This window comes from Oncorhynchus clarkii, chromosome 24 (assembly GCF_045791955.1).
Source record: "Oncorhynchus clarkii lewisi isolate Uvic-CL-2024 chromosome 24, UVic_Ocla_1.0, whole genome shotgun sequence".
NCBI classification, from domain to species: Eukaryota; Metazoa; Chordata; class Actinopteri; order Salmoniformes; family Salmonidae; genus Oncorhynchus; species Oncorhynchus clarkii.
Window position 1 is genome coordinate 21409309 of NC_092170.1, and position 131042 is coordinate 21540350.

Consider the following 131042-nt stretch of genomic DNA (forward strand, 5'->3'; position numbering starts at 1 on the left):
TATTCTGTGTATATGCAGACTCAAAAGGGATCATTTTTTGCAAAGCCAGAAAGGAATTTGAACATTACTGCAAAGGCCAATCATTCACTGTCGGTATCTCTCCACAGTTTGGTCATTGGGTGGTGGAGCTATCTTAACACTAGACTCATGACTGACCTTCCAGGTTTCACACAGTAGTTGAAAAATACTTTGTTATATACTATAAATGGAAATAATCCCACTTAGCAACTTGTGGAAGTGATTTCAATTTAACATAATCTTAATTTGATAGAGGCCTACAGTACCTTGTATGGTCAGACTTTTCTATAACTCACTATATACCAATTGTATGAACTGTATACATCCGACTAGATAGCCTCACGATAATATATATAAATACTCAAAATAAATACTTTTTCCTGACCTGATAAATTATCTAGCACCCAGTCATGGTGTCTGGCTCTCTTACACTCACACCTTGTGTCCAGTAGTTGAAACTACACCTCTGCAGTTCAGACAGAAGGTCAGACAGAAAATCCATTTTAGTTTGTTAATCCAAAAACGCAAACATATACATAAGCACGTTTTAGATTTTTATTATATCAAAATACAAAAATTTGAGAGGAAAATATTACATTGGACTAAGCGTTGGAAATGGACATATGATGGACATGAACAGCTGCTTTCCACCTCTCATGGACATGCCGTGGATCATCATAGAACATGCTGTATGTCTACGTCAAACCGCTCATGAGCCAATGTTACAAAAAATTTGCCAATGCCTTTTTTAATAAACCTATGCCACAGGTCATAAGCTTCTGTCACCTATCATCTAGAAGCCACTGGTGGTATCAGGGTTTATTCTGAAGAACAACGTTCCATGGCAGTTGAACATGAAGTGAGTAACATGTGATCCCAGGCAATATTGAATTCCCTGGACAACAGTGGCAAAAGAGAAAATCAACACAGACTAGTATTTTACATAAGGCTTTGGTACAGCACCATACAGTAGATGAGTTAATTGCTCACATAAAAGTTAAGTGGAAAATAATTCCTGATGTCAATCCAAAAGAACTGAATGATGAAGCTCCAAATTATCAGCAGGTTATCATTCTAAAACAGACAAAAAGTAAAAGGTATTTTATGTTTTTGCTTCGGAATATTTACATATGAACAGTCTGATATCAACCAATTGTTTCAGTTAAAAAGGCATATTGAAACAGATTATGCGCAGAAGACGTCAACATAAAATATAGAATGTAAACGTGTGATATACAGCACGCACACGGCTCAAAGGATGAAATATGCTATGACATGACTACATATTCTTCCTTTAACCACTACTGGCTTGAGGATGAGGAGCATTAGTAAAAACAGTCAAAGATGTAGCGCTTATTGTACAGTAATAATACATTCTATTTCCTCAGTGATGGTACACATGGAAAAACAGAGAACATAGAAAATACTACATATTCCAATTTCTGTCTGATCACAACCAGGTTGAAAGTTTATGACTGATTGCTGAATATGTTTTTTGTATTGTCTCTACATGCAAGATAAATATAGTTAAATCAAATTGGCTCTAAGTATAATCATACCAGCTCCTGCACTAAAAGCATTAGGGCAGAAAAACACAAAACAAAAGTCGATCTAACAGAACAGGATCTTAATTTGATCGCCCTGTTGCAGGAGAACTTTCCTTCAATGCAGGATATTTCAGACTTGTAGTGTATTTGAGGTTTAAAAAGGCTTCTGAAGTTTGTAATTTCCACTTTGATATTTCAGACTTTATTTTCTCTTTAAGAACATTTTTGCAACCCCTAAAAAATGTCCATTAAATATAATCGTTATAATAATTCACATTTTCTCTTGCTGGTTTATTTTCCTGCAGTAGCAAACTGGCTCAAATTAAGATCCTACATCTGTACCTCCAAAGTAGCCCTCTTACATACTATATGTTTTTTTTTAAGCAAAAGAGCCCGGAAGACTACATACATTAGTAAAATTCTACATGGAGAATGTGTCAGAAATACCTTTACCAAAACATACGAGAAGAATCAGCTTTACCAAAACATACGAGAAGAATCAGCTTAAATACAAACGCTGTTTGATGAATATTCTTATTGGCTATACTGTACAATACTGTCCCCCAATAGGAGACTTTGCGACAACAGTGGAGAGATATCACATAAGAAGGTTATGCCCCTGCAGTAGTGTGCTTGAAAACAGTGCTGTCAATCAAAAATAGTTTTGACCTGTAGGAAGTGTGTAGTGTAGAACAACCTTCTCATGCCCTGACCATAGGCTCAGATTCCCTCCCCTGTCTGCTGTTACATATTTAATACTGATCCAAAGTACTGATCAATAACTTCACACCAAGTAGGTTTCCCCATCTAATCTGGATATTATATCTCCCCTTCAACACAAGTACAACACTTTGGAGAGGGTACCCTGGAAGCACAGACAGAGGATGTAACAGAGACAGAAACTAACTATTGTTCCATTGCTACATTATTCTAAGTCTCTTTGATGTATTTTTTGAATGTCACCACACTATCTATTGCCACTATCTGATTCCACAATCAATACAATTTGCTCATTGCCAATCACACGAGTTTACTAATAGGACCTACAACGATGGAACTAGTTGAGTTAGTAAAACACAGAGGACTTCAAGAGATTAGGCCTCTGATCTACAGCACCACAGAGTTAAACATAGCACCAAGTCATAATGTTGAAAGCAACTACGTCCTAGTATCACGTATGTCATCTCTAGCTAATGTAAACACGACTTCGGTTGCAGCACATACAGTACCCCATAACTATGACATTGTTTGTGGCTCAATGAAAAATGTGGCCTCTCTTTTGTTTCTCATACTTGGGACATCTGAAGGCAAGTGATCATGAGTAAATCTACCTGTGTGCTCGTGAGAAAATAAACATTGTTTTCTGTTCCAGATAAGGTTTAGTCCAGCGACAACACGTTGATGCTTCTAAAGCTTTTCAAATTGGTATTCATTCACATACTATACAACAGAAGAAATACTACTGAACTTGTGCAGCCAACAGACCCAAATGACAATAACACATTTGTTCTGTGCTAACATTTACTTTTCCATAAATGTAAAACAATGTCTCCGAAAATATGACAAAAGAGGCACCTTAAGATGTTTTATAAATATTATCCACTTCATACCTTAAAGCAAATACTTTCATCACATCTAATATAATTTGCTTTAATTCTGTATCTAGAGTTTTGTCCTCAAGCAGAATTGACATGGACAGAAAATCTTTCTGTTTAGTTTCATCTTTACAAATACAGTACACACCATGTATACATTATAAATATAGATTTTCCTCATATCTTACATATAACCAATTCTTAGAATATGCATGTTGATGTATCAATTTCAAACAACTATTTCACTAATTCAAAAGAAAATATGTTGGAAAGTGAGTGAAGAGGTCAGATAAAGTTGTAGATTTGATCACTGAATTGTATTCTATAGTAAGCAGAGAGGGTATTAATTAACATACACTCAGAGAGTTGTTATGGCTAGTTCAACTCCTGAATTGCTATCCGTAGAGATAAAAGTGACTCCAAGTCAGACAAATGGGTTTAAAACATCAATGTCTTCCAGTGATTCATCTTGTCAGTGTGTAAGCGTAAAGCTCTCTCTAATAGGTCTAGTCTACAGGGTGAGAAGAAAATGGTAACAGTAACCATCAGTGTAAAGGAAAGCATTCTTCCTTGGCTAACCAGCTAGCACCTTGAGATAAATCAAATCAATCTATTGTGCCAACTAGCCAATTAAACCTAAACTTAATACCACCACATGTGAAAGGTCATCCATTGTACTGTGACATCAGGACATTCATTTCCTGTACAGCAAAACATACATTCATTATCGGTTAGTGTTAAAATGAATAAACATACAGAGAAATAGCTAGCAGGTAATATTATACCGTTGTTAGAGAGATAAACAGTCGAGTCGAGACAGCCACCCCACCTTGAGTTTCACCTTAGTTATTGTAACACAAATGTTGTCACTTGTCATCTAACAAGCCCATTGGTTAAAATCGCATAATAAATCAACAGCAATCAGATCTTTCAATACAGTATTAAGTATTACAGTTGTTTTGAAATATGAACATCAATGGCAAGTTTCACTTTCTGCATAATAACTACTTCTGTACCATTTACATTTAAATGTTGATTTAATTGTGATTTTTTTTTTTTATCTATGTTATAACATTACCACAATTTGAAACCTGAAATGAATAACACTTATCATAATCACTAATTGTTATTATAGGTCTGGTCTATTAGTAGAATATACACAGTCAAGATATTTTTTTTTATAAAAGAATCAGAGTAATGCACCTTCAGTACCACTTCCTCACAGCTAGGTGTCCTTGGCAGAAAAAGTTGAGTCAGCACCAGGTCAGACTGGATTTTATAATGAGTCCCAACAGAGAGAGAGAATGCGTGAAGGCGAAGGAAAAGGCAGTTAATTCACTTTTCAAAAACAAGAGAGAAAAGGCAAACAAGGCACCTAGAGATGTGCCATATTCCACAAGTGACTCGAGGTTTCCTCCATATTAATGAAAAACACTGTATAGACATCACATTTCCTCATCCCTTTTCTGTCCTCACCCTATCAAGTGTACATTTGGCCTCTTTTGAACACAAGGTTACTGTATGTCTTAGCAAGAAGAACATAGGCTCAACTTTACTGGATTTGATCACATGGTTAAAGGCTTTGAGCCAACATGCAAGAGAGTGAGGATATGTATTTTAGTGGTTTGAAATGTACCAATATCATATCACGCCTTGTATTGGATGATAATATTATTTTGGGATTAAGCTAAATATGCAGATTGGGATCGATATTAAATGCGGATCAAAATCAGATTTCAGGCCATAGCATCCATTTCATATGGGAAGTGTATGATACTATATAAATAATGCAAAATACGTACAGTATATACCACTAGAATTACAGCAATTCTACGCTTACTCTGAGGTATATTTTGTGATAAGAACCCTGTGTTAGATACTGACACTATTTGAATTGTAGGAAAGGTAGACCGAGGTCCTTGTTTAAGGAACGCACCAGGTTTTATAGTCCACGGCGTCACTGTAACACCTCAGATAGACTCCTCCTGACCAGTGACTTTTAAGGTGTTGTGAATTATTTAGATCAATGCACTTTCCTACAATAGAAGAGATTCTCCCCTTTACCATTATTTGATGTATTTACATTACAGATGTTTTATCTGGTGACCTCACTACATTATCCTCAGGGAGACACGGAAAACATCTTTATTTTGTTTCTAAATGATTAGGAAAACGCTAGAGACAGGTTATCCACTACCAAACGCTACATGGAATTAATCATATGATTATCAGCATCAGTGTATGGGAGTTATAGGGAGATCTAGGTTGGTGGGTCAATGTAGTTTCACGTCCCATGGCGTGGGCTGTCTGTGAGTGACAGCAGTGGACATACTGGTCAGTGGTCAGTGTAGGGTCCCGTAGTTGGGCCCGTCTGAGTCTGTACTGGCCAGGATGGCCGCCTGGTCCTCCTCAGAGCGTCTGCTGCGGCGCAGGAGGGAGGACAAAAAGAGATACGGGCTCTTCCTGTTCTGCCTTTTCCTCTTCCTGTGCAGGTAGAGATCTTCTCTGTGAGCCGGGGTAGTCTGGGATTGCTGCTGGGTCTGAGAGGGAGACACACCTAGTGAGGGAGAGGTAGTGTTATTGAGGATACAACACAGAAGCATTTCGTATGGCCCCTGACTTGTCTAAGTGCTGTAAAGCCAACAAGTATACATAGGCATGACAATGATTGGATTTGGCTTTACAGCACAAACGGATTTGGGACAAGGCTACAATGAACTCACTAAATGTTATTCTTATTGGTACTTCTAACAGTTGTGTGTCGGCCTGTGGCCTATTCTTTAGTTCAGAGACTGACCTGTTCTTCTCCTGGAAGTGGAGTTGTTATTGGTGTTGGCAGCCACTCTCTTGGCTTTAGTAATACAGTGGTGTAGCAGTGTTTGTAAGCTCTCAGACCCGGCAGGATCACAAGACGCACCTAGAGGTTCCCTAGAAAGAGGAGAAGACAGGCACAACACACATGCTTTACATTAACTCACCACCGGGGGGCGCTATCCTCTCAGTGATTAGTCAGATGGGGAGTCAGGAGGACATTGATTCCAAAAGGCTCTGTAATATTGAATCATAAATAAACTGATGATCTGTTGAGAAATTCATTGGCTTTAGATTGTGAGGAATTAATAAAGTACTATGGGACGAACTGTGTTAACTCTCAAAAAGATTATGAAGGAATATTTGTCACCTTCAGATACCCATAAAATGAAAATAATCTCTATACTGTATTTGTAATAGCAGTTTACATAAGAAAGGCTTCCGTTTCTATAGTTACTGAGTTGCTCCTCTTGCTCTACAGTGAGAATCCATGGCTTGTCTGTTTTGTTGAGTGGGGCAACAAAGAGGATTCTCATCTTTTGATAGAGCTACGGTATGTGGATTATTTTCATTCAATGAATGACATATCAATCAAAATCACCCTAATACTGAATATAGTTTAATGTGTTAAAGATGAGCAGTATCTATCATTGGCTAATTGTAAATCCGTGTTAAATTGAAGGACGTTGATGAGCTTTACACAGAAAGGTATCTGTTTTGAAAAATACTTTTACCTCATAATGAATACTCTTGTTTTCAGTCCATCATAGAAAGATGCAAGTAATGATACTAAGACCCAAAATAACCTCATGAACACCAAACATTTACGTTCAGGTTCATGAGATTTAATGTTTGTTGCAATTTAATGGATTGAATACACCTGCTTCAAAACCTAACTTGACGATATCTAAAGTCAAGTGATTCTGCCAAAACATATTGTTTCAAAAGGCATACTGTAGGAACACAAAGGTTTAGAGGTGTTGTCCATCATCACTGTAGAGAGAGAGAGATTGAGAGCCATTAGCAGAGAGGGGAGACAAATATGATAATTAAAGCATTCCTCGTTAGATAAATAGTAGATATTCATAATCACAAATACTGTGTGCAGGGGCCACAGTGAGTTAGCTACAGTACATTTCCAAAAAACATGAACACTGTACAGCACACTTTCATCAACATGAACACTGTGTACAGAGGCTTCACCATGCTGACGGGAGGAGATGGCAGGAAGAGGAAATGGCCGTTAAAGAACAGTCACATGACAGGAAGAGGAAATGGCCATTAAAAACAGTCACATGACAGAAACGAAAGCACTTAAGACGACGAATGTGACGAAGAATTTAGTCTTGAGAATTATTGTTATACGTTTGAGTCAAAAGAGAGATATTTAGAGAAGGCATGCATGGCATTTTGCACATGGAACAAAACTTTAAAGGGGAATACTCCAGTCTATCAGTAATCTGGGTCCTCTATTGATTCAAGGCTTTTTTGAGTGCAGGGAAACCGTGCCTGTATTTCAAATACTGCTTCACAGTCCAAAACAGCTCCTAATATTGCTCACCAGCCTAATCACTGTGCTCGACAGCAGGCATGTTGTGCCAAAGAACTGTAGGAAATGTAACCTGTATGTTAGCAGTTAGCATTACAGCTAGCAAACTTGAATCGAGTAAAGAGGCTCAACCCAAAGTCAGCGATTCCCCTTTAAAGGAGAGAGTGATTAGAGCCCTCCCCTGCTGACGCCTCCCCTCTCCGACATGGGTCCGACCCTTACCTATTGCGGCGTAGGGGACCGTCTCACAACAACGCTGCCCAGATAGCTGAGATCAATCAAAAACAGATGAGGTAAGACCCCTGAGCTCTCATACTGTACAAACCAGCAGCCCTACACTATACTTGCCCATTTGACCACGACACTGTAAAGGGGTGGAAAAAGAGCATGACCTCTTACGCTAACCTGGAAATCCCTGGGATTCAGAAAGGTAGGAGGTGGGTGTGAGGGGGAAGGGGGGAAGCATGTAGGTCTACAGACAAAAGGGGAGGATTATATGCGCCTCAGGTATATTGCTCTCTTGTATGTCTTCTATTGTCCTGCAGAGCATGTACTGTATGACTATGTGGGTGTAACAGTTAATAATTAGAAATGATCAAGTTGTCCAAATGGTCTCAGGTAAAAAAAAATATTAAAAACAGGTGTTTCGTCATAAATCTCAGATTTTCAAATGTTCAAATGTGTGAAGATAATTCCTGAAATAGAAGGCTTATGTGGGCAATAATGATGCTGAATATCATTAAAATAACTTTGCTATCTTGATCATTTCACATTTTGTTTGAGGGGTGGAAGGCACTCAAAGTGTAGGTCTCACTCAATCGCCATTTTTTTGTTTAGCTACAGTGTCATTACCACCAGTTAAAAATCAGTAGCAGTCAAGGAAAGCCTCTACTAAGATGTCATAGGTGGGCAATAATACAAGGAAATCCACTATATATGTAAGAATAAATATTACCTCACTACACTAGTATTCAGAGTTTTCAATCAATCAATCTGCCACCTGAAATCCTTTGTTGCAGATTGCATTTTAATGCAATTGTAACGTTTTACACATTCTAGGTTAGGCTTCCTGTCAACATTTTCTTTAGCACACAGTATTTTCCGTGAACTATGGCAGTTAAAAATCACATTTTCTTCTGAAAATGGGTCGCCATACAGAGAACAACACAAATATTTTATAAATAATAATTACAGAATTCAAAGATCAATATCAATCAGATGTGACTTGTTCTAGGGTTAAATTTCAAAATGTGTCATAAGGACACACTTTAAAAGTGAGTATGAATTGTATCATTTGCCTTGATTCAGAAGGGTATATTGCCAATTTTTTTTATTAATAACTTGTTTATGACTGATCAGATGTGTGCCAGATGCAAATACATGCTTTCTGCATATAAGCCTAAATATGCATTATTGGTATGCCAAAAGTAAAACATTACGTCATATTCTATAAACTGGGGATACATTAAGAATTGAGTGCCCAGGTTGGAGAAGTTTGTTATGTGCGTTAGTTAATGCGTTGCTGTCCCTGCCGGACCGGTGTAGGTCACCTACCCTGAGGCGGATATCTGGAGCTGGGAGGGCTCTGAGGGCAGCATCTCCTCCTCTGTCCTTCTCTGGGACGGCCACTGCCCGAACACATCCCTGCCCTCCAAAGGGGGAGAGGGGGACTGGGAGGGATAACTGGCTGCGGTGGAGGCATAGGACATGTGGGCACGGTAACTGGGGCTGGGCCTGCGGCTTCCCTGCTGGCCCTGGGTGGGTGAGGTGGCCAGGGAGGACCTTCGGGAGAAACTGACAGTGGCTTGGGGGTGCAGGGTGATCTCAGGCATCTCCAGAGAGTGGGATGTGCGGAGGATGCTGGGGCGGGGCGGGGGGCGGACTAGAATATCTGGAGAACCTGGCTGAGTGCTAAGAGGGCTCTGGGAGAGGGGGGAGAGGCGGGAGGGCTGGAGGACCAGCGGGGGCAGGGAGGGGTCTGTCCTACGCCCTGACCTCGGGCTGAGCCAGGACTGGGGGCTGCTGCTACGGGCTGTGCTTGGGCTCCCTTCACGGGCTGCCGGGTCAGGGTAAGGCAACACTGGTACACCCACACCATGGGACGTGTGTCTGAGCTGGCCGAGACTCTGGGCCTGTTGCATAGCTAAGTGCCTAGCTGGGGGGCCTGGGGGTCGGTCCCTGCTCTGTGGAGCCATTGGGACCTCCAGCTGCAGGAGCCGAGGGCTGGGGAGGTGCAGGCGGCTGGGGGGGAGAGAGTGGAGAGGGGGGTACGGTGGAGGATCGGGAAGGTCCTGGTGATGATGTAAGGGGTGGTGAGGTGGATAAATGAAGTGGGGCCCCTCCAGACCCAGGAAGGGGAACTCGTGAGGCTGCCAGCTGTCAGGTGAGCGAGGGGAGCGAGGGGGAGTACTGTGTGTATGTGGTAGGGAATGGCCAGAGGCAGTGTACTGATGATGGAGTTCCATCTCTTCCCTTTCCTCTGGGATGGAGGGATAGCCGTAGGGCCCCCCGTCAGCAGTGCCTGGTGGGGAGGATAGAGTGGAACTACGGGGACTGATGTCAGGCATGTAAAAAGGTGGGGGTATACCCGATTCCCCGCGGCTGCCTAGATACCCATAGAAAGGGACCTGTGGAAAATCCCTGTAGCGGGAGGCTGGGGCCTGCCCTGCAGCATGATGCCCACTGCCCTCCACAAAGCTCATACCTTCCATGGGCCTGTGGAGGCGGGGGCTGTAGTTGGGGGGCTGCGTGGACTCCAGACTGGAGGATGTTGGGGAGAGCTGTGGTCGGAGCGTGGCCATGATCGGGGGCAGGGGCCCGGGGTCAAAGTCATTCTCCTCGTCCGACTGCCGGAACTCAGGATACATGTCGGACTCCTCGGCGAATGGGAAGCCCTGGATGCGGCGGTGGGCTGATGGTGGGCTGGCCATGCTGAAACGACCATCGGGACCGCGGCTGATCAGCTCGATGGGGCTGGTGACCTCTGACTCGTGCTTGGACACGCTGTACTTCTTGCTGGCTATGGCACGCTTGGTTTTCTTGTAGAAGGAGAGCTCTTTGTCCTTGTCTCTCTGAGGGCTTGGCAGCCTCCTGACGTACAGGCCCGGGCCATGGGCCCCATCTGAGGACAGGGATTGGGGCCGCGAGGCGGGAGGGGAGCTCTCTGGACTGATCTTCCCAGAGGACAGCCTGTCAGACACAACCAACACAGAGGCAGACACTCAAACATGATGTCTTCATAATGAACCCCTTAAACAGCAGTTATTCATCAATAAACTGCCTACAGTAATTGTACACAGTAAAATAGCATGTTAATCACAGTAGGCATCACTACTATGTTAGACAGATAAAATCCAAAGCCATGGCACCATGTCAAAGCAAATACACCTGTTTAATTTGTATTCAACCTGATAGTATCCCGTGCATTCTGCTAGCATTGAAGCTAATGACTGTAGCCCCAGCGAAAGTATGAGAAAGGAACCGTTACCAAGCAGCCATGACAACCGTCTCATATAACTTTTTAAAAACCGAGGGCCATTTGTCTTGTTGGGAACATTTGCTGCGCCAAATGCTTTTATGTCATAAAAATAAAGCAGATGACATCCAACTAGCCCTTTTTTTTCTATTTGCCACACACCAGGAGCAGCATTGTAAACAACACAGTCAACTATAGAGTGCATATACACAGTACAGTGCATGCAGCTGAGCCAACGCAAACACAAATCCCTATACGGTGCATATAATGTATACTGTGCATGCGGTTAGGCCAGCAGAGCACTAAGTAAATCAAATCTATAAAATTCATTTATTATCCATGCAGCCAAGCCAGCATAGCGTAGTGCAGCACAACACACACTGTGGCATGGTGCAAGGAGCTAAGCACTCACAGGGAGCTGGCTGGTGGGGACATGTAGCTGCTCCTGGCTGGCGCGTCCCAGCAGGGCTCTACCCCGGGCAAGGGGGTGAGAGGAGGCCTGCGGTGGGAGACACACAAATGACATGGGCCACGGTCATTTGTCAACTAAGCCAAACCTCCACACAACACAGGAGGGACCATCACGGAGTCACAAGAGGACTAGACTTCACTATTCTGATATAAACAACTGGAACATGCATTATAATGCAAGTCAACACATCCAATTCCTTTTAACATAGACCTCTCTCCAAACCTTTGACATACACACAATATACATCCAAACCATACTCTTGTCCTAGCAAAGATACCCTGCCCTGACAGTTGGTCCTGAACAGGAGTGAAGTGAACAGAGGCCATAACAATAACTCTTAAGACAGGTAAAGAGGAGTTTATTGTTGCATCTAAATTCAATCCAGTGACTACTGCATTGTGAATCGGCATATGAGCTCAAAAGGTTGGCTCCTGTTTTTTAATCTCTCTGGGTTTGTTTTTAGTACTTACGGTGAGTCAATGCTTTTCCTGAAGTGTGTTACAGACAGGGGAGGGTCTTAGAAGAGACAAAACAGAGATTTAGAGATTACAACCAAGACCAGTGAATGGACAGTAGAAGTTAGACAGTTTAGATGAATTGGAGGCATACCTGGTTTGCGTTTGAGTTTTCGTCGGTGCTGTTTGTTGACGAAGCAGGCTGCTAGAGTACTGAAGAGCACCGCAGCCGCTAGAAAGCAGATGGTTGCCACGACGCCCGCTACCACGGGCCTCGCCAACCCCTCTTCAGTCACCTCCGTAGGGGGGAAGGGATCTGAAGCGGAAAAGGTACCCAGGGGTTCAGAAATGGGGGGTGGAAATGGACTTCAAATCATGAACTTCACCAATATCATGGAGGTAAATGGATTTAATGGAGTGACATATCAGCAGCATTTAAAAATATTCCATTCCATTGTAGTTATTTGGGAATATTATTTGAATATACTCTTAATCTAATTCTGAATTGTAGTGTAATATATTTGGTGTAACACTTACCTGTGCTGGACACTCCCACCACATTACTGCTGTCACTGATGAGGTCATCCATAACGGCCATGACTCTGAACTCATACCAGGACTCCTGCCAGGGACACAAGACAACACACTCCTCCACTGTCCATTCCACACACATAATACATCCACAGTCCAATTCCCCTCAGCATAACCCCTGTCTCAAAATAACGGTGTCATTACCCCAAAATAATAGCAATAACAGTTTGAGTATACATGAAGGTATACCTTAAATTATTTATATAGGATTTACAAGTCATTTGTAAAGTGTTCATTATTATCTTGTAGACAGCTGAGCCATGACACTAATTACACATTGGCAGTTGTCACTATAAACACACAGCATTGTTTATACATTTAGGTATTTACGATCCTTTACCTGGACTAGGTCCCTGGCCATCAGCTCAGTCTCAGCGGCAGGGATTAGATCGTCGAGGACCTCCCACCTCTCCCCGAGACGGAACTCCATGATGTAGCGGTCGACAGGCGAGGAGTGATTGGCTGGCGGGAGCCATGTGAGCAGGACGCCGTGCTGTGTGCGATTGGCTGTGAGGCACCGTGGTGGAGTAAGAAGCACCTGTGGTTCAGGGGTACTCAGGGGAGACACTAAGGGGACAAGAGAACAGACCAGTTTTGGAAGGAAGTTAAGCAATTCATATTATTCAAACAGCCATAACAAACCCATACATTCACATGTGATCAATCAGAGATAAACAGAAGATGGTGAGAGCAATTACAAACTGCATTCTAGAAGATAGCTCTAGAGAGCAGTAGTTTCAATGATATTGTGAGCATACAGAATCAAAATGACATGTCTGAAATGGACACACTGATGTGTAAACCTTTAAATACAAATATTTTATATTTCAAGTTAACTCTATAGCTTATGATATATGCCTTGTCTAAAAAAACATGCATTACAAATAGTAAAATCTAGGTATCTAAATCCACACATACACATGGATTTTGTATTGTAGATATGTGATAGTAGAGTAGTGGCCTGTGGGAACAGAAAAGTGTTATGAAATGTAATGTCATGTAACACTTTAAATTGTATATAACTGCCTTAATGTTGCTGGACCCCAGGAAGAGTAGCTGCTGCTTTGGCACGAACTAATGGGGGTCCTTAATAAATACAAAATACAAGTATAGGCATACAGTATCAGTCCAGTGTAGGCAGTTGTTCTGGCGCTGGTGCCACCTACCTACTGTGTTAACCGTCACAACCTCGCTGAAAGGGCCTGTGCCCAGCTTGTTCTGTGCCAGGACGCTGAACTGATACTCTGTCCTGGGCTCCAGCCCCGGCACCACCAGCCACGTCTGAGACCCCGACACCGGCATGGAGTGCCAGTCATGGGGGCCAAAATTCTCCTTTTTCAACCTTGGAGGACAGAAACACAGAGAGAGGTATCAATACTAGCTAACCTGCACCCCTCAGATAGCATATATGGTGTACATTAGATAGACAGTCTTATGTAGTGTGCCTCTGTCAAACTACACAGGCAATGGGCCACAGTGTTGCAATACAATACTGTTGCTAGGCTATATTTCACTCTGTTTAATGTCCTCTTCACATGCACGTCACCATCTCTGTAATCTAAACTAAAGGTAATTAGATCACTTTGACTCGTACATTTATAGTAACAGCTCTCTGTACAAAGTAATTCATTATGTAAATACACAAGAGATGTCTCCATGTATATGCAATGTTCCTCAAAGCACATGGTTTAATATTACTGTCAAAAAAATGTCCATTAAGGTGTCATCAGGCCATGACAGAGAGATGGATGAGAATGGCTGTTAATATTAGACTGCCAAAAGCACCACTTCTATCAGATTATTATTCACACGCAGCCACCATTCAACACAGTATGGCTCGTATGACTGCTGACATGTACATCAAATGATAATGCTGATTTTATGGCACCTCGTGGATGTTGCCTAATAGAATGTTACTGCAATGTCTTTCCATTACGCCTTTAATAAATGAATGAACACATTAATTATGCATCTTCTGTGATTTACTGTATGCCCAACTCTTCAACAATGCAAACAATGTAAATACAAATACTGAGTAACTGAGTGATATTACTGAAGGACTGAGTAATAAACCATTAGCATTGTGCTGTCAAAATAGTGTTGTAGTACCTGTCTGTTGATGATAGTATGTTTCCCCCTGTATACCATTCTATGCTTCCCCCTGGATACAGTTGTATGCTTCCCCCTGGATACGGTTGTATGCTTCCCCCTGGATACGGTTGTATGCTTCCCCCTGGATACCATTGTATGCTTCCCCCTGGATACCATTGTATGCTTCCCCCTGGATACAGTTGTATGCTTCCCCCTGGATACCGTTGTATGCTTCCCCCTGGATACCGTTGTATGCTTCCCCCTGGATACCATAATATGCTTCCCCCTGGATACCGTTGTATGCTTCCCCCTGGATACGGTTTTATGCTTCCCCCTGGATACCGTTGTATGCTTCCCTCTGGATACGGTTTTATGCTTCCCCCTGGATACCGTTGTATGCTTCCCCTTGGATACCGTTGTATGCTTCCCCCTGGATACTGTTATATGTTTCCCCCTGGATACCGTTGTAATAATTAAAGTAATTAAATTATCAATATTTCCTTATTGATAACTAGGGCTGTAGCGGTCACAACATTTTGTCAGTCGGTGATTGTCAAGCAAAGAACTGTCGGTCTCACGGTAATTGACCGATTATAATTAACATAGGCACATTTATTGACCGATTATAATTAACATAAGCACATTTAGCATCTCCTGGGTTCCACACATAGACTTTTTTTTAAATGGATGGTAGGCTAATAAATCCATGTAATTTAGCCTACACCTTCACAATAATTCCATGATTTATTTCAGAAGAACAGAATAGCATACTCAGTTGTCCTTATCTTGTTTGGGATAGGGGGCAGCATTTTCACTTTTGGATGAATAGCGTGCCCAGAGTGAACTGCCTCCTACTCAGTCCCAGATGCTAATATTTGTATATTATTAGTAGTATTGGATAGAAAACACTCTAAAGTTTCTAAAACTGTTTGAATGATGTCTGTGAGTATAACAGAACTCATATGGCAGGCAAAAACTTGAGAAAAAATCCAAACAGGAAGTGGGAAATCTGAGGTTTGTAATTTTTGAACTCAGCCCCTATCGAATTCACAGTGAGATATGGGTTATCTTGCACGTCCTAAGGCTTCCACTAGATGTCAACTGTCTTTAAAACGTTGTTTCAGGCTTCTCGTGTGAAGGGGGGCCGGATGGGAGCTGTTTGACTAAGGGGTCTGTCTACAGCCTCATTCTCAGTCACGTGCTTTCACTTGAGAGGTAGCTCTCGTTCCATTGCTTTTCTACAGACAATGGAATTCTCCGGTTGGAACATTATTGAACTTTTATGATAAAAACATCCTAAAGATTGATTATATACTTAGTTTGACAAGTTTCTTCGACCTGTAATATAACTTTTTGAACGTTTCATCCGAATGGACCAGATCGCGCTTTTGGATTAGTTTACCAAACGCTCTACCAAAAGAAGCTATTGGACATAAATGGACATAAATGATGGACATTATCGAACAAAACAAGCATTTATTGTGGAACTGTGATTCCTGGGAGTGCATTCTGATGAAGATCATCAAAGGTAAGTGAATTTTTATAATGCTATTTATGAATAATGTTGACTACCCAACATGGCGGATAATTCTCTGGCTGGTTTGGGCTCTGAGCGCCGTTCTCAGATTATGCTTTTTCATTACGATTACGTTTTTTTTAAAATCTGACACAGCGGTTGCATTAAGGAGAAGTGCATCTAAAGATTAATGTATAATAGTTGTATTTTCATCAACATTTATTAGGAGTATTTCTGTGAATTCATGTAGCTCTCTGCATGTTTTGGAACTACTGAACGTAACACGCCAATGTAAAATAAGATTTTTGGATATAAATATGAACTTTACCGAACAAAACATACATGCATTGTGTAACATGAAGTCCTATGAGTGTCATCTGATGAAGATCATCAAAGGTTAGTAATTAATTTTATCTCTATTTGTGCTTTTTGTGACTCCTCTCTTTGGCTGGAAAATGGCCAGGTTTTTCTGTGAGTTGGTGGTGACCTAACATAATTGTGTGTGGAGCATTCGCTGTAAAGCATTTTTTAAATCAGACACTGTGGCTGGATTAACGAGAATTGTATCTTTAAAATGGTGCCTAATACTTGTATGTTTGAGATATTTATGAGATTTCTGTTGATTTCTATTTGGCGCCCTGCAATTTCATTGGCTGTTGGCGAGGGGTTCCGCCAGTCCTAGTCAGGTTATGTTAGGTCCTGATGTGGCTATGCCAAATGGCTGTGGGCTACACTAGTTAATTTAGCAGACAAGATTTGCTTATAATTCTGTGGCATTATTTTATATGATTTTATAGTATGAAGAATAATCAATCAATCAAATGTATTTATAAAGCCAGAACCTAGGAAGAAACCTAGAGAGGAACCAGGCTATGAGAGGTGGCCAGTCCTCTTCTGGCTGTGCCGGGTGGAGATTATAACAGAACATGGCCAAGATGTTCAAATGTTTGGCGAGGTCAAATAATAATAATCACAGTGGTTGTCGAGGGTGCAACAGGTCAGCACCTCAGGAGTAAATGTCAGTTGGCTTTTCATAGCCAATCATTCAGAGTATCTCTACCGCTCCTGCTGTCTCTAGAGAGTTGAAAACAGAAGGTTTACAATACAATCAAACAAAGCTGAATAAATTATAAATATCGTCTCCAAACGATTTGGGGGAGTGCGCACATGCGGCTATTCTGTGTTGAGCAGTTAACAAATAAATAGGTTCTCCTATATGCTTAATTGAGAGTTATTAATGTAACTTTAGTTGTTCTACAAACGTTGGGCTATATGTTATGATTTGAATACATTGTAACGCTGGATGATGAGACTCTAATGATGATTTGAAAAAAGTAACTTGAAAGGCATGAGCTCTGCTTTGTTTTTTTTGTGCAGGCTGTACACACTCCAGTATTCTGTCATTCACAATTTGACAAGCACTTGATAATGCCTCGAATTTCACCACGGCATCCCCTTTCTGGCCGTCATGCACCCTAGAAAAATCCATGCCTTTTGCGGCCTGGAGTGCTGCGTTGTGCCCTTCTCCCTGAGTGTGCTGCGCAATCCGAAGCGCCTCTCACTCACACTGCTCTCTGTCAGTGATTGGGTCTGTCTTTCTGTTAAGACAGACACAACGGGGACGCAACTGCGTGCGTCCTTATCCAATTCCGAGGAGCATATTGAAGATATTGGATGAACTGTCCACATTTACTTTTCGTCAGCCAACAAGATGAGTAGGCCTAACGTACAGCAAAAGCACTGGCCTATGTCAATCTAAACTCAGCAAAAAAAGAAATGTCCTCTCACTGTCAACTGCTTTTATTTTCAGCAAACTTAACGTGTAAATATTTGTATGAACATAAGATTCAACAACTGAGACATAAATTGAACAAGTTTCACAGACATTTGACTACCAGAAATGGAATAATGTGTCCCTGAACAAAGGGGGGGTCAAAATCAAAAGTAACAGTCAGTATCTGGTGTGGCCACCAGCTGCATTAAGTACTGCAGTGCATCTCCTCCTCATGGACTGCACCAGATTAGCCAGTTCTTGCAGTGAGATGTTACCCCACTCTTCCACCAAGGCACCTGCAAGTTCCCGGACATTTCTGGGAGGATTGAACCTAGCCCTCACCCTTGATTCAACAGGTCCTAGATGTGCTCAATGGGATTGATATCTGGGCTCTTCGCTGGCCATGGCAGAACACTGACATTCCTGTCTTGCAGGAAATCACGCACAGGACGAGCAGTATGACTGGTGGCATTGTCATGCTGGAGGGTCATTACAGGATGAGCCTGGAGGAAGGGTACCACATGAGGGAAGAGGATGTCTTCCCTGTAATGCACATCGTTGAAATTGTCTGCAATGACAACAAGCTCAGTCCGATGATGCCGTGACACACCGCCCCAGACCATGACAGACCCTCCACCTCCAAATCAATCCCGCTCCAGAGTACAAGCCTCGGTGTAACACTCATTCCTTCGACGATAAATACGAATCCGACCATCACCCCTGGTGAGACAAAACCGTGAGTCATCAGTGAATAGCACTTTTTGCCAGTCCTGTCTGGTCCAGTTTGGTGGGTTTGTGCCCATAGGCGACATTGTTGCCAGTGATGTCTGGTGAGGACCTGCCTCACAACAGGCCTACAAGCCCTCAGTCCAGTCTCTCTCAGCCTATTGAGGACAGTCTGAGCACTGATGGAGGGATTGTGCATTCCTGGTGTAACTCAGGCAGTTGTTGTTGCCATCCTGTACCTGTCCCGCAGGTGTGATGTTCGGATGTATCAATCCTGTGCAGGTGTTGTTACACGTGGTCTGCCACTGCGAGGACAATCAGCTGTCCGTTCTGTCTCCCTGTAGCGCTGTCTTAGGCGTCTCACAGTACAGACATTGCAATTTATTGCCCTAGCCACATCTGGAGTCCTCATGCCTCCTTGCAGCATGCCTAAGCCATGTTCACGCAGATGCGCAGGGACCCTGGGCATCTTTCTTTTGGTATTTTTCAGAGTCAGTACAAAGGCCTCTTTAGTGTCCTGAGTTTTCATAACTGTGACCTTAATTGCCTACCGTCTGTAAGCTGTTAGTGTCTTAATGACCGTTCCACATGTGCCTGTTCATTAATTGTTTATGGTTCATTGAACAAGCATGGGAAACAGTGTTTAAACCCTTTACAATGAAGATCTGTGAAGTTTTGGATTTTTACGAATTATCTTTCTAAGATAGGGTCCTGAAAAAGGTACACGTGACAGGCTAATATTGTCACCCATCAGACTATTCTTGATTTCATCTTGTCTTTACATATACTAAATATTATATGTGACATTTGTTTTGATTTAGAATGGACCATTATCATGCACCTGTATCGAAACATGTAATCTATGCATTTAAATAGTGAATGGAGGACACTTGTCACGCCCTGACCTTAGAGAGCCTTTTTATGTCTCTATTTGGTTTGGTCAGGGTGTGATTTGGGTGGGCATTCTATGTGTTGTATTTCTTTGTGTTTGACAGAGTGTGGTTCCCAATCAGAGGCAGCTAGCTGTCTATTGTTGTCTCTGATTGGGAATCATACTTAGGTAACCTTTTTTCCCATCAACATTGTTGCTGTTGAGCCCTACAAGGCTGTATGTTTCATTGGTTCTCTCTTTCTTGGTTTTCTGGTTATCATTAAAGAGTATGATTAATTAACCTACCCCACGCTGCATCTTGGTCTAATTCCAACGACGATCATTACAACGTTTTTCCCCGTGGTTTATTTTCATGCCAGCCAGGTAGGCTATACTACTGTTGTAAAGATAAGCAATGTGCTTAATATTAGGAAGGTTGATAAATAGATATATTAGGCCTAGCCTATAGAAAGCTGATGGGATCCTCCTCTTTTTAATAGAGGCCATCACTCTGTTTTCTCGCGCAATTGCATAGCCTATAGAAATGTTGCGCAACAGGAGCTCATGGGCTCTCATGAAGTGTTTGATTAGATTTTTGATTACATTTGCATTGATGTCAGAGTGATTAGAGGGACAATAGAGTGCTGAGTACCAGGCAGTAAGCAAGTTTGGTAAACTAGTAACGACTAGCAGCAGCATCAGAGCTCGGAGAAGCCTAATTACCGTGGCTAAATGTTAATGTGGAATTTTACTGGCTTCATGACTTGTGACCACCAGTGTGGCGGTAATACGGTCACTAAAACAGCCCTGTTGATAACAAATCAGATCCCTACAAATAATTTCTATTAAAGATCAATCCCCAAAGTCTCTGTCCTGTCCCTCCACCTCTATTAGGGGAATCAACTGCAATCTGAGTATAAGATCTGATGGTAGACTAGAGCATGCTGGGAGTACTCACACTGGGCCGTACCACACTGAGAATGTCTGATCAAAGCCTCCGTCATAACCCGGCTCCCAGGACACGTTGGCCGAGGTCACCGAGGGCAACACACGAATGCTGCCTGGAGCATGTGGGCTGGTGCCTGAGGGTCAGAGAGAAGAGACCGTCATATTTAATACCAGAGCCATCTACAGTATACCTCTCTATCTCTACTGTATATTGCTCTGGCCCACACTAAAGAGTGATAGCCCAATCTGTTAGGTCTGTACAGTGAAGGTTAGGATGACCATTCTTCAATAACCACAGTATGAGTCAAGTGTGTTATTCCCATAACAGCTGTTTTGTCAATGTATAAAAAGCTTTCTCACTCAGAATGACTATCATTGTCCAAAAATGTGTCCTATTAAGTCAAATAATGTACATTGTGCTGTCATTACCATTCACAGTCCTCTACAGTATACAACTGCCTACAATGGCTGCGAATGGCCTATCTGATTGGCTAATGCCCTGTACTTTGAGGTGTTGACCAATGGTGAGGTAAAGGTGAGTGAAGGTCTATGGCTTGGCCAGACCATCATCATCCCTAGCCCCAGTTGTGTGGCCAAGACCCAGCACCTTTGTACTGGGATTAAATGGAGACCTGCTGCCCTGAACCCCCTACGGTCAGAAACGTCAAAACTGTCCTCTCCACACTCAGCACCTCTGACATGTCAGCTGTCACTCCAGTGAAAGGACACTTGGGAAGGTGCCAGCTAGGGTGTATGACTGTGAGAAGTCTTGAGGCATGCGTATTACTCATATGTACTGTAAACACACAAGCAAGTCACTTGTCTAAGCAGTACTTCAGAATACATATAGTCCAGCTGGGACTAGGGTCATCATGAATGTCTAAACAGTACTTCAGAATACATATAGTCCAGCTGGGACTAGGGTCATCATGAATGTCTAAACAGTACTTCAGTATACATACAGTCCAGCTGGGACTAGGGTCATCATGAATATCTAAACACTACTTCAGTATACATACAGTACAGCTGGGACTAGGGTCATCATGAATGTCTAAGCAGTACTTCAGTATACATATAGTCCAGCTGGGACTAGGGTCATCATGAATGTCTAAGCAGTACTTCAGTATACATATAGTCCAGCTGGGACTAGGGTCATCATGAACGTCTAAGCAGTACTTCAGTATACATACAGTACAGCTGGGACTAGGGTCATCATGAATGTCTAAACAGTACTTCAGTATACATATAGTCCAGCTGGGACTAGGGTCATCATGAATGTCTAAGCAGTACTTCAGTATACATATAGTCCAGCTGGGACTAGGGTCATCAGGAATGTCTAAGCAGTACTTCAGTAAACATACAGTACAGCTGGGACTAGGGTCATCAGGAATGTCTAAGCAGTACTTCAGTAAACATACAGTACAGCTGGGACTAGGGTCATCAGGAATGTCTAAACAGTACTTCAGTAAACATACAGTACAGCTGGGACTAGGGTCATCAGGAATGTCTAAGCAGTACTTCAGTAAACATACAGTACAGCTGGGACTAGGGTCATCATGAATGTCTAAGCAGTACTTCAGTAAACATACAGTACAGCTGGGACTAGGGTCATCATGAATGTCTAAGCAGTACTTCAGTAAACATACAGTACAGCTGGGACTAGGGTCATCAGGAATGGGAACAGAAAGCTGCAAGGTTGCTGTCAAACTACTTAAATTCAGATTAACTGAAATTCTGAACCCTGAAGCTGAGAAAATACAGGGGGACTGTATCGATGACTGGGATCATCAGACATGCATGGGGACAGAGGGTTATGAGGTCACAGGGGACGGTACCAATGACGAGGAGGCGCGTGCTGGCAGTGATGCTGGTGACCACATTGGTGGCCACACACTCCCATTCCCCATGATCTTCCTTGCTGAGGGACAGGAACTGTAAGCTGCCGCTGGAAAGGATGTTGTGCTTACTCTTGCTGGGCTTCCCCACCTTGAACACATGCACACACATGCACACACACACAAGCACACACACAGTTCCCTGGTTGTTATATCAAAAAAGCAGTTTGAGTTTTCCATGTTTCTCGTCCCAGCTATAGTGTGGTGTCATACCTTCCTCCAGGTGATGGTTGGTATCTCAGGGTCTCCCGAGGCAGCACAGGGGATGACCAGCTCTCTACCAGCCTCTTGGCGGTACTCCCCACCAGGCCTCACGTTAAAGTAGGGGGGATCCTGTGGGCCGGGCCAACACACACACAATGTCACAGACCAAGTCTCACAACAAGTCTCACCAAAAGGGGGGAGAGAAGACTACACATATCACATTTGGTCAGATGTTTCTTCCAGTACCAGTACCTTTAGCACCAGAATGGCCGGGTCAGACTGGCCCTTAGTACCCAGGGCGTTGAAAGGCATACAGGTGTAGGTGCCGAGGGAGTCTTCTGTGGCCTCCGCCACCCGGATACTCCCATCCGGTGCCTGGCTCCATCCAGGGTACTGGGACAGGAGAGAGGAGGTACACTCAACATCACAGGGATGCAATATTCTCTAAAACATGTCAGGGCCTGTATTCAAAGAGCGTTAAAGGAGTGCTGATCTAGGATTCGTGTCCATGTATGGTCTAAAAGGGAAAGATCTGCAATTCTACTCTGGGATACTTTGTGAACAGCTGTTTTGGTGAATGAGGTGTAATCAGCATTAGTCCAGACAGACAGAGGCTCCCACAGATGGCAGACTGAGACTGACCTTCTCCACTCTGAGAGGGTAGCCATCTTTCTCCCACTTCACTGATATCACCGGCGGGTTGGCGTCCGCTGGGCAGCGGATGATCCCTGGCAGTTTCCGTGGGACGTATATGATGGAGGGCATGTTGAGCACGCGAGCAGGGTCTGAGGGTCAGAGGTTAGAGGTCAGAGAGGACAGAGCACACGGTTTTGTATAGATGGATGGGAGATGTTTTCAGTGAAATTAGACTGGAGCATAAAGTCTGAAACTGTTAAATCACAATTACAACTGCCAGGTACTGCCAGGTACTTCTCCTGTAATAAGTTGGTCGGTATGGAAACCATGTAAGAAATAGTATTTTATAAGTGACTTTATGGTGGCCCAAGCTAGCTGCTAACTAATTGTCTTTAGCTATCAACTTGGATAGTACATAACAGGAAAAAGGACTCCTGAATTTGGTTTATCGTTTCAGCGAGGGGCTCTGGTCACCCTCTGAAGCCAATCACAAAGACAGTCATGGTCGGCTGCTAGTGTATCTAGATCTCTCTCTCTCTCTCTCTCTCTCTCTCTCTCTCTCTCTAAGAACACAGAAATCAATGACCAGCGACTCCAGAGGGAATTAGCATAGTAGCAAACACACTTAGACATCCGGCCTGGTGGCATTTCCCCCCCACATAGCAGATGAACTAAAAGGCCACCATTTCAATTCAGTCCAGCACATTGAGGAGACCAAGACTCTTTCTCTAAGGGGAGAAGGATAGACTGAGCAGCATGCTATTGGGTGAGACTAGCAGACTGTCTCTTTCAGTGTCTAGCAATATGGAAGATAAACAACTCTACAGAGACTAGAATCATAGACGGGGAAAAAATGCTAAGAATATGGTGATGAGAGAGAACCTGCCAAGATGATGAGCAGTAGGAATATCTAATCATTCCCTCGTCCCGACCTTTGACTCTGAAATTCAGCCAAGGGTGGAAAAGTTTCAGCAGGGCGATATGTATGGTACTGCATCACCAATGACAATACATCAGCAGTGTTCTGGCTGCCATTATGCAGGTTGTGATACTGTTATTTCTCCTCCTGTTCCAGTACTGCCAGCCAGCCTTGTCTGCCCCTCCCCCTTACCCTCCCTCCATCGCCATGGTAACACTCACACTGAACAGAGAGGTGTGCCGATGCTGACGGTGGAGTTCCGAGGCTGTTGCTTGGGCTGCAGGTGTATTTCCCAGCATCCTCTGGTTTCACCCGGAAGATGTGGAGGGTTCCGTCGATGAGGATGCGTACTCGGTTTTTCAGGTCACTGCCAAGAGGAAGCAGAAGTTATCGAATATGCCATAGCATAGAGACACACTCGCACACTTGGGGCTGCATTAATGTAATTGCACAAGCTTGCCATGAGAGGGCAGCATTTGGTCAAATCCAACCAGGCTGAATAGCTTCCAAAAGATGAAGCAGTTGAATGTCAAATAAATCCCCTAATTTCCACAATCACCTGATGCTGCAGCCTTAGTGTTTTCTCTCGCACTGCCACTTTAAATGAAGTACTCTCATGAAGAGTACACTGGCAGATATTCTATTCCCGCTGTGTTTCAAACAAAGAACAAACAAACCTCACACCATGTTCATTTGAGTAATATTTGAGAGGACATTATGCAAAATACATAGCAGAGGGAATATTTTAATCTAAACTATGAATATTTTTGAGTAAATAAATCGTATGATTAGACCAAAAATACCCTTTCGTGATAGACTGTTGCCTCCAAGGATAGACCAAACATTGTATGCAGCCAAACTAGGACAGTAGTGTCTTATCCTAGGGTTGATTATGCACAGCCTTTTTCTAGGCCTTTAGAAACCTATTTAAGATGGGCCTCTTTCTAAGGGACTCTCTGATAGGTTGATTCTCCCAGACAGACACTTGGTCTCCCAGTCACTTGTTCTTTCTAAAACGTCTCCATCAATAAACTAAAGCGGTGCTTGGGGCGAGTCTGGCAGCTCCTGGCTACGCTTCAGATCATTACTACAGTATAAGAGGCATGTGGAATTGTCATCAGAGCGTGCTAACCCGGCTGGCGTGCTCCAGACAGCCCCTACTAGGCCCTCTCTTACTGCTGCCGGACCACAGCAGAACAGGGCACCAGCACAGACACACACATTCAAAGTCACTGAATCAAGACAGGGTCTGGAAGTCTCACATAATAATTATGCCAAGACACAGTACAAAATACTTTAAGGTCACAGGAGAGGACACAAGATTCAAAAGCCTTTAGATGACAGGGTGAAAAAGACTCAAATACCAAAGGGAAGGCACACAGACAATCAGACACACGATCTCGATTATAACTTTACTTCTTAGTGAAGTACACGTTATCTTCCTCCCAAAACCAGGTGTAGGTCAGGTTGCCTGGATACGCCTCTGCTTGACAGGTGAAGCGTGCATTCTGGGATATGTTGACAGTGATGTTCTCTGGCGGTGACTTAATATACGGTGGCCCTAGAGGAAACAAACAAAGGCTTTTAGTGCACAACAAAACATACACTGAAAAATTATATAAACTCGACATGCAACAATTTCAAAGATTTTACTGATTTAAAGTTCAAATAAGGAAATCAGTCAATTAAAATAAATTCATTAGGCCCTAATCTATGGATTTCACGTGACTGGGAATACCGATATGCATGTTTGTCACAGGAACTTAATAAAAAGTTAAGAGGCGTGGATCAGAAAACCAGTCAGTATTTGGTGTGGCCACTTTTTGCCTCATGTAGCGCGACACATCTCCTTCACATAGAGTTGATCAGACTGTTGATTATGGCCTGTGGAATGTTGTCTCACTCCTCTTCAATGGCTGTGCAAATTTGCTGGATATTGACGGAAACTGGAACACGCTGTCATACATGTCGATCCAGAGCATCCCAAACATACTCAATGGGTGACATGTCTGGTGGGTATGCAGGCCATGGAAGAACTGGGGCACTTTCAGCTTACATGGAATTGTGTAGAGCCTTGCGACATGGGGCCATGCTTTCTCAAGCTTAAAAATTAGGTGATAGAGGTGGATGTATGGCACAATAGGCCTCGGGTTCTCGGTGCATTGAAATTGCCATCAATAAAATGCAATTGTGTTCGTTGTCCATAGCTTATGCCTGCCCATCCCATAACCTCACCGCCACCATGGGGCACAACGTTGACATCAGAAAACCGCTTGCCCACGACGCCATACACGCTGTCTACCATCAGCCCGGTACAATTGAAACCGGGATTCATCTGTGAAGAGCACACTTCTCCAGCGTGCCAATGGCCATCGAAGTTGAGCATTTGCTCTCTGAAGTCAGTTATGACGCCAAAATGCAGTCAGGTCAAGACCCTGGTAAGGACAACAAGCTTCCCTGAGATGGTTTCTGACAGTTTGTGCATAAATTCTTCAGTTGTGCAAACTCACAGTTTCATCAGCTGTCCGGGTGATTGGTCTCGTACGATCCCACAGGTGAAGAAGCCAGATATGGAGGTCCTGGGCTGTTGTGGTTACACGTGGTCTGCATTTGTTTGGCCAGTTGGACTGCCAAATTCTCTACAATTATGTTGGAGACGGCTTATGGTAGAGAAATGAACATTAAATTATCTGGCAACAGCCATGGTGGACATTCCTGCAGTCAGCATGCCAATTGCACACTCCCTCAAAACTGACATATGTGGCATTGTGTTGTTTGACAAAACTGCACATTTTATGGTGGCCCCAGAAAAAGGTGCACCTGTGTAATGATCATGCTGTTTAATCAGCTTATTGATATGCCACACCTGTCAGGTGGATGGATTAAATTGGCAAAGTAGAAATGCTCACTAACATGGATGTAAACAAATTTGTGCACAAAATTTGAGAGAAATTAGATTTTTGTGTGTATGGAACATTTCTGGGAACTTTTATTTTGGCTCATGAAACATGGGACCAACGCCTTACATGTTGCGTTTATATTTTTATTCAGTGTAGATATGGATACTGAAATATTATCTTATGACCCATTCAGCATCTGTTTATTGTTAAATAGGTACAGTAGACCTGTCATGCCCTGACCATAGAGAGCCTTTTTAATTCTCTATTTTGGTTGGGTCGGGGTGTGACTAGGGTGGGTAATCTAGGTTGTTTTATTTCTATGTTGGCCTGGTATGGTTCCCAATCAGAGGCAGCTGTTTATCGTTGTCTCTGATTAGGGATCATATTTAGGCAGCCATTTCCCCACTGTGTTTTGTGGGATCTTGTTTTGAGTTAGTGCCCCGCTTATGTTACGGTTCGTTGTTTGTTAGTTTTACAAAAAATAAAGATGTGGAACTCCGAGCAAGCTGCGCCTTGGTCCGTATCTCCACACAGCCGTGACAAGACCCCTGGCACAAGCTTCTCTCTGGTAGCCTATGAGATACAGTAAGCATACATATTGTAACTTGAACCACACACTTGGTTGCCAGACTTGCAGATGCCTCCACAACATGAGCCCTCGGTGCCCTGAGGTTGCTGCTCTGCTCTCTGTACTATATTACAGACAGTGAAACGTAAGCTGTCTTTTTAAGTGGGCCCAGCTACAAGCCTCCTGGTTACTTCCTTAATACACATGGAATAGCTTTATACATCAGGAGGGACTACTGAAAGAGTGGTTAAGTCACAGAACAAATAAAAACAGATCACTTTAGTGAGAATCACGACTCCTCCGATAGCTGCTTGTAATTGCTCAGAGAGCCTTAGACAACTTCACTGGCACATTTCCACAGAGCCTGCTTATGGATGGATACTCCTTAGTGAAAAACAAAAACAGGCTGCAATATTGCTTGTGTACAAAACTCATATGTATCATTATATCTCAGATTTATTCCAATTCACTCTGGATTTGTAAAAGCCTTATTCAAATCATCTAAGACATTTATGAGGTTTATGAGGATGCTTCAGTCAGACCAATGAATTGAAACCTTTCCCCTCACCTGTCAGCTGTTCTAGACAACCCTCCCCTTCCTGTATTGTCAGGCATGTGCATGCTGTGTGGGAGTGTGTTTAGAGGGGTCAGTAGAGTAAACCTTCCTCAAAATCCAAGATGTAACCAATGACTTCTTGCCCATCCTCCTTTTAGACATTGGCTGAAATTGACACATCTTTACCCCACCATTAAACCTAACAAGCCTACCATAAAACCAACCTGCTCCATCGTCTAATGTACAGCCTGTTAACTCATCCAGTGCTTGTTTTGATAGAGAGAGAGAATGTGTGTGCGTGTGTACGTGTGTGCGCGTGTTTGATGTAGACATAGAGGCAAAGGCAGGAAGTGGAGGAAGCCTGTATCAGATCCATCTATCTGAGCAGAGCAGAGCCCAGTTCTGTGTCTGTCTAGCCGAGAGAGAGCCTGGTTAATGGACCGAAGACAGACAGTGATGTATGCCTCAGACAGACAGTGATATGCACACACACCAGCAGCAGCAGTAGCCACAGACTAGGTCAGGAGAGGATTTAAGATTATTGACTGATACCGACTAAACCATATTACCACACTGATAAAACCAAACACTAACCCTGCATACTGTGACAAAGGCAGGAAACAGAGACTGTTTAAGTAGAGAGCGGCAGGACTTAATTTCTCCATCTTAAACACAATCTAGACACAGTACTGCATAGCTGTAGGCATGTAATAGATGTTTAAAAGCAGGTGTAAGGTAAAAATAGCGTAAAGATGAACTGATAAGTTCAGTGTGACCGTTGCCCTCTTACCTTGGACCAGCAGACGGGTGGTGTGGAGCACCTCTCCCTGGTCGCTGAAGGCTCGACACGTATACGCCCCTCTGTCGTCCCGAGTGATCCCCAGCACCGTCAGACTTCCATCATGCACCTGGGGTGGACATGTTTGTGCGAGACAGAGAAAACATACAGACATGGTATTTATAAGCATAACCTAGTGAAATGGCACACAAAAATCAAGGCAGGGTTGAGGTTCTGTCTTTGGTAGGAATGTATGTTTTATAGAGAGCATACAACCAATACTCTAAAGTCTAAACTCTGACCTTTTACGAGGCTGTGGTATGGAAGCCTGAGAGGGGTGAGAGAGAGGGATGATAAAGGGGTGAGAGAGGGAGGAGAGAGGGAAGAGAGGGGTTAGCAAGAGGGATAAGAACGGGGTTGAGGAAAGGAATGAGAGAGGGGTGAGAGAGAGAAAGAGAGAGGGGCGAGAGAGAGAGGGGTGAGAGAGAGTGAGGGATGAGCGATGGATAAGAGAGGGGTGAGAGAGATTGATGAAAGAAAGGTGTGAGAGAGAGGGGTAAGGGAGAGAGGGTTGAGAGAGTGAAGGATGAGAGAGATGGATGAAAAAGAGGGGTGAAAGAAAGGGGTGAGAGAGAGTGAGGTGAGAGAGAGGGGTGAAAGAAAGGGGTGAAAGAAAGGGGTGAGAGAGTGAGGTGAGAGAGAGGGGTGAAAGAAAGGGGTGAAAGAAAGGGGTGAGAGAGAGTGGGGTGAGAGAGAGGGGTGAGAATGGATAAGAGAGAGGTGAGAGAGATGGATGAAAGAGAAGAGTTAAAGAGATGGATGAAAGAGAAGGGTTAAAGAGATGGATGAAAGAGATGGGTGAAAGAAGGATGAGAGAAGGGTGACTGGCTAAGAGAAGGATGACAAAGGGATGAGAGAGGGGTGAAAGAGGGACAAGACAGAGCGCCAGCTCGCTGAGTGACATAAACTATGACACAGGAATGAGGATAGCTGTCACTTCCTGTACATCACACATCATTTCCAAATGTTAGGTGCAGCCTTCAGCAAGCTCAGGGATTTACTCCATCTGAAATATGGAGGGGGGCTGAGAGAGGGATGAGAGAGGGGGTTGTCCATGGTTCACAGGGTTCCTTAAAGAGAACTGGAACACTAACGCAAAACATGACAAATGAGAGAGGGGGTGCAGCCGAGGCTTGACACGCCTGGACTGTTCTTCCTCCCCTCAGGGACCCGCCCTCTGCAGGATTCTGCAGCCTGACTGACAGATGCTCCTGGCCAATCACAGACATGCAAGACAGTCCAATTAAGGGCTTCTCGATCTGCAATCTGGGTGCAGTGAAAAGTGCACAGACAGACAGCAGTCTCACATATACTCAGGCAGATGGTGGTGTGTGCTGAAGATTTCCTCCAGCACACACAACCACACCTATAGACTGCCTTCCTTGCTTGAACATGACTTATGAAACAGACTGTATAGACTTGTCTACAGCCAGTCTGAGTACCAAGATAGAGGAACATGCATATTTTTATTTTCTTCATATATTTTCACAAGTGTGTAGCATTCACAACTGTAAATTGTTGTCATTCGACTTGCCTAAACTGACCAATTCAAATCGTATTTGTCACATGAGCCGAATACAACCTTACCTCGAAATGCTTATTTTACCAACAATGCAGTTTTTAGAAAAATAAGACTTAAGAACATATTTACTAAATAAACTATAGAGAAAAAAAGAACAAGTTACACAATAACATAATAATAACGAGGCTGTGCAGGGGTACAGGTTAGTCTAGGTAATTGAGGTAATATGTACATGTAGGTAAAGTGACTACGCATAGATAATAAACAGTGAGTAGCAGCAGCATAATTATCATTTTTTTAAATTGGGGGGGATCAATACAAATAGTCTGGTTGCCATTTGATTAATTGTTCAGCAGTCTTCTGACTTGTGGGTAGACGCTGTCAAGGAGCCCTTTTCACTGGTACAGCTGTAGAACTTTTGTAGGATCTGAGTACCCATGCCAAATGGGTCCTTTTCAGTCTCCTGAGGGGGAATCGGTGTTGTAGTGCCCTCTTCACGACAGTCTTGGTGTGTTTGGACCATGATATGTCCTTAGTAATGTGAACGCAGAGGAACTTGAAGCTCTTGACCTGCTCCACTACAGCCCGATGTGAATGAGGGTGTGTTCGGCTCTACTTTTCCTGTAGTCCACGATCAGCTCCTTTGTCTAGATCACGTTGAGCGAGAGGTTGTTGTTCTGGCACCACAGTCTGTCTGTGTCTGTGAAAGCTTGTCTGTGAAAGGATATAGCCTAGCCATACTGTTCAGTTGTTCTGAATATTTCCATACTGTTCAGTTGTTCTGAATATTTCCATACTGTTCAGTTGTTCTGAATATTTCCATACTGTTCAGTTGTTCTAATTATTTCCATACTGTTCAGTTGTTCTGATTATTTCCATACTGTTCAGTTGTTCTAATTATTTCCATCCTGTTCAGTTGTTCTGATTATTTCCATACTGTTCAGTTGTTCTGATTATTTCCATACTGTTCAGTTGTTCTAATTATTTCCATCCTGTTCAGTTGTTCTAATTATTTCCATACTGTTCAGTTGTTCTGAATATTTCCATCCTGTTCAGTTGTTCTGATTATTTCCATACTGTTCAGTTGTTCTGATTATTTCCATACTGTTCAGTTGTTCTGAATATTTCCATACTGTTCAGTTGTTCTGAATATTTCCATACTGTTCAGTTGTTCTAATTATTTCCATACTGTTCAGTTGTTCTGAATATTTACATCCTGTTCAGTTGTTCTAATTATTTCCATACTGTTCAGTTGTTCTGAATATTTCCATACTGTTCAGTTGTTCTAATTATTTCCATACTGTTCAGTTGTTCTGAATATTTCCATCCTGTTCAGTTGTTCTAATTATTTCCATACTGTTCAGTTGTTCTGAATATTTCCATACTGTTCAGTTGTTCTGAATATTTCCATACTGTTCAGTTGTTTTAATTATTTCCATACTGTTCAGTTGTTCTAATTATTTCCATACTGTTCAGTTGTTCTGAATATTTCCATACTGTTCAGTTGTTTTAATTATTTCCATACTGTTCAGTTGTTCTAATTATTTCCATACTGTTCAGTTGTTCTAATTATTTCCATACTGTTCAGTTGTTCTGATTATTTCCATACTGTTCAGTTGTTCTGAATATTTCCATACTGTTCAGTTGTTCTGAATATTTCCATACTGTTCAGTTGTTCTAATTATTTCCATACTGTTCAGTTGTTCTGAATATTTCCATACTGTTCAGTTGTTCTAATTATTTCCATACTGTTCAGTTGTTCTGAATATTTCCATCCTGTTCAGTTGTTCTAATTATTTCCATACTGTTCAGTTGTTCTGAATATTTCCATACTGTTCAGTTGTTCTAATTATTTCCATACTGTTCAGTTGTTCTAATTATTTCCATACTGTTCAGTTGTTCTAATTATTTCCATACTGTTCAGTTGTTCTGATTATTTCCATACTGTTCAGTTGTTCTGATTATTTCCATACTGTTCAGTTGTTCTGAATATTTCCATACTGTTCAGTTGTTCTAATTATTTCCATACTGTTCAGTTGTTCTGAATATTTCCATACTGTTCAGTTGTTCTGATTATTTCCATACTGTTCAGTTGTTCTAATTATTTCCATACTGTTCAGTTGTTCTGAATATTTCCATACTGTTCAGTTGTTCTGAATATTTCCATACTGTTCAGTTGTTCTAATTATTTCCATACTGTTCAGTTGTTCTGAATATTTCCATCCTGTTCAGTTGTTCTGATTATTTCCATACTGTTCAGTTGTTCTGATTATTTCCATACTGTTCAGTTGTTCTGAATATTTCCATACTGTTCAGTTGTTCTGAATATTTCCATCCTGTTCAGTTGTTCTGAATATTTCCATCCTGTTCAGTTGTTCTGAATATTTCCATCCTGTTCAGTTGTTCTAATTATTTCCATACTGTTCAGTTGTTCTGAATATTTCCATACTGTTCAGTTGTTCTAATTATTTCCATACTGTTCAGTTGTTCTGAATATTTCCATACTGTTCAGTTGTTCTAATTATTTCCATACTGTTCAGTTGTTCTGATTATTTCCATATTGTTCAGTTGTTCTGATTATTTCCATACTGTTCAGTTGTTCTAATTATTTCCATACTGTTCAGTTGTTCTAATTATTTCCATACTGTTCAGTTGTTCTGATTATTTCCATACTGTTCAGTGCTTACTGTACTTTGTTCCATAGCAACAAAAACCCCCATCAGGAGCAGTGACATCCTCAGAAACGGTGGGGTGGGGCTGGTGTTAAGCATGCAAGACATGTATAATATCTAAGATTTCAACGTCACATCTGAATGACTCCAAGACCTTAAAGGGCTAAATGATCTGGAATCCATATACCTTCAAGGCTCATTTCCCTAAATTTCAAAGAATGTCATGGCAGCCCAGAAAATGGACAAATCTGCATGTTTTATTTCTACTGACCTAAAAATAGAGTCACTTTCACAGGCCATTTCACTGCTGATTCAAGGTTTAAAGGGCATGTATTTCTATCCCGAGGTACAGTAAATTTGTTGCCCAGTTTGTCTTACCTTGTATTTTCCACTGGTTGCAAGCTCCTCCCCCTCCCTCAGCCAGCTGATCATGGGTTTGGGGTTTCCCTGGGCGGAGCAAGTCAGCAGTGTGCTGCCCCCCTCCTTGGCCTCCACATACTGTGGGGGCGTGGTCGTAAAAGTAGGAGGGGCTTTGGGAAAGAAAAAACAGCATTAGCATATTTTCTATCCACTGAGAATATCTTAATTTCTTGAAGGTATTAAAAAGTTGGGAATTTCAGGGATGTGGCATAGTCTTTAAATTAACAGCCTATCAAATGTCTTCATGCCCATGTATCTCTAACCAGCATTACACAGGGATGAGGAATGTCTGTTAAAATTTCAAAACACAATATTTTACATTTTTCATGTATTTTTAACAGATTTTTACCTTGTCAGCTCTGAGGTTCAATCTAGCAACCTTTCGGTTACTGGCCCAACGGTCTAACTACTAGGCTACCTGCAGCCCCACATTGATAAATCCCTAAAATGTACTCTAAGAAATGTGTTCCCTATTCAAGTTAGGCAAAGATTACCTAATCTGCTCTATATGAACCCAGCAAAGAGCATAATATCACAACCATCAAACATAATACAGCCACTAATAAAACCAATCAGTACAGCATACTGCACAGCTGTTACTGGGTCTCGCTAGTATCCTTTATCATCTATTTCTAGCTAACGAGCTGCTACACTACAGTACCAATCAAAAGCTGTGACAATGCCTACTCATTCCAGGGTTTGTCTTTATTTTTACTATGTTGTACATTGTAGAATAGTAGTGAAGACATCAAAACTATGAAATAACACATATGGAATCATGTAGTAACCAAAAAAGTGTTAAACCAATCAAAATATATTTTATATTTGAGATTTTTCAAAGTAGCAACCCTTTGCCTTGATGACAGCTTTGCACACTCTTGGCATTCTCTGCATTTGATATCTCAAGGTAACTCTGGTTCTAAACAGCAGCAGCAGCATTGTGCCATCCAGGATGTACATGCCAGGCGGTGTCTGAGAAAGGCCCCACAAATTGCCAAAGACTCCAGCCACCGGAAACATGGACTGTTCTCCTTGCTCCCGTCCAGCAGACGGTATCGGTGCTCAGACAAACAGACTCCTAAAACAGCTTCTATCCCCTGGCCATAAGACTGTTAAATGGCTAATAACTACTGCTCCCCCTCACACCTACGCTGCTGCTAAAATGATTATTGATTAGATTTACTAGTACCACTACGTTGCCGTTCATTGGTTGCCGTTACCATTAGTATATATCTATTTATCCTACTAATAGTACTACTGTTTACCTGTACACCCCTAGACTTTTTCCACATTTTGTTGTGTTACAGCCTGAATTTAAAATGGATTCAATTGAGATTTTGTGTCACTGTCCTACACACAATACCCCACTGTCACGCCCTGGTCGAAGTATTTTTGTGTTTATCTTCATTTATTTGGTCAGGCCAGGGTGTGGCATGGGTTTTTGTATGTGGTGTGTTGGGATTGTATCTTAGTGGGGTGTTCTAGTTAGGTGTATGGCTGTCTGAGGTGGTTCTCAATCAGAGGCAGATGTTTATCGTTGTCTCTGATTGGGAACCATATTTAGGCAGCCATATTATTTGAGTGTTTTGTGGGTGATTGTCCTTAGTGTCCTTGTAACTGTCTTGTGTGTTAGTTTGCACCAGTTTAGGCTGTTTCGGTTTTCACGTGACGTTTATTGTTTTGTATTGATTCGTGTTTACGTTGTTTTTATTAAACATGAATCTCAATAGCCACGCCGCATTTTGGTCCGACTCTCCTTCTACCGAAGAAAGCCGTTACAGAATCACCCACCACAACAGGACCAAGCGGCGTGGTAACGGGCAATGGCAAAAGCAGCAGCAGGAGAAGGAACAGAGGCAGCAGCAGCAGGAGCAGCAGCAGCAGTGGGAGAGGCTGCACTACTTGGAGAAATGGACTTGGGAGGACGAATTGGACGGTAAAGGACCCTGGGCACAGCCTGGAGAATATCGCCGCCCCAAAGAGGAACTGGAGGCGGCGAAAGCCGAGAGGCGCTGGTATGAGGAGGCAGCACGGTGACGCGGATGGAAGCCTGAGAGTCAGCCCCAAAAATGTATTGGGGGGGGCTAACAGGGAGTATGGCTACGCCAGGTAAGAGACCTGCGCAAACTCCCTGTGCTGACCGGGGGGCTAGAGAGACCGGGCAGGCACCGTGTTACGCTGTGGTGCGCACGGTGTCTCCAGTGCGGGTGCATAGCCCGGTGCGGTACATTCCAGCTCCGCGTATCGGCCGGGCTAGAGTGAGCGTCGAGCCAAGTGCCATGAAGCCGGCTCTACGCATCTGGTCCCCAGTGCGTCTCCTTGGGCCGGCTTACATGGCACCAGCCTTGCGCACGGTGTCTCCGGTTCGCCTGCATAGCCCATTGCGGGCTATTCCACCTCGTCGCACTGGCAGGGCGACCGGGACCATTCAACCGGGTAAGGTTGGGCAGGCTCGGTGCTCAAGAGCTCCAGTGCGCCTGCACGGTCCGGTCTACCCAGTACCACCTCCACACCCCAGCCCTCCGGTAGCAGCTCCCCGCACCAGGCTTCCTGTGCGTGTCCTCGGCCCAGTACCACCAGTGCCAGCACCACGCATCAGGCCTACAGTGCACCTCGCCTGTCCAGCGCTGCCAGAGCCTTCCTCCTCTTCAGCGCTGCCGGAGTCTCCCGCCTGTTTAGCGCTGCCAGAGCCTTCCTCCTCTACAGCGCTGCCGGAGTCTCCCGCCTGTTCAGAACTGCCAGTCTGCAAGGAGCTGCAAGGAGCTGCCAGTCTGCAAGGAGCTGCCAGTCTGCATAGAGCTGCCAGTCTGCAAGGAGCTGCCAGTCTGCAAGGAGCTGCCAGAGCTGCCAGTCTGCAGGATGCCGCCAAAGCTGCCAGTTTGCAAGGAGCCGCCAGAGCTGCCAGTCTGCATGGAGCCGCCAGAGCTGCCAGTCTGCATGGAGCCGCCAGAGCTGCCAGTCTGCATGGAGCCGCCAGAGCTGCCAGTCTGCATGGAGCCGCCAGAGCTGCCAGTCTGCATGGAGCAGCCAGAGCTGCCAGTCTGCATGGAGCAGCCAGAGCTGCCAGTCTGCATGGAGCAGCCAGAGCAGCCAGTCAGCATGGAGCAGCCAGAGCTGCCAGTCAGCATGGAGCAGCCAGTCAGCATGGAGCAGCCAGAGCAGCCAGTCAGCATGGAGCAGCCAGAACTGCCAGTCAGCCAGACTCTTCCAGATCTGCCAGTCTCTTCCAGATCTGCCAGTCAACCAGACTCTTCCAGATCCGCCAGTTAGCCAGGATCTGCCAGAACCGCCAGCCAGCCAAGATCTGCCAGATCTAACTTCCTGCCTGAGCTTCTTCTCAGTGCTGAGCTTCCTCTCAGTGCTGAGCTTCCTCTTAGTGCTGAGCTTCCTCTCAGTGCTGAGCTACCCCTCAGTCCCGAGCTACCCCTCAGTCCCGAGCTACCCCTCAGTCCCGAGCTGCCCCTCAGTCCAGTGGGGTTCTGGGTGAGGACTACTAGGCCATGGTCGGCGGCGAGGGTGGACTATCAAAGGACGCGAGGAGGAGGGACTAAGACTTTGATAGAGTGGGGTCCACGTCCCGCGCCGGAGCCGCCACCTTGGGGGGGGGGGGGGGGGGGGGGGGGTTCTGTCACGCCCTGGTCAAAGTATTTTTGTGTTTATCTTCATTTATTTGGTCAGGCCAGGGTGTGGCATGGGTTTTTGTATGTGGTGTGTTGGGATTGTATCTTAGTGGGGTGTTCTAGTTAGGTCTATGGCTGTCTGAAGTGGTTCTCAATCAGAGGCAGGTGTTTATCGTTGTCTCTGATTGGGAACCATATTTAGGCAGCCATATTCTTTGAGTGTTTCGTGGGTGATTATCCTTAGTGTCCTTGTAACTGTCTTGTGTGTTAGTTTGCACCAGTTTAGGCTGTTTCGGTTTTCACGTGACATTTATTGTTTTTGTATTGATTCGTGTTTACGTTGTTTTTATTAAACATGAATCTCAATAGCCACGTCGCATTTTGGTCCGACTCTCCTTCTGCCGAAGAAAGCCGTTACACCCACAATGTCAAAGTGGAATTATGTTTTTTTACATTTTTGCCAATTAAAAAAAAATGAAAAGCTGAAATGTCTTGAGTCAGTAAGTATTCAACCCATTTGTTATGGCAAGCCTAAATAAGTTCAGGACACCATTTACTTTACAAGTCACATAATAAGTTGCATGGAGTCACTCCGTGTGCAATAATAGTATTTAACATGATTTTTGAATGACCACCTTATCTCTGTACCCCACATATACAGGTCCCTCAGTTCTGCAGTGCATTTCAAACACAGATTCAACCACAAAGACCAGGGAGGTTTTCCAATGCCTCGAAAAGAAGGGCACCTATTGGTAGATGGGTAAAACGTTTAAAAAGCAGACATTAAATATCCCTTTGAGCATGGTGAAGTTAATAATTACACTTTGGATGGTGTATCAATACACCCAGTCACTACAAAGGTACAGGCGTCCTTCCTAACTCAGTTGCCGGAAAGGAAAGAAACCGCTCAGGGATTTCACCATGAGGCCAATGGTGACATTAAAACAGTTACAGAGTTTAATGGCTGTGATTGGAGAAAACTGAGGATGGATCACCAACGTTGTAGTTACTAACCTAATTGACAGAGTGAAAAGAAGGAAGCCTGTACACAATAAATATATTCCAACTCATGCATCCTGTTTGCAACAAGGCACTAAAGAAATACTGAAAAACATGTGGTAAAGTAATATACTTTTTGTCCTAAATACAGTGTTATGCTTGGTGCAAATACAATACTGATAAATGGAATGGAGCGAAGCAAAGCACAGGCAAAATCCAAGTGGAAAACCTGATTCAGTCTGCTTCCTACCAGACACTGGGAGATTAATTCCCCTTTCAGCAGGACAATAACCTAAAACACATAGCCAAATCTACATTGGAGTTGCTTACCAAGAAGACAGGTAATGTTCCTGAGTGGCTGAGTTACAGTTTTGACTTAAATCTACTTGAAAATCTATGGCTTGAAGAATTTTGAAAGTAATAATTGGCTAATGTTGCACAATTCAGGTGTGGAAAGCTCTTAGCGACGTATCGAGAAAGACACACAGCTGTAATCGCTGCCAAATGTGATTTTACAAAGTATTGACTCAGGGGTATGAATAGTTATGCAAATGAGATATTTCTGCACTTCACTTTCAATAAGTTATCAAAAAGAAAAAAACACATATTTTTACTTTGTCATTATTGGGTATTGTGTGTAGATTGGTGAGGGAAAACATATATTTAATCCATTTTGAATTCAGGCTGTAACACAACAAAATGTGGAATAAGTCAAGGGGTAATACTTTCTTAAGTCACTGTATATATTACCACTAGTTATTACCATAAGTATTTATATATTCCTGTTAACAGCCACATTTACATGTATATCCACCTATCACACCTAATACTGACACTCTCACACACTCAAACACTTACACACACACACAAACACACACACACCTACCTACCACTTATGCTGCTGCCATACTGTTGACTATTAGATTTATTTATCCTGCTACCAGTCACTTTCTCCTAATCCCCGCCTACATGTACATATCTACCTCAGATTACTCCATTATCCCTGCACATTGTAAATGTGGTATTGGCATTGACCCTCTATATAGCTTATTCTCTTATTTCTCATGTTTTCTTTATTATACACAGTATATTTTTGTATTTTACAGAATTTTTGTATTTTATAAGCATTGATTACTGCACTGTTGGGTTGAGCTCGCAAGTTAAGTATTTCACTGTACTTGTGCATGTTACAATAAAACTTGAACTAAACTTAGCTGAAGAGAGGATCACACTCTCTCTACCCAAGTGGGTCATGGCTAGCCGATGGGAGTCTTGTCTTGACTTCTAACTGCACACACACATGGTGGGGAGTAAACAAACACACCAATTAGCATTTCTAGACATCTGCCTCTCCATCTTGGCCAATCACTGCACAATGCTCCTGTATAGAGACTACCGGTGACTGTCACGCCCTGAACTTAGAGCTTTTTATGTCTCTATTCTGGTTTGGTCAGGGTGTGATTTGGGTGGGCATTCTATGTTCCTTTATCTATGTTTTTGTATTTCTTTGTTTTGGCCGGGTTGGTTCTCAATCAGGGGCAGCTGTCTAGCGTTGTCTCTGATTGGGAACCATACTTAGGGAGCTTTTTCCCACAGGTTTTTGTGGGTAGTTAATTTCTTTTTAGTGTTTGCACCTTACAGGACTGTTCTGGTTATTCTCTTGTTTACTTTTGTTTTAGTGTTCAGTTTTAATAAAACAAGCATGAACACTTACCACGCTGCGCTTTGGTCCGATGATTCCTCTTCTTCAGACAACAAAAACCGTTGCAGAACTACCCACCACAAACGGACCAAGCAGCGTGGTAACGAGGAGCAGAGGGTTCAGGACTCCTGGATTTGGGAGGAGATATTGGACGGACAGGGACCCTGGAGACAGGCTGGGGAAAATTGCCACCCGAAGGAAGAACTAGAGGCAGCTAAAGCTGAGAGGCGGCGATATGAGGCAAGGCAGCGCAGCTGGCACGAGAGGCAGCCCCAAAAATATTTTTGGGGGAGGCACACGGGGAGATTGGCAGAGTCAGGCGATAGACCTGAGCCAACTCCCCATGCTTACCGGAAGCAGTGTGATACTGGTCAGGCACCCTGTTATGCGGTGAAGCACACAGTGTCTCCAGTGCGCGCTCATAGCCCGGAGCACTATATGCCAGCCCCCCGCAAGTGCCATGCGAGAGTGGGCATCCAGTCAGGGCAGATTGTGCCAGCTCAGCTCGTTTTGTCTCCGGTGTGCCGTTTCGGCCCAGGTTATCCTGCGCCGGCTCTGCGTACTGTGTCTCAGGGGCGCTGGGAGGGTTATGTTCGTCCTATGCCTGCGCTCCGCCCGTGCCGGGCGACAGTGGGCATTGAGCCTAATGGAGAGGTGCGAGTGCTAAGCACCAGATCTCCAGTGCTCCCCCACAGCCCGGTTCGACCTGCGCCTGCACTCTGGAGGGGCCGGGCTAAAGTGGGCATTCAGCCTGGAGGAGTGGTGCCAAGGCTGCGCACCAGAGCTCCAGTGCTCCCCCACAGCCCGGTTCATCCGATGCCTTCTCTACGCACCAGGCCTCCTGTAGGTCTCCCCAGCCTGGTGGGCCCTGTGGCAGCCCCACGCACCAGACTGTCTCTGCGTCTCCTCCCTCCAGAGTCGCCCTCCAGTCCGGACCCTCCAGAGGCGCCCTTCAGTCCGGAGCTTCCAAAGGCGCCCTTCAGTCCGGGGCCCGCTACAAGGGTCCCCAGTCCGGAGCCCGCTACGAGGTTCCCCAGTCCGGAGCCCGCTACGAGGGTCCCCAGTCCGGAGCCCGCTACAAGGGTCCCCAGTCCGGAGCCCGCTACGAGGGTCCCCAGTCCGGAGTTGGCGGCGAGGGTCCCCGCTCTAGAGGCGCCACCTAAGTGGGCCAAGCCGGAGTGGGCCAAGCCGGTCTACGTCCCTCACCAGAGACGCCACCACGGAGAAATGCCCACCCAGACCCTCCCCTATAGGTTCAGGTTTTGCGGTGAGTCATCACCTTTGGGGGGGGGGATACTGTCACGCCCTGACCTTAGAGCTTTTTATGGCTCTATTTTGGTTTGGTCAGGGTGTGATTTGGGTGGGCATTCTATGTTCCTTTTTCCATGTTTTTGTATTTCTTTGTTTTGGCTGGGTATGGTTCTCAATCAGGGACAGCTGTCTAGCGTTGTCTCTGATTGGGAACCATATTTAGGTAGCTTTTTCCCACAGGGTTTTTGTGGGTAGTTAATTTCTGTTTAGTGTTTGCACCTTACAGGACTGTTCTGGTTATTCTCTTGTTTACTTTTGTTTTAATAAAACAAGTATGAACACTTACCACGCTGCGCTTTGGTCCGCTGATTCCTCTTCTTCAGACGACGAAAACCGTTACAGTGACTACCATTAAGGAACTTCTTAAAGTGATGCAATTTCAGCCAGTAGTTTTGAAAGTAGCGCTCACGTGCCAAAACAGGTCCCTGAAAATTGTGCACAACGTCCTCCATTTCCACTGATATGTTACGTCCTACTGAATCGTATGATATGAATGTGCTTAAGATCCCATTCAATCTCTTTATTAACAGCTGTTCCAGGCATTCTCTCAATGGGTATTGTCATTCTGCAAGTATACTAGAATATATTCATTTCTGAACATTTGTAAGCAACCCCCTCTGGTTTTTGTAGTGATTTACAATGCAAGTGTGCTTTATCGGCAACCATTTTGTGGATTGTGGTATAGATTATTTTCACTGAACAGGTCTACATCTTTGATTCACATCTATAATGTGGTTTAGATGACCTAACATTAATTTACACTAAGTAGGTGGCAAGCAGGAGGTGGCATTTACTGTGAGCGGAATGGTTGACAGGGGAGTTCTTTCCGCCCATCAGGTACAACACATCAGTAAGTAAGTGTCATCAAGTGGGGAACTTGGGAGATGTTCTACAAAAAGCCAAGTTGAGCATCACAATCTCGCCTTACTTTCCTAATTTTCAAGTCTCCTATATTCCTGGATTCAGATGCTTCTGTTTTCACACCACTCCCATCTGTAGACCTTTCCACACGAGCAGATAGGCCTCCTTAGAGCTCCATACCTGCTCACCGACATCTCTCCTTCTCTCTCCTCTCCTCCTCACTCTGATTCTCCGCCTTCCTCTCTTTCTCCCTCATTCTCGCCATCTCTCTTTCTCCTGCCCCCTGGAAGACTGCTATTCGGGGATGCACAGTTTTTTATACCGTTCTTCTTTGATTTCCCTTTATGAGTAGATTTCAGACTAAATTAACATTTACAGTAGAGCCAGCCAGAGTGGGTGAGAGAGCGTCTTTTCCCTGAGGACTACTACTTACAGCACGAAAGGATCATGATGAATTTTTATTGAATTGCAGCATATATTTAGCCCTTTACTGTTTACTGTACTCTACTTTCCATCCGCAACCCAACAACCATTTTCCCTCAAGGCAACAAGGGATCCCCTTCAGACTATTTGTCTCTGAAGTTACTGCAGCTGTGTGAGTTGACACTCACAATCTCTCACTCACTGTTTCTCTAACTGATGTATTCTCTCACTCTATCCAAAAGCTGCTGATTTATTAGCATACTGTTAACTGATACTAAACTAAGAAGGGAGGAGAGGGTGAGAGGAGGAGAGGAGAGGCACCACAGTGGCCTCTCTGTCTTTCGGGCACAAGTTCTTGCCATCTGACACCTGCCACTGAGTGGGCATGAATCCTCTCTCCGTTTGGCAGGAAGTAGATGGCTGCAAACAGGAAGTCAAAGCAAGGAGTGTATCATATGTAGATTCCACTGGCCCCAGGAAATGGCTGCCTTTAGTATCTGTGATGAAGCCTGGCCAGGAGAGCACCTGCCTTCCCAACAGAGGTCCTTTGAGGGGATATACAGCCACAATGAGGCCTCTGAATGTCAATTCAACACACAGATGTCTCAAAACAAGCACAAACACTGCCAGCCATTTTGCTCTGGCTCTTTCAGTATACATGAGAGCTTGGCTTCAGGTTCAGCCCCAACAGTCCCCAATTGGGAAAACAAGGCCTTATGTCCTGCACCTTTGCTCTTACACTGCTGTAAACAAAATGGACAAACAAAATATTTTAGACTTGTTTTATATGAACTCAGACACCAAAAACTGGTTCCAACACACAGGATAAAGACACATCAAACATATTATCCAGACAACTCACTGATAGTGTAAGGGACTGGGAGTAGGAGAGGTGGAGAGCATAGGCGAGTGAGTGAGCGAGTTGAGCGTGAACACTGATGTGGCCGACCATAGAGATGCAGTGTGCCCGCCCGACTTTCACAGAAAGCCATTCAAACCAAACACACACAGATGTTCACACACTCCCTCCCGCCCCCCTAGAGGCTCCGCAGGTGACACTCCCTGGCAGGGCAACCACGAGTGTAACTCAGCAGATAGAGAACTCATTTAGCCACAGCCAAACGCAAACGTACCCTTACACACATGCAATGATCTCACACACAAATACACAGTGTGTAGATGCAAGCTTGCACACACTGACACATTTGTAGTCTCCCTCTTCTTAATCACTACCTTTTCAGTTTCGTAGTGACCATTAGGTTTACAGTGAACATATGTTGAACCTCATCCAATGTCAAGTATACTGTATATGCATATACAATCAGTTACAGATTAGAAAGTTCATGATGAGAATATGAATGAGCCTCACACAGACAGTGAGCATAAGTTCTCACACCAAAAATATATTTTGAGTGTGTGAACCTGGCAGTATAAACTGCAAACTGTCACACTAATAATATCTTCAGTCCTTGTGAGGTGTCTATCTGGAGGGGGAAAAACTGTTTAATGTTAAAAAATTACAAAGGAAACCACTGCATTTGATCATATGGAGAAATAACTATCCACCTCTATCCATCCGGAGGGCGGCCAAATGGGAGATGTATTGTATCTCAATAACACCAGCAGAGACCAAAATAATTGGAATGGACAGATATGCTGCAGCTACAAGTTAGCACCCTGCAAACTGAATTAAATATGGCAACGTGGAATTCAATTCCATTACATTTCTCCAAGACAAGTATTTTTTATTGTCTATTATAAGATCTGACAAAATTAATACAATCAGAACCCATCAGAAAATACGAATATAAAACCGATTTGGTTTTCAGAAGATAAAATAGTAAAGATCATGGGGCATCATTGTAACTTGACTCTAGATGGTCTTGAACAGAGCCATGCATTTAGAGAGTTGGGACATTGAAGTTTCGGTATGATACCTCAACATTCTATGACAGCCATGTTAGCACCCCATTAACATTACTTGGAGAATATTTAAATAATGCTATGTAACTGAATGTCTACAATTAGAACATTATTCAACCTTCTAAAAGTCCCAACTCTATAAATACATGGTTCTGGTCTTGAACAATGTACTGGAACACATTACATAGATAGAAGCAGCTAGCTGCTAACCCAATGGGACCTTTCTGGGAAGTGCAAACATGCAGATAATTTTCCCATCTGGTCATCAATTTGATTGCTCCCAGACTATCCCAGACGTTCCCTGCTGGAACTGTGTCAAACAGGCCACAATCAATTCCCCTTCTCACTAGTTTCTCATCCCCTTATCCCCAAGGCAATCTGAAATATGTCTGTCTGTGTGATGTTCTTGAAAAGGCATTATCTAAAAGAATACCTAATTGCCACTCATCATAGCTTTGGCATCTCAGAATAAACATAGACAGATTGACTACAGGGAAATGGCCATAAATCAGACAAATGATTGTACCACATACAATTAGTAAAAAGCCAAACATCGGACTGGACAAGTGATAAAACAAATCAGCAGTCACACAGTACATCTGAAATCTCAGACAGACAAGTCATTGTCACCTCTACTGTATCTGACTGTCGAGTCAGAGAGAAGGAATGTTCTGGCAAAATATTCAGAATGTAGTTCGCTATAGTAAAGCTATCTGAGGTAAAACAATGAAAACCGTGGCGGCTTAGAATGTTAGCAAGCTATGAGGTGAACATTGTCATGAATCACTCGAGCACACACATCTGATGAGATTACACTGTAGAAACCCATTCTCCATATTTGGTCATATTGGGCACCCTATTCCCTATATAGTGCACTACTTTTGACCAGAGCCCTATGGGCCCTGCTATTTGGGATTCAGCCAGCAACTCACCATTGACTGTGAGCTGCACCCAGCTGCCATTGTGGAAGGTGTTGTACTGCTGCTCCAACATGAGGACCCTACACTCGTACCAGCCCTGGTCTTCTGAGCGCACTGGGTCGATCTGAAGAGACGCCTTCCCATGCAGGCTGGCTCTACCTGGGGTGGGAGAGAAGAACACAGGTAGGGTCAGGAGTCAGGACCATAGAATTTGAGTTGATCCGAATGGTACACCCAAAGAGCACCATGAATCAGTGTGATGCGCATATCTAAACATGGATGACGCTTACACAGCTCTTTCATTATGCCACTGACTGTTCAATTAATTAATGACACTAGAGTATCACACCCCCAACACACACCAGCATACTGACATTGCGCTGACACAGACATCACACAGCTGGCAAATACGTAGCTGCTCTGCCAACAGCATCTTCTCTGTGTCTCTGAGCAGGTTCATTTGGTAAGACAGTGGCCTTAGATTGTGCTGTTAGATACCCCCTAACCTATACAGTTTGATTACAGATGGCTTCAATATAAAGAACGCTAATGCGAATGACCAAGGTCAGGGGGATTTGATTTGACCCAAAATTAAAATGATTGGATTTGAATTTGAGCTGTTCCCAATCCATACTACTTCACAACCTCTCACAATAAACAAACTACCAACAGAACCTGGCCAGAAGAGAGCTGCCTTCCAGTATTAGGATTAATAGATAACATTACCTGGAGGGCAATATCTCTTGCTCTCTCTCGTCTAGAAGCTTCCCAGCTAAGGTTCTCCTCTCCTCTCCATCGCTTACTCTCTCTATATATCTTTTTTTTCTTTCTTTCTCTTGCCCCACCCCCACCTCTCTGTCTCTCCCCAGCCAGTGTTGTCATGTTTGCAGTTTTCCCACCAAATTGGGCTACCTTGAAAACGATGTTGTGGGTGAAAATGTATTGGTCATGGGTTGCGGGTTTTTGGGCTATTTCTAACATGCTGACTAGACCGGGCCATTGCGCACATGTTGATTTTGTCCATCCACACCAGACGCGATCAGGACACGCAGGTTGAAATATCAAAACGAACTCTGAACTAACTATATTAATTTGGGGAGAGATTATGGCAATTTAGATAGTTTGCTTGCTGTTGCTTGCTAATTTGTCCTGGGATATAAACATTGGGTTGTTATTTTACCTGAAATGCGTTATATGGAGCTTGACAGGGTTGGGGTCAGCATGTTAGAAATAGCCCATGTAATCTGTTACATACAGTGCCTTGCGAAAGTATTCGGCCCCCTTGAACTTTGCGACCTTTTGCCACATTTCAGGCTTCAAACATAAAGATATAAAACTGTATTTTTTGTGAAGAATCAACAACAAGTGGGACACAATCATGAAGTGGAACGACATTTATTGGATATTTCAAACTTTTTTAACAAATCAAAAACTGAAAAATTGGGCGTGCAAAATTATTCAGCCCCCTTAATTTAATACTTTGTAGCGCCACCTTTTGCTGCGATTACAGCTGTAAGTCGCTTGGGGTATGTCTCTATCAGTTTTGCACATCGAGAGACTGACATTTTTTCCCATTCCTCCTTGCAAAACAGCTCGAGCTCAGTGAGGTTGGATGGAGAGCATTTGTGAACAGCAGTTTTCAGTTCTTTCCACAGATTCTCGATTGGATTCAGGTCTGGACTTTGACTTGGCCATTCTAACACCTGGATATGTTTATTTTTGAACCATTCCATTGTAGATTTTGCTTTATGTTTTGGATCATTGTCTTGTTGGAAGACAAATCTCCGTCCCAGTCTCAGGTCTTTTGCAGACTCCATCAGGTTTTCTTCCAGAATGGTCCTGTATTTGGCTCCATCCATCTTCCCATCAATTTTAACCATCTTCCCTGTCCCTGCTGAAGAAAAGCAGGCCCAAACCATGATGCTGCCACCACCATGCTTGACAGTGGGGATGGCGTGTTCAGTGTGATGAGCTGTGTTGCTTTTACGCCAAACATAACATTTGCATTGTTGCCAAAAAGTTCAATTTTGGTTTCATCTGACCAGAGCACTTTCTTCCACATGTTTGGTGTGTCTCCCAGGTGGCTTGTGGCAAACTTTAAACAACACTTTTTATGGATATCTTTAAGAAATGGCTTTCTTCTTGCCACTCTTCCATAAAGGCCAGATTTGTGCAATATACGACTGATTGTTGTCCTATGGACAGAGTCTCCCACCTCAGCTGTAGATATCTGCAGTTCATCCAGAGTGATCATGGGCCTCTTGGCTGCATCTCTGATCAGTCTTCTCCTTGTATGAGCTGAAAGTTTAGAGGGACGGCCAGGTCTTGGTAGATTTGCAGTGGTCTGATACTCCTTCCATTTCAATATTATCGCTTGCACAGTGCTCCTTGGGATGTTTAAAGCTTGGGAAATCTTTTTGTATCCAAATCCGGCTTTAAACTTCTTCACAACAGTATCTCGGACCTGCCTGGTGTGTTCCTTGTTCTTAATGATGCTCTCTGCGCTTTTAACGGACCTCTGAGACTATCACAGTGCAGGTGCATTTATACGGAGACTTGATTACACACAGGTGGATTGTATTTATCATCATTAGTCATTTAGGTCAACATTGGATCATTCAGAGATCCTCACTGAACTTCTGGAGAGAGTTTACTGCACTGAAAGTAAAGGGGCTGAATAATTTTGCACGCCCAATTTTTCAGTTTTTGATTTGTTAAAAAAGTTTGAAATATCCAATAAATGTCGTTCCACTTCATGATTGTGTCCCACTTGTTGTTGATTCTTCACAAAAAAATACAGTTTTATATATTTATGTTTGAAGCCTGAAATGTGGCAAAAGGTCGCAAAGTTCAAGGGGGCCGAATACTTTCGCAAGGCACTGTACCTACAGTATGATGTGATTACTGCCAAGTTAAGTGAAATACATGAAGACATTAAAATTGAGCACAAAGTGAGGGCCATGTCTGACATGTGGGTTTATTGCACCTAGCTGCACTTTTTGTTTTCTTAAACTAAAAAAAAAACTACTTGGTGGACTAAATGTGTGATTACACTGTAAAAATGATTTCTTCATATTTTTATATATTTCTATTATATCTCATTTTAGTTATTTAGCAGACACTCCTATCCAGAGCGACTTACAGTAGTGAGTGCATACATTTTCATACTTTTTTGTACTGGTGTCCTGTGGGATAAGTGTTTAGCACCATCCATGTTGCTGTGTTACTTAAGCCCTTACTTATACCTGGTTTTAACATGTATCCTTTGTCCTGCACATTGTGTTTTAGCCCACATTTTTAGACGGGTGTACATGATTAAAAGACGCATTGGGGTCTGACTGTGATCAGATCTTATAGGTGTAAATGGTCAGGATCAGGATGCAGGACACATGTTAGAAGCAGGTATACAGGGCTTAAATCAAACCAAATCAAATTTTATTTGTCACATGCACATGGTTAGAAGATGTTAATGCGAGTTTAGCGAAAAGCTTGTGCTTATAGTTCCAACAATGCAGTAATATCTAACAAGTAATCTAACAATTTCACAACTACCTTATACACACAAGTGTAAATTGTGAATGAATAAGAATATGTACATAAAAATATATGGATGAGCGATGGCCGAATACATTTTTAAGTGGTTGTAGAATTGAACGGCTCTTTTCTGGATTTGGATTATTAGCGGGTATCGGCCTAATCCTGCTCTGCATGCATTATTTGGTGTTTTACGATGTACACTGAGGATATTTTTTGCAGAATTCTGCATGCAGTCTTAATTTGGTGTTTGTCCCATTTTGTGAATTATTGGCTGGGGAGCGGACCGCAGACCTCACAACCATAAAGGGCAATGGGTGTCACATCTGTGCAGAAGATCTAGGTGCTGCTGTAGGCCCTCCTTGGTTGGGGACAGAAGCACCAGATCATCAGCAAACAGTAGACATTTGACTTCAGATTCTGGTAGGGTGAGGCCGGGTAATGCAGACTGTTCTAGTGCCCTCGCCAATTCGTTGATATAAATGTTGAAGACGGTGGGGCTTAAGATGCATCCCTGTCTCACCCCACAGCCCCACTTGTTGGTTGTGTACATGGATTTTAAAATGTTGTATGTTTTTTCCTCAACACCACTTTCCATCAATTTGTATAGCAGACCCTCAAGCCAAATTGAGTCTAAATATTTTTTTAAATGAACAAAGCATGAGAAGACTTTGCCATTGTTTTGGCTTATTTGTCAATTAGGGTGTGCAGGGTGAATACGTGGTCTGTCATATGGTAATTTGGTAAAAAGCCAATTTGACATTTGCTCAGTACATTGTTTTCGCTGAGTACGAGTCTGCTGTTAATGATAATGCAGAGAATTTTCCCAAGGTTGCTATTAACGCATATTCCCCGGTAGTTATTGGGGTCAAATTTGTCTCCACTTTTGTGGATTGGGGTGATCAATCCTTGGTTCCAAATATTTGGGAAGATGCCAGAGCTGAGGATGTTAAAAAGTTTAAATATAGCCAATTGGAATTTGTGGTCTGTATATTTGATCATTTAATTTAGGATACCATCACCACAGACTTTTTTGGGTTGGAGGGTTTGTATTTTGTCCTGTAGTTCATTCAATGTAATTGGAGAATCCCGTGGGGTCAGGTAGTCTTTAATAGTTGATTCTAATATGCCCACATTTTTGTTTTTGCCTTAACACTGCACAGCTGAGTCAAATGATCAACTCATCATCAAGCTTCAAGTGGTATTTATGTATTCATTTGTGATGCTATCCTTGATATGATCCTGTTATTGTCACACACACATATGTATGCATCTATCAATCCAATGTTATCATGATTTGTTATCAGGGATATTATACTTCAGTAATCCACAATGACCTGGTGATGTAAAAGTCTAATAATTACATTGTCTTCCACATTCCTACAGAAACCTTGTAACTGGAGATTCCTTCAAAACTATTGCCTACAGTTAACGTATAGGGCACTGCAAGGTTGGGTGACCAGGGCCATCTGGGACTGCCTCATGGAGGAATTCAGGTGTGTGAAGGCTACCTGTGTCCTGCATAACTTCATGAGGATGGACACGAGAACTGGGAGGGGATCTGCAGCTTGCCGCCGTGTGCCAGAGGAGAAATATAACTGTAGCTCCTTCCACCTTCAAGGAATAGGCAAGAGGGCCAACCATGAAGAATAGTAAGACACTTCATTATTTCTAAAACTAGACTATATTGTTTGTCCTGGTGTGCCCGTTCATGATTTTCAGCATAAAGTACTATGCAGCCACTTAGTGTGGTGCAGACACCAGGTGAGGCCACACACACAGATTCCTGTTAGAACAGTCTCTTTAAATACCTTATTTTCTCAATAACAGGATCTCTCCTTCACTTCATCCCGCTCTCCTCTTCTCCCTAAATCCTCTAGGTTATATCAGCTATGTCGGTGAACCCCTCCCGCATCTGAACTGGCTACATAGAGGGCACCGCATGATCAGAGGTGAGAGGTCACTTGGTCAGGTCAACAGGAAGTATTATTAAAGAGATTCTTTACATTGAAATACAGATAGAGATGCAGTAGTCAGAGTTAATGATCCAAGGTCAGTTTTGCATGTCAACTCCTGATGATTATGATGACTAACAATGTTAGAATAAAAATAAAGCTTAAACATGCTCTTTCTCTCCATCTGTCGATGTTTTGATGAGAGGATGCCAACCCCCAGTCCCATCATCACCACCTCACCCACTCTTAAGATAACCTTTGGGCCGACTAGAGACACTATTATGTAATTGTGATGAACTGAGAGAATATTTGGGTAGCACTGATTCATTAATCATATGCTGCCTTCCCTGCTCCTATGTTCTTACCTCTTGCCACCTCTTTCTTCCTCTGTTTTTATAATGCACAACAGATGTGCATTGAAGTACATGTATGTATAATATTTATAATGCATGTGTTTATAACACTTGGATAATGAACTTCTTTCAATAAAGCGTTTCACATTCTCTACTGGTTGAAATTAAGTCTCATTTGATGAAATACTACACATATCCTGTGTTTATCAGATCAATGCAGATGAAGGGCATTAGATATTGAGATTAACCGGATTTAGAGTATTTGCATGATGCATAGGATTTGTAGTGTATGGTTTTTTAAATTCTATTTCTGTATATTAATTACAAATCGGCCTTTAATCGGTCGTCTCAAGTTACTATGATATTTGTTCTTAATTGTCTCGATAACGTTATGGAAAAAGGGTTTATTGTATAGATATGGCAACTCTTGCTGTGAAAATAAATAAATAATTGGCTAGTTTTCAGGCCTTTTGGGTAGGTTTTTGAGTGGTCATTGGGCTAGAATTTTTTGCTTGACCTGGCAACCCTGTTCCAAGCTCCCCACAGCTACCTGATGAAGCACAGGGCTTGGAAAAGGAAAGCACTTAGTGTCAATAGTGAAAAAGACTGACTTCTCTTTGAAGGCTCAGGAGATTAATAGGAAATCTAAAAGTAGGAAGTCATGTCACAGAGGATGAGAGAAGTTGAGTAAACCAGGCATGTTGAAATCTGTCTCACAGCTTCCAACCCACTGCATCCACACGGCTTCTGCTACAGCCCTGACAGTCGAGCCAGATGAACTGACTCTCTCCTCTGTTAGAGCCGTGCCCTGGGACAAAGATCCTTTTCCAAACTTTGAGATGTATATACGGTATGTACTGTTGCTTGTTCGTTCATTTTGAACGTCAGGAAAACATATTGGCGTGGAGGGCAGGCTGGATTGCTCTTCCAGTAGCTCTGCATATAGATGCGATAGATAGCCTTTTACTGGGATGGCTGCGATAACTGACAAAGAAAACGGTGGGTTTTTGTTGAGCAGGAAATCGATAAGGCAAAGGGAAGAGGGTAGAGGAAAGAGGGAGACTGCAGTCTTGCAGTAAAAAGGCGAGGCTTTAAAAGTCAGGTCTATTTTAGCCTGGGTGATAAAGTGCTGAGTAGGGTAGGTGGTGGCGTGAAGGGTAGGGATCGACCTCAGGTTCAATCTGTCACCGAGTGAGAGGCGTGCTGTAAACAGAATTAACAATACTATGTACACATCAGGACCAGCCCTTCCAGGGCATTCACACACACTGTAATCTAACACTACTGCTGCCTACAGTGAATATTGCCCCCTGGATTTATTAATATCACACATAGGCTTCGATCCATTGCACTGCTGCAATAGCTGTAGAGAGAGGAGAGGAGAGTAGAGCTAAAGAAAGCCATGCAGCTAAACGTTCAGTTCTTTAAAGACCATAATCCCTCTGCAGGCTTTTCCCTGGCTCTGATTGGAGGAGAGCTTGGGAATTGGGTTTGGGTGAGATGTAAGACCAGCCTGTCCCCAAAAATCTTTAACTAAAAATGCACAAACTAAATATCATAGTGTCTGCATTATTGATTGTGTCTTTGCGTTAGTTGGTGCAAAAATAGCTGATTTTAAATGTTAGATTTGCATATCACCTTGGGCAATTGGCTAACACACTAGAGGAGGAGCACTCCATTTCTGTCTAGCACTGATTAAGACACTTGCCGAAGGGTAATATTCAGTCGAACAGTAAAAGTCTGTATTTTCCTCCCTGCAAGAGAGAGGTGTGCCACTCCCAATCCACTTCAACATAAATACAACACATATGATGTGAACCATAACCCCATTATTTAACATAATCTAAGATAGAATCCCTTGTAAAAGATAAGGTCATAGTGGAATTACAAAATACACTTCAGTCTTCAGGTATGCCCATTTAAAGCTCACAGACATAGAGGCAGAGAGGCATGAGAAGCTAGCTTACCCCCACATACGAGCTCTGCTACTGTAAAAGGCAATCCGAAACCTCTTATCTCCAGCATGAATACATTTAGATCCAGAAATATAGGATTCATATAGTACATTAAGACACAGAAATATAGGCAGAATACAGTACATTAACACCCAGAAATATAGCAGTACTAGCCAGTCTAACCGGGCAATGACAGTACATTTAATCTCTGTTCCACCCAGATTAATTATTTATTTGGTGAGAAATGGGAAATGGGGATTCATGAGAATAGCCAGCCAGGCAGATCTTATACAGTGTGCGTGTGTGCGTGTGTGTGTGTGTGTGTGTGTGTGTTTGTGTGTGTTTGTGCATGTGTGTGTTAGGCAGCAGGCCACTCTGGCCTAGTGGGCCATGGTAATCTTCAGACACTCCAGACACTCAGCTCCATGTAGACACAGAGAGGATATAGTCCCATAAAACACTCAGGGGAGGTTTTCATGAACCATGGCACAGTCTCAACCATTATCACACTATCACAGCTCTACTGTAACATGGCATCTGTCCCCACAATACACTTTAATCTGAGCTGCAATGTGCGTCAGCGCGTTAGTGCTGCCTCTGTTCTGTTCTTTTCTGTAATTTCATAGCATTGGAACCAGGCTACATGGCAAATGCTCACTAGATCCTTGGCTCTTACCGGTGTACTCTTGGTCAACATGGGGGGGGTGGAAGGCTCTTACCGGTGTACTCTGGGTTGACATGAGGAGAGTGGTCGGCTTGACTCTTACCGGTGTACTCTGGGTCGACATGAGGAGGGTGGAAGCGGAAGCTGATGAAGAAGGGGATGGGCACTCCGAACTTGAACCACTCCACCACGTAGGGGGGCTGCTGGCCGTCCAGGGGAGGGGACACGTCACATCCCAGGATCACGCTCTCTCCAGCGCGCGCCGTCACAAACTGGGGCTCCTCTCTCACTCCGTGGGCAACTGGGGGGAAAAACAGGAGAGGTTATTTTAACCAAAGAGCAGAGGGTCCCTTAAAGAAGGAGGGAGGTAATGGTACAGTATATGTGCTGTACTGTTCTCGACTACAACAGCTGTGCTGACCAAGCAGAGAAGATATTGCTGCTTAGTTTCCCAGTGCCTATAAAACACAAATTCCATTACAGCTACAGTGATTGAAAAAACAGGCCATGTAGCTCGTCAAAACTAAGATTGAACACCCCTGCCTACAGTGTTGGCCCCACTTATAGACCCTGGTAGGTACTTATATGGATCTAGTACAGGACAGTCTGGCTCTGTACAGTTCCCTTGTCGTCATCTCTCCTGGTGAGAGAGAATTCTGTCTGAGGCGTAGGTCGCCTACAGTACTGTAAATAAGTTACCAGCCCAGGCGGCTCTATTGATCAGAGCTGGCTGCTGCTCATATGGGTTTTACTATGAGCGGTACCAGGGCTGGGCTGGCGTTTAGCCATGGATGTCCAGGCACACTGCCGAGGGTTGACCTATCGGACGGCTGAAAGGTCGGCCTACCTGCCTCAGCAGAACGCTCACTCTGGGAATGGATTTTGTCCAGCTGCCTCCCCCGCTCTGCTCTCATTGAGCCAGCCTGGATCTCTGGATCTCCTCCATTAGACTGAGCATTGCCGCCCTTCCACCCTCCCTTACCCCACATCCCCTCGCCCCGGGGGGGAACATCGCTTCAGGGATCAAGAGACATGCTGACGATTCACTCTCCAGAAACACAGGCTGAATAACTTAGCGCTTTCATTAAGACTATTACTTGCATTATGGCTACTAATGTTTTCAGGAAGTACAGCATCCAAGTACAGTAGTGGTAAAGAAAGGCTCCGCCTCAGGATGGGGAAAAGGTAGCAGTACGATTCTCTAGGTAGGTTTCTGTAATGGAACTCATGCCTTGTGTTGAGTGTGTAAACCAATGTCAGTGTTGTGTAAAATAGGAAGTGCTACGGTTGCCATTGTTCCTTTCCAATTAAACAGTCATGAAGCCTCTTTACCTCTATTACAGGCTCCACCCCTGAAGGTCCTATGCATCAGTCAGTGATTGTGTTTACAATTTTAATCTGCTCTATCCGGTAGAAGAGTTAATCCACTTTATTTGATTTAGCCAGCACAGCTTTTGGACTGAAACAGAGCAGATTTAATCAAATTACACTTTTTGTTAAAGTGGAGCTGTGGTCTGCCAGTCACGGGCCTTACTCCTAGAATCTGCTCTGCCATTGTGCCTCTCTGGTAAGCGGTGCAAGGCAGCATAAAAAAACATGGTTTAGAGTTAATGACTGACCCACTGGAACACATGTGCAATACGCCGAGTCACTGGACCCTGCACATGACCACAATTCAGCCTGTAGCTAAGACCTAAAGTCGTAGCTAAACAAACCAGCAACACAGCCTACACAAGTATTGTAAATATACTGAGGCTAAGAAGCCTATAAGTTAGACTCGAAGAGACCATTTACAGGGAAGGGATTGAGTAAAGAGCACCTATAATTGCAATCTAAAGCTAAATATGCATAGACTTATCATGCTTAATTAAAGTAAAGATTAGGCACTTTCAGTGAATATTTTAACTGTGCAAAGCAGCAACGGACACACATTGATAGATGCAGGAAATGGAAGGAGAACATCAGTAGCATCTGATGCGTCAGTGACAGAGAGGACTCAGTGAGAGGGGACTGGGTGGTGATGTCTAGAGGGCGTTAGACATGGTAGACGGGACGGAGTGGTGATGGCTGGAGGATGGTAGACATGGTGGAGGGAACTGAGTGGTGATGGCTGCAGGGTGGTAGACATGGTGGAGGGAACTGAGTGGTGATGGCTGCAGGGTGGTAGACATGGTGGAGGGAACTGAGTGGTGATGGCTGGAGGATGGTAGACATGGTGGAGGGGACTGAGTGGTGATGGCTGGAGGATGGTAGACATGGTGGAGGGGACTGAGTGGTGATGGCTGGAGGATGGTAGACATGGTGGAGGGGACTGAGTGGTGATGACTGCAGGGTGGTAGACATGGTGGAGGGAACTGAGTGGTGATGGCTGCGGGGTGGTAGACATGGTGGAGGGAACTGAGTGGTGATGGCTGCAGGGTGGTAGACATGGTGGAGGGAACTGAGTGGTGATGGCTGGAGGATGGTAGACATGGTGGAAGGAACTGAGTGGTGATGGCTGCAGGGTGGTAGACATGGTGGAGGGAACTGAGTGGTGATGGCTGCAGGGTGGTAGACATGGTGGAGGGAACTGAGTGGTGATGGCTGCAGGGTGGTAGACATGGTGGAGGGAACTGAGTGGTGATGGCTGCAGGGTGGTAGACATGGTGGAGGGAACTGAGTGGTGATGGCTGCAGGGTGGTAGACATGGTGGAGGGAACTGAGTGGTGATGGCTGCAGGGTGGTAGACATGGTGGAGGGAACTGAGTGGTGATGGCTGCAGGGTGGTAGACATGGTGGAGGGAACTGAGTGGTGATGGCTGCAGGGTGGTAGACATGGTGGAGGGAACTGAGTGGTGATGGCTGCAGGGTGGTAGACATGGTAGACGGGACGGAGTGGTGATGGCTGCAGGGTGGTAGACATGGTGGAGGGAACTGAGTGGTGATGGCTGCAGGGTGGTAGACATGGTGGAGGGAACTGAGTGGTGATGGCTGCAGGGTGGTAGACATGGTGGAGGGAACTGAGTGGTGATGGCTGCAGGGTGGTAGACATGGTGGAGGGAACTGAGTGGTGATGGCTGCGGGGTGGTAGACATGGTGGAGGGAACTGAGTGGTGATGGCTGCAGGGTGGTAGACATGGTGGAGGGAACTGAGTGGTGATGGCTGCAGGGTGGTAGACATGGTGGAGGGAACTGAGTGGTGATGGCTGCAGGGTGGTAGACATGGTGGAGGGAACTGAGTGGTGATGGCCTTAACACCCCTATTTATTACACCTTCATAACATATTAGTTGTGCAGTATACTTTACGCACCCCATATTTCAATCTTAGACTACTCCCATCTCCTCTCAGTTTACACAGCACCCTTTTACCGTGTGTTGGAGCTGCCTACTGACTGGATATATGTTCAGGAAACTAATCTATTCAGTTGTAATGGACAACAAAGTATTTTTCTGACTTATCAGAGAATTTGATACTTCAAAAGGCTGTTTCCTGAAATAGTGCCCTCTTCTATCAATTTAACATATTTTTATTGACTCAACATGTGTCTTCCAGAGTTTTTTTTAAGGTAATCATCAACTGTAACCCATGAGCAAAAAGCAATATATTATGTTAGCTACTTTACAAACACTGGTTAAGCTACATGAGCCACCCCTTTCATTTCACACTAGAAGTTTTTGTTGTTGAACACTTCACATGTGATCACATGTTTTCACGTGTTGTTTCATGTTATCACGTTACTTTACATGTTGTCACATTTCATCACATTAACTTCACATGTGATCACATGAAAACATGAAATTCACGTGGTCTATCCCTAAGAGACCAAGCAGGCCAAGTACTATCCACACAAGTTGAGGAATATAAAATATTATCCACATTGTTTGGCTTGAGAACTAAATGCTGTCACATTATAAAGCCTACACTCTGGGCTTGGGGCACAGTGGTGCTGAAACCCATTGTTTCCCTGCAGACAGTTCAGGTTTCCGGAGTTCACGGTTTCTATCTAACATTATTTTTGGATCCTAGAGGAATTACCATAAAGACCCAGGATAATATACTGCCTGGCTAATAACTCCCCAATCGCTTTATGAGATCATCACAAGGGGAAGATCAGCACAGGCCCAGTCACTGCTACCGCCGTTTTCATTTCCTTAATGGAGACACAGTGACCCGGCAGTGTTTATGGGAACTTTTTCAAGGGAACATATTTATGCTCTCAACAAGACATAAATGCCAGCTGTGCAAATCATGTTACAGGCCCTCTCTGTTCTAACCTCCGCTATATCTTCACAGGCTGAGCTTTTCTCAAAGACCAAGTGTCATCACTGAGGCACCAATACATCTAACAGAAAGATGACAAGTCAATATATTATAGCCTGCCCTATATTAGTTTAGTACTGTAACTAAGATAACAACCTTCTTAGACATCTTTTTTATTTTATTTGTTATTTCACCTTTATTTAACCAGGTAGGCCAATTTGAGAACAAGTCCTCATTTACAACTGCAACCTGGCCAAGATAAAGCAAAGCAGTGAGACACAAATAACAACACAGAGTTACACATAAACAAATGTACAGTCTTTAACACAATAGAAAAATCAATGTACAGTGTGTGCAAATGTAGAATATTAGGGAGGTAAGTCAATAAATAGACCATAGGGGCGAAATGATTACAATTTAGCATTAACACTGGAGTGATAGATGTGCAGATGATGATGTGCAAGTAAAGATACTGGGGTGCAAAAGAGCAACAAGATAAATAACAATATGGGGATGTGGTAGTTGGGTGTGCTATTTACAGATTGGCTGTGTATAGGTACAGTGATCGGTAAACTGCTCTGACAGCTGATGCTTAAAGTTTGAGAGGGAGATATGAGTCTCCAGCTTCAGTGATTTTTGCAATTCGTTCCAGTCATTGGCAGCAGAGAACTGGAAGGAAAGGCGGCCAAATGAGGTGATGGCTTTGGGGATGACCAGTGAAATACACCTGCTGGAGTGTGTGCTACTGGTGGGTGTTGCTATGGTGACCAGTGAGCTGAAATAAGGAGGGCTTTACCTAGGAAAGACTTATATTCAGCGGGCTTTACCTAGCAAAGACTTATAGATGACCTGGAGCCAGTGGGTTTGGCCACGAATATGTAGCGAGGGCCAGTCAACAAGAGCATGCAGGTCGCAGTGGTGGGTAGTATATGGGGCTTTGGTGACAGAATGGATGGCACTGTGATAAGACTACATCCAGTTTGCTCAGTAGAGTGTTGAAGGCTATTTTGTAAATTACATCGCCGAAGTCAAGGATCGGTAGGATAGTCAGTTTTACGAGGATATGTTTGGCAGCATGAGTGAAGGAGGCTTTGTTGCAAAATAGGAAGCCGATTCTAGATTTAGTTTTGGATTGCAGATGCTTAATGTAAGTCTGGACGGAGAATTTACAGTCTAACCAAACACCTAGGTATTTGTAGTTTTCCACATATTCTAAGTCCGAACCATCCAGAGTAGTGATGCTAGTCGGGCAGGCGGGTGCGAGCAGCAATCGGTTGAAGGGAATGCGTTTAGTTTTACTAGCATTGAAAAGTAGTTGGAGGCCACGGAAAGAGTGTTGTATGGCATTGAAGCTCATTTGGAGGTTTGTTAACACAGTGTCCAAAGAAGGGCCAGGTGTATACAGACTGGTGTCGTCTGCCTAGAGGTGGATCAGAGAATCATCAGCAGCAAGAGCGACATCATTGATATATACAGAGAAAAGAGTCAGCCCGAGAATTGAACCCTGTGGCACTCCCATAGAGACTGCCAGAGGTCCGGACAACAGGCCCTCTGATTCGACACACTGAACTCTATCTGAGAAGTAGTTGGTGAACCAGGCGAGATAGTCATTTGAGAAACCAAGGCTATTGAGTCTGCTTATAAGAATGCGGTGATTGACAGAGTTGAAAGGCTTGGCCAGGTCGATGAAGATGGCTGCACAGTACTATCTTTTATTGATGGCGGTTATGATATCGTTTAGGACCTTGAGCGTGGCTGAGGTGCACCCATGACCAGCTCGGAAACCAGATTACATAGTGGAGAAGGTATGGTGGGATTTGAAATGGTCAGTGATCTGATTGTTAACTTGGCTTTCAAAGATTTTAGAAAATCAGGGCAGGATGGATATAGGTCTATAACAGTTTGGATCTAGAGTGTCTCCCTGTTTGAAGAGGGGGATGACCACGGCAGATTTCCAATCTTTGGTGATCTCAGACTATACGAAAGAGAGGTTGAACAGGCTAGTAATAGGGGTTGCAACAATTAAGGCGGATAATTTTAGAAAAAGAGGGTCCAAATTGGACTTAGCTTAAGAGGCCCATCGGACAAATTCTTGGCCACTGTACCTATTTTTCCAATTGGCTTGGACCCTTTCACCACACGGAGCCCTGCTGATTCACGACGACTGGTCTGCTGACGTTACAGCACGAGGGGGCTACAACTGACTTCTTCCGTCGCGACGTCCCTCCAAGGCGCTTCTGCTAGCTTGCTAGCCCCGGCCCACTAGCTGCCTGAATCACCGTGTCTCCGGCCAGCCTGAGCCACTCACTGGACCCCTATGATCACTTGGCTACGCATGCCTCTCCCTAATGTCAATATGCCTTGTCCATTGAGGTTTTGGTTAGTAATTATTGCCTAATTTCACTGTAGAGCCTCTAGCCCTGCTCAACACGCCTTAACCCTTTAGTTCCACCTCCCACACATGCGGTGACCTCACCTGGTTTAAATTATGTTTCTTGAGACAATATCTCTCTCATCGTCACTCAATGCATAGGTTTACCTCAACTGTATTCACATCCTACCATACCTTTGTCTATACATTATGCCTTGAATCTATTCTTCCACGCACAGAAACCTGCTCCTTTTACTCTCTGTTCCGAACGTACTAGACGACCAGTTCTTATAGCCTTTAGCCGTAACCTTATCCTACTCATCCTCTGTTCCTCTGGTGATGTAGAGGTTAATCCAGGCCCTGCAGTGCCTAGCTCCACTCCCACTCCCCAGGCACTCTCATTTGTTGACTTCTGTAACCGTAAAAGTCTTGGTTACATGAATGTTAACATTAAAAGCCTCCTCCCTAAATTTGTTTTATTCTCTGCCTTAGCACACTCTGTCAACCCGGATGTCCTATCCGTGTCTGAATCCTGGCTTAGGAAGACCACCAAAAACCCTGAAATTTCCATCCCTAACTGTAACATTTTCCGACAAGATAGAACTACCAAAGGGGGCGGAGTTGCAATCTACTGCAGAGATAGATGTCTTACTATGCAGGTCTGTGCCCAAACAATTTGAGCTTCTACTTTAAAAAATCCACCTTTCCAGAAACAAGTCTCTCACCATTGCCACTTGCTACCTTCTGCCCCCATCTGTGCCCTGGACACCATATGTGAATTGATTGACCCCCATCTATCTTCAGAGCTTGTGCTGTTAGGTGACCTAAACTGGGACATGCTTAACACCCCGGCCATCCTATCGATGACGGTGAGGAAAGCACTTTTAAAGAGCAACCTGGCATCCTCTACTGACGGGATGAGATCAATATCCTTCCAGGATACCCGGGCCAGGTCGATTAGAAAGGCCTGCTCACTGAAGTGTTTTAGGGAGAGTTTGACAGTGATGAGGGGTGGTCGTTTGACCGCGGACCCATTACGGACACAGGCAATGAGGCAGTGATCACTGAGATCCTGGTTGAAGACAGAAGAGGTGTATTTAGAGGGCAAGTTGGGCAGGATGATATCTAAAAGTGTGCCTATGGTTACGGATTTAGGGTTGTACCTGGTAGGTTTCTTAATAATTTGTGTGAGATTAAGGGCATCTAGTTTAGATTGTAGGATGGCCGGGGTGTTAAGAATATCCTAGTTTAGGTCACCTAACAGTACGAACTCTGAAGATAGATGGGGGGCAATCAATTCACATATGGTGTCCAGGTCACAGCTGGGGGCTGAGGGTGTCTGTAACAAGCGGCAACAGTGAGAGACTTGTTTCTGGAAAAGTAGATTTTTAAAAGTAGAAGCTTGAATTGTTTGGGCACAGACCTGGATAGTATGACAGAACTACGTAGGCTATCTCTACAGTAGTTTGCCACTCCGCCCCTTTGGCAGTTCTATCTTGTCGGAAAATGTTGTAGTTGGGGATGGAAATTTCAGAATTTTTGGTGGCCTTCCTAAGCCAGGATTCAGACACGGATAGGACATCAGGGTTGGTGGAGTGTGCTAAAGCAGTGAATAAAACAAACTTAGGGAGGAGGCTTCTGATGTTAACATGCATGAAACCAAGGCTTTTACGGTTACAGAAGTCAACAAATGAGAGCGCCTGGGGAATAGGAGTGGTGCTGGGGGCTGCAGGGCCTGGGTTAACCTCTACATCACCAGAGGAACAGAGGAGGAGGAGGAGTAGGATAAGGGTACGGCTACAGGCTATAAGAACTGGTTGTCTAGTGCATTCGGAACAAGAGCATATTTCTGGGCGTGGAAGAATAGATTCAAGGCATAATGTACAGACAAGGGAATGGTAGGATGTGAGTACAGTGGAGGTACTGTGTGTGCATTGAGTGATGATGAGATAGGTTTTGTCTCTAGAGGCACCATTTAAGCCAGGTGAGGTCACCGCATGTGTGGGGGCCGGCTCTACAGTGAAATAAGACAATAATAAATGCCCAAAACAGCAATAGACAAGGCATACTGACATTAGGGAGAGGCATGTGTAGCCGATTGATCATAGGGTCTAATGAGCAGCAGTAGGTGAGTCAGGGAGCCGTTCGGTAGTCGCTACTATGCTAGGCGAGCTGGAGACACGCCGATTCAGACAGCTAGCGGGCCGGGGTTAGCAGATGGGCCTTCGGCGACATCGCAATGGAAAAATCTGTTGAAACCATCTCGGACAATTACGTCGGCAGACCAGTCGTGATGGATCGGCAGGGCTCCGTGTTGGCAATAAAGGGTCCAGGCCAATGGGCAAAATAGTTATTGTAGCCCAAGAATTAGCTGGTAGACCTCTTCGGCTAGCCCAAAGATGGGCCTAGCTCGAGGCTAGCTCAAGGCTAACTGGTGCTTGCTTCGGGACAAAGGCGTTGGCCAATAGTAGCCACTCGAATGCAGCTAACTAGCTGTGATGATCCAGTATAATGGACCAGGGTTTGTGGCAGGAATCCGGTGATGAGGTAGAGAAAAAGCAGTCCGATATGCTCTGGGTTGTTATCGCGCTTTGCAGACTGGCAGGTATTGACCGAGCTGAAGCTGGTTGATGTCCGAGTTAACGGTGAAGACCGCTAGCAGTGGCTAACTGACAACTAGCTAGTAGCTAGTTAGCTGGCTAGCTTCTGATGGGGGTTCCGATTCTAAAGTATAAAAATAGCAGATCCGTACCACATTGGGTGAGGCTGGTTGCAGGAAAGTATTTCAGTTCGTAGATGGAAAGTGAGATTAAAATATACACTAAATATATACGGGGGAAAAACAAGGAAAACTAATATGTACACAGGACAAGACGGGACAAGACAAATACACGTCCGACTGCTACGCCATCTTGGAAAACATTTAATTCAGCAACTACCTCATCTGTACAAGTATCCTAACTCCTAACTACAAGTAACAGTAGTGCTGATCCTGCTCATAATGAATTCCTGAAGGGACGACTTTATCCAGTACACTATGCTGCTGTCTGCATTTGCAGGTAAATTAGCTAAATCAGAGGCAGTCCATGTCCCAGAGCACAATGCAGGATAATAATTCCAGATTATTTGGCACCAGTTAAATAGGCATGTTCACTACCAATACTAAAGCCAGTTACTCACTGCAAGCAGCCTACTTCTTTTGCAGCTCACTTAATCAATCAAATGAATCTGTTCCGAGTCAATCAGCATCTGTCCAGAGCAGAACATGAATGTTCACAGTAGAACATCGGGGACAGTTAGGAGTTAAATCCGCTGGAGATTTCAACCTGCCTATTCGAGCCGCAGCAACGATAATGGCACTTGCATGAAAAGTACCCTTTACTGTACTTGCAATAATGATCACAGATTTGCGTGTGTGGACTCTCCAGGAACTTTGGGCTGTAATTATGCAGCTAGAACAATAGCTGTGAAATATTTTGACATTATCGAAGTCCAATGTAATAAGAGATCATATAAAATCTGAATAAATATACATAATAAATGTACTACATTTGGAGACGTGGGGTTTTCATGTCACCCCAGGATGCCTAAATCATCTTCCTGACACTGACTCAATCTGTGACAAATCTACCATCAAAACATTACAAGGGAGTGGATGGGGAACAGAAGTGCTTTGGATCCTGGCAGTGCTACAGCACTACAATCCACTATCACAAATTATCCTGAAATAGACACCAATTACTTGGGAAATTCATGACACATAAAAAGTAAAAAATTTTGTGTCCACCACATTATACAGTATACAGTGCATTTTAATCACAGATAAAGGCAGTAGGTTACTTAAGACAGAAACGATAGGAGGGAGGTTTGTTTGGGGAGGATGGGTGGGCGCATAATGTGAATGTCTAGCAACCCAAACGGTGCGTGTTCAAATCACATGATGGACAACATTTATCCACTTTGTAACACCTTACAATTTTTTTTACTACTTAGATAGCATGTTAGCTAACCCTTTAACTACTTAGCTAGCATGTTACCTAACACTAACCTTAACCACTAATCCTAGCCTTAACCCCTAGCCTAGCTAACGTTAGCCACTTAGCTAAAGTTGGCCACATTGGAATTAGTTATGAAGAAAATTGTGTACTGGATTATAAAGAAGAAAATTGTGTGGTGGACACAATTTTTAAAAACTTTTTCATGTGCCTGTCACAAATTTCTAATTCACGATAATCTGTGATATGAAATCAGGTATTGAGCAAAGGTGAATATGACACTACAAGCACTTCAGTACCAGCACACACATGGTTATGGTGTATGTGATGCAAGGATATGAGCACAGATTAAACTGGACAGAACACACAATGTCCTGGATGTAATGGAATATAGACTAGAGTAGAGAATGAATCTCAAGGACGTGCAGCGACTGGGCTGGATGGGCCACTGACAGGGTGGTAATTGAATGCCAGCCTGCATGTGCTGAAGGTCACATCAGAGAACAGTGTGTGTGTGTGTGTGTGTGTGTGTGTGTGTGTGTGTGTGTGTGTGTGTGTGTGTGTGTGTGTGTGTGTGTGTGTGTGTGTGTGTGTGTGTGTGTGTGTGTGTGTGTGTGTGTGTGTGTGTGTGTGTGTGTGTGGCAATGAGGTGCAATGCAATGAGTGTAGTCAGGACACATGGATAGGAGTGCCTAGGCTGCACACAGAGAAACAGCATGGATAGCTAACATGGACACTTACATACAGGGACACATACATTAATGACAGATGACCACCTCCTACACAGGCAGTGTGAGACAATGATATGAGTGAACCAACGTCATAGACTGACCAGAAGCTGTGTGACTCACTCTCAGTTACACCCACTGGCGCCACATGGAGTCTGTCAAACCCAAGCTCAGCGTAGTACTACCAGACAGTCAGCCTCAGTAAAAATACTGGTGTTGAATATAAGTCATCCCAGAACACACTGACAACCTAACATCAAAGTGTGACATACAAGTACAAAAGCCAATCCTATCCTCGTTGAGCTACTTATCAAACAAACATTGTAATAGCTGCCCTATAAATAGCTTTCCTAAAGAAATCTGGATTTGTGGCACTAATACAAAAACATAAACCATATGAAAAGACAAACACAGACTGCAATCGAGAGGAATACATTACAGTGATAGTGATGCAGGGTGAGGCGGAAGGCAGGAAAGACAGACGGTGACAGAGCAAATGGGAGAGGAGAGACTTAATCATGACCTTTATAAATGGTAACATTATGTATTTGATCATGCAGGATCCTGGGCACCACAGAGTGGTATTGTAGTTGAATAAAGGAGAAGTCTAACATCACTGGAAAATGAATGAACCTTTAACCACTCTTCACAGAGAGGGGGACCTGAACAAAGATTAACAATAAGCAAACTGACAAAATAAAGGAAACACCTATATAAAGTGTTTTAATAGGGTGTTGGGCACCACGAACCAGAAAAGCTTCAACAATGAGCTGACACCTTGGCATAGATTCTACAAGTGTCTGGAACTCTATTGGAGGGATGCGACGCCATTCTTCCACAAGAAATGCCATTATTTCGTGTTTTGATGACGGTGTTGGAAAACACTCTGTCAGGCACCACTCCAGAATCTCCCATAAGTGTTTAATTGGGTTGAGATCTGGTGACTGAGATGGCCATGGCATATGGTTCACATTGTTTTCATGCACATCAAACCATTCAGTTACCACTCGTGCCCCGTGGATGTCATCCTATGGGGGCATAGCTATGGTTGCCAAAATAATGGTCTGCCCACCATTTTTATACATGACCCTAAGAATGATGGGATGTTAATTGCTTAATTATCTCAGGAACCACACCTGTGTGGAAGCACCCACTTTCAATATACTTTGTATCCCTCATTTACTCAAGTGTTTCCATTATTTTGGCAGTTACCTGTATGTCAAGTAGGTTACTTATCAACCTCTCCAAAATCTCTAACTGAGTACTGATAACATCTATACGTAAAAGTGATGACAACAGAGGGAAAAAAATGCTATTTCTTATTATCAGGAATAAGGCTGCAAAATTCCAGGAACATTCAATAGGTTCCCTGGTTTTACAGAAATCCCGTTTGTAGGATTCCCCGGAATCAGGAGGGAATAAGTAGGAATTCCAGAATTCTTCAACCTGGATTTCTGGAAAACAAGGGAATTTATAGAAAATTCTGGGAATTTTGCAACCCTAAGCTAGAATCAGCCCTAAACTGGAATCAGCCCTAAACTGGAATCAGCCCTAAGCTAGAATCAGCCCTAAACTGGAATCAGCCCTAAACTGGAATCAGCCCTAAACTGGAATCAGCCCTAAGCTGGAATCAGCCCTAAACTGTAATCAGCCCTAAACTGGAATCAGCCCTAAACTGGAATCAGCCCTAAACTGGAATCAGCCCTAAACTGGAATCAGCCCTATGCTGGAATCAGCCCTAAACTGGAATCAGCCCTAAACTGGAATCAGCCCTAAACTGGAATCAGCCCGAAACTGGAATCAGCCCGAAACTGGAATCAGCCCTAAGCTGGAATCAGCCCTAAACTGGAATCAGTACTAAACTGGAATCATCCCTAAACTGGAATCAGCCCTAAACTGGAATCAGCCCTAAACTGGAATCAGCCCTAAACTGGAATCAGCCCTAAATTGGAATCAGCCCTAAACTGGAATCAGCCCTAAACTGGAATCAGCCCTAAACTGGAATCAGCCCTAAACTGGAATCAGCCCTAAGCTGGAATCAGCCCTAAACTGGAATCAGCCCTAAACTGGAATCATCGCAGCCTCTCTCTCTCTACATTATGATTTAAAAAATACCCTTCATGACAGGGAACACATTATGCAGATTAGAAATCCTATACTTTACCTTCTACTCAATACCAGCTAGTGGGCCCTTCCTTCTATGCACAACATATGCTATTGAGCACAGCACACTCCCCTACATGAAAAGCAGCCTCATGAACACTACATCCTACACAGGCTGCCCACTACTACACAACACAGACAAGAGGCCATGCCACCGCAGGCGAGCTGCCTACTATCTCTGAAACACCAGTGGCATTCATCTGACAGACAGAGATCTGGGTGTCATATACCTTTTAAAACACATCTTTAGCCTGACAGCACAGTGGTGTGAGCCAGCCCAGCCTAGTCAGTCTCTCTCCCCTCCACTCTCTGGCCCTCTGTAGCTGCATGTCCCCCTCAGACAAGCACAGACCAATTAAGGAAGGGCCCCAGCCCTCACTCAACAATTAGCTGACACCTGCTTTTGCCTGGGCACTGGGCACTGGGCACAGAGAGGGGGTGTGAAACGGGCCAGGCGTGCCAGAGGCCCAAAGGCCAGCTCAACACTGTGAAGCACTGCCAGAGGCCCAAAGGCCAGCTCAACACTGTGAAGCACTGCCAGAGGCCCAAAGACCAGCTTAACACTGTGAAGCACTGCCAGAGGCCCAAAGGCCAGCTCAACACTGTGAAGCACTGCCAGAGGCCCAAAGACCAGCTTAACACTGTGAAGCACTGCCAGAGGCCCAAAGGCCAGCTCAACACTGTGAAGCACTGCCAGAGGCCCAAAGGCCAGCTCAACACTGTGAAGCACTGCCAGAGGCCCAAAGACCAGCTCAACACTGTGAAGCACTGCCAGAGGCCCAAAGGCCAGCTCAACACTGTGAAGCACTGCCAGAGGCCCAAAGGCCAGCTCAACACTGTGAAGCACTGCCAGAGGCCCAAAGGCCAGCTCAACACTGTGAAGCACTGCCAGAGGCCCAAAGGCCAGCTCAACACTGTGAAGCACTGCCAGAGGCCCAAAGGCCAGCTCAACACTGTGAAGCACTGCCAGAGGTGCCCCTTACAGGAAATCAGGATATACGGAGGGTGGTTGTAAGTCACTGACATTTCCCCCATGCTAACACGGATCGAGTCACATAGACTCAACTTCCTTCCTTTTTTAAACAAGTAGTAGATTCTTCAGTCATAATAACCTTGATGATTTACATCAAGAAGCATGCTTATTAGCACTTTCATATGGCTTGTCTAATTGCAGTTGGTTATGGAAAATTATGTTTATTCAACATCGATAAATCAAAGAAATTGCACTGCCCTCAAGAACAAGTGTGAGTGATGGAATCTGCTCAATAAATGTCTCTTTAATTTCTCTCTCTGTCTCTACCCTCTCTCTCTCTGTCTCTACCCTCTCTCTCTCTGTCTCTACCCTCTGTCTCTGTCTCTACCCTCTCTCTCTCTCTGTCTCCACTCTCTCTGTCTCTACCCTCTGTCTCTACCCTCTCTCTGTCTCCACTCTCTCTGTCTCTACCCTCTGTCTCTGTCTCTACCCTCTCTCTCTCTGTCTCTACCCTCTCTCTCTGTCTCTACCCTCTCTCTGTCTCTACTCTCTCTGTCTCTACTCTCTCTGTCTCTACCCTCTCTCTCTGTGTCTCTACCCTCTCTCTCTGTGTCTCTACCCTCTCTCTCTCTCTACCCTCTCTCTCTGTCTCTACCCTCTCTCTCTGTCTCTACCCTCTCTCTCTGTGTCTCTACCCTCTCTCTCTGTCTCTACCCTCTCTCTCTGTCTCTACCCTCTCTCTCTGTCTCTACCCTCTCTCTCTGTCTCTACCCTCTCTCTCTGTCTCTACCCTCTCTCTGTGTCTCTACCCTCTCTCTGTGTCTCTACCCTCTCTCTGTCTCTACCCTCTCTCTCTGTCTTTACCCTCTCTCTCTGTCTCTACCCTCTCTCTCTGTCTCTAACCTCTCTCTGTCTCTACCCTCTCTCTCTCTCTGTCTCTACCCTCTCTCTCTGTCTCTACCCTCTCTCTCTCTGTCTCTACCCTCTGTCTCTACCCTCTCTCTCTCTGTCTCTACCCTCTCTCTCTGTCTCTACCCTCTCTCTGTCTCTACTCTCTCTGTCTCTACTCTCTCTGTCTCTACCCTCTCTCTCTGTGTCTCTACCCTCTCTCTCTGTGTCTCTACCCTCTCTCTCTCTCTACCCTCTCTCTCTGTCTCTACCCTCTCTCTCTGTCTCTACCCTCTCTCTCTGTGTCTCTACCCTCTCTCTCTGTCTCTACCCTCTCTCTCTGTCTCTACCCTCTCTCTCTGTCTCTACCCTCTCTCTCTGTCTCTACCCTCTCTCTCTGTCTCTACCCTCTCTCTGTGTCTCTACCCTCTCTCTGTGTCTCTACCCTCTCTCTGTCTCTACCCTCTCTCTCTGTCTTTACCCTCTCTCTCTGTCTCTACCCTCTCTCTCTGTCTCTAACCTCTCTCTGTCTCTAACCTCTCTCTCTGTCTCTAACCTCTCTCTCTGTCTCTAACCTCTCTCTGTCTCTAACCTCTCTCTGTCTCTAACCTCTCTCTCTGTCTCTACCCTCTCTCTCTGTCTCTACCCTCTCTCTCTAACCTCTCTCTATGTCTCTACCCTCTCTCTATCTACCCTCTCTCTGTGTCTCTACCCTCTCTCTCTGTCTCGACCCTCTCTCTCTGTCTCTACCCTCTCTCTCTCTCTGTCTCTACCCTCTCTCTCTCTGTCTCTACCCTCTCTCTCTGTCTCGACCCTCTCTCTCTGTCTCTACCCTCTCTCTCTCTCTCTCTGTCTCTACCCTCTCTCTCTCTGTCTCTACCCTCTCTCTCTGTCTCGACCCTCTCTCTCTGTCTCTACCCTCTCCCTCTCTCTCTCTGTCTCTACCCTCTCTCTCTGTCTCGACCCTCTCTCTCTGTCTCTACCCTCTCTCTCTAACCTCTCTCTCTTTGTCTCTACCCTCTCTCTCTGTCTCTACCCTCTCTCTCTCTGTCTCTATCCTCTCTCTCTCTGTCTCTACCCTCTCTCTCTCTCTGTCTCTACCCTCTCTCTCTGTCTCTACCCTCTCTCTCTCTGTCTCTACCCTCTCTCTCTACCCTCTCTCTCTCTGTCTCTACCCTCTCCCTCTGTCTTTACCCTCTCTCTCTGTCTCTACCCACTCTCTCTCTGTCTCTACCCTCTCTCTCTGTCTCTACCCACTCTCTCTCTGTCTCTACCCTCTCTCTCTCTGTCTCTACCCTCTCTCTTTACCCTCTCTTTCTCTCTCTCTACCCTCTCACTCTGCCACACTCAGTCTCACTCACTATGTCAATAACACTACATTACATCTCTTAAATTCTGCTGAGATGAATAATATGACTGTTATTTTTCCCTATTTAAATCTTTGGAACCTCCCTGTTCAATGATGGAATCATTTTCCCTCTTGACTGCCTGAGCGGTGCATGCGGTTTTACTGCCCCTGGGATTCTCGTGAGACTCATGAGACCCTTCCCTTTTTCCACATTTTGTTACATTACAGCCTTATTACATGTATTTTTTCCCTTGTTAATCTGCATAATACCCCATAACGACAAAGCGAAAACAGGTTGTTAGATTGATGAGGAAAAAAACAATGTAATCCATTTTAGAATAAGGCTGTAATGTAACAAAATGTGGAAAAAGTATTAAAGCTGATCCACCCCCTAAAAAATAAAAAATAAAATTAAGAAAAGAGGACTGGGGGCTTCAATCAGGCCTGTTCCTCATACTGGCTTTCCCAGAATGCTCCAGGCTTTGTTTGCAGGGAGATTCCACTGGGAGCGAACTGGCCGAGGCGAGAGGAGTGGTTGCAGCAGAAAGAGCTGGCACATGCCCAGTGCTGTGCTGGCAGAAGTCTGCCTTCCACAGCTTGAGCACAGGGCTTTCTCTAGGCTGGGTTTACAAGCTTTCCTCCCATGATTGGGAGAGTAAATAGAGCATATGCCTGACAGTGAATGAGTGAGGGTATAGGTTGTGTGTCCGAGTGAATGTGGGCTCCCGAGTGGCGCAGCGGTCTAAGGCACTGCTTCTCAGTGCAAGAGGCGTCACTACAGACACCCTGGTTTGAATCCAGGCTGTATCACAACCGGCCGTGATTGGGAGTCCCATAGGGTGCTGCACATTTGGCCCAACATCGCCCTGGCTTTGGCCGGTGTAGGCTGTCATTGTACATACGAATTTGTTCTTAACGGACTTGCCTAGTTAAATAAATAGAAAAAATGCATGTGAGTGAGGTATCTGTAGGTGAATGGGTGCTATAGACGAGTGAATGATATCAGAGAACGGTAGAACGGTTGAATGAATGAGTGAGAGAGAAGAGACTAGATGTGGGACTGACTGTATCCTTCTCTCAGGCAGGGGAAAGCAGTAATGGTACAGTAGGATGAAACACATAGTGCCGGAGACTGTGAATGGAGTAATTTCCTTTAAACTTGAGTCAATTCAGGAGGTAAATTCAAATGTAATTAATGCCCATAGTTTGTTACAAGGAACATTTTTTCTGAATTAATTTTCTGAATTGATTGGAAATGGATTGACCCCAACCTTGCTAGGGGCACTAACCTCTACCCTGACATCTTACTTCATCTACCAACATGCCTAACACAGAGATAGCAAAAGCAACAGGCAAAGGATGCAGACATCCTTAGAAAGTATACCAATTGTATTAATATTTCTCCACAAAAGCTGTTTAAACTAATATTTACATAGGTGGTTTTCAGATTTGTACAATCACATTTCAGCGGTTGACATTTCTCTAAAACAGTTTTTATGCAATAATAAATCCTAACCCTAACCATTGAGGCCTAAACCAACAGAGTAACAACAACATGCATGGGGGGATTAAAAAGTAAAACCAACATTGTATAGCCACTGGTAATACCTATTTCAGGGATGGAACAGACAACCCTGAATGTGACCACTACATGAGAGACCAGGGCAGGTATTTCATTATCAAAGAAACAGCAAGAAAGGAAATAATAATGTATGTTTTGACTAAACTAAAATCTAATTATGTTTCATATATAAAAAACTCTTTATATTGTGTCGAACCCCTGGCCCTCACAAATCATACAAATTAACAATTCTAATCTTCAGTTGTCAAATGAGACAGAAAGCAGAGTAATTTTAGACAGAGGATGAGGGGTCATTGAGCTCAGTCATCATCACGTGACAGCTGGAGAAATCACTCCCCCATCTGGACACTATTGGAAGAGCAAGGTTAAATCAGTCCATGGGTCAACACAGTGTTTTCATTCAAATGTGAACAAACTTGCATAATTGATATTGTAAATGTTAAACATTCCTTGCTCCGCTCCAGACCATTTGGTAAACACCTCTGATGGCCAGGGCACCTTCACAACGCCCCTATCCACATCGACTGGACCGCAGTGGAGAAGGTGAAAAGCTTCAAGTTCCTCGGCGTACACATCACCGATGATCTGAAATGGTCCACCCACACAGACAGTGTGGTGAAGGAGGCTGAAGAAATTTGGCTTGGCCCCTAAGACCCTCACAAACCTTTACAGATGCACAATTAAGAGCATCCTGTTGGGCTGGATCACCCACCGCCTGGTACGGCAACTGCACTGCCCGCCACCACAGGGCTCTCCAGAGGGTTGTGTGGTCTGCCCAACACATCTCCGGGGCACACTGCATGCCCTCCATAACACCTACAGCACCCGAAGTCACAGGAAGGCCAAAAATATTATCAAGGACATCAACCACCCGAGCCACAGTCTGTTCACCCCGCTACCATCCAGAAGGCGAGGTCAGTACAGGTGCATCAAAGCTGGGACCGAGAGACTGAAAAACAGCTTCTATCTCAAGGCCATCAGACTGTTAAATAGCCATCACTAGCCGGCTACCACCCGGTTACTCAACCCTGCACCTTAGAGGCTACTGCCCTATATACATAGACATGGAATCACTGGTCACTTTAATAATGGAACACTGGTCAATTTAGTAAAGTTTACATACTGCTTTACTCATCTCATATGTATATACTGTATTCTACTGTATTTTAGTCAAAGCCACTCCGACATTGCTCATCTTAATATTTATATATTTTTTAACTCCATTCTTTTACTGTAGATTTGTGTGTATTGTTGTGAATTGTTAGATATTACTGCAATGTTGGAGCTAGGAACACAAGCATTTCACTACACCCGCAATAACATATGCTAAATATGTGTATGTGACCAATACAATTTGATTCGATTTTATTTGAATTGTCAGTTACTGACACATCACACACAGCAGTTACATACCCTCTGAAATTGAATTTAGACAGACAATATTCATAACATTAAATGAACACATTCATGCACATACAAATTCCAATGTTATGTGACAATATTTCTGCATTTCGTGACGAGTTACTTTCCCATATTGGAAACTAGTGTAGCGTCACACCCCTTTTGGGAAAATGATCACATTTGAGACTGCTGACACCTCTACTGATCATGACAGATTTTTTTCTAAAGCAAATAACAGAACAAAATGTATTTTTGGCCTTTTTTCTGACACATCTGAAACACATGCTCCTGGCTGTATAGGCTACTATCACCGACCATAGCACTATGTACTTACAGTACAGACAGTAATATGCTCGTAGTATTTCTCTGCTCAAATAATGGAGCAATTATTTTATACAGAATTATGCAATATTATGTCTCACATCTTTCCTTTCAAATGTGAGATTTTACTCTTGAGGCTGTATTACATAATTATATAATTACATGATAAGGAGTAGGCTAATATTTAACTAAATTATTTAGAAAAAAACAATTAACCAAGGCACAACTTTCACGTGACTAGAGGAAATGCAGCCATTTAAATCAATGAAATACAGCTATTGCGTTAATCTACCAATATAGAATGAGCATGCTATGCAAAGGCCAGCGGCAAACCCACATGCAGTCGCTCAAAATCATATATTATGGGCGGCACAAAATATATTGCACTTCAACTCACCTTGAGCGGCCGTTCCTCTGGTGCTGAAAACACTTGCTATCAAAGTGGCCACATACCAAATCATAGTACTATTGCCGACCAGCTATTACCACGCAAAGTGCCCCGTTCAACGAATCTTTCATATTCGACATTGCACAGCGCGCGCTCTTATCGATACCTTTTTATTCATATTCTATGCACTTTCCTCTCGGCGATTCCCTTCATCCCTTCCCTCCCCCGTCCTTCCGTCCGCATCCTCTCCCGAAGAGACAGAGCACCTGCACCGCCGCGATTGTAGTAGACGGAACTGTTTTACGAGCGCATAGTGAAACCAAGTGTGATATTTTACCCAAAAGCTCCGCCTTTTCTTTCTTTGGATTGGTTGCTGATAGAGGATTTGGGGCGTGTATTGGTTATTCTTACGCCCCTTACTATGCGAATGACAGGAGAACATACGCGTACCAATTCAAGGTGAGTTGAAGCGTGCCGTAGTAGTAGAACCGCAGTATCATGCGCATTGACAGAGAGCAGAGTCCGCATCTTTAAACGCCTGCCTTGAAGTGTTCCTTAACAAGTGCCACCATCATTGTTAAATACCGACCAGTCTATTGAGAGCCTTTGAACATGCATTCATTATTCATGTCAATGTTGGTATATCTATTCATGCTGCGAGCTACGATGGTGATGCGCAAGAGCCATGATGTCTGTGCTGTGCCTGAGTCTCTCCTTCTGTCTGTCGCTCATTCACAACCTCGAGCAGTGGTCATGTCGCTGTCACCGGGTTAAAACGTTCCTTTTCTGCTACTACAACCTCAGCTAATGTGTTGGGTGTGGCGACAGATGCCAACATTGTTTTACCCCTGTTTATTCGAGGACGGCAGGGAGGTTGCCTTGTCAGCTACTGCTCCCAATCCATCTGTAGCCTAGCTACAGCTGGCATAGCGTTGAAACCGTATCAACACGCTCATTTTACATCTCCATTCAGTGGAAATGTGGAGAGATATGAAGATACACTTTTTCCAAACACTGCACATGACATAAACAAATCAAAATGACAGAAATGCTTTTTTTATATACCTCAGAAAAATAATCTAGAATCTAATGTACTTCTCCATCAATTCAAAATGGTGTTATTTTCCTCTCCATATATGGATAAAAGCAGTTTATATGGTTTTCTGTATCTTTAAGGTACTTACTCTGTCTTATTCCAGTGAATGATAGGCTTAATATTGCACATGTAGTTTCCTCAGCTAAATGATAGCAATTCAGAAAGTGTGGCTTTAAAGGTGTCAGCTTCTGCTTATCATGACACACAACGCAATTGTTTCACTGACTACTCCCCAGAATTATGGACAGATACAGTGCATTCAGAAAGTATTCAGATCACTTGACTTTTTCCACATGTTGTTAGGTTACAGCCTTATCCTGCCATCCAGGACCTCTATACCAGGCGGTGTCAGAGGAAGGCCCTAAAAATTGTTAGACTCCAGCCACCCTAGTCATAGACTGTTCTCTCTGCTACCGCACCGGCAAGCGGTACCGGAGCGCCATTTCTAGGTCAAAGAGGCTCCTAAACAACTTCTACCCCCATGCCTTAAGACTCCTGAATAGCTAATCAAATGGCTACCCAGAGTATTTGCATTTGCCCCCCCACGTTCTGGAAGTCTTCTGCTACTCTCTGTTATTATCTATGCATAGTCACTTTAATAACTCTACCTACATGTACATATTACCTCAATTACCTCGACACCGGTGCGCCCCACACTGACATTGACTTTATACCGGTGCCCCCTGTATATATTGTTATTTACTGCTGCTCTTTAATTATTTGTTATTCTTATCTCTTACTTTTTTGTAGGTATTTTCTTAAAACTGCATTGTTGGTTAAGGGCTTGTAAGTAAGTATTTCACTGTAAGGTCTACACCTATTGTATTCGGCGCATGTGACAAATAAAATTTGATTTGATTCTAAAATTGATTAAATAGTTTTTTCCCATCATCAATCGACACACAATACACAATAATTACAAAGCAAAAACAGGTTTTTAGACATTTTTGCAAAAGAATATGTAAATACAAAATGATAACTGCACTGTAAATACTCTATCTGAGAAATAAATAGCATTTAGGGACAAAATTGAGACTAATGTTGATTGGAATGTATCCTATACAACCAACCATAAGCCATTCAGGAGTTTAGAAAGACATTGCAAGGCAATGACAGTGACATTTTCCAGGCTTTGTAGAGAGAGTTGGGCTACAGTACGGTAAACAACTCCAATTAGAAGTGATTAATTTGACGCCCTGTTGAGGCACATGCAATGCATTGGGTTGTGAAACTCAGAGTAATCAAAACAAGTTCACTGGGTACAGTTTGAGCTAACTGCTGTCTGGTTCACAGCATTCATTATCCCCGCTGATGATTTTCTCATGGGCTCATCCTGTTGTCGTACCAGGGGAAAACATTTAGCCACACAATAGACAACTGTGTATCCGGGACAATATGAAACATTGCCTGGAGGACCAGCAGTATTGTAATAGAGGTCTCTGCCCTGGAAGGGTGGTGAACTTGTGAATGTAAAATGCCAGTGCCAAACATATTTCTATGGTGCCAACACTCCACATACTTTCACGACTGGATGGATATCACAATTGACTATGTATGTTTGGATAACACTTTTCTTTTTAAAATCATGGTCAGCGAAGCCATTTATTTTGTCACTCTTGATTAGGAGAAAGTGCCTTTGTACAAGAGGAAACAGAGTTTTGGGCAGGAACAAAGTGATGACATCAAGGGATGACAGCGTGGAAATATCTATCCTCTGAATTCTTGTGTTCGTAAATGTTCTTAGAGATCGTCTGATGTCTGTGACAGAGAATTCTGACAAGTAAATACTCAGGGCTGGAAGATGTTGCTTGCTTGGCAAACACCTTTTCCATCGCAAAATTAAAACATGTAAGAAAGTATGTTTTTTATTTGTCATTTATATGTCCATTGAAATGGTCCTGGATGACAAAGCCATTTGTAGGGTGAAGCTGCCCACATTGTCCCAATTACCGTCATGGGAGTGGTGCAGTAGTGCTCCCCCTTCTCTCTCTGACTGCTGCATGGCAAACTGAGTACAATACAAGGTCATTTAATATCTCTCTCTCTTTCTCTTCTCTCTCTCTCTCTCTCTCTCTCTCTCTCTCTCTCTCTCTCTCTCTCTCTCTCTCCCCCTCTCTCCTCTCTCCTCTCTCCTCTCTCTCTCTCCCATGGCCTAAAGTTGCAGGAGTGCTGACACATTGCCTTTTCCTGACCAGAACATCTCATGACCCTTTGGGACTGTAAAAATGGATAAGTACTGTACAGGGTCTGTTTCCACGACGACACCAACATGGCATGATGGTATTAGCCCAGCTTTATGAGGCAGTAGGAAACAGACAGGCAGACTGTTTGGTCGGTCGAGACAGCAGCAGTGTGATGATTTCTTTTAGATTAGGGTGACAGACTCCAGCAGTTGAAAGTTGATGTAATCCCCTCTTATGCAACCAAAATTTTTCATCTCTTCTTTAGAGCATCATTACTGTAACAGGTTGTTGCCAATATTGTGAGTATTAGGAAAATCATGTTTTTATTATAAATTATGAATAATTATGAATGAATTATTATTATTATAATTATTATGAATATTATGAATAAGTTGTTACCATGGTATTACCATGTTAATACCTAGGCTAATGTGATGTTATTTTAAGTGCCATTATATGATGATATTTTTTGTTTGGCCAATAGTTATTCTCTAGTTATTTACTACACAGTAGTAAAGCAGGCGTTAAGTATGTAGTTCTTAAATCCCAGTAAGTCTATGGAAACATATAGGCCTACGGTATGCCGATGGCTCCCATTGACAAATGGAACCGGATAAGCGTGCACATTTGTGTTAAGATCACGCCATTTGTTGTCCTACAATCCCCCAACTTCTACATTGGTGTCAATCGAGGTTTATCAAAAGCCTAATATAGGCTAGTATGGTTAGAGTGGCATACATTTTAGACTGTAGGTTTGTCATGCTAGTGGCCATGCAGAGATTACATGTTCTGGCTTTCTGCATCTAGACATCATCTGTCACAGTGAAAGTGCCAACCCACAATGGCACCAATGCATGCTAATCCTCACCCAGCCACACGTGATTCCTACAAGGGCAGCTTGAGTTGGGAATTAAACAGCCTTTCCCAAATGATTGCAGTCACATTTCCCAAACATCTGTTGCCCTGAGTGGTGACATGCATGGAGGGAGAGCTCTCCAGGGGTGGGGTTGTATAGGACCTACTCATGGGGCCAAGGGAGTGACACCTGTCTGTTGCTCATTGTTTGAACAAATACTGTAGTGATCCAATCTATGCCAAATATAGCAAAAAGATCTGAACTCATAATATCTGGGTGTTTTATCAAGCTTGAGGTAATCTTATTTACCAGCCTGGTTTTATAGACTAGACGTAACAATAGTAAATGTAAATTGGAGCGCTACAATTAGTATGATATGTTACATTTGGCATGGTTACATAAGACAGATGGTTACTTAAGGCTAAAATGAAAACATAGTGGTTGGTTGGGGTGGATGGATGGGCGTATAACGCAAAGTTAATGTTAGCAAGCTAGCTAATGTTAACCACCTAGCATTCGTAACATATAATACGAATTGTAATTGTAACATATCATACAAAATTGGCGATGGATATCCTCAAATTAATACATACCATAAGAAACGTAACATATCATACTAAATGCAGTGTTCTCAGATTTACATACAGAATAATACGAAATGCTCTGAGACCAGGTTGCATTTACAGTAGCATGAAATAGTTTTGTGAATGGTACTCTTCTCTTAGTAATCATATGTTTTCTTGACCTGGTATCCATCTGTTTGAACTTCAACCTGCCAACTCCTCTGACGTGTGTTCACTGTCATGCCATACAGTACCGAGTACTTGGCTAAAGCACAAACTTATCCGGCTACCAGACTTGAATTTACTTTCTCCTTATAGGCATGTTTTGCCCTTTTTTGTCCTAAATCTGCAGTGTGCCTCCGTTATGTTTGAAGTAGAAAATTGTGCCATTGGCATTGATGCAGGATAGCCAATAGGTGCCAGGAAAAGACTCATTCCCAGAAGCCACAACATGGCACATCCAATATGTTTAAGGCAGAATAGTGAGGACGGTTTCTCACAGTGTGTATGTGCTCTATGGCCAAAATATGGTGTTTGGTGTTGTGTGTAATTATATCCATGCTAATGTAGCGTGTAAGTTTGTTTTCATGTACATAGTTCAAGGGCAGTGACATTGCAGTGGAAACGCAGTCATTGTCTCTTACATATGTTTGGATTTTAAATTGTGATGGTAGAAATATGACTGAATCAGTATAGTTAGTGCCTTACAGTAATTTCCAATGTAGCTATAGTCTTGGTTGCTTAATCAGTTTAAACTGGTAAATTACATTTCACCACTGCAATTATCAATGTGTAGCAAGCACACATGCTTAAAATGGCAGCTGTACATCACCTACAGTACGGTATTTGGGTGCTACACATTTAAGCAAGTTATCCCCTAAGAGCCCCTTATTATTTGCACAGACTCCCTTGCACCGGCTCTATGCACACTCACTGGAGTCTAGCAACACACTCACTGGAGTCTACCCACACACTCACTGGAGTCTAGCCACACACTCACTGGTGTCTACCCACACACTCACTGGAGTCTACCCACACACTCACTGGTGTCTACCCACACACTCACTGGAGTCTAGCCACACACTCACTGGAGTCTACCCACACACTCACTGGAGTCTAGCCACACACTCACTGGAGTCTACCCACACACTCACTGGAGTCTAGCCACACACTCACTGGAGTCTACCCACACACTCACTGGAGTCTACCCACACACTCACTGGAGTCTAGCCACACACTCACTGGAGTCTACCCACACACTCACTGGAGTCTAGCCACACACTCACTGGAGTCTACCCACACACTCCCTGGAGTCTACCCACACACTCACTGGAGTCTACCCACACACTCCCTGGAGTCTACCCACACACTCCCTGGAGTCTAGCCACACACTCACTGGAGTCTACTCCAACACAAACATACATCCTTCAACCTCTTCACATACGCTGCTGCTACTCTGTTTATTATCTATCCTGATTGCCTAGTCACTTTTACCTACATGTACATTTTACCTCAACTACCTCGTACCCCTGCACATTGACTCGGTACCGGTACTCCTTGTATATAGCCTAATTACTGTTATTTCCTTCTACATTTTTAGCAATTTTGTAAAAACTTTTTAAGTCTGCATTGTTGGAAAGGGTTCGTAAGTAAGCATTTCACGGTAAAGTCTACACCTGTTCTTTGACAAATAACAAGTGACAAATAATATTTGTGTCAGAATAATGTAAGAAATCACACATTTTCAGACAACCCCAATGTCTACCACAGAACCTTGTCAACTATCTCTCAAATGTAGCTTACTCTGTCCTCTCTACCTCCCCAAGATCTTTAAGAAAAATGTAGCTTTTTTTAAAATCAAATCTCTTTTTTTTTGTAAATGTAAATGGTATGTTATAGAAGAGTCCAGACCCGTTTTGGGCGATTTCACATGGCTTTGAGAAACAGTGATAGACTTCCTCAGGCTCGCTCTGCAGTGCCAGGGCACAGATAAAACTTAACAAAGGCTACAAAAACACCCAAATGCGTAATTTTAAAAACGGCAACACTCTCAGTATAGTGATGCTGTTCTTTTGATCTTGTACACATTTATATTTTACATTTATATATTTATATATTTATATTTGGTGTTTGTGTCTCACTGCTTTGCTTTATCTTGGCCAGGTCGCAGTTGTAAATGAAAACTTGTTCTCAACTGTCCTACCTGGTTAAATAAAGGTGAAATACATTTAGAAAAAAAATCTGCAACGTAATATACAATTTTGTGGGACTTGAGCAATACTCTTCCGTGTGCAAGCATTCGCGCGCTTTTTGTTCCAAATGAGGTGAAACAAGAAAGCACACGCATGCTTATACACGGAAAAGTATTGTGAAAAAAAGTATTGTGAAAAAGTGTCTGGACTCTTCTTTAACATGTATTTTGTATTATGGTTCAAGCCCTGGGTCAAAAGTAGTGGTTAAAGGTAGTGCACTATTTAGGGAATAGGGTGCCATTTAGGATGCTAACAGAGTCTCTGCAAGACGCTACCAGCTGTCACCACTTTAGTTGAATGGGTGATTCCCAGCACACTGGCCTGTTCTCCCTCTGAGGGCCAACACTCTAATGGGACACATTCGATAGGAAGGGATATCTAGAGGCCGGAGGGGAGTGATGGAGACTGCATGGAGGAGTAATGTAGGTCTATAATAATCACCTAAACCAGTGAACCTTAGGAACTCAATGATTTTGATCCCCCTCTTACTTTGTCACTTTTTCCTCTCTCTTTCCCTCTCGCCACACATCCTTCTTTCCCCCTCTCAGCATCTCCTCTTCTCCCTCTTTCTCCCACTAACACCAAATTAACTTGAAAAAGGAAGATGTGGGTGTAGCGCACCAAGGTTATCTCTAAATGTAATTACAGACCAACACAGATGTGACTGTGACTCATCAGATTAGTGTGTAGATCCCAGAGGACACACAGATATGATGACACACCAGCCGGCCTGAATTGGGTGATACAGAACTGTAGGTGAATTCACCTACACTAGCAGCATAGAGGAGGTCATATTTGTTCAATGTAATAGCTGATACTGTGATCCCAGTTACACTGATTATAATAGCCACCTCAGTGCTAATCATCATTTGCTCAGGGATGTTAGTAAACCAATTTCACAATGAAGTAATATGCTGATACACATCCTAAATCAAAAGTTGGTCTCATCAGCATTGTACAATCCTACTTGTCAATAAGAATGACTGTTCAAGAGATTGTCAGTCAGAGCTGAGGAGCTGATGGAGACTGTGATGTCATCATGTCAGTTATCTATGGTGGTGATGGTGGTAGTGGTGGTGATGGATGGACTAACAATGCCTCACTAACAGAAATACAGCTGAATGCTCCAAATTCAGAGAGAGTAAGACAGAGAGAGAGAGAGAGAGAGAGAGAGAGAGAGATAGATAGAGAGATAGATCGCAGACAACCTACAGGGCCTTCCTCAATTCCCATGACCGGAGCCTTTGCTGAGCCGGCCGGCTCAGGAACGGCAGGCAGCAATAAATAGCTAAACAATCTGCTTATCATTACCGTGCCAAGAGTGTCTCATGCAGCTATAATGGAACATTTGAATGAGAATAATTTGTATATTATTTACATGTGCTATTCTGCCTCCTTGCTTGGCTTGAAACAAGCACTTCAACTCCAAATCATAGAGAGAAAGAGAGATGTGACAGGGAGAGTCAGATGGGAGAGAGAGCTAGAAAGAGGGAGAGAGAAAGTGGGAGAAATTTCCTCCTGCTTATCTATTTCCCCCATTAATTTCCCCCTGCTTATCTATCTCTCTGTGTGTGTGTGTGTGTGTGTGTGTGTGTGTGTGTGTGTGTGTGTGTGTGTGTGTGTGTGTGTGTGTGTGTGTGTGTGTGTGTGTGTCAAGAAGGAGAATCTGTGTGTCTAAAATATGAAAAGTCAAAGAATCCCTGATAAGATGCAAGTACTCCTCCCCATTGTTCCATCAGTTCATATATTTTTAATCTCATCAAATCAAATTTTATTTGTCACATGCGCCGAATACAACAGGACCTTAGTGAAATGCTTACTCACAAGCCCTTAACCAACAATGCTTTAAGAAGTTAAGGAAAAAAAAGTGTTAAGGAAAAAATATATCAGTAGAAAATAGAAAATTAAAGTAACAAATAATTAAAAAGCAGCAGTAAAAAAACAGAGTCAATGTGCAGGGGCACCGGTTAGTCGAGGTAATTGAGGTAATATGTACACGTAGGTAGAGTTAAAGTGACTATGCATAGATTGTAAACAGAGAGTAGCAGCAAAAGAGGGGTCTGGGTAGCCATTTCATTAGCTATTCAGGAGTCTTATGGCTTGGAGGTAGAAGCTGTTTAGAAGCCTATTGGACCTAGAATTGGTGCTCCGGTACCACTTGCCATGCGGTAGCATAGAGAACAGTCTATGACTAGGGTGGCTGGAGTCTTTGGCAATTTTTAGGGCCTTCCTCTGACACCGCCTGATATAGAGGTACTGGATGGCAGGAAGCTTGGCTCCAGTGATGTACTGGGCTGTACGCACTACCCTCTGTAGTGCCTTGCGGTCGGAGGCCGAGCAGTTGCCAAACCAGGCAGTGATGCAACCAGTCAGGATGCTCTCGATGGTGCAGCTGTATAACCTTTTGAGGATCTGAGGACCCACGCCAAATTTCAGTCTCCTGATTGGGAAAAGGCTTTGTCGTGCCCTCTTCACAACTGTCTTAATGTGTTTGGACCATGATCGTTTGTTGGGGATGTGGACACCAAGGAACTTGAAGCTCTCAACCTGTTCCACTACAGCCCCGTCAATGAGACTGGGGGTGTGCTTTGTCCTCCTTTTCCTGTAGTCCACAATCATCTCCTTTGTCTTGATCACGTTGAGGGAGAGGTTGTTGTCCTGGCACCACACGGTCTCATCGTTGTCGGTGATCATGCCTATCGCTGTTGTGACTCTGGCAAACTTGATGATGGTGTTGGAGTCGTGCCTGACCATGCAGTCATGTGTGAACAGGGTGTACAGGAGGGGACTGAGCACGCACCCCTGAGGGGCCCCCGTGTTGAGGATCAGCGTGGCGGATATGTTGTTCTCTACCCTCACCACCTGGGGGCGGCCTGTCAGGATGTCCAGGATCCAGTTGCAGAGGGAGCTGTTTAGTCCCAGGGTCCATAGCTTAGTGATGAGCTTTGAGGGCACTATGGTGTTGAATGCTGAGCTGTAGTCAATGAATAGTATTTTCATACAGGTGTTCCTTTTCTCCAGGTGGGAAGGGGCAGTGTTGAATGCAATAAAGATTGCATCATCTGTGGATCTGTTGGGGTGGTATGCAAATTGGAGTGGGTCTAGGGTTTCTGGGATAATGGTGTTGATGTGAGCCATGACCAGCCTTTCAAAGCACTTCATGGCTACAGACGTGAGTGCTATGGGTCTGTAGTCATTTAGGCAGGTTACCTTAGTCTTCTTGGGCACAGGGACTATGGTGGTCTGCTTGAAACATGTTGGTATTGTAGACACAGTCAGGGACAGGTTGAAAATATCAGTGAAGACACTTGCCAGTTGGTAATCAGCCTGGCCCTGCGGCCTTGTGAATGTTTACCTGTTTAAAGGTCTTACTCACATCGGCTACGGAGAGCGGGATCACACAGTCGTCCGGAACAGCTGGTGCTCTCATGCATGTTTCAGCGTTACTTGCCTCGAAGCGAGCAAAGAAGTAATGTAGCTTGTCTGGTAGGACCTGCCTGGTGTGTTCCTTGTTCTTCATGATGCTCTCTGCGCTTTTAACGGACCTCTGAGACTATCACAGTGCAGGTGCATTTATACGGAGACTTGATTACACACAGGTGGATTGTATTTATCATCATTAGTCATTTAGGTCAACATTGGATCATTCAGAGATCCTCACTGAACTTCTGGAGATAGTTTGCTGCACTGAAAGTAAAGGGGCTGAATAATTTTGCACGCCCAATTTTTCAGTTTTTGATTTGTTAAAAAAGTTTGAAATATCCAATAAATGTCGTTCCACTTCATGATTGTGTCCCACTTGTTGTTGATTCTTCACAAAAAAATACAGTTTTATATCTTTATGTTTGAAGCCTGAAATGTGGCAAAAGGTCGCAAAGTTCAAGGGGGCCGAATACTTTCGCAAGGCACTTTACATAGTCCACCGCCCCTTGTCTTACCAGAGGCCGCTGCCGAAAAAGCTGAAAACCCGGCAGCTGTATGTTAATCATGTTGTCGTTCAGCCACGACTCCGTGAAACATAAGATATTACAGTTTTTATTGTCCTGTTGGTAGGATAGATGTGCTCGCAGTTCGTCTATTTTATTATCGATTGATTTTACATTGGCGAATGGGACCGATGTTATAGGTAGATTACCCTCTCGGTCGACGGATCCTTACAAGGCACCCGGACCGTCGTCCACGATATCTCCATCTTTTCCATCCTGTGAATCACGGGGATGAGAGCATTGTCGGGAGTCTGGAATAAATCCTTCCCGTCCGACTCAATGAAGACGAATTCCTCCAGTACGGGGTGAGTAATCGCTGCCCTGATATCAATAAGCTATTTTCGGTCATAAGACATGGTGGTAGAAACATTATGTGCAAAATAAGTTACAAATAACGCAAAAAAACATACACAATAGCACCATTGGTTACGGGATCGTAAAACGGCGGCCATCTCCTTCGGCGCCATTAAGAACCAGGGACGCTCTTATCCAGAACGACTTACAAGTTAGTGCATTCATCTTAAGATAGCTAGGTGAGACTAAAACATATCACAGTCATAGCAAATACATTTTTACTCAATAAAGTAGTTATCAGCAAAGTCAGTGCTAGCAGTGTTAGATCCATTTTTTTCTTTCTCTGTGTAGTGGTAGGAGCTGCCTCATAATGTCTCATTCCCTGCTTCACTGTCACTGTGTGAAAGTCTCTCTCTGCAGCAGCTGGCATCTGTATCGACACATCTAGTTAAACACAGTACAACAGTGCTGCCCATGTGATCAAATGTTTAGTTCAAGGCACAATCTAATTTCTCCTCACCAAGCATCCAAATGATTATCTCAATAAAATCCTACTGGAGTAGAGCTTAAGGCCATGCGGTGATTCTGCTACACACTGCCTTTAATGATTTATGATTAAAGTGCTCTTCTCTTGGTTGGATTGTAGATTTTCACACCATGTGTACACCAACAGTACTGTATTTAGTTGTCAAGGATGACGTTATGCACATTTTTAACATTCCTTGTTGAACCCAATTTAGCAGCTTGAAGTAGCACGTATGGTTGCCATGGTTTACAGGTCTTATGCATTTGTAATGCTGATCCCTATCATGCTTCCATCAATAGGGCTGTTCATAGGTAGGTAATGCTGATCCCTATCATGCTTCCATCAATAGGGCTGTTCATAGGTAGGTAATGCTGATCCCTATCATGCTTCCATCAATAGGACTGTTCATAGGTAGGTAATGCTGATCCCTATCATGCTTCCATCAATAGGGCTGTTCAAAGGTAGGTAAGCTCCACATGTCCTTTATACTGTTGGCCACAGAATTAAACAGAACATCTCTATGGTGGCGGCTATTTACATAGGTTTGGAAAATTAGGGGCAAAGTCAAATGGAGGAACAAAACTCTGTATCAATCAGAATCGAGAATGCCCTCTCATTTCAAAAGCATTACTTTCAAAATATCTGTAATGTACAGTTGAAGTCTGAAGTTTACATACACCTTAGCCAAATACATTTAAACTCAGTTTTTCACAATTCCTGACATTTAATCCTAGTAAAAAATTCCCTGTCTTAGGTCAGTTAGGATCACAACTTCATTTGAAGAATGTGAAATGTCAGAATAATAGTAGAGAGAATGATTTATTTCAGCTTTTTTTTTCTTTCATCACATTCCCAGTGGGTCAGAAGTTTACATACAATTAGTATTTGGTAGCATTGCCTTTAAATTGTTTAACTTGGGTCAAACGTTTCAGGTAGCCTTCCACAAGCTTCCCACAATAAGTTGGGTAAATTTTGGCTCATTCCTCCTGACAGAGCTGGTGTAACTGAATCAGGCTTGTAGGCCTCCTTGCTCGCACACACTTTTTCAGTTCTTCCCACATTTTTCTATAGTATTGAGGCCAGGGCTTTGTGATGGCCACTCCAATACCTTGACTTTGTTGTCCTTAAGCTCTTTTGCCACAACTTTGGAAGTATGTTTGGGGTCATTGTCCATTTGGAAGACCCATTTGCGACCAAGCTTTCACTTCCTGACTGATGTCTTGAGATGTTGCTTCAATATATCCATATAATTTCCCCCCTCATGATGCCATCTATTTTGTGAAGTGCACCAGTCCCTCTGGCAGCAAAGCACCCCCACAACATGATACTGCCACCCCTGTGCTTCACGTTTGGAATGGTGCTCTTCGGCTTGCAAGCCTCTCCCTTTTTCCTCCAAACATAACGATGATCATTATCGCCAAACAGTTTTAATTTTGTTTCATCAGACCAGAGGACATTTCTCCAAAAAGTACGATATTTGTCCCCATGTGCAGTTGCAAACCGTAGTCTGGCTTTTTTAATGGCGGTTTTGGAGCAGTGGCTTCTTCCTTGCTGAACGGCCTTTCAGGTTATGTCGATATAGGACTCATTTTACTGTGGCTATAGATCATTTTGTACCTGTTTCGTCCAGCATCTTCACAAGGTCCTGTTGTTCTGGGATTGATTTGCACTTTTCGCACCAAAGTAAAAAAAAATCAGAATGGCACAAATTCCCCGATATCAGGAGACAGAACGAGTGTCCATCTTGTGCGGTATGACGGCTGCGTTGTCCCATGGTGTTTATACTTGCGTACTATTGTTTGTACAGATGAGTGTGGTACCTTCAGGTGTTTGGAATTTGCTCCCAAGGATGAACCAGACTTGTGGAGGTCTACAATTTTTTTTCTGAGGTCTTGGCTGATTTCTTTTGATTTTCCCACGATGTCAAGCAAAGAGGCACTGAGTTTGAAGGTAAAGTAGATGCCCTAACCGACTTGCCAGAACTATAGTTTGTTAACAAGACATTTGTGGAGTGGTTGAAAAACACATTTTTGGGGGGGAATTTTACCCCTTTTTCTCCCCAATTTCATGGTATCCAATTGTTTTAGTAGCTACTATTTTGTCTCATCGCTACAACTCCCATACGGGCTCGGAAGAGACGAAGGTTGAAAGTCATGCGTCCTCCGATACACAACCCAACCAAGCCGCACTGCTTCTTAACACAGTGTGCATCCATCCCGGAAGCCAGCCACAACAATGTGTCGGAGGAAACACCGTGCACCTGGCAACCTTGGTTAGCGCGCACTGCGCCTGGCCCGCCACAGGAATCGCTGGTGCCTGATGAGACAAGGATATCCCTACCGGCCAAGCCCTCCCTAACCCGGACGATGCTAGACCAATTGTGCGTCGCCCCACGGACCTCCCGGTCACGGCCGGTTACGACAGAGCCTGAGCGCGAACCCAGGGTCTCTGGTGGCACAGCTGGCGCTGCAGTACAGCGCCCTTAACCACTGCGCCACCCGGAAGGCCCAAAAAACAAGTTTTAATCCAACCTAAGTGTATGTAAACTTCCGACTTCAACTGTATGTCATTCATATTAGTGAAGGGCTTCCATGGGCTTCAGCCAGGATAATTGCGTCCATATATGATCTCAAATTGACTTTGGAATAAATGTGTGTCCTGATCTTATTTGATATCTAGGCCCATACTGGCTTTTTGAAATGACAGATATAGCCATGAACTCATTGCCCCATCTTGTAGAACGGTCACATGCTGAGGTGATCATACTGCTCTAGCCCACTTTAGAGCTGTTGCTAATATGTGTTGCTAGGCAATATTCTCCCTTATGGATCAGGGCCTTTCTGGCGTCTCCTTGGGAATCTGAAGTTTTTACGTCCTGGATGGAGTTCACAGATTGAATTGATGAAGTAAATATAACTATGAACAGTTTGTTTTTCTCAGAGAATACTGGGGGCCTGGGCCCATTCCTATTAACATTTCATGCCCCGCATTCAGATTTAAATGTCTTAGTGGAAAAAATAATATCCCGCTGATTGCATCGAGGAGATAATGACTGTCCTTGAGATCTACAGTAGGTTGTGGGACTCCATTTCAGTATCTCAGCTGTTCAGTCACATTTAGTCACAGCAAACACAAATTAGTACGACAAGTCCAGATGTTATATAATTTAGTTTAATTAAAAGTTTCTGTTTCATTAATTATTTATGTAGAGAACTTATCAAGGCTAGGCCTATTCTCCAGTGTTTTGTGTGCTTTCATTTCTCTTGTGTCAATGAAGGCACAGTGGCAATGACGCTTGAGCACAGGAGATGATTCATTGGAGGCCATGGCCTGCACACGATTTGTTTATTCTTCTTGCAGGAGTTTCATCAAGTCTGCATTATAAAAGACTTCAGGAGGCTCTATTCCTTCTATTTTCTCCACATTAGTAAGAAACAGCACGGCTGTGGACAACATAGAGAACTGCATTATGTCTGACATAAAACATATTTGCCATGTTATAGAAACACACAATTTTCCTTACAACAGGCTGTAAAATAGGACAGCCAGGGAGAGATCATTTATTACAGATCAGAAAATCAGTCACAGTGTCCTCAAGTTCCTCATAGAGGGAAATTAATTTCCCTCACAGGTATGTCCCTGTGTTCTGCTGGGGGATTTATTATGTCTCTGTTTTGTCAGCCATTGCCAAATTTTGATGAAAAGAATCCTTAACATACATATATTTTAGATACAGTATAGATTCTTTACAGAGGGAATTTAAGAGTGGTGTCTTTAAACAAAAATAAAAAATGTTTTTGTTGTTGTTGAAGGATCTAATAGCATTGTTGCTTTTCTCCTCCCTGGCCTGCCCTATATCTGTCAGGTGACTGAGTGGCCTGTCATGGTCGTTGTCTTTGTTCCATCTGAGATATATTCCAGATGAACGGCCCGTGGATCAATGAACCCTCTGCACAGTCCAGCTTTCTTGACCTAACAGTATATAGATCTCCCATTTATCACCTGGATTCCATTTCCTGAGTTTGAAATACAATCACTGGAATGAATCTGCTATTTTGGCAAGGTTGACACGACAAGGTGATGTGAAGATAAGACAGTAAAACATCCTCATGATACTCTATAGGACTCTGGTTTACATTTTTTACTATAGAATTCTTCCTGTGTCCAGACATACGCGCCTCAACACTACCCTACTGCAGCAACCCTCAGAATGATAATCTTCCCAGCTGTAGAATGTATTTATGCATGCTGAAAAATGTAATATCTTATTAAAGTCAAAATTGTTGAATATATATTAGAGCTGGTAGACTGAGTTCAATCATAAGGACAAATTCTTTCATTCATTCAAATATGTGACACTGGATCCAGGTGAGAGACAATGCAATTTAACTACATATGAAAACCTGACTCATTGAATTACTGATTAAATTTAATTTTAAATGACAAAAGTCCTCACCTTTGCATATATCCTTCGTGTAAGCAGGGTTGACTGGGAGTCTAGTGAAGGAGTGAGGCCTTACACAGGCTAGAGAAAGGAGTAGACAGGGAACCAAGGCAACACTCAGATATACAGCTGAGGTGCAGTACATCTGTCAGAGAGACAGAGTGGTTTGTGGCCCCTGAGTAATGGTAGGGTCTCTTGAATACTTAATAGAACGATTTTATATGGTGTACAGGACAGGTATTTACAATACCTTTTTGTATATATTCAGGAATCAATCTTGTGTGCACTGTGACGCTTGATGGACAGCTACAGTATAACACTAGAGAGCAGTGTGCCCTGCAAAGATGTATTGAAATGAATAGATGACAGCTACAGTATAGCAGATCTCAGAGGTTTAGGCCCATTTGATCATGGCAATATTACGGTTCCATTTGATAACTTTGACCCCGTTCAATGAATTTATAATGCCCCTGAGCCTGGTGATATGGCATAAAGGAGCCGTCAGGAACGACCCTTTAATTCCAAAGAGAACTTCCATTTCCCTTCCAGCCAATCTCCATACAGTATTTAATTCAGGTGAATATGTGAGACCCTTTCATAGCTCAGTAATTCTGTGACCTGGGTCCCCTGAACCTTCTCTTATTTATTAAGAGGCTCATATGTCTTATCCTACGTGAAAAGGCTTTTGTTTTTGTATTTGGCTAAGAAAGAGAATATATAGAGTACCAGTCAAAAGTTTGGACACACCAACTCATTCAAGGGTTTATCTTTATTTGTACTATTTTCTACATTGTAGAATAATAGTGAAAACATCAAAAATATGAAATAACACATAGAATCACATAGTAAAAAAAACAACCTTTGCCTTGATGACAGCTTTAAACAATCTTGGCATTCTATCAGCCAGCTTCACCTGGAATGCTTTTCCAACAGTCTTGAAGGAGTTCACACATATGCTGTGGTCCAACACATCCCAAACCATCTCAATTGGGCTGAGGTAGAATGTATGTGGAGGCCAGGTCATCTGATGCAGCACTCCATCACTCTCCTTCATGGTCAAATAGCATTTACAAAACCTGGAGGTGCGTAGCTGCTTTTCCTTCACTCTGTGGTCCAACACATCCCAAACCATCTCAATTGGGCTGAGGTAGAATGTATGTGGAGGCCAGGTCATCTGATGCAGCACTCCATCACTCTCCTTCATGGTCAAATAGCATTTACAAAACCTGGAGGTGTGTTGGGTCATTGTCCTGTTGAAAAACAAATGATAGTCCCACTAGGTGCAAACCAGATGGGATGGTGTATCGCTGCAGAATGCTGAGGCAAGTGTGCCTTGAATTCTAAGTAAATCACTGACAGTGTCACCAGCAAAGCACCCCCACACCATCACACCTCCTCCTCCATGTTTCACGTTGGGAACCACACATGCAGAGATCATCCGTTCACCTACTCTGCATCTCACAAAGACACGGTGGTTAGAACCAAAAATCTAAAATTTGGACCAACAGACCAAAGGACAGATTTCCACCGGTCTAATGTCCATTGCTCATGTGTCTTGGCCCAAGCAAGTCCCTTCTTATTATTGGTGTCCTTTAGTAGTTTGACCATGACGGTAGCAGGAAGCCTAGTGGTTAGAGCGTTGGACTAGTAACCGAAAGATTGCAAGATCAAATCCCCAAGCTAACAAGGTAAAAATGTGTCATTCTACCCCTGAACAAGACAGTTAAACCCACTGTTCCTAGGCTGTCATTGAGTATAAGAATGTGTTCTTAACTGACTTGCCTAGTTAAAAATAAAATGACAGCCTGATTCACACAGTCTCCTCTGAACAGTTGATGTTGAGATGTGTCTCAAATCAAAGTTTATTTGTCATGTGCGCTGAATACAACAGGTGTGTAAGACCTAATAGTGAAATGCTTAATTTACAGGCTCTAACCAATAGTGCAAAAAAGGTATTACGTGAACAATAGGTAAGTAAAGAAATTAAAAAAAACAGTAGCGAGGCTATAATTCCAAAAATAGACTTTTAACAAGGCACACCTGTTAATTGAAATGCCTTCCAGGTGACTACTTCATGAAGCTGGTTGAGAGAATGCCAAGAGTGTGCAAAGCTGTCATCAAGGCAAAGGGTGGCTACTTTGAAGAATCTCAAATATAAAATATATTTTGTTACTACATGATTCCATATTTGCTATTTCATGGTTTTGATGTGTTCACTGTTATTCTACAATGTAGAAAATAGTAAAAATAAAGAAAACCCTGGAATGAGTAGGTGTGTCCAAACTTTTGACTGGTACTGTATTTTTTTTTTTGTGATTTATTTTATGACATCCTGCATATGAGGGATATTCCCTCCTGAATAGTTCATGCATAGGCTACTGTAGCTCCTGGTGGAAATGGTACCTCAAAATGAATTGTTAGGGACGTTTTCAAAGGAAAGGCTGACCTCACAGTATCCTCATTTTAAAGGCTTTGAAATTCCATTAAATAAGTTTAAACCAGGCTTCCAGACGCTCATACATAATCACTTAAAAATGTATTTACTGTGACAGTTTCCTCTCTATATCTATATAAATATAATTTGGTGTTATCATTTAACGAAATACTGTATTTATTTATGCTCGATCTCAAGTAGTGATGACAGGGCTGCATGTGTCCTTTGAGTATCAATATCTCTAGTAGCATAGTAGCTGAATAGAACATTCATTCCACTGCTCTGTATGCTAATGACCAGAATCCTGGGAAATCCTTTAAGAAAGTCATCATGGCACATGCAAAATGGCTCTTTACATTTGCGTCTCTTTCATCCGAAAATAGATCCCTTTGGTTCAAGAGTTAACATAACACTCTTGCACATGAAGTTACAAGTATTTTCTAATGGGCACATTGAAATGGCAGCTTGAAAGCATGAACCATTGTTGTTGCAGCCATTGACTCAACTGTAATGTATAGATGGAGGAAGCTAATCAATATGCTTTGCTGTGGTTATTTTTAAACTGAATTACATTACAAAACCCTGCCATCTGTTGAATCACCTCAGTATCAGTAGTGCTTTATATGCCTTCATTTCCCTTCTCAGGTGGAGGGTATGAACGTCAAATCCCACAATTTATGAATGGAATGTTAATCTGCCTGACTTTCTTTTTGCCATTCCATCTGTCACTGCCTAAAACGAACACCTCTTCTGAAGCTGATTTCCCCACAAAATTCTGCATTCAAAAGCCAACATTCAAAAGACAAAACAGCTCTCTTGTTAAAGCATCATTTATGTAATCAGTTACACCCAATTATAAACTGGGTGGTTCGAGCCCTGAATTCTGATTGGATGAAAGCTGTGGTATATCAGACCATATACCACGGGTTTGACAAAACAATTATTTTTACTCCTCTAATTACGTTGGTAACCAGTTTATAATAGAAATAAGGCACCTTGGGGGTTTGTGGTATATTGCCAATATACCACAGCTAAGGGCTGTATCCAGGCAACCCGTGTTGCTTCGTACTTAAAAACAGCCCTTGGCTGTGGTATATTGACCATATACCACACCCCCTCGGGGCTTATTGCTTAATTATAACTCCAGTAGCATGGTATTAAGACAGAGTTAGAATATCATAATGAAACTCCCTATCCCCACACAAAAAGCTCCCACAATTGTGATGCACACAAGTCACAGAACGAAGACGTACAGCTAGATATTATCGTGTCAAAATGTTGTGATGAGAGTTATCCCACTGGGCACATACTAGTTTATTCAACGTTGTTTCCACATTATTTCAATTAAATTATGTTAAACCAACGTGGAATAGACGTTGAATTGATATCTGTTCCCAGTGGGATCTCTGTCAGGTATAGAGGTTTCATTTAGATCATTGTGTTCACAGCACTGAGGCTCACATAAGACAGGCTGCTTTCACACCCTCTCCTACCCTCAGCCCTTAGCAGACGGTGACTGAATAGACCTGCTCTTTGTGGAGCTGCTAGTGTGAGACACAACCTTTAGAGACTGTGTTAGCTCAGTGACTGTGGACGATATTAGAGAAGGGGAGCACAGCTGCTCAGGATAGGATGTTAGCAATGCCAATACCCAATCACCCAAACTAGTTAGAGTTCAGATATGAATACTGTAGTGAATTTGAGTACAACTCAAGGTTTAATGCAGGATATACAGTTGAAGTTTATATACACTTAGGTTGGAGTCATTAAAACTCATTTTTCAAACACTCCACAAATTTCTTGTTAACAAGCTATAGTTTTGGCAAGTCGGTTAGGACATCTACTCTGTGTATGACACAAGTAATTTTCCAACATTTGTTTACAGACAGATTATTTCACTTATAATTCACTGTATCACACTTCCAGTGGGTCAGAAGTTTACATACACTAAGTTTTTATTTATTTGTTTTTATGTTTTATTTCATTTACCCCGTTTTCTCCCCAATTTCGTGGTATCCAATTGTTTTAGTAGCTACTATCTTGTCTCATCGCTACAACTCCCATACGGGCTCGGGAGAGACGAAGGTTGAAAGTCATCCGCCCTCCGATACACAGCGCACATCCAACCCGGAAGCCAGCCGCACCAATGTGTCGGAGGAAACACTGTGCACCTGGCAACCTTGGTTAGCGCGCACTGCGCCTGACCCACCACAGGAGTCGCTGGTGCGCGATGAGACAAGGAAATCCCTACCGGCCAACCCCTCCCCAGGCCAATTGTGCGTCGCCCCACGGACTCTGGTGGCAAAGCTGGCGCTGCAGTACAGCGCCCTTAACCACTGCGCCACCCGGGAGGCCCTCACATACACTAAGTTGACTGTTCCTTTAAACAGCTTGGAAAATTCCAGAAAATTATGTCATGGCTTTAGAAGCTTCTGATAGGCTAATTGACATGCTTTGAGTCAATTGGATATGAACCTGTGGATGTATTTCAAGGCCTACCTTCAAACTCAGTGCCTCTTTGCTTGACATCATGGGAAAATCAAAAGAAATCAGCCAAGACCTCAGAAGAATGTAGACCTCCACAACTCTTGGTCATCCTTGGGAGCAATTTCCAAACACCTGAAGGTACCACGTCCATCTGTAAAAACAATAGTACGCAAGTATAAACACCATGGGACAATGCAGCCATCATACCGCACAGGAAGGAGACGTGTTCTGTCTCCTAGAGATGAACGTACTTCGGGGTGAAAAGTGCAAATCAATCCCAGAACAACAGCAAAGGACCTTGTGAAGATGCTGGACGAAACAGGTACAAGATTATCTATAGCCACAGTAAAATGAGTCCTATATCGACATAACCTGAAAGGCCGCTCAACAAGGAAGAAGCCACTGCTCCAAAACCACCATAAAATGCCAGACTACGGTTTGCAACTGCACATGGGGACAAAGATCATACTTTTTGGAGAAATGTCCTCTGGTCTGATGAAACTAAATTAAAACTGTTTGGCCATAATGACCATCGTTATGTTTGGAGGAAAAAGGGGGAGGCTTGCAAGCCGAAGAACACCATCCCAACCATGAAGCACAGGGGTGGCAGCATCATTTTGTGGGGGTGCTTTGCTGCAGGAGAGTCTGGAGCAGTTCACAAAATAGATGGCATCATGAGGGGGGGAAATTATATGGATATATTGAAGCAACATCTCACAACATCAGTCAGGAAGTTAAAGCTTGGTCGCAAATGGGTCTTCCAAATGGACAATGACCCCAAGCAAACTTCCAAAGTTGTGGCAAAATGGCTTAAGGACAACAAAGTCAAGGTATTAGAGTGGCCATCATAAAGCCTTGACCTCAACCCTATTGAAAATTGTGGGCAGAACTGAAAAAACATGTGCGAGCAAGGAGGCCTACAAGCCTGATTCAATTACTCCAGCTCTGTCAGAAGGAATGGGCAAAAATTCACCCAACTTATTGTGGGAAGCTTGTGGAAGGCTATCTGAAACATTTGACCCAAGTTAAACAATTTAAAGGCAATGCTACCAAATACTAATTGAGTGTATGTAAACTTCTGACCGACTGGGAATGTGATGAAAGAAAGAAAAGCTGAAAGAAATCATTCACCCTACTATTATTTTAACATTTCACATTCTTAAAATAAAGTGGTGATCCTAACTGACCTAAAACAGGGAATTTTTACTAGGATTAAATGTCAGGAATTGTGAAAAAAATAGTTTAAATGTATTTGGCTAAGGTGTATGTAAACTTCAGACTTCAATTTTAGATTGATTGTTGAGAATAATGGGGAAGTCAACGAGGCCTATCATTTGGTGGATTTGCATATAGCCTATTAGTAAAGGGATATAAACCATAAATTAATCCCCACTATAAACCATAGGTTTACAATAACAATGTAATAATCACGTATTAACCCTTAATAATATTATTTGACCTAAAGCCAATTCACACAAGGGCAGATTATTCACTGGGTGTTGATTGGGACTACAGAACAGAGGAATTGTGCTGTATGTGTGGTGTGTTTGGAGTGACACATGACACAGTATAATAATTGAATGTCAATCAGTGATGTTTGGTCACATACTGCCACCTGGTGGATTTATGAGCGAAGAAAGACATGTGACCAGATTCTGGCAACAATACATTTTGCTTTGACAGTCCACATTTATCTTATTTTACAACCTGGTCTCATAGATTGGACATAACATAGTAAATGTATGGGTGGGCATATTAAGCAAATGTTTAGCAACCCAAATGTTGCCTGTTTGAATCTAATCACGGATAACTTTAGTATTTTAGCAACTTTGCAACTACTTACTATATTTCAGTTACTTTGTAACTACTTAGCATGTTAGCTAACCCTTCCACTAACTTTAACCCCTAACCCCCAGCCTAGCTAATGTTAGCCACCTAGCTAATGTTAGCACAACAAATTGGAATTCGTAACATATCGTAAGTCAGTGGAGGCTGGTGGGCGGAGCTATAGGAGGATTGGCTCATTGTAATGGCTGGAATGGAATGAATGGAACAAAGTCAAACAGGGTTTTCTTAGGGGCACACAATTTTCACGCCATTTCGGTGCTATACATCACGGTTGGCATAGATTTCAGCACGCATACGGGTGCACAGTGTCAAGAACAATACTGGTGTCATGTAGAAAATGACAGCGGAACATATATCCATATCATGGAATCTATTCAACACACAACTAAAACCATAGGGCACAGGTTGGCAATTTGGCCAAGCCTAACTACATTAATGGATGTTGCTGTTTCATCAGGGAGACACAAAGATGAAGTAAACAAGTGTAATCATTTTTGCTATTTCATGCAGCCACAGAATAGAAAGATGCTAAACAAATATTTTGTATTCAAATTACGCATTGTTTAAAGTTGAGAAATAGCCTATCAGTGTGAGACTGGGTATGTATATATGCCTCCAAAATAATATGGTAACGTTGGCCTCATGCATATGCCCTCAAACAAATAAATAAAACCAAGGTCATCCAAAATACATCAGATAAAGAGTTTTTTAAATTAAACCAGCAACGCAAATAATTAATCTTAGTGATTGACACAATACTGGTATTTTTATATGTTGACAAAATAATCGCATTGAAATTAGATTAAATTTAGACATGATCCATTTCATATATTTCATTCAAGTACATTTTGTAGATTGGCTAGCAAGCAAAACTTGACGTTACAAATTAACTTTGGGGGAAACTGGTCCAGCCACTTGGTAGCTAGCTATTGTTAGTTCAAATAAAGCAACATGATGTACTCATATTAAAGCGCAACTGTAAACTAACTATAAACCCACCATAGTTATATTTATGAATTACGTCCTAGGTGGAGGGTTCTCAAATGGACGTGGACCCGCAATCCGACAGTCCTAGAACTTTGAAACCCACGCCCACCCGGCGAAATGGCTTGAAAAGAGTGTTTACCGTTTCTCTCACCTTAACCTGTCATGTTCACAGAAAATGACATTTGCATTGATTAGTTCTCGGGGACAAAGCTGCGTATTGGATATATCAGAGAGAATTAAGGAGTATGAATCTTGTTTAGCGCATTAATTAAATTGCATTATTGGACACCATCATTATAAAACAGATGTAAAGGCATTTCCGGTTTTGGGACTATGCCTTTTCCGCCCTGATGCCCTTGTAGCTATGGAAACGTCCACCAGCCTGTTCACCCCTTCAGACCAGGCACTGCGTGTGATGTAGCTAGCTACATGGTTTATGTGTGCCAGAATTACCGATAAATCAGACGTTTCAAGATGGCGTTACAACGACTGATGTCTTTTTTCATCCTTTACTCGATTCTTGGTAAGTTATTTTCATTTCCACTAAGATAAGGACAGGTTGTACACACTGCTTTTGCATCTTCTAACGTTGAGCTCTCCTCATCTGTCGCTCAAAATGTGATGATGATGTCAACCGTTATTTCCATCCAAGCTGTCAGGTAGGCCTACATTTCATTGTATGAATGATTTTATTCTGCCAAAGACTCTGCTACCGCACGGCAAGCGTCACCAAAGCACCAGGTGTGAACCAACAAGACCCTGAACAGCTTCTACCCCTAAGACAGAAGAATTCTAAACAAGTCTGCTAAATAGCTAACCAAATGGCTACCCGGATTACCTGCATTGACTCTCTTGCACTGACTCTATACCCACACACATACACTGACATGACCAAAAGTATGTGGACACCTGCTCGTCGAACATCTCTTTCCAAAAGCATGGGAATTAGTATGGAGTTGGTCCCCCCTTTGCTGCTGTAACAGCCTCCACTCTTCTGGGAAGGCTTTCCACTAGAGGTTGGAACATTGCTGCTGGGACTTGCTTCCATTCAGCCACAATTTCATTAGTGAGGTCGGGTACTGATGTTGGGCAATTAGGCCAGGCTCGCAGTTGGCGTTCCAATTCATTCCAAAGGTGTTTGATGGGGTTGAGGTCAGTTCTTTGTGCAGGCCAGTCAAGTTCTTTCATACGGATCTCGAAAAACCATTGCTGTATGAGCCTCGCTTTGTGCACGAGCACATTGTCATGCTGAAGTTGGAAGCACAGAATAATCTAGAATGTCATTGTGTGCTGTAGCGCTAAGATTTTCCTTAATTGGAACTAAGGGGCCTAGCCCGAACCATGAAAAACAGCCCTAGACCATTATTCCTCCTCCACCAAACTTTACGGTTGTCACTATGCATTGGGGCAGGAAGTGTTTTCCTGGCATCCGCCAAACCCAGATTAGTCCATCGGACTGCCAGATGGTGAAGTGTGATACATCACTCCAGAGAACTCGTTTCCACTGCTCCAGAGTCCAATGGCGGCGAGCTTTACACAACTCCAGTCTTTGGAGGGAGTTGAAAGTCCGTGTTGCCCAGCAACAGCCCCAAAACATCACTGCTCTAGAGGAGATCTGCATGGAGGAATGGGCCAAAATACCAGCAACAGTGTGTGAAAACCTTGTGAAGACTTACAGAAAACATTTGACCTCTGTCATTGCCAACAAAGGGCATATAACAAAGTATTGAGATAAACTTTTGTTTTTGACCAAATACTTATTTTCCACCATAATTTGCAATTAAATTCATTAAAAATCCTACAATGTGATTTTCTGGATTTTCTTTTATAATTTTGTCTGTCATAGTTGAAGTGTACCTATGATGAAAATTACAGGCCTCTCTCATCTTTTTAAGTGGGAGAACTTGCACAATTGGTGGCTGACTAAATACTTTTTTGCCCCACTGTATATAGTGTACATGTAATAGTATAGACTTTACGTCCGTCCCCTCGCCCCGACCTGGGCGCGAACCAGGGACGCTCTGCACACGTCAACAGTCACCCTCGAAGCATCGTTACCCATCACTACACAAAAGCCACAGCCCTTGCAGAGCAAAGGGAACAACTACTTCAAGGTCTCAGAGCAAGTGATGTCACCGATTGAAACGCCACTAGCGCGCACCACCGCTAACTATCTAGCCATTTCACATCGGCTACATACACACAGACTCAGCACTGGTACTTCCTGTAATAGCCATGTTCGTTTCTACTCCCTATATATAGCCACTCATTATTTTTAGTTTTTATTCACTGTGTCACTATTTCTAATTTTTTTTTTGTTACATTTTTTGTATATTTTTACTCATCCGTAGGGGATCCATAAGTAAGCATTTTACTGTCTACAAAGCATGTGACAAATACAATTTGATTTGGCTGCTTTTACAGTGGCTGTGCTAGAATGTGTGGGAAATGGGGTTTTAAAAATATATATAGATAGATGGATGGATGCACTGGATCAACAGCTTGGGTCTTTTGAGAGAGAGAGAGAGAGAGAGAGATCCCTTTCTTTATGTAGGCTACACAGTGGAAAGCTTTCGGCTATGGAATGCTTTTATTCCAGGCACACAATAGCAATCAGCCATTGTCCTCTTAATTAACCACAGATTCTCTCCCACAGTCTGAAAACTGTCTGGGTCAACAAAGCCTCATGCAGGTGGGAGGATACAGTAAAGCTTGGACACTGTCTGCCTGTCTGTTTGTAGGCAGCAAAAAATGAGACATGTAGTTTAAGATATTTATAGACTAGTAATTCATATTATGTTCAGGCTAAGTACATTGTAAAGGAATTGAAGGTTAATGAGTGGTTTTACAGGGATAGGCTGTCCCTGCTCTGTTTACCAGAGGAAGATTTGCTGGACAAGCTCTCCTCGTATCTCTCAGGATGGCCAGTCACTTTTTGTTGTAAAAATAGCTCATGATGTACAGGGGTTTGAAAGTCAGTCGCTGTGACAGAAGCTGAGAGTCGGATCTCATCAGCGCTCACAGCTGAGCTAATATGACTGAGTGCTCCACTTTGGCAGGACACATGTTTTCTCCACTCTCAGGGCTGGCTGAAGCCTTTGAGGCAGTGTTCAAACTAGAGGTCGACCGATTAATCGGAATGGCCGATTAATTAGGGCTGATCTCAAGTTTTCATAACAATCGGAAATCTGTATTTTTGGACACCGATTTTTACATCTTTATTTAACTAGGCAAGTCAGTTAAGAACACGTTCTTATTTTCAATGACGGCCTAGGAACGGTGGGTTAACTGCCTCGTTTAGGGGCAGAACGACAGATTTTCACATTGTCAGCTCGGGGGATTCAATCTTGCAACCTTACACTTAACTAGTCCATCGCAATAACGACCTGCTTCTTGTTGCACTCCACAAGGAGACTGACTGCCTGTTACGCGAATGCAGTACGCCAAGGTAAGTTGCTAGCTAGCATTACATTTATTTGTATAAAAAACAATCAATCATAATCACTAGTTAATTACACATGATTGATGATATTACTAGATATTATCTAGCGTGTCATGCGTTGCGTATAATCTGACTCAGCATACAAGTATCTGACTGAGCAGGTGGTAGGCAGAAGCAGGCGTGTAAACATTCATTCAAACAGCACTTTCGTGCGTTTTGTCAGCAGCTCTTCCTTGTGCATCAAGCATTGAGCTGTTTATGACTTCAAGCATATCAACTCCCGAGATGAGACTGGTGTAACCGAAGTTAAATGGCTCGCTCTGAGCCTTGGAGTAGTTGTTTCCCTTGCTCTGCATGGGTAACGCTGCTTCGAGGGTGGCTGTTGTCGTTGTGTTCCTGGTTCGAGCCCAGGGAGGAGCGAGGAGAGGGACGGAAGCTATACTGTTACACTGGCAATACTAAAGTGCCTATAAGAACATCCAATAGTCAAAGGTTAATGAAATACAAATGGTATAGAGAGAAATAGTCCTATAATTCCTATAATAACTACAACCTAAAACGTCTTACCTGGGAATATTGAAGACTCATGTTAAAAGGAACCACCAGCTTTCATATGTTCTCATGTTCTGAGCATGGAACTTAAACGTTAGCTTTCTTACATGGAAAATATTGCACTTTTAGTTTCTTCTCCAACACTTTGTTTTTGCATGATTTAAACCAAATTGAACATGTTTCACTATTTATTTGAGGCTAAATTGATTTTATTGATGTATTATATTAAGTTAAAATAAGTGTTCATTCAGTATTGTTGTAATTGTCATTATTACAAATCAAATAAAAAAATTGGCCGATTAATCAATATGGGCTTTTTTGGTCCTCCAATAATCTGTATCGGTATCGGCGTTGAAAAAAATAATAATCGGTCGACCTCTAGTTCATATCCATCCTAAAAGCTTACACGTGTTCTCACAGTCTCTGAGAGGGACGTACAATTAAACTAGCCTATCCTCCACCAATCCGCCAGGTTATTGGAGTACAGGCCCATCTTGCATATGAGGGAATTGTCTTTCATGTGCATCATGAATTGATAACCAGAGACATTTTAAATCAGCCGCAGTGCTTTTATCTGTCTGGATTATACCTTGGAAGTGCTTAATACACTCAGATGAATTGTGCTCCAATACATTCCAGTCTTGATTTCACCCCTCATTAGGAGTCCTTAATGTCGCTGACGAACACACAGAAGGAGGGACTGTTTTTATTACTCACTGTGTGTTATTATAGTAACTCTTAAGCCTTCCTAAATATATCTCCCAATTGTTTCATTTGAGTGTTTTGTAGTTAGGATAATTGATGAAACGACACTAATAGTGAGACTTGTGCTCCCCTTGAGATGTGCTCCACCTGTCTCCACCTAGACATGAGAAATTATTCAGGAGAAATGGTTAATTTTGAGGCTAAGGCTCTTTCTCACCCTCTCTGTAGCTATAGGCCTACACCTCCTAATCCTTTAGGCCTATCTGTTTAACGGGCATTGGCAAAATTGGCACTGTCCTGGAATGAAAATTCTGAAGATTGAAAGTCTGAATTTTTTTCTTCTCACTTATTTGTTGACTTTTACAGGCTACATTCCATCACTTGGCGTAATCCTCCGAACCACAGACAAGACTGTGTGGGCAAATGAATTTGAACGTAAGTCACTGAAACACTGACTAATTCTCTCTGAATTATTTTTCTTCCATTGCCCGTCTGTCTGCCAGTCTCTTCTGTTGTCTGCCGGTGTCTTGACATCGTAGTATCACGGTTTTCTTTCCAGCTATTGAGTTGACGTGCTTGATAGAGTCCATCTCAACAAACAACCCCAGAATCGAATGGAAGAAAATCCAAAACGGTGTCCCTAGTTATGTGTACTTTCAAAATCAAATTTCGGGTAAGATTATTTTTTTTTAAGCACCTTACCAACACCATATTGGCCTAAGAACTGTGTTATTATTCTCTGTAAGGGAATGAGAGGTTGGAGTGTGTTTTTGCCTCTCTGTTAGGGGACTTGGAGCACAGAGCCCAGCTGATCCAGCCAGCCAACCTACTGATCCTCAACACCAGCCGTGCAGACACTGCAGAGTACCGCTGTGAGGTCGCTGCCATTGATGACCACAAACACTTTGATGAAATTCTAATCAGTCTTGCTGTCAGGGGTGAGGTCGTATTGTCATATTCCTGTGTCACTTAACCAATGCAGAGCTCCCACCTTGTCATTGGCCTGAGATATATGTGTGTCCACTGGTCAATCTCAGTATAGGCCTAGTCAGTGTTAGGTGTGTTGTTGACCAATGTTTTAATCCTATAGTAGAGTTTGCTGTGTTTTTTCAGTGTTGTCTATTTCTAAGTAAAGTGTGCTCACTCTCTGTCTAAAGAAAACTGTTATTTGGGTGCCGTAGTATGACCTCTGTCCTTTGCCTGTGTATGTGTGTCTTCCAGAGCAGTTGGGAAAAAGCAGAAGTCGAATTCCTGTCGGACCATTGTGTACAATTATTATTTATTTATTGTCTGTGCAGTAAAGCCTGTGGTGCCCAGGTGCAGTGTGCCTGTGGCGGTGACTGTTGGCACGTCCTCTGAGCTGCGCTGCCTGGAGAACGAGGGCTTCCCTGCCTCACAGTACCGCTGGTTCCACAACAACGAGGAGCTTCCCCAGGACCCAAAGAGCAGCCCCAAGTTCATCAACTCCACCTATTCCATTAACGCTGACACGGGTGGTCTGGTAAGGAATCAATGGAGATTGAACGGAAACTAGATATATGAATATCATGTTTAATGAGACAGTAGATCCAACTGTTGGATGATGTTGGTACAAGAGAAAAGCCGTATGATGTATTGGGGTTGATTTTGGCATTTTTCCCTCCAGAAATTCCGCCGGATGAGGAAGGAGGATGCGGGGGAGTATTACTGCCAGGCAAAGAATGTAGCTGGACATGCACAGTGTCCCACACAGCTGATGGACGTCTGTGAGTAGGCCATGCTGTACTAAACACCCAACTGACATTCTTACTGCAACTATGTATTGTTTACATCCCCGACATCCCCGTTATTTGCAAGAGGAAGCGACGCAGGTACAGAGGACAAAGAGCCGGATGCCTTGTCAGGACCCGGAGAAGGCGAGTGGGAAAGCTGCCGTTACCGTCAATACTACTCGCCAACGTGCAATCATTGGACAATAAATTAGATGAGGTACGATCACGAATATCCTACCAACGGGACATCAAAAACTGTAATATCCTATGTTTCACGGAATCGTGGCTGAATGACGACATGGATATTCAGCTAGCGGGATATACGCTGCTCCGGCAAGATAAAACAGCAAGACGAGGGGGGGGGGGGCGCGGTCTGTGCATGTTTGTAAACAACAGCTGGTGCACAAAATCTAAGGAAGTCTCTAGATTTTGCTCGCCTGAAGTAGATTATATTGTGATAAACTACTTGCTTAGAGAGTTTTCAGCTAAACTTTTCGTGGCTGTTTATTTACAACCACAGACAGATGCTGGCACTAAGACCGCACTCAGTCAGCTGTATAAGGAAATAAGCAAACAGGAAAGCACTCACCCAAGGGCGGCGATCCTAGTGGCCGGAGACTTTAATGCAGGGAAACTGAAATCATTTCTAACAAATTTCTATCAACATGTTAAATGTGCAACCAGAGGGGACAAAAATTCTAGATCACCTGTACTCCACACACAGAGACGCATACAAAGCTCTCACTCGCCCTCCATTTGGTAAATCCGACCACAATTCTATCCTCCTGATTCCTGCTTACAAGCAAAAATTAAAGCAGGAAGCACCAGTGACTCGGTCTATAAAAAAGTGGTCAGATGAAGCAGATACTAAACTACAGGACTGTTTTGCTATCACAGACTGGAACATGTTCCGGGATTCTTCCGATGGCATTGAGGAGTACACCACATCAGTCACTGGCTTTATTAATAAGTGCATCGAGGACGTCATCCCCACAGCGACTGTACGTACATACCCCAACCAGAAGCCATGGATTACAGGCAACATACGCACTGAGCTAAAGGGTAGAGTTGCCGCTTTCAAGGGGCGGGACTCTAGAAATCCTGCTATGCCCTGCGACGAACCATCAAACAGGGAAAGCGTATTGAATCATACTACACCGGCTCCGACGCTCGTCTTATGTGGCAGGGCTTGCAAACTATTACAGACTACAAAGGGAAGCACAGCCGCGAGCTGCCCAGTGACACGAGCCTACCAGACGAGCTTAATCACTTCTATGCTCGCTTCGAGGCAAGCAACACTGAGTCATGCATGAGAGCATCAGCTGTTCCGGGCGACTGTGGGATTAACGCTCTCCGTAGCCGACATGGGTAAGACCTTTAAACAGGTCAACATACACAAGGCTGCGGGGCCAGACATATTATCAGGACATGTGCTCCGGGCATGTGCTGACCAACTGGCAGGGGTTTTTACTGACATTTTCATCATGTCCCTGATTGAGTCTGTAATACCAACATGTTTCAAGCAGACCACCATAGTCCCTGTGCCCAAGAATACAAAGGCAACCTGCCTAAATGACTACAGACCCGTAGCACTCACATCCGTAGCCATGAAATGCTTTGAACGGCTGGTCATTGTTCACGTCAACACCATTATCCCAGAAACCCTAGACCCACTCACATTTGCATACCGCCCAAACAGATCCACAGATGATGCAATCTCCATTGCACTCCACACTGCCCTTTTCCACCTGGACAAAAGGAACACTTATGTGAGAATGCTATTCATTGACTACAGCTCAGCATTCAACACCATAGTACCCTCAAAGCTCATCACTAAGCTAAGGATCCTGGGACTGAACACCTCCCCCTGCAACTGGATCCTGGACTTCCTGACGGGCCGCCCCTAGGTGGTGAGGGTAGGTAGCGTCACATCTGCCATGCTGATCCTCAACACTGGAGCTCCCCAGGGGTGCGTGCTCAGTCCCCTCCTGTACACCCTGTTCACCCACGACTGCATGGCCAGGCACGACTCCAACACCATCAGCAGACGGCACAACAGTGGTAGGCCTGATCACCGACAACGACGAGACAGCCTATAGGGAGGAGGTCAGACACCTGGCTGGGTGGTGCCAGAATAACAACCTATCCCTCAACGTAACTAAGACTAAGGAGGTGATTGTGGACTACAGGAAAAGGAGGACCAAGCACGCCCCCATTCTCATCAACTGGACTGTAGTGGAGCAGGTTTGAGAGCTTCAAGTTCCTTTTTGTCCACATCAACAACAAACTAGAATGGTCCAAACACACCAAGACAGTCGTGAAAAGGGCACAACAAAGCCTATTCCCCCTCAGGAAACTAAAAGGATTTGGCATGGGTCCTGAGATCCTTTAAAGGTTATACAGCTGCACCATCGAGAGCATCCTGACTGGTTGCATCACTGCCTGGTACGGCAATTGCTCGGCCTCTGACCGCAAGGCACTACAGAGGGTAGTGCGTACGGCCCAGTACATCACTGGGCTAAGCTGCCTGCATCCAGGACCTCTACACCAGGCGGTGTCAGAGGAAGGCCCTAAAAATTGCCAAAGACCCCAGCCACCCCAGTCGTAGACTGTTCTCTCTACTACCGCATGGCAAGAGGTACCGGAGTGCCAAGTCTAGGACAAAAAGGCTTCTCAACAGTTTTTACCCCCAATCCATAAGACTCCTGAACAGGTAATCAAATGGCTGCTCAGACTATTTGCATTGTGTGCCTCCCCCCAAACCCTCGTACGCTGATGCTACTCTCTGTTTATCATGTATGCATAGTCACTTTAACTATACATTCATGTACATACTACCTCAATTGGCCCGACCAGCCAGTGCTTCCACACATTGGCTAACCGGGCTATCTGCATTGTGTCCCGCCACCCACCACCCGCCAACCCCTCTTTTACGCTACTGCTACTCTCTGTTCATCATATATGCATAGTGACTTTAACCATATGTACAGTGGAGCAAAAAATTATTTAGTCAGGCACCAATTGTGCAAGTTCTCCCACTTAAAAAGATGAGAGAGGCCTGTAATTTTCATCATCGTACACTTCAACTATGACAGACAAAATGAGAAACAAAAACAGAAAATCACATTGTAGGATTTTTTATGAATTTATTTGCAAATTATGGTGGAAAATAAGTATTTGGTCACCTACAAACAAGCAAGATTTCTGGCTCTCACAGACCTGTAACTTCTTCTTTAAGAGGCTCCTCTGTCCTCCACTCATTACCTGTATTAATGGCACCTGTTTGAACTTGTTATCAGTATAAAAGACACCTGTCCACAACCTCAAACAGTCACACTCCAAACTCCACTATGGCCAAGACCAAAGAGCTGTCAAAGGACACCAGAAACAAAATTGTAGACCTGCACCAGGCTGGGAATACTGAATCTGCAATAGGTAAGCAGCTTGGTTTGAAGAAATCAACTGTGGGAGCAATTATTAGGAAATGGAAGACATACAAGACCACTGATAATCTCCCTCGATCTGGGGCGTCACGCAAAATCTCACCCCGTGGGGTCAAAATGATCACAAGAACGGTGAGCAAAAATCCCAGAACCACACAGGGGGACCTAGTGAATGATCTGCAGAGAGCTGGGACCAAAGTAACAAAGCCTACCATCAGTAACACACTACGCCGCCAGGGACTCAAATCATGCAGTGCCAGACGTGTCCCCCTGCTTAAGCCAGTACATATCCAGGCCCGTCTGAAGTTTGCTAGAGAGCATTTGGATGATCCAGAAGAAGATGGATGATCCAGGGAGAATGTCATATGGTCAGATGAAACCAAAATATAACTTTTTGGTAAAAACTCAACTCGTCGTGTTTGGAGGACAAAGAATGCTGAGTTGCATCCAAAGAACACCATACCTACTGTGAAGCATGGGGGTGGAAACATCATGCTTTGGGGCTGTTTTTCTGCAAAGGGACCAGGACGACTGATTCGTGTAAAGGAAAGAATGAATGGGGCCATGTATCGTGAGATTTTGAGTGAAAACCTCCTTCCATCACCAAGGGCATTGAAGATGAAACGTGGCTGGGTCTTTCAGCATGACAATGATCCCAAACACACCGCCCGGGCAACGAAGGAGTGGCTTCGTAAGAAGCATTTCAAGGTCCTGGAGTGGCCTAGCCAGTCTCCAGATCTCAACCCCATAGAAAATCTTGGGAGGGAGTTGAAAGTCTGTGTTGCCCAGCAACAGCCCCAAAACATCACTGCTCTAGATGAGATCTGCATGGAGGAATGGGCCAAAATACCAGCAACAGTGTGTGAAAACCTTGTGAAGACTTACAGAAAACGTTTGACCTCTGTCATTGCCAACAAAGGGTATATAACAAAGTATTGAGATAAACTTTTGTTATTGACCAAATACTTATTTTCCATCATCATTTGCAAATAAATTCATTAAAAATCCTACAATGTGATTTTCTGGATTTTTTTTCTCATTTTGTCTGTCATAGTTGAAGTGTACCTATGATGAAAATTACAGGCCTCTCTCATCTTTTTAAATGGGAGAACTTGCACAATTGGTGGCTGACTAAATACTTTTTTGCCCCACTGTATATACTACCTCAATCAGCCTGACTAACCGGTGTCTGTATGTAGCCTCGCTACTTTTATAGCCTCGCTACTGTATATAGCCTGTCTTTTTACTGTTGTTTTATTTCTTTACTTACCTATTGTTCACCTAATACCTTTTTTGCACTATTGGTTAGAGTCTGTATGTAAGCATTTCACTGTATGGTCTATAGCTGTTGTATTCGGCGCACGTGACAAATAAACTTTGATTTATTTAAATATGTCAGTGTGTCATACCGCTGCCACACTGAACATACAATTGTGTGTTACCTAACCTGCAAGTGAGTCACATGCATCTACTCTAGTGCACATAAATCATAGCGGTTGACATGGACATGCATTCCAAGGTCATTCCTTTAAAGTCAGGGTTCCCAAACTGGTGGCCAGTGGGCTAACTTATTATGTTTTAGACAAATATTATAGCTGATTGGGCTTCTTGCAGTCAATTTGCAGTCTACATATTATTTGTAATTATCCTCCGGCCCCACTCCATCCGCTCACCCCCCAAAAATGTATTGTACCGCGGCTGCTGTAAGTTGTTTAAATTTGGGTTTATGTTACCCAGATCTCATCTCAAAATGCCCTGTTTGTATTTTCAGATGATGTCGACATTGTGGGCATTTTCCTGAAGGTGTTGGCGGCATTGGCTGGACTCATTGTTGTGATGGTGGGGGTTTGTCATGTACACAAACATCACTGCTTCTCCTCCGGCAAGGATCACACAGGAACCAAGTGAGTAGGGCTATGCAGTTTCAAATAGAGGTCAACCGATTAATCGGCATTAAGGGCCAATTTCAAGTTTTCATAACAATCGGTAATCAGCCTTTTTGGACGCCGATTGTGGACGATTACATTGCAATCCACATGGAAACTACGTGGCAGGCTGACCACCTATTACGCGAGTGCAGAGTCAAAAGGACCTTGTGGCTGCAAGAAGCCAAGGTAAGTTGCTAGCTAGCATTGAACGTATCTTATAAAAAAACAATCAATCTTCACATAATCACTAGTTAACTACACATGGTTGATGATATTAGTAGGTTAACTAGCTTGTCCTGCTTTGCATATGATCAATGTGGGGCGTGTTAATTTATCATCGAATCACAGCCTACTTCAACTTCGCCAAATGGGTGATTTAACAAAAGCGCATTCGCGAAAAAAGCACAATCGTTACACAAATGTACCTAACCATAAACATCAATGCCTTTCTTAAAATCAATACACAGAAGTATATATTTTTAAACCTGCATATTTAGTTAAAATAAATTAATGTTAGCAGGCAATATTAACTAGGGAAATTGTGTCACTTCAACAGTTTGGGCCGCCTGGCTCGTTGCGAACTGTGTGAAGATCGTAATTAATTTGCCAGATTTTTACATAATTATGACATAACATTGAAGGTTGTGCAATGTAACAGCAATATTTAGACTTAGGGATGCCATCCGTTCGATAAAATACAGAACGGTTCCGTATTTCATTGAAAGAATAAAAGTTTTGTTTTCTAAATGATTTTTCTAAATGAGTTTCCGGATTTGACCATATTAATGACCAAAGGCTCATATTTCTGTGTTTATTATATTATAATTAAGTCTGATTTGATATTTGATAGAGCAGTCTGACTGAGCGGTGGTAGGCAGCAGCAGGCTCGTAAGCATTCATTCAAACATCACTTTACTGCGTTTGCCAGCAGCTCTTAGCAATGCTTGAAGCACAGCGCTGTTTGACTTCAAGCCTATCAACTCCCGAGGTTAGGCTGGCAATACTAAAGTGCCTATAATAACATCCAATAGTCAAAGGTATATTAAATACAAATGGCATAGAGAGAAATAGTCGATGCGTCATAATTCCTATAATAACTACAACCTAAAACTTCTGAACTGGGAATATTGAAGAACTGGGAATATTGAACCACCAGCTTTCATATGTTCTCATGTTCTGAGCAAGGAACTTAAATGTTAGCTTTTTTACATGGCACATATTGTACTTTTACTTTCTTCTCCAACACTGTTTTTGCATTATTTAAACCAAATTGAACATGTTTCATTATTTATTTGAGACTAAATTGATTTTATTTGTGTATTATATTAAGTTCAAATAAAAGTGTTCATTGTTCATTCAGTATTGTTGTATTTGTCATCTTTGTTGTAATTGTCATATATATATATATATATATAAATCGTCCGATTAATCAGTATCGGCTTTTTTTGGGTTCTTCAATAATCGGTATCGGCGTTGAAAAATCATAATCGGTCGACCTCTAGTTTCAAGTTTCAAAGTTGATTTGCCACGTGCACAGGATACAACAGGTGTAAAACAGTACAGGGAAATTCTTACCTTGAGAGCTCTTTCCAACAATGCAGTGAAAATAATAATAATATAGATAATAATAGAACATTTTATTAAAAATTAAATGTAAAAATTAACCCAAAAAGTACGATATAGGTTGAAAGGGAAAGGGGGATACCTAGTCAGTTGTGCAACAGAATGCATTCAACTGAAGTGTGTTATCCGCATTTAACCCAAACCCTCTGAATCAGAGAGGTGCGGGGGGCTGCCTTAATCGACATCCATTGTTCTGTACAGGGCTTTTAAAGCTAAATGGACCAGTTTAATAGTGACATATTATGTGATGTGAGTTGCTTAGTACGTCTTTGTGTGGAAATTAAGGATTTATTGTGTGTTTTAGCTACAAACTTCCATCGCAGGATGATGGCGTTGACTATGCCGAAGCAGATGAGGTGAATAAAATGAACTTAATTGTGTGTTCTATATTATTATTATTATTATTATTGAGCTAAAGTGTAATCACAAAGTATTATTAAAAATGACAAATGAAAATAATTATCAACTGCAGGTATTTTTTTGATAATTTATATTCCCATCAGGGTCACTTCCGTCACAAATCATCATTTATCATTTGACATCTGAGATCAAGGAGACACACTGAAGAGGAGACCCACTGAAGTCAAAAGTGTGCCAAATCCCATAATGGGGCTTCGTGTGAGAAATGTGAGCTGTAACATTTCACATGAACCAACAAGCTTGCCAAAGTTATCATAATGAAAAAGATCAATCATTATTTCAATTTTGCTTTCTGATAGACAACTGCAACGTCATGTCCCTATTAGTACACTGTTTACTTTTTTTGTAGCACATATGTATTGCCCTCAGTCAATACTGTAACTACAATTACAGTACGATTTTTTTTTTAAACTGTGACTTTTGAACTTCCACCAGCATGTTCATCTTAACTGATGCTGGAACATTCCCCCATACTGTTTTTAGACAAACAAGGTTTTTTACTTCCATAAAATTTCTACAGAGTACAACAAACCTGTTTAAAAAAACAGTATTTCATAACCTCTGAATGCAAGCTGGACTAGTTTATGTTAATATGAAGGTAGGTTGTGTCAATAGTTTTATATATACACTACCGTTCAAAAGTTTGGAGCCACGTAGAAATGTCCTCGTTTTTGAAAGAAATGCATTTTTTTTGTCCATTAAAATAACATCAAATTGATCAGAAATACAGTGTAGACATTCTTCATGTTGTAAATGACTATTGTAGCTGGAAACGGCTGATTTTTAATGGAATATCTACATAGGCGTACAAAGGCCCATTATCATTAACCATCACTCCTGTGGTCCAATGGCACGTTGTGTTAACTAATCCAAGTTTGTCATTTTAAAAGGCTAATTGATCATTAGAAAACCCTTTTGCAATTATGTTAGCACAGCTGAAAACTGTTCTGATTAAAGAAGCAATAAAACTGGCCTTCTTTAGACTAGTTGAGTATCTGGAGCATCAGCATTTGTGGGTTCGATTACAGGCTTAAAATGGCCAGAAACAAAGTACTTTCTTCTGAAAATCGTCAATCTATTCTTGTTCTGAAAAATTAAGGCTATTCCATGCAAGAAATTGCCAAGGAACTGAAGATCTCATGCAACGCTATGTACTACTCCCTTCACAGAACAGCGCAAACTGGATCTGGATTTCAGAACAACAATCAACTGATGAGTTTCAGAAGAAAGGTCTTTGTTTCTGGCCAATTTGAGCCTGTAATTTGACCCACAAATGCTGATGCTCCAGATACTCAACTGGTCTAAAGAAGGCCAGTTTTATTGCTTCTTTAATCAGAACAACAGTTTTCAGCTGTGCTAATATAATTGCAAAAAGGTTTTGCAATGATCAATTAACCTTTTAAAATTATGAACTTGGATTAACTAACACAATGTGTCATTGGAACACAAGAGTGATGGTTGCTGATAATGGGCCTCTGTATGCCTATGTAGATATTCCATTAAAAATCTGCCGTTTTCAGCTACAATAGTCATTTACAACATGAACAATGTCTACACTGTATTGCTGATCAATTTGATGTTATTTAAATGGACATATAAAAGTGCATTCTTTCAAAAACAAGGACATTTCTAAGTGACCTCAAACTTTTGAACAGTTATATGTAGTACCAGTTTGGACACACCTACTCATTGAAGTGTTTTTCTTTATTTTTTACTATTTTCTACATTGTAGAGTAATAGTGAAGTCATCAAAACTATTAAATAACACATATGGAATCATGTAGTAACCAAAAAAGTGTTAAACAAATGTAAATATATTTTAGATTCTTCAAAGTAGCCACCCTTTGCCTTGATGACAGCTTTGCACACGCTTGGCATTCTCTCAACCAGCTTCACCTGGAATGCTTTTCCAACAGTTTTGAAGGAGTTCCCACATATACTGAGCACGTGCTGCTTTTCCACTTTGCAGTCCATCTCATCCCAAACCATCTCAATAGGGTTGAGGTCTGGTGATTTATGGAGGCCAGGTCATCTGATGCAGCACTCCATCACTTTCCTTCTTGGTAAAATAGCCCTTACACAGCCTGGAGGTATGTTGGGTCATTGTCCTGTTGAAAATCAAATGATAGTGGGACTATGCGCACACCAGATGGGAAGGTTTATCGCTGCAGAATGCTGTGGTAGCCATGCTGGTTAAGTGTGCCTTGAATTCTAAATCCCTGGCAGTGTCACCAGCAAAGCACCATCACACCTCCTCCATGTTTCACGGTGGGAACTACACATGCGGAGATCATTCGTTCACCTACTCTGTCTCATAAAGACATGGCGGTTGGAATCTAAAATCTGGACCCATCAGACCAAAGGACAGATTTACACCGGTCTAATGTCCATTGTTTATGTTTCTTGGCCCAAGCAAGTCTCTTCTTATTATTGGTGTCCTTTAGTAGTGGTTTCTTTGCAGCAATTCGACCATGAAGGCCTGATTCACACAGTCTCCTCTGAGACAGTTGATGTTGAGACGTGTCTGTTACTTGAACTCTGTGAAGCATTTATTTGGGCTGCAATTTCTGAGTCTGGTAACTCTAATTACCTTATCCTCTGTAGCAGAGGCAACTCTGGGTCTTCCTTTCCTGTGGCGGTCCTCATGAGAGCCAGTTTCATCATAGCACTTGATGGTTTTTGCGACTGCACTTGAAAAAACTTTCAAAGTTCTTCAAATGTTCCGTATCGACTGACCTTCATGTCTTAAAGTAATGATGAACTGTCGTTTCTCTCTCTTTGCTTATTTGAGCTGTTCTTGCCATAATATGGACTTGATCTATTACCAAATAGGGCTGTCTTCTGTATACCACCCCTACCGTGTCACAACACAACTGATTGGCTCAAATACATTAAGAAGGAAAGAAATTCCACAAATTAACTTTTAACAATGCACACCTGTTAATTGAAATGTATTCTAGGTGACTGACTACCTTATGAAGCTGGTTGAGAGAATGCCAAGAGTTTGCAAAGTTGCCATCAAGGCAAAGGGTGGCTACTTTGAAGAATCTCAAATAAAAAATATATTTTGATTTGTTGAACACCAATTGGGTTACTACATGATTCCATATGTGTTATTTCTTATTTTTGATGTCTTCACTATTATTCTACAACGTAGAAAATAGCAAAAATAAAAACCCTGTAATGAGTAAGTGTCCAAACTTTCGACTGGTAATGCATATATACATACATACATACATACATACAGTTGAAGTCGGAAGTTTACATACACTTAGGTTGGAGTCATTAAAACTCGTATTTCAACCACTCCACAAATTTCTTGTTAACAAACTATAGTTTTGGCAAGTCGGTTCGGACATTTCTTTGTGCAAATTTGTTTCCAACAATTGTTTACAGAGGGATTATTTCACTTATAATTCACTGTATCACAATTCCAATGGGTCAGAAGTTTTCATACACTAAGTTGACTATGCCTTTGAACAGCTTGGAAAATTCCAGAAAATGTTGTCATGGCTTTAGAAGCTTCTGATAGGCTAATTGACATCATTTGAGTCAATTGGATGTGTATCGGTGGATGTATTTCAAGGCCTACCTTCAAACTCAATGCATCTTTGCTTGACATCATGGGAAAATCAAAAGAAATCAGCCAAGACCTCAGAAAAAAATTGTAGACTTCCACTCGTCTTTTTCATCCTTGGGAGGATGAACCATCTGTACAAACAATAGTATGCAAGTATAAACACCATGGGACCACGCAGCCGTCATACCGCTGAGGAAGGAGACGTGTTCTGTCTCCTAGAGATGAACGTACTTTGGTGCGAAAAGTGAAAATCAATCCCAGAACAACAGCAAAGGACCTTGTGAAGATGCTGGAGGAAACAGGGTACAAAAGTATCTATATCCACAGTAAAGCGAGTCCTATATCGACATAACATGAAAGGCCGCTCAGCAAGGAAGAAGCCACTGCTCCAAAACCGCCATTAAAAAAGCCAGACTAAGTTTTGCTACTGCACATGGGGACAAAGATCGTACTTTTTGTTGAAAAGTCCTCTGGTCTGATGAAACAAAAATATAACTGTTTGGCCATAATGACCATCGTTATGTTTGGAGGAAAAAGGGGGAGGCTTGCAAGCCGAAGAGCACCATCCCAACCGTGAAGCACAGGGGTGGCAGCATCATGTTGTGGGGGTGCTTTGCATCATGAGGTAGGACAACATCTCAAGACATCAGTCAGGAAGTTAAAGCTTAGTCGCAAATGGGTCTTCCAAATGGACATTGACCCCAAGCATACTTCCAAAGTTGTGGCAAAATGGCTTAAGGACAACAAAGTCAAGGTATTGGAGTGGCCATCACAAAGCCCCGACCTCAAACCCTACAGATAATTTGTGGGCAGAACTGAAAAAGCATGTGCGAGCAAGGAGGCCTACAAACCTGAGTCAGTTACACCAGCTCTGTCAGGAGGAATGGGCCAAAATTCACCCAACATATTGTGGGAAGCTTGTGGAAGGCTATGTGATACGTTTGACCCAGGTTAAACAATTTAAAGGCAATGCTACCAAATACTAATTGAGTGTATGTAAACTTCTGACCCACTGGGAATGTGATGAAAGAAATAAAAGCTGAAATAAATCATTCGCTCTACTATTATTCTGACATTTCACATTCTTAAAATAAAGTGATGATCCTAACTGACCTAAGACAGGGAATTTTTACTAGGATTAAATGTCAGGAATTGGGAAAAACTGAGTTTAAATGTATTTGGCTAAGATGTATGTACACTTTTGACTTCTACTGTACATACATACGTACAGATAATGAGTGGGGCATGTTTAAAAAGCTGATGAAATCTTTTACATGCAGAGCCAAGGGGCACAATGAAACTGTCTGTTGTGCTTGAAAGCCAACTGACTTTATTCTCTGTTCAGAATAACAAAGAAACCAATTACAGTTATACAGTATAATTCCATTATAATGCTGCAAGTTAAGATGTATTATTATGATTATATATCAAGTGATTATGATTTTTTTCAGAGTGCCGTGTCTGTATAAGTGAACGTCTTTGCTTACTAATTACGTACTTTATGAATATTGGACATATTGTCTAGTTGTGACTCACAATTAACTGTATTTTCTTTATGAACACAATATACAATATTAATGGATATACAGGCAATACAACTTTTTTAGAAACAAATGTCTACACATACATGTTTATCAGTAACAATATATAAGTATGAAACAATGTTTCAAATTGAAATAGTTAAAAATGACTTTTTGAAACATGGTTATTTTGTTAAACACTACTCAGGAACTGTTGTAAATTGTAAAATGTTCGTTGTAGTGCAAGTAATGGATACTGTTATGCTTACTTCATTTAGTCAATAAAGACACAAATAACATTAGTAACTGTATTTATTGTATTGTTGAGACTTTTTTATTTGCAAATGACTACAGAAGAGTTTAACTTTTATTTTGAAAAATAATGCAGTCAACCAGACAACCCCGGAAGTGCAACAACATAGGAAATGATCGCTTGCAATATTATGCTTTTTCAGGAAATTTACAATTTAACGTGAATAACGTTCTAAAGGAAATCAAGACCCACTATAATGTTAATCGGTGTCTGAATAACGACGGATACATCTTGAGTTCGAGGGAAACGCTACATTCTTCAGTGTTTGTGGATATCACCATGCGACATGTTTTGTAGTATTTAGGCTATTTCATCGAAAGGGATATGAAGACATGGTGCTGTGTGTAAATGAATTCAATTGAATTTGAGAAGAAATATAAAGGTAAAATAACGGTAACATTTGCATATTTGTCCAGACCTCCCATCTGCATGTGCTGACTATAAGCAGAATTACTACGTTCTGTGGTCATTGCTGGTAACAAACAAGTCGGTGTTGTTGCACTTTCCGTCATTTCGAATGAACGACAGAATTTACTTCAGTAAGAAATAGGTCACTGAAAGTGTCACCTAAATTGGTCTTAAAAGATCTGTTCAGATCCGATCAATCTTAACCTTGTTCATAAAACGGGCCAGAAAATAACAAGCATGAGTTTCTTCAGTTTTGGCCAAAGTGCAGAAATTGATGTAGTTCTGACTGATGCTGAGACGAGAAAGAAGGCTGAACATAAGACTGAAGATGGGAAGAAGGACAAATATTTCCTATTTTATGATGGGGAGACTGTGGCAGGAAAGGTCAACGTTACACTGAAGAACCCTGGGAAAAGACTGGAACATCAAGGCATCAAAATCGAATTTGTAGGCCAGATTGGTGAGTGTTCTTAGTTTAATGCAGTGATATCTATTCCAAATAAATCATAATAAATCCAATGTCGCTTTATGTTGGACTTTTTAGTTAACAACAGTTGTGTCGAATGTGCCAATAGGCCTGGATATATTCTTCTATGAGAGAGTGATTATTTTGTGATGTCTTTGAATGTCTGAAATGTGTACCTGTCCTTCCTTCACAGAGCTGTACTACGACAGAGGAAACCATCATGAGTTTGTCTCCCTGGTGAAAGATCTGGCAAGGCCTGGTGAGCTTACTCAGTCACAGACATTCGACTTTGAGTTCACCCATGTTGAGAAGCCCTATGAGTCCTACACAGGCCAGAATGTGAAGCTACGGTAAGGAAACATTCAGCCTGAACATTCTCTGCCAAAATAACTATTAATTTATGGCTCACTTTTTAACCCGAGATCCCCTTTGACCTGTCAGTCATGTGCCTAGCACTACATCCTCAGCAAGAGTAATGTTTGTGTGCTTCACATGCTCAATGTCTTGCATTAAACACACAAATCGTGATTAGTGGTTATGATGATGCCCATCTTATGTTATAGCCTCAGGATGCAATGAGGATATGTTGTTGGATGACATCTGTTGAGATTACAGCAGGTTTGCTCAGTGTCTGTTGCTTGTACTTGCAGGTATTTTCTGCGCGCTACGGTGAGCAGGAGACTGAATGACATCAGTAAAGAGATGGATATCGTGGTGCACACACTCAGCACGTACCCAGAGCTCAACTCATCAATAAAAATGGAAGTTGGGATCGAAGACTGTCTCCACATTGAGTTTGAGTACAACAAATCCAAGTAAGGCTGAAAGAGATACATTTTTTCAGTACCCTCAGTCACCTCAATTTTTTTGTCAATTTACAAAATGACAAAATGCCACCTCTCCTAGTCACAGCAACATGCAGAAATCATTGTAGCTTAGAACCTTTCCTTTGACTATTTGTCTTTGCAGCAGAGCAGTCCTGTGACAATCCTTCCTGTCTTTCACAGGTACCACCTGAAAGACGTCATTGTGGGTAAGATCTACTTCCTGCTGGTGCGGATTAAAATCAAGCACATGGAGATTGACATCATCAAAAGGGAGACAACTGGCACCGGTCCTAGTGTATACCATGAAAATGACACCATCGCCAAATATGAGATCATGGATGGAGCTCCTGTCAGAGGTATCAAATCAAATCAAATTTTATTTGTCACATACACATGGTTAGCAGATGTTAATGCGAGTGTAGCGAAATGCTTGTGCTTCTAGTTCCGACAATGCATGGATATAGTGAAGATATATAAAGGATATAGTGAAGATTGTATGCTTTTGAAAATTGCAATACTCAAACTACCCATCAGGTCTAACTGGGTGTTTTAATTATGTTTAAGGAGAGTCAATTCCAATACGGTTGTTTCTGGCTGGCTATGAGATGACCCCTACCATGCGAGATATCAATAAGAAGTTCTCTGTGCGTTACTACCTTAATCTGGTGCTGATTGATGAGGAGGAGAGACGCTACTTCAAACAGCAGGTATAGAACAGTGGCTTCTGATGGGTAACTGTTAGCAGTGATCCCAGATGAAATTATATGCCCTTAGAGGGAATTTATCAGGTGTCAGGTTCAACATGGTGTATCCATTGTTCACTGTGATGCACATTATATACTGCATTCCTACCTAGCAGTAAATGTGTCCCTATGGAAATGCTTTAGTGATTAAGACAATGAGCTCATGACCACTTCCTTCTCAATCAGGAAATCACACTGTGGAGGAAAGGGGATGTGGTGAGGAAGAGCATGTCGAGCCAGGCCACCATCGGAGCCCAGCGGTTCGAGGGCTCAGTCAGTTCAGAGAGCGCCCTGGAGAAGGCGGCGAGGGAGGACAGCGCCTAAAGCTGCCTCCACTCATTCTCCTCACAGAAGACCGGCAGTGTCTGTGGAAAAGTAGTGGGGGCACCTGTCAACTCACATGATCACTGATAAAGTAGTCCTCTGTTTATTAGGGCTGCTGAATAAAGGGATAAAGGAAGGATGAAGGGAAGTCTAGAGGTAAACACCTGAACAATGAAAAAGAAGCCTGCATGAGGCATTACAGAGGTCTAAAATTCCGCTGCAGGTCAATTCCATCCACACACATATCCGGTGAAAGGTAAGCCGGCCACTTGTTTAGATCTCCCCCTGTGCGTGGTACCCGAAAAATGGAATATTATACCCTGTCATCTTCAATTTATCAACTTTCTTTGTCACAAAATATATTTCTAGCTTTAGCTTTATATGAATGGATTCTAACTCCGTCTACAACACTGTATTGTCATAGGGAGTTAGTCATGAGTAACAGCGATGCATTTTGAAAACATTCCATACCCAGTCAAATGCATTCCTGACATTTGAATGTGGTCTGTCATAATGAAATCTGAAATTGTGTCTTTACACAGATAGGTATCCGTTGCTTCTCCACATACACATTATCCTCTGTCCTTGTGTAATGATTGCAGGGAGATCAATGGAAGGTTTCTACTGCATTGGAAGTGTCATCCAATTTCTTTGAGTGAGAGGGCTAGATAAAGTATTACTAACCCATTCATTTTAAAGTCCTGCAAATAAGAGCTATAGAACTCTCACCCTCTTATACCATCATGTACAGTGAATAGCATACAGACGGTCACAATACGACCATTACATTCACATGCTTTACCTAAGCATTCCAATACTGTTAGGCGGGGATTTTAAGTGCTTGTATTTGAGGTCTGATATTAAGAAGTCTTCTGTATCGTCCATGTTAGACTTGAAATGTCGTGCCTAAGTGTATCTCGCAAATTAAATCCTGTTGCCTCAATACGTTTAACACTTCTTTTAGCCTGAAATGTTCCTGTATTTTTTTGTGCTCTGCAAATGACTAATTATAGCCCCTTCCCCAAAACTGAAATAAATTGATGCCATATGCATTGTTATCCACACACTCATTTTGGTATAGAAATAAGTTGCTTGCACGTGATAAATATTTAAATGGACTGATGAAATGATTGATTACCTTGGAAATGAAAATGTTGCATGTTTAGACTGAAATTATCTCCTTTATAGACAGTGAAGGCAAACACATGAACTGTCTTAATATAAACATTTAATATTAGAAATGAACTCCAGGGTGTTTGACAAACAGAAACCTTAAGCCAATTTTCATTCAATACAAGCACAATGGTTCAATAGACAGTAAACATCATATTAGCAGCATCATCTTGTCCAAATCTTCACAGTGGGTCTTTGTCCTCCAAACTCATTTTAATATATGATTTTACTTAGACAAAAGCTTTGTAAAATAGGATGAGGTGGAGATTTGACAACCATATTACTCAGTGTCACTGATCTCCACGTACCACTGGTGAGGGGCTGGACAGACAGCCTGGCCCTGGTGAAGAGAGCCATGCCATTCAGGGGCCCGCCTTGTGCTGCAGGTGGGTCTTCTTCAACTCAGACAGAGGAATGAAGTACTTCAACATCCTCTCAAACTGGACACCAGCCTGGCAGTCACACATGAAACAAGCCAGCAGAGCACTAGTACAGTCTAAATTGGATTTTAAAAAAGCCTGTTACATATCAGTGATGTATCTTGATCTCAAGCCATTTGAAACACAAACAAATGTAAACATGAAATCATTCATATCATACTCCATCTGGGGTTGTCTGCCTTGCTGGAGGTGTCGTAATGGACACCTGTCTTGTCAAACTGACTGTGGTCCACATAGGACTCCTTTACAATCTGGAAAAGAGAAAGCAGGTGAGAGGCACCATACCTGAAACACAACCAACAGAAATAGGAACAGGTAGAGGCTCACCTTCATAACTCGTAGATATTCAATGCTCCTTTCAGTTACTGTGCTAGAAGAATACTTGCTGCCCCGCTTTCATGTCTCGCATGAAGTTACAGGCCCGGTAGTTCCAAACATCCCAACAACCAGTTTGGTTGGGAAGAGTCTTCAAATCCTTGATCCCAAAATGGCATAGTAAATAAGCCTTAACAAGCCATAACAACCCATAGGGCAAGAGCCTATCTCCTGTTTCTGTATATCGTTAGGCAGCTTGATGTAAAAGTATACCCTCTAGACAGGATGCTAGTCTGCCGCAGGGCCTCCATTTCCTTAGTGCTGAAAGCCTAGCAGATCCATCAGGTCCCATTTGAGTCTTTGGTATAACTTGACTGGGGATTGAACCCCCAACCTTCCAATCTAAGGGTGGACACATTAACCACAAAGCCAGACATGGAATAGCCATAGATGACACCATCCTATTATTAAGGAGAACAGAATATCTTGACATTTTCAAAGCATCTCTCTGGCTCTGTGACAGTACTGTGGGTGTGGGTATAATTGGAACGTTCCAACAGGAATCAGTGCCAAAAACTTTGTAAAGTACAAGGTTGCCAAAAACAACACATACAAAGTAGATCAATTCACCTTGCTAACTAGCTGCTGAATAGACATCAACTCACCACGTAGCTTATTCTTAATGTTTGTCCATAGCCTACCAGAGTGAGCAGACATTTTTTTTAATAAACGTGGTGAGTGAAATACTTAATGAAATAGCCCATTCCCTACCCGGTATCTTATTCGGCCGCTATACAACTTTGTATGCTTGTTTGTTGGCAACCTTGTTATTTACAAAGTTTTGGGAACAGATTAATGTTGGAACGTCCAATTATACCCACCTGTACTACGGTCATTCAGGTGATTTTTCTTCCTTTGAAGTCGTTTTCAAGTCTTACCTGAGCCTTTCCCCTTCCCCCCGGACTGCCTGACCAATCTCCAATAGGGAATCCTCACTGCGGGCACAATTTTTTGTCTCTTCGTCATTGCCTGGTTAACAGTACATAAAATACATTAACTTATTAATAGCCATTCGACAATCAAATCATTGTGGTAGTAAAGTGATTGTGAAACAGTTTCAGGGACATTGAAAACCTTGCAATGTCATGTATTGTACATAAATGTGAATGCTTTTACTTACTGGATTGTAGTTTTCTTGTGATTCCACGAGTTCTCATTTTATGTGGCATGTCTGAGAGATGACGAAATAGTGGTTGGCTTGGAAGAAATTGAACCTTTAAGTCCTATTCCAATGATGCCTAACCATTCTGTGTGCGTGACAGTAGGTGACATTTGATTTAAAGCAAATGAAGAACGTGTTTCATTAAATCAGTTAATTATGCAAAGGATTACATTGTTATTTACTGGCATGTTATAAACATGCGAATCGAAGTGGTCGCGTCGTTAAACTCAGAACACTGCAAAAGGAAGGACGCTGAATAATGAATAACTCCCGCGCTAGTGACGTATGTTCAAGGCACTTGATGTAGATGTAGACAGTTTGCTTAAGTTTGATTTCTCTGTTTAGGCCTCCTTAATGTCTATGGTTTAAGCAAGCAATTTACCTTAGGGTATATTTCGGTGGTTAATGAAATTACGAGAAAAATGTGCCTTTCACCTGAAAAAATATCGAAGAAAACTAACCAGGACCTGCACAATCTAAGAACTACACTTATCTTATGTTACGGAACTACAGCACCCGCGTGATATAACCAGTGACCTACATGGCGGCCGTTGGAACGTTCTCTAGTTGCCAGACTGAGTTTATGCATTGGCAGAAAATGTCGTTTAATATTGAACAGCACACAGAAACGAGGAATAGCTTTGTGCGTAAGTTCCATGAGCATTTTAGGGTTCAAATCGTTGGTAGAGTAATACCAGCAGCATACCACCCTGCATACCACTGCTGGCTTGCTTCTGATGCTAAGCAGGGTTGGTCCTGGTCACTTCCTGGATGGGTGACCAGATGTTGCTGGAAGTGGTGTTGGCGGGTTGGAGAGTGGTGTTGGAGGGTTAATATAATGTAATTAACATAATTCTAAAACTGCCCTGTGTAGGGTGCTGTCTTTCGGATGGGACGTTAAACAGGTGTCATGACTCTCGGAGGTCATTAAAGATCCCATGGCACTTATCGTAGGAGTGTTATGGGATTCTGTGTTTTACATTATAGCCATTACCATATATATGATTAAATATTATCTGATGTTGGCTGTGTGAGGTATCTGCGTTTGTGCACTTGAGCTTCATCATGAGATTAAACAACTGCTTGCTACATCTGCTTTGTGTGTTTGTGTGTGTGTGACTATACTGAGCAACATGGTGTGACTGCTGCATGTTGCAGAACTGTAGATAACAGCTCAACATCTGCTTTGTGTGTGTGTGTGTGTGACAATACTGAGGAACATGGTGTGACTGCTGCATGTTGCAGAACTGTAGATAGACGGGTAAAGGGAGGAGAGGCTCATCACGAGGTTGGATTGAGATGGAAAAATACTGAACAACACAATAGCAGGAACTGAGCAACTGTTATAACTAGGGTGTGATACCAGAACAGTGAGAATCTATACATCGACAGAGGGTGAACTCCAAGAAGCGCCAAGGGGCTGGGACTAGTCTGAGCAAGTCTAAAACCATGCTCAGCCTCTACTGTGATAGACATAGTTCCAACCCGTCTGTTGGCCTATCACAGTATAAGAACAACTTTTTACGTACATCCTGACAGTTCTTTGTTCTACCCTGCGTGGTGTTACAGTGAACCCGCATATACGAAAATTGCATTTACCATTTATTGCCTGAATTTGATTAAAGATAATTGAAGAAAGATTCTGCTTTTTATTTGTCCTGACATCGGATTCGAAAGACTCAACCCTATCAGTGTTAACCCTGGTGTCCTGGCTAAATTCCCAATCTGGCCCTCAAACCATCATGGTCACCTAATAATCCCCAGTTTACAATTGGCTCATTCATCCCCCTCCTCTCCCCTGTAACTATTCTCCAGGTTGTTGCTGCAAATGAGAACGTGTTCTCAGTCAATTTACCTGGTAAAATAACGGATAAATAAAATGCGGACTTGCACTGCTGCAGTCACCTGAAGCGTTTACATGCGTTAGTTGGGATGAGCAGAATTTCTAGTAGGTAACTGACTGCATAAAGTGACTTGTTTTTCATTGCTAAGTGTGCATTTTCCAGAAATGCATTGCTACTTATGTGCTACTTAGTCATATTGACCTCTGTTAGTAACGTTATACTGTACTACCTAACTAGCTATGTAAAAACCTCTGGTGGTCAAGTGACACTCAATTGTTATTTTGCAACTAAAGTAGTCGTGTTGATGCATTGTAACAGTATGCATTTTAAGAATGCATGGTGGTGTACAGACAGGCTTACTTGAGAATAGACACTTGATTCCTATTGGTCAGCCATGTCTCCTTTCCATCTCTCAAATCGGTCACATACACATGGTTATCAGATGTTAATGCGAGCGTAGCGAAATGCTTCTGAGGCAGGGGGGTGGGCTTCTGTCCTGATCTACGTTGACTTGACAGATGTGATGCAAGGGCAAGTGTGATGTGTGTGTCATGTTCAATGGTTGTTTCAACTATTTATCTTCATGTAAAAGTGTTTCAAATGATTCTGGTAATTATACCGTACTCTACAGTACTACCATTGTCTAACACCGCTAGACTTTATGCAGTAGGTACCCTTCGTGACTCTATTTTTAACACTGCTAGGTTTTATGCAGTATGTGCCCTGTGTAACCGGTGCTGAACTGCACCGCTGTAACTCTGCATTGTGTGTGCGTTGGAGATCAGGTTGTTTTAATTAATGTTAGAGTTGCGTAAATTCGAATCTGGTATCAGGATAAATATAACAACATAAGTCACTGATTTTATACTATGTATTTTTTATTAGCTAAGTAATAAATGGCAAATGCAACTTTCGTATATACGGGCTCACTGTAATACCACGCAGGGCAGAACAGAGAACTGACAAGATGTATGTAAACAGTATTCTTTATACTGTGATAGACAGTTCCAACCCGTCTGTTGGCCTATCACAGTAGAGGCTGGGCGTGGTTTAAACTTGCTCAGCCTATTGCAGGCGCTCAGGCGGGTCCCCGCCTCTTGGCGCTTCTGTTGATAGATGTAACTTTTGCTGTGAAGAACATCCATGCGCTCATGCTCCATACCGTTATCTCGCACCTGGCTCCTGTTATCTAACAAAAGACCGCTTGTTCTGCAACCCCACGCTATATTTTTTACAGAAAACAGAAAATAAAAATCATCCAAGAAAAAATTAAAATCAACAAGTGATATATGCTTTTGTCTCCCCCTTTTGACAAAAACAGGATAAGACTTTATTGTTTATTGACATGTAAGATATAGGATAACTTTGGTCATGGAAAACAGAGTAAAGCAGAGTAAAGCATTATTATAAACCATCTGGTCCTCTCAGCTACTCCTATCCTGTACCAGGTGGGCTCCTTGTATTATAAACCATCTGGTCCTCTCAGCTACTCCTATCCTGCACCAGGTGGGCACCATGCCACCCAGGGACTCCAAACCTTCACAACAGGGAGAACAAACATACTGGAAAGAAAACCATCATAAAACAAAAATGTAAAACAAGGAACTGTGGTGGTGTAATATTTATTCTACTACCTCACCCACAGCATGGGTCATCCTCAGTCAGTCCCATCCTCCCCTGAAAGCATGATTCAGTATCAGCATCTCCAACTGGAGCATCAAGCAAAGGCATCATGCCTGAAGCCTTCACCACATCTGTAACAGACTTCTTAAAACACGGTATGATGCAAGCAGCACAACACATCAATAAAAATACAAGAATTAGGGTCAGAAATCCAATAACCATCATACCAGGGTACTTACCAAACCAGGCTCCCAACCAAGAGAACAGTCCAGACTCCTCCACCCCCGCCATGGTCCTCATCTCAGCAGATAGTGCATCAAGCCCATTAAGGGCCTTAGATATACTACCATCTGGACTGGTGTTATTAGGAATAAACGTGTACCATTGTTCACCGAACATCTTACAGACACCCCCCTGACTGGCAGGAAGCATATCCAAAGCAAGTCTATTCTGTCTGGCAACCCTAGATGTGGCCTCAAGCTGTTCAGACATACCAGTGAGTGCATCACGGGAGTAATTCACAAAACGCTGTTGATTATAGTAGATGTAATTAATCCATGCAGTCTGTCTAGCATCCACTATGGCTGGACCTATAATAGGTAGTAAGTGCCAGAGTCCATCATTCCTACCCAGGGCCTGAAACTCATGAGGAGCCCCCACTGGCACTCCCAACAGGTTAGTGTGTATGTCAACTACATCCTCTGTCCATGGAGCACTACGTCTATGTCTCCCATGGGATGGAATGTTTTCAGGTCCCCTGGATACAGAGCCCAACAGCTGTTCAGCAGTAACATCAACAATGGTCAGTGGAATTATCAAACTGGTCAGAGCACACGTACCTTGCCAGTCTCCTCTAAGAATGGGTCTCAGCACTCTTTTGGGTCCACAGATCCACCACACATCAGCCAGACTACTAGTTTGGTTTAGGCCTGTAACTGGCCAAGTGGAATTAATGGTTATGTTACTACTGCAATCAGCTTCAGGCCCATAAGCAATGCCATTACCTGTACCCGTGATGCAACTGTAATTGCCTTAACACCCCAAGGGGCCCGATGAGGAGGTACTATAGGAAAAACAAGGCTCAAAGAGGAAGAGGAACAGAGAGTTGAATTGGGCTGAACCTGGTAAAAACCTCTCAGAATACACAACCACCCCTCTCCTTCTCCTATAGCAAATGGGTGTGTAGCCAGAACAGGTCTAGCATGACCAATGTTTCATGTAACTCATGCAGTCCTTTCTTTTCAGGGTCTTAGCTGTATACCTCATATAAGACAGCCACAAATTGTCCATACCATCAAAACCAGTCTCAGTGCCTAATTGATCAATAGCTGAATAGTCTAATGCTAATTACCTGAATTAGATTTGACACAGTGGTGGTAGGTGGCAGGTTCGGTCCAGGGGTGGTAGAGGAGTGTGTCTGGGACCTCTGTGGTTTTGGCAGCACCTTAATAGAAAACACACCCATCGTGTCTGTCCTGGTCCTTTGTAGTCTGAGGGTGTAAGTCTCTGCATCAGAGAGCTTAATAGTTTTGATGGTTAGTAGGATTTCATCACCTTTACAAAGTTCAACAGTGCTCTCAGGTTTCCCCCATATCATGGAAAACCTATCCACCTTTGTGGGATCCCCTATGCTATAAGGATACCCTCTTCTCCAATCCTAGAACTGTCCCAGGTTGGTTATCATGTAATCCCCATACGGACACCCTCCCCCATTACACAGGTAATGTCACCCGTCTTTTGGCACTCCTGTACACAGGTGTTAAAACCAAACACAAATATCTCAATTTCTTCCCTGCCCTGTTGGCTCAAAATATGTCCCAAATACTTAACATGAGTCTACCATAATTAAAACTTATCCTAGCTAATTTTCACACCACGTTCATCAGAGAAAATATAATGACACTATAATGTAAATTTCACTGCCTTTTTGTATTAAATTACCTTAATATCAGTTTTACAAATTACCCTAGATTCTCCATCCAAATGGCTTTCCAATAAGGCTGATCAGACCACAAAGGAAAGTTACAATGGAGGTCATAAGTCATACCACCCCTCCAAAGAAGTGTTACTCACTATATTAAACAACATTCCTTTATCAAAAGATTTCACCTATTTAATTAAGAAAATAAAGAAAATAAAAACGTCTAATATTTCATATGTGAGTGTACCCCTTTAAGATATCATGTCTCTGGGAACATGGAAATCCCCTTAACCCAAACGTTTACTACAAAAACAAAACCTAATAATTATGATAATCCCCTCAAACTCAAATAATTTGTCTCAATGTCTTACATTCTTGTTTTTACAAATTGTCTCCCCAAAATACTTATTAAATACCCAGCCATTAGACACACACACACACACCTGTGATAAACGTGCACTGTCCCTTTAACATAAAATAAACTCAGCCTGCAATCCACTCTGCGGGCCTTTCATTGTTCCCCATAATGAAAACAGATTCTAATGTTAGTATACCTTAACCTCCTGTTTAATTTCAATGATGTTATCTGAACAATCAAACCAAAATCAATAACCGGGAAGACTTGTGTAAATGAATTAAAAGAACAAAAAAATCGACCTTATTTCTCAGCACTTGGTTAGAACACCCCTCCTGTCTTACGTCGACCACACCCGTACCTAGTGTATATCTTATCTATTACTCAGTGGCTCAATTAATGTTTAACGTAAGTATGTTCCGATGTTGATTATGTAATTCTACAATATTAGTATAGTTCAAACCTCATAATATAAATCTACACACAGAATTTTACGTTAATAGAGTTTAACACTTTTTCCAACAGTCATGCACACCCCCTCAATATTATATGATATAACTCTGTGCAAACATCTCATCAGTAAGCCTGCGACTTTTTAAACATTCTCACCGGTACCAGCTCCAACTGAAATACCTAATGTACCACACTCAGCTTGGCAGGCTCAAATTAATACAACTCAGACATCTCATCTGAAGGTCCCCGACCTCATTCATACCGATATTAGTCCCCGACTGAATATCAAGCGTATTTCATGCACACAATTTGATTCTCACAAATCTTAATTCACGCCAGTAAGCTTCAACTTACACCATACACACACACAAATCTTCATTCACCGCAGTAAGCAGACCAGTAGGAGACGCAATGGCCCCGCCTTCTATCCATTCTCTGTACAGCTTCTCACCCCGTCTCTTCCACTCCTTACCCTCTCTGCCTTCATTCACTTCTAGAGTAGACTTCAGCGTTATCAACACCTTTTCTATTTCCAACGACATTTTATGTACACTACAATACTGTCAACAACCTATGCCTTTACTCAAACACAAGTGGTACCCTTTCCATACGGCTAAATCGGCCCCCAATTAGGTCTAAAGTAAGAACTCAATTGTGCACTGTGGGTCCCCTGGGGTATTAAGTAGTCTAGTGTCCCCCAGATTATCACCTTTACTTCAATACCAAATGTACAAAATAAAAAAATACAATCACCCCATATGACTAACGTGTCAACCGGATCACGTTTCTAGAACAACTTAATGCCTCACTCAAACTTGGTAGTCAGTGCGCCGACTTTACTACCCAATGTACTCCACACACACCTATGCTTTGTTAGGACCTTAGAGAGACCCTCTCCACAGGGCTAAATCGGTCTCAAGACCAATTAGTCAATTTAATTATCCGTCATTCACACTTGGCCCTGCCTAGTACATCACATTCGCATCATATGGCTTTCCATTCACACTTGGCCCTGCCTAGCACATCACATTCGCATCATATGGCTTTCCATTCACACTTGGACCTGCCTAGTACATCACATTCGCATCATATGGCTTTCCATTCACACTTGGCCCTGCCTAGTACATCACATTCGCATCATATGGCTTTCCATTCACACTTGGACCTGCCTAGTACATCACATTCGCATCATATGGCTTTCCATTCACACTTGAACCTGCCTAGTACATCACATTCGCATCATATGGCTTTCCATTCACACTTGGCCCTGCCTAGTACATCACATTCGCATCATATGGCTTTCCATTCACACTTGGCCCTGCCTAGTACATCACATTCGCATCATATGGCTTTCCATTCACACTTGGCCCTGCCTAGTACATCACATTCGCATCATATGGCTTTCCATTCACACTTGGCCCTGCCTAGTACATCACATTCGCATCATATGGCTTTCCATTCGCACTTTGGTGGTCACCCGTTACCCACCACTCATACATGTAGTCCC

General features: G+C 42.9%; 3 protein-coding genes across 4 annotated transcripts; 2 read left to right on the forward strand and 1 right to left on the reverse strand.

Moving 5' to 3' along the window:
- Positions 1 to 559: 559 nt before the first annotated feature.
- LOC139382847 (protein turtle homolog B-like) lies at positions 560 to 74358 on the reverse strand. 2 transcript variants are annotated; one of them, XM_071127085.1, is made up of 20 exons: positions 74198 to 74358; positions 53893 to 54090; positions 45341 to 45487; positions 33528 to 33679; positions 28908 to 29025; positions 25510 to 25654; positions 24315 to 24460; positions 23181 to 23323; positions 22791 to 22931; positions 22548 to 22667; positions 22275 to 22425; positions 20450 to 20573; positions 13680 to 13855; positions 12854 to 13080; positions 12460 to 12544; positions 12077 to 12238; positions 11938 to 11983; positions 9075 to 10709; positions 5958 to 6088; positions 560 to 5717 (listed from the first exon to the last, which is right to left on the reverse strand). In XM_071127085.1, the coding sequence occupies exons 1-20, from the start codon at positions 74259 to 74261 to the stop codon at positions 5503 to 5505; spliced, it is 4326 nt and encodes a 1441-aa protein (XP_070983186.1). In that variant the 5' UTR covers positions 74262 to 74358; the 3' UTR covers positions 560 to 5502. The 2 variants fall into 2 exon arrangements, with proteins under 2 accessions (XP_070983186.1, XP_070983187.1); XM_071127086.1 differs by lacking the exons at positions 560 to 5717; positions 5958 to 6088 and adding exons at positions 6431 to 6964; positions 7743 to 7788.
- A 24182-nt stretch (positions 74359 to 98540) lies between these two features.
- Positions 98541 to 112256, forward strand: LOC139382801 (junctional adhesion molecule 3B-like). Its single transcript, XM_071127014.1, has 9 exons — positions 98541 to 98667; positions 103210 to 103278; positions 103403 to 103516; positions 103629 to 103781; positions 104142 to 104344; positions 104489 to 104588; positions 109809 to 109941; positions 111893 to 111944; positions 112092 to 112256. The coding sequence occupies exons 1-9, from the start codon at positions 98619 to 98621 to the stop codon at positions 112125 to 112127; spliced, it is 909 nt and encodes a 302-aa protein (XP_070983115.1). The 5' UTR covers positions 98541 to 98618; the 3' UTR covers positions 112128 to 112256.
- Positions 112257 to 117489: 5233 nt separating this feature from the next.
- Positions 117490 to 121255, forward strand: LOC139382764 (vacuolar protein sorting-associated protein 26B-like). The gene is made up of 6 exons (XM_071126902.1): positions 117490 to 118289; positions 118489 to 118645; positions 118946 to 119110; positions 119303 to 119478; positions 119687 to 119829; positions 120052 to 121255. The coding sequence occupies exons 1-6, from the start codon at positions 118067 to 118069 to the stop codon at positions 120187 to 120189; spliced, it is 1002 nt and encodes a 333-aa protein (XP_070983003.1). The 5' UTR covers positions 117490 to 118066; the 3' UTR covers positions 120190 to 121255.
- The last annotated feature ends 9787 nt before the right edge of the window (positions 121256 to 131042 follow it).

What these genes read in the sequence shown, in the direction of transcription:
- LOC139382847 (XM_071127085.1), bottom strand. Translation starts at nt 74,261, where the DNA reads ATGATTTGGTATGTGGCCACTTTGATAGCAAGTGTTTTCAGCACCAGA. An exon ending in CACGCGCCTCCTCGTCATTG is followed by an intron (nt 20,574 to 22,274) that starts GTACCGTCCCCT and finishes TCTGACCCTCAG; the next exon opens with GCACCAGCCCACATGCTCCA. An exon ending in CTCCAGATATCCGCCTCAGG is followed by an intron (nt 6,089 to 9,074) that starts GTAGGTGACCTA and finishes TCCTCTTTCTAG; the next exon opens with GGAACCTCTAGGTGCGTCTT.
- LOC139382801 (XM_071127014.1), top strand. Translation starts at nt 98,619, where the DNA reads ATGGCGTTACAACGACTGATGTCTTTTTTCATCCTTTACTCGATTCTT. An exon ending in CTTTCAAAATCAAATTTCGG is followed by an intron (nt 103,517 to 103,628) that starts GTAAGATTATTT and finishes CCTCTCTGTTAG; the next exon opens with GGGACTTGGAGCACAGAGCC. An exon ending in ACTATGCCGAAGCAGATGAG is followed by an intron (nt 111,945 to 112,091) that starts GTGAATAAAATG and finishes TATTCCCATCAG; the next exon opens with GGTCACTTCCGTCACAAATC.
- LOC139382764 (XM_071126902.1), top strand. Translation starts at nt 118,067, where the DNA reads ATGAGTTTCTTCAGTTTTGGCCAAAGTGCAGAAATTGATGTAGTTCTG. An exon ending in TTTGAGTACAACAAATCCAA is followed by an intron (nt 119,111 to 119,302) that starts GTAAGGCTGAAA and finishes TGTCTTTCACAG; the next exon opens with GTACCACCTGAAAGACGTCA. An exon ending in GGATGGAGCTCCTGTCAGAG is followed by an intron (nt 119,479 to 119,686) that starts GTATCAAATCAA and finishes ATTATGTTTAAG; the next exon opens with GAGAGTCAATTCCAATACGG.